The 108,489-nt window shown below is 41.9% G+C and overlaps 3 protein-coding genes and 1 long non-coding RNA gene across 8 annotated transcripts; 2 read left to right on the forward strand and 2 right to left on the reverse strand.

The window, feature by feature from the left end:
- Nucleotides 1-8,680: 8,680 nt before the first annotated feature.
- Nucleotides 8,681-43,069, reverse strand: LOC146667426 (ral GTPase-activating protein subunit beta-like). Of its 3 annotated transcripts, none has more exons than XM_085409114.1 (33): nt 42,456-43,067; nt 41,536-41,712; nt 40,766-40,968; nt 40,135-40,301; nt 39,857-40,031; nt 39,088-39,219; nt 38,869-39,014; nt 38,613-38,663; nt 37,734-37,778; nt 23,898-23,945; nt 23,130-23,281; nt 22,886-23,051; nt 22,622-22,751; nt 22,369-22,536; nt 21,889-22,003; nt 21,664-21,796; nt 21,470-21,531; nt 21,295-21,385; nt 21,083-21,204; nt 19,515-19,697; nt 19,246-19,394; nt 17,458-17,627; nt 16,574-16,677; nt 16,212-16,367; nt 14,084-14,269; nt 12,910-13,068; nt 12,559-12,676; nt 12,353-12,475; nt 11,777-11,856; nt 11,598-11,676; nt 9,591-9,645; nt 9,367-9,440; nt 8,681-9,292 (listed from the first exon to the last, which is right to left on the reverse strand). In XM_085409114.1, exons 2-33 carry the CDS (start codon nt 41,689-41,691, stop codon nt 9,120-9,122), a joined length of 4,071 nt encoding a protein of 1,356 aa, XP_085265240.1. In that variant the 5' UTR covers nt 41,692-41,712; nt 42,456-43,067; the 3' UTR covers nt 8,681-9,119. The 3 variants fall into 3 exon arrangements, with proteins under 3 accessions (XP_085265240.1, XP_085265239.1, XP_085265241.1); XM_085409113.1 differs by having other exon boundaries at nt 9,367-9,506; nt 42,456-43,065; XM_085409115.1 differs by lacking the exons at nt 8,681-9,292; nt 9,367-9,440; nt 9,591-9,645; ... (1 more) ...; nt 11,777-11,856; nt 12,353-12,475 and having other exon boundaries at nt 12,866-13,068; nt 42,456-43,069.
- LOC146667427 (uncharacterized) lies at nt 26,678-29,099 on the forward strand. The gene is made up of 3 exons (XR_014912067.1): nt 26,678-26,937; nt 28,340-28,399; nt 28,921-29,099. It is a non-coding gene; the product is annotated as an uncharacterized LOC146667427 (long non-coding RNA).
- A 2,212-nt stretch (nt 43,070-45,281) lies between the features above and the next one.
- Nucleotides 45,282-54,720, reverse strand: rrp36 (ribosomal RNA processing 36). The gene is made up of 8 exons (XM_085409098.1): nt 54,618-54,720; nt 50,313-50,667; nt 48,172-48,304; nt 48,020-48,086; nt 47,832-47,936; nt 47,598-47,675; nt 46,081-46,198; nt 45,282-45,750 (listed from the first exon to the last, which is right to left on the reverse strand). Exons 2-8 carry the CDS (start codon nt 50,632-50,634, stop codon nt 45,599-45,601), a joined length of 975 nt encoding a protein of 324 aa, XP_085265224.1. The 5' UTR covers nt 50,635-50,667; nt 54,618-54,720; the 3' UTR covers nt 45,282-45,598.
- Nucleotides 54,721-56,385: 1,665 nt separating this feature from the next.
- LOC146667429 (apoptosis-stimulating of p53 protein 2-like) lies at nt 56,386-94,527 on the forward strand. 3 transcript variants are annotated; one of them, XM_085409117.1, is made up of 18 exons: nt 56,386-56,760; nt 68,838-68,985; nt 69,284-69,397; nt 73,729-73,805; nt 74,384-74,485; nt 75,096-75,273; nt 78,936-79,135; nt 86,360-86,524; nt 86,693-86,912; nt 87,056-87,178; nt 87,477-87,580; nt 88,874-89,270; nt 91,584-92,350; nt 92,456-92,593; nt 92,781-92,914; nt 93,112-93,278; nt 93,768-93,967; nt 94,352-94,527. In XM_085409117.1, exons 1-18 carry the CDS (start codon nt 56,707-56,709, stop codon nt 94,391-94,393), a joined length of 3,330 nt encoding a protein of 1,109 aa, XP_085265243.1. In that variant the 5' UTR covers nt 56,386-56,706; the 3' UTR covers nt 94,394-94,527. The 3 variants fall into 3 exon arrangements, 2 of the variants coding, with proteins under 2 accessions (XP_085265243.1, XP_085265244.1); XM_085409118.1 differs by lacking the exon at nt 87,056-87,178; XR_014912052.1 differs by lacking the exons at nt 93,768-93,967; nt 94,352-94,527 and having other exon boundaries at nt 92,781-93,030; nt 93,112-93,250.
- Nucleotides 94,528-108,489: the final 13,962 nt, after the last annotated feature.

Genomic DNA, 108,489 nt, shown 5'->3' on the forward strand with positions numbered 1-108,489 from the left:
TTCATTCAGGTATAACACTATACTCTCTGGAAGACACTTTTTAAAGTCTTCCAGCAACATCAGTTCACACAATGAATCATAATCACTGGCTTTTGACACTGGCAGGGATAGCTCAGTAGGTAGAGTGGTGGCCCCATGATCGGAAGGTCGGGGGTTCGACTCCACTGAACGGCTACCCTGAGGTACCCCTGAGCAAGGTACCGTCCCTACACACTGCTCCCCGGGCGCTGCACAGGTGGCTGCCCACTGCTTCACTGGGTGAATGGGTTAAATGCAGAGGAACTATTTCCCTATGGGGACTAGCACATTACATTACATTACATTACATTACAGAGCACCACTTGTCAAAGAGGATACCTTTTTCCTTGGCAAACTCCACATACGTTTTTGGAGGGACGTTTCCTCTGTAGCCGAAATTTCTGCCTGTATGCTTCTGGAACCAATTCATATGCTTGCAACACAGCTGATTTAACACAAGAATACTCCAAACTGTCTTTTAAGGGAAGCGCAGCTACCACCTCTTGGGCTTTTCCAGTTAGTTTACACTGTAATAAAAGGGGCCAGATCTCACTAGGCCACTGCAAAGCACCAGCAATGTGCTCAAATGCTGCAAAATAAGAATCCACCTCAGCCTCTTTAAAAGCAGGCACTAAAGTAATGCACTTACTAATATCAAAAGGAGAAGCGGACGAGGAGGTGGAACCGGAATTGTCAGCAGAGACAGATGAGGCTTGAGACTGAGCCTCCAGCTCAAGCTTTCACAGCCTAACGGCTTTATCTGCCTCTATCTCCAGCAGAGATGAGTAATCTGATTACTTTTTTCAGGTAATGAGTAAAGTTTTTTTTTTTTTTTTGGCCTGTCCCGTTTGGTTCTTTTGCCATCAGAATTGTTGTCTAAAGGCAAAGAAAGATGCCCAACGGATTTACTTTACCAAATTGACCATCCCAGCCTTGCCGTAATGGTCCATTTGATTCACCTTTTATTGTTTATTTTATTTTCACTTACTGAATACGGGACAGACTTGACTGGAGGAAAGAAGGGGAGAAAGAAAGAGGGAAAGAGAAACAGCTGAGAAGAGGGACGGGGGAGAAGGGCAAAAGACAAAAACCAACAGAACGGGCAGAGAAAAAAAATGCATATATCAATCACCTGGATCACCTGCTGAGAAAGAAAAAAGAAAGCAAGCAGAAGAGAATAAGAGTAATAGAATAAACAACATCACAATGATATATGGGAATATGACAGTAAATACTAAATATTAAACATTATTGTGCAGCACATAAGATCAACAGAACACAGTGTGCTTTGAGGTAGGGGCCAAAAAGGGTGTAGTTTGTGGGTGTGATCACCCGTGTGTACACCTGTGAGCATGGACGCGCTTGTTTTTTGTTTTTTTAAAAGGTTCCTTCATGTAATAATCTGCTAGAGGGTGTGGGGGGGCCACAGCCCCGTCCTCCAGGGCATGAAGCAGGTATGGAGGAGATCAAAACTCCAGACATCCAGAGGCCCCCAGAACACAAGAGACCAAGGAAGACCAACAGAGGGGCAGCTGCGCCACTGTCCCGGAAAGAGCTGAGGAGAGTCCCAGATAAGGGCTCACTCAGCAGCCGCGGAGCAGAAGCCAGGGGGAGTTGCAGTGACGCGCCCGTGAGCTCCGCCGGCAGCCAGCTGTGCCTGAGTGACCGAGCCCCAGGCCGAGAGGCCGGGGGCACCCCACCTCCGAAGTGGCCCGAGCGAGCCCCAGGCTCCAGGCCCCGATAAGCGGCCGCCAAGGAGTGAGCCGGTGTGTACCTGGACGCCCATCCCCAGACACAAAGAACCACCAACGCACCGATGTCTGAGGGGGTCCGCCACTGGCAGGGGAAGTGGTGGTAGGGGGAGATAGGCCTCCAAACCTTGGAGGGCCTGAGATGTCCCCAGAGAGGTGGCGCCTGACACCCAACCTGACATATAGACACAGACATACAGGCACACACAGATACAAACATCCATTCCCACCCTCATGCTCTCATATGCACTTACTCCACACTCAACCAACGTGGAGACAGACATAAAGAGACGTTGTACACACGATCACACTCCCCAAGCGTACTCTACAAACCGGGTCTAGGTGCCCCCGCCCCTGGAGGGGGGAACTGCACCCAGACCCAGGTGGTGTTTCCCTTTTCCCTGCGGTGGGGGGAGGCAGACCGCCCCGACTCCGCAGCAGCAGGAAGGCTCCACACTCCAGACCGCAGTCGGACGGCCAACTCCTCCTCCTAGTCCTAGCCCCCCTGCTCCAGCAGGTCGCAGAGAACGGGGGTGAGAGAAGACTCCAAACCTCCCTCCACCCGCTCATTGTAATGTTGATGCATGTGTGTTCTAAGGTGCATTTAAAACCCAGGAGGGCATGGAGCTACCTGCCAGAGAGCAGCAGGTAAGCGCATGGTCCCTCCTGCTAGCCCTCAATGTCTACGTGTATTTAAAATTGAGAGGTGGGCAACGATGCCAGGGGTGGGGTGTACACCCTGATGGTACTTTGGACTCCGTGTATCGTGCCCACCCCCAAGATCCTATATGTATGTGTAATGAGAGTGTGAGTAATGTGAATGTCTAAGTTGTGGGATAAAATTGAGGCAGAGGCAGCCAGAAGGGGACGGGGGGGGGGGGGGGGGGGGGGGGTAGCCTCCTCTGCACCCTGGTGACATACCCCTACTCCAAGGCCCTGCATGTGTGGGTGGTTGTGGTGGAGCGGGAAGAGGGAGGCAGCTGGAGATGGGGAGCGAAGGAAGGGAGGGGCAAGTGACCCCTCCCTGGGGCCAGCTCCCCCGCTGACCCCAGTAGGCACCCCCGTACTCCACGACCCGCCAGGGAAAGGGGGCCCAGGCCCATCCAGACCGGGCCCAGTGCAGCAGCGCCGCCCGGCCCCACAGAGCCCGGGACAGTCCACCCAACCCCACCACAGAGAAAACTGCACCCACCCCACCATCCACTCATCTTCCAGACTACATAAGACAATAAACACACAGGCTGAGATCTTCCTCCACCTCTCCTGTATCTCCCCCTCCTGCAGAGGGAGCTCCTGAGGAGAGGAAAGCTCCTGCAAGATGTGACAATCTCCCCCACCAGTTGAAGAGCCCCCCAGGTGGCTCGACGCACCGGCGGCACCCTGCTCCAGGGCTGGGCCCCCATGCACCCACCCGCCCACAACCCCGGCAACACACCAACCAGGACCCAAGCCCCCGAGGCCCGGTCCGGGTCCCAGCCCAGAGACGGAGCGCCCCCAGAACCTCACGCCCATCCCGGACCCACCCAGGGCCAGCCAGGCTACCAGGTCAGTAACCTACGTCCGTCAGCACAGACCCTCCCCTAGCCCCGCTGCACGCAGCCACGAGGAAACAGTCACCGGAGAGCCAACAGAGCCCCTAACCGGACATGACCGCTACCCCGGGTTGAGCCCCCCAAGGAAGATGCCTCCGGGGAACCCCCCGACGCCCTAAGCCTGTCCCTACCCCCACACCAATCACAACAGTGAAGGCGGGACCAAACTATGACCCCCCACCCCCACTAGGTGATGGAGCTGATCAAAGGAGCCCAGAGCAATTGATCTGATGTGGTGGCAGAGGCTGTATCAAGACTAATGTAATCTAATAGATAATTTCTATATTGGTTAGAATTAAGATTATTTTTATTTTTCCAGTTCATGAGGACTGTTTTCTTGGCTATGCATAGGGCAGTGAAAACCATATGGGCTATATTCTTTTCTGAAGTGACATTATCTAAGCTGCCCAACAAACACACTAAGGGGGAAGTTGGAATGTTACATTTCAGACACTTCGATAAGTCGTAATGAGTAAAGTAAGGGATTACTATTGCAAAAACGGTAATTAGATTACCGTTACTTTCCCGTAGGAACGCTGCGTTACTGCGTTACTAAAACCGTGATTTTTTGCGAGAATGTCTCATGACAGTGACGTAAGCGAGTGCGCCGTTAGTGACAACAGCTGTGTGCAGATCAACAGTGCATCATATATCGAGTGCGGGAGAGAGTATGAGCGTGCAGCGTTTAAAGCGTGGAAGTACTGACCTTACTTTGAGTTTGATTCCATAAAAAGTGACAAAAACATTAGTGTCCGCTGTGCGTGGGAAGAAAACTTCTTTTTACAGCGAAAAACCCCTAAACTTCCAAGCAAGCAGCGGGAGTGCGCTACCACGTAATGGGAAACTCACAGAGAAACTCGCGGATTCTTCCACTGACCGCTGCACACCTGCACCAGAGCACACCTCCGCCTACCCCACTCCTGCTTTACAGGTGAAAATAGAGCAACAGGACCGCTGAGTCTTTGACTTTATTTATTTTCTGCTGTGTTTTACTTGCATCTATTTGAAAGAGTGAGTGTAAACACACACAAAAAAATATTTTATGTGCTGGAATGTGCAGAAAATAAGTTTAAATGTTAAACAAATTTCTTTGAGTCAGAGAATGTTGCATATAATTAAATTTTTGCTTGATGCATAAAGTTAAAACCTATAAAACAAGTTTTAAAAAGAGACTTTTCCATTTGATTACATTTTGTATGATGGATTATGCAGAAAAAGTAGAACTGGGCTGAAAGATCTATCGCTTTATCACCTATTCAGGTTGTAAATCGTGTTTCTAAAAAGTAACTAAGTAACTAAGTAATTAATTACTTTTGAAAGTAAGTAATCAGTAAAGTAACGGGATTACTTTTTTGGGGGAGTAATCGGTAATAATAATAATCAAAGTGTTTTTATTGAGTTTTCAGAAAGCATACCATTCATACAGAAAAGCTCGAACTCAAGTCCTACCACACAGTGTAAGACAAAACTATACCCAGACAGAGGAAGGAAAAAAAAAAAAAAAGGGGGGGGGGGGGGGGGGGGGAGTTGCCAGTTATGGAGTGGATGGAAACTCATCTTCAAAATAGGAAATGAAAGGCTGCCAGACCCTAAAGAATTTCTTGGTGTTGCCCTGTATAGTAAATCTGAGATGTTCTAATTTGAGGTGTGCCATCACCACCTCCACCCAGCGTTTATGGGATGGCGGTGTTGCCTTTATCCAGTTAAATAGAATCAATCTCCTAGCCAGCAATGAGGCGAATGCTATTGCCTTCCTCTGAGAGGCTGTTAGTTGAGTTTCCCTCGGTGCCACACCAAAGATGGCTGTCAGAGGCATTGGTTCCATATCTTTATTATAAATGAATGAGAATGTTCTAAAGATGTTAGCCCAAAAGTCTTTCAGCCTGGAACAAGACCAGAACATGTGGCATAAGTTGGCTGGCACCTGTTTACATCTGGGGCAGGTCGGATCGGCCCCCTGGTACATTCTTGCCAGTTTCTCCCGTGACAAGTGGAGTCTGTGTAACACCTTGAACTGTATCAATCCGTGTCTCACACATATAGAAGCAGAGTGTACTAGATCTACAGCCCCCCCCCCCCAGTCAACCTCTGAAATGTCCAGCTCCAATTCTTCCTCCCATTTCCATCTTACATTGTCCAGGGAGGGGGAAGCCACATTCTGAATATGTGTATATAGCGTGGAGATTGTCCCTTTAGCAGGCGGATCTGTGTCCATCAACTCGTCTATCCATCCGCTTTGTGGAAGCTCGAGGGAGGGGCTGAATGACTTTTTCACAAAGTCCCGAACCTGGAAATATCTAAAGTAATTAGTCTTGGAGGAGATTCCATAGTCCTTTTCCAGTTGAGCAGCAGACATAAAAGTACCATTTTTAAAAAGATGTTTGACACATTCCACCCCAGCTCTATGCCATTCCCTAAAGGCTGTTCCCCCGAGGGCTGGGGGAAACAATTGATTTCCATAGATGGGAGAGAACAGGAGGGCGGTTCTGTTTTTAAAATGTGATCTGAATTGAGTCCAAATTTTCAGAGAATTAGATACCACCGGGTTGTTTGTGTAAAGATGTTTGCTCAAGGGTAGAGGAGCGCAGACCAGGGAGCGCAGGGACACTGGACTAGAGACATACCTTTCCATATGAACCCATATTGGGGTTTCATCCTCATCTAACTCTTTGACCCAAAATAACAACTTATGTATATTAGCAGCAAAATAATAGTGCATATAGTTCGGCAGAGCCAGGCCTCCCTCTTCTTTCTGTCTCTCAAGAAACTCCCTTCTTATCCTGGGGACAGTTTTTTTTCCAAATAAAGGCAGACGTACATTTGTTCAATTCCTTAAAAAATGATTTAGGAATGAAAATCGGTATCGTCTGAAATAAATAGAGGAGCCGCGGCAGTATATTCATTTTAACAGAATTTACCTTCCCTGCTAATGATAAGGGGAGCAATGCCCACCTTTCCATATCTAATTTCGCTTTGTCCAGTGCAACTTTAAAGTTATAGTCCAGTAAATCTTTATACTTACTAGTTACATTAACACCTAAATATGTGAATCTATCCTTATGTATTGCAAAGGGATAGGCCCGGAAAGAAAGTTTCCTCGCCTGTTTATTAATGGGGAAAAGAACACTTTTGTCTAAATTAATTTTATAGCCCGACGCCCTCCCAAAATCTTTGATAATACCGAGGGCCACCGGGATACTAGTGGCAGGGTTTGACAGGAAAAGGAGGAGATCGTCAGCATATAAGGACAGCCTATGGTTTTGTGTCCCCCTTTGTATCCCTACCAATTCAGCAGCCTGTCTCAGCATCATTGCAAGGGGTTCAATTGCCACATCAAAGAGCAGGGGTGACAAAGGGCACCCCTGCCTTGTTCCCCGGAATAGAGAGAAGGGTTCAGATATGATATTATTCGTTCTCACCATAGCCTGGGGGCTCGAATAAATTATTTTAATCCACGAGCAAAATGTTGGACCAAAGCCGAATCTCTCGAGGGCCATAAATAGATAGTAATACTCTATTCTATCAAAGGCTTTGTGGGCATCTAAGGATATCACAATCTCTGGCATAATGTTATCTCCAGCAGTATATACTACATTGAACAGACAGCGGAGATTGCTGGAGAGTTGTCTACCTGCAACAAACCCTGTCTGATCAGGATGTATTATCTTACTTATAACAAGCTCAATTCTAGCTGCCAGTACTTTGGTCAGTATTTTATAATCACATCCAAGTAAACTTACTGGGCGATATGACTCACATTTAAGTGGGTCCTTATTCTTCTTAAGGAGTACAGAGATCAAGGCCTGTGACATTGTTTGGGGCAGAGCTTTTTTATCAAGAACTTCCTTAAATACTCTGCAAAGTAAGGGAATCAGTGCGGGAGCAAATGTTCTATAAAACTCACTTGGGTACCCATCAGGGCCCGGCGCTTTTCTTGTCTTCATACCCCGAATTGCTTTGTCTATCTCCATGACAGATATGGGTCCCTCTAACCTATCTCTATCTGCTGCCTCTAGTGGTGTTAGAGTAATCGGTAATTAGTTACTGATTACTTTTTTCAAGTAACTTGACCAACACTGATCTCCAGCCTTCTTATTTCGAGCTGAACCCGCCTGTTCTGGGCCTTCTCCTCAGCCTCCAATTGTAGACGTGCCAGCCGCACCTTCCTTCCTTCCTCTCAGAAAGGATTTTATCTTCAGGTTGAAGATTGTTTTGTTCTAGTTATAATTAGTTGATACTGTTATAATAACCACCGTTATCTGTTTACGTTGACTCTGAATTCTGACTCCTTCTTCGAATCCTGTTATTTATTTATTTATTTATTTATTTATTTATTTGCAAAGTATACATTACCCTCTCATCCCTTAGACCTAGAATGATTGAGTCTGGAAACTTTGTGGCACCATCATCTGTGAAGAGAACCACCAGTGGCAGATCTCCCAGTTCTGACGTTATCAGTGAAATGCTAAAGCCGCTTGGCTGTAAGCACAGGCTCCACTAGTTAATCTCAGGCAACCCTCATGGAGCATGTTTGGTCAGAAACATGCATGTCTAGTGGTGCTCCTATTCTTCCTTGCATAAAGCAGCAAATAATGGTCCTACTGCTGGGTTGAAAACCTGGACAGTCTGAGGGGCAAGTTCACAGTGCTGGGTGAACTGAAACATAATATCCCAGAGGTGTTTTGTTGGCTGTAGGTCAGGTATTAATTCCTTCATTATCCAGAAGCTACCTGCATACTCTTGCCGCAGGCATTGATGTGTAACAGGAGGACCCTCTGCAGCACTGATGTGTCTGACAATGGGTCCAAGGATTTAATCCAGACACCTAATGGCAGTCAGGGTGCCATTGTTCAGCATTTATAGGTCTGTGCATGCCTCCATAAATATGTCCCCCTAAATTGCATAACATTGTCCATGACTTCTCCAGACCCTTTGATCTTCTGTGACATGGCGAACAATGAAAAGCACAGGGCGCCAGTGGACTTGGGCTCTCAGACCACCCTCATGAAGTTTGTTTCTGATTGTTCAGTGACTTTCACAAGCAAGAAATCAGATTACTTTGACACTCTGGTGTATCACAAAAACACATGCCTCAGACCAGAAAGCTGGAATGTAAATTGAGTCTTACTAACCTTCACATGACCCGGAAAACTAGTTTGCTTCTCATAAACAAACAAAGCATGTCTTGCTTGGAGGAGGGCCTGGTGTAGACCCAGGACACACCGGCTTACTGCTTACCGACTGGTCATGGATCAGCAATTGACCAAAAATGATTGCATCAGTCAATGAGTTTAATCAGTTATATTAACCCCCCCCCCAAAAAAAACCAAAAAACAAAAACAAACATAGATGTGTCATTGCATATGCTCTGTAGTTTGCATTGTAAAGGTATTTTGCTATAAAATGGTCAATGTAATTCAACAGAGGACCAATTAGTTGGCTGATGGGATGAACATAAGACTCTTAAAGTACACAGGTTTTTGCTTTCCTTTTTAAAACAAAAAAAACATACAATATCTGTATATATTATCTTTAATTTCAATGTTTAGTCTAGTCTTTAGCTGGAGGCTGAAACAGAACCTTTTTTGTCTGATTGGCTAACTTAACAACCCTTTCATACTCTCTCTCTCTCTCTCTCTCTCTCTCTCTCTCTCTCGCTCTCTCTCTCTCTCTCTCTCTCTCTCTCACACACACACACACACACACACACACACACACACACACACACACACACACACACAATTGCAGGGCTAGCAGATTAGGGTTCATAGAAAAGGGAAGAGTAAAAGGCAGGTTCAGAGTGGCGGCTGCGGTAGCGAAGAGTGATGTCATTGATCATGTGCTTTCTTCTAATGTGAGGTGGTGGAGTAGAGTCACTTTCTAACAATCTTCGGTGGCACCAGTTTATCACCATCTCCCTAACCAAAAAACCTGGAGACAGCGAGACGGTCAGACAGGAAAAAAGGCAGTCACAGATGCAGACATGAAGACAAGGAGACACATACCCAGTGACCTCTGGCTGACCACACTCCCGCTGACCAATGGGACTACCAAACCAAACTTGCTGGTGGTGTTTTCACTGACATGGATTCGGTAGAGTCCAGTTTTCAGAGGATGTATAAAAATCAGCTGGATTGTGGATATACTAACAGATTGATGGACAAAAGTGTGTTTGCACATTTTAAGATTTTTCATAGTCTTAAAGCGTGAGAATGAATGAGAGTTTTACCTCATCTCTGTTTGTGACCTGGTATGTGACAGGAGACCAGACACAGGGAAATTCTCTGAAACACAAAAACACATTTATCCTCCATTCACGGCATAGACAGATTAGATCCAGATCACCTACATTAATAGTTAATCTGCCACAGGCCAGGCCATTAAGATTCCAGAGCCTGTGTTTAAACATGTATTGAACTGTGTGAGTAGTATAACACTTTGTCTTTGAGCTGGCCTGAGTGTGTTGATCACTCTACAGTGGGGCAAAAAAGTATTTAGTCAGCCACCGATTGTGCAAGTTCCCCCACCTAAAATGATGACAGAGGTCAGTAATTTGCACCAGAGGTACACTTCAACTGTGAGAGACAGAATGTGAAAAAAAAATCCATGAATCCACATGGTAGGATTTGTAAAGAATTTATTCGTAAATCAGGGTGGAAAATAAGTATTTGGTCACCTCAAACAAGGAAAATCTCTGGCTCTCACAGACCTGTAACGTCTTCTGTAAGAAGCTTTTCTGTCCCCCACTCGTTACCTGTATGAATGGCACCTGTTTGAACTCATCATCTGTATAAAAGACAGCTGTCCACAGCCTCAAACAGTCAGACTCCAAACTCCGCCATGGCCAAGACCAAAGAGCTTTCGAAGGACACCAGGAAAAGTATTGTAGACCTGCACCAGACTGGGAAGAGTGAATCTACAATAGGCAAGCAGCTTGGTGTGAAAAAATCAACTGTGGGAGCAATCATCAGAAAATGGAAGACATACAAGACCACTGATAATCTCCCTCGATCTGGGGCTCCACGCAAGATCTCATCCCGTGGGGTCAAAATGATCATGAGAACGGTGAGCAAAGATCCCAGAACCACACGGGGGGACCTGGTGAATGACCTGCAGAGAGCTGGGACCAAAGTAACAAAGGTCACCATCAGTAACACACTACAACGGCAGGGAATCAAATCCCGCAGTGCCAGACGTGTTCCGCTGCTGAAGCCAGTGCATGTCCAGGCCCGTCTGAAGTTTGCCAGAGAGCACATGGATGATACAGCAGAGGATTGGGAGAATGTCATGTGGTCAGATGAAACCAAAGTAGAACTTTTTGGTATAAACTCAACTCGTCGTGTTTGGAGGAAGAAGAATACTGAGTTGCATCCCAAGAACACCATACCTACTGTGAAGCATGGGGGTGGAAACATCATGCTATGGGGCTGTTTTTCTGCCAAGGGGACAGGACGACTGATCCGTGTTAAGGACAGAATGAATGGGGCCATGTATCGTGAGATTTTGAGCCAAAACCTCCTTCCATCAGTGAGAACTTTGAAGATGAAACGAGGCTGGGTCTTCCAACATGACAATGATCCAAAACACACCGCCCGGGCAACAAAGGAGTGGCTCCGTAAGAAGCATTTGAAAGTCCTGGAGTGGCCTAGCCAGTCTCCAGACCTCAACCCCATAGAAAATCTGTGGCGGGAGTTGAAAGTCTGTGTTGCTCGGCGACAGCCCCAAAACATCACTGCTCTCGAGAAGATCTGCATGGAGGAATGGGCCAAAATACCAGCTACTGTGTGTGCAAACCTGGTAAAGACCTATAGTAAACGTTTGACCTCTGTTATTGCCAACAAAGGTTATGTTACAAAGTATTGAGTTGTATTTTTGTTATTGACCAAATACTTATTTTCCACCCTGATTTACGGATAAATTCTTTACAAATCCTACCATGTGGATTCATGGATTTTTTTTTTTTCACATTCTGTCTCTCACAGTTGAAGTGTACCTCTGGTGCAAATTACTGACCTCTGTCATCATTTTAGGTGGGGGAACTTGCACAATCGGTGGCTGACTAAATACTTTTTTGCCCCACTGTATGTGTCTCAGTCTCTTCAGCAAACTCTTCTGAATTTAAGACATCTCTCACTGGTAGTCTCTTTGTCTATGTGATCTGTAATGTCACCATGGACTTTAAATTTGCACAGAGCAAGCATGAACTTCTGTTTTCAGAAAAATGAATCATAGTTACCAATGTCCTCGAACCGTTCGACCCAGACTATCATCAAGTTGCATTCAGGGCTGTTACATGGCATCATTGCTGGATAACTCTGCACAGACATGAAAGATCAAGAGACAAGTAAGAAACGAGTATGTAAGATACAAATTAGAGGAACAAGGAAAAAAGTCTTTTATTTTGAAAGTCCATACATTGGATTTAGAGTGATGTGGTAGGTTGAGTGGTGACTCAGCAGGTGGGAACAACACCTCTGAACTCTTTGACGAGCCATCTAGTTCAAAGAAAACAAAATGAGTCAAATAAAATGTATTCATACAAAATTTAGAAATTACTCACAACCTTATATGGTGACATGCATTCTTAAAATCATAGTAAATGTTAGATTTCACACTATTATGTTTTAGCAGAAATATTCAATATTTAATGTAAATATTAATTCAAAAGTTTCACTTATGAGTGATTTTCTGTTTTATTGACACTCAGATTTGAAGATTGGGCGAGTCATAGGTGAAGCTCTTTCTTGTTCCCAACCAGATCACATCAGGTTTAGCCATGTTTCAGTGTTTCATGTTCTTTGAATCATCTTATTTTTAACAACTTTGCTTAATTACAGGAGTGTTGATTTGAATACATAAAACCAAAAACCAAAATGAAGACATAAAACTTGCATCTCAAACACTAACATGCTTCCTCAAGTCACACACCACACAAACCCTCTGGGTCAGAAGTTTGGATTAAGTGTTTCACTAATGTACATTATGTGTTACCATGACTGTGTAGCAGTGATGGGACAATGAAGGTGAGCTCTGTCAGACTGTCTGTGAACATCAGGATGAACCGCTTCCCGTCAAACACACTCCCTCCGCTGTCACCCAGCACAGAAGAAAATTCTGGTAGAAAGAAAATAACCAATCTGCATCAGCAAGAAAAGCCTTAAGAGTGTTCTGTGAATGGCCCAATCAGCAACACATACCGGATCTGCTAGTGCTGACCCTGCCCACCTGTCCCACCTCCACCGGCCAACCAAGAGATGACAGGAAGTCAAGGAAGTGTGAATGGACATTGCAGGCCGACTCCACATTCTTCAGGATCTATACACAAACAGATAATAAAATTAACACAACAAGAGCAACATTTTCAAAAAACATTACAACAATTCGCAAATAATTGTATCTAGATCTGACAGTGTGTCATTGTCCACACAAAATGACACTGAAAGAGAAGAAAACAACTTTAACCGATCTAAAACTATATACAAAATATATTTAATTGAAACAAACGTTGAACACAGTCAGCTGCTCATTTAAAACTCTATTTAGGTTGCCTCAGCCTCTGTCCTCTGTCCTGCTCCCATGTAGAAGATAAAGGTGGAATCGTAGATTCTTGATGGCTGCTGGTCCAAATTTCTCAGGCTGTCAAAGAAACCAGGAAGAGATGAGTCGAGCACCACAAGCGGAGCTGGAACACCACTGATACCTGGATCCTACAGAGAGAGACACTGTTAGGTTTTGTAATGTTGATTGTCATTTATGCTTAGAAATATTTAACCATATATGCTTAGAGGTGTATAATCAATTGTGTAGTGATAGGATGTGTGATCTTTAGCAGGCTGCGAAGGCTTGGTGTGCATCCTGGGAGCATGGGAAGAGGTCGTACCTTGTTTTATTGTTTTATGGCAGGATAAACGTGGCTGTATCTGTTTTAGGCTAAGTGCCTTTTGTTCAGATGAACTGTTGGACTTCCTGACCAGCAGGTTTAGGGAAGTCATTTATGGGGTCACACTCTGACCCCACACACACACACACACACACACACACACACACACACACACACACACACACACACACACACACACACACACACACACAAGGTACTCTTTGTTTGTATGTAGACGTCATATGTTAATGACCCTATGCATATTCATGTAACCACAATAAAAGGAGTGCTATGGGGAACCTGGCTGAGAGTCTGACGGGGGTCAAGTGGTGGATGTCGTTCCACCCTCATGCATGAGTAACACGAAGAACTTTGCCTACTTGGTGTTCAATGCTTTTTGCTGTGTAATTATATTGTCTTCAACTTTCCAGCGAATAGGTTCAAGCTACAAACCTATCAGATACACAGATAAGCACACTTACACGTGTAAATACAATCAGGTACATAAGTGTTTGGACAGTGACGACATTTTGCCAATTATGCTTCTGTATACCACCACCTGATTTTAAATCAAACAATTAACATGGTATTGAAGTGCAGACATTCAGCTTTAAAAGTATTCAGTTCAAAAGTATTACATCAACTGTTTAGCAATTACAGCCATTTTTATACATCATATCATCAGAGGCTCAAAAGTAACTTTACTTAAGTTACATTTTATTTATATAGTGCCAAATTGCAACAACAGTTGCCTCAAGACGCTTTATATTGTAAGGTAAAGGCCCACAGTAAGGCAGTGAAGACCCCAACAACCAGGCGACCACCTATGAGCACCTCTTTACCTTTACACTCTCAGGTGTCAGCAGGCCCAAGTGGGACAGGAACAGTCTTGCCGCCTGGAAATGGGTGACAGGTGGAGGAGGTTTACAGGTCATCGGGACAGCCGAACGACTGCTCGCTTGTGGTCGAGCCTCGACTTGCTGCTGTCTCTTTAAAGCTGTTCGCAGATGTTCTAGTTGCTGCTGCACCTGGCCAGTAAAAGGTTACACCTGGAATTACACTGTAATTACAACTGTCACACCTAACCAGTTCAATGTACTCAGGAAATAGTTTCAGTAATTGGCTTAACTATACCTAACAACCACAATCATCAGTCCAGATTTTCTCAGTCTCTATATGACTGCATCATCATATAAAGTAACCATTCAATCAATGTGTTTAGAAGAACATACCAAGTTTTAAGGAGAGAAAAAATTAATTACTGAGGAGCTGCCCGAGTCATAAACAGTCATCTACAGTGGGGCAAAAAAGTATTTAGTCAGCCACCGATTGTGCAAGTTCCCCCACTTAAAATGATGACAGAGGTCAGTAATTTGCACCAGAGGTACACTTCAACTGTGAGAGACAGAACGTGAAAAAAAATCCATGAATTCACATGGTAGGATTTGTAAAGAATTTATTTGTAAATTAGGGTGGAAAATAAGTATTTGGTCACCTCAAACAAGGAAAATCTCTGGCTCTCACAGACCTGTAACGTCTTCTGTAAGACGCTTTTCTGTCCCCCACTCGTTACCTGTATGAATGGCACCTGTTTGAACTCATCATCTGTATAAAAGACACCTGTCCACAGCCTCAAACAGTCAGACTCCAAACTCCGCCATGGCCAAGACCAAAGAGCTTTCGAAGGACACCAGGAAAAGTATTGTAGACCTGCACCAGACTGGGAAGAGTGAATCTACAATAGGCAAGCAGCTTGGTGTGAAAAAAATCAACTGTGGGAGCAATCATCAGAAAATGGAAGACATACAAGACCACTGATAATCTCCCTCGATCTGGGGCTCCACGCAAGATCTCATCCCGTGGGGTCAAAATGATCATGAGAACGGTGGGCAAAGATCCCAGAACCACACGGGGGGACCTGGTGAATGACCTGCAGAGAGCTGGGACCAGAGTAACAAAGGTCACCATCAGTAACACACTACAACGGCAGGGAATCAAATCCCGCAGTGCCAGACGTGTTCCGCTGCTGAAGCCAGTGCATGTCCAGGCCCGTCTGAAGTTTGCCAGAGAGCACATGGATGATACAGCAGAGGATTGGGAGAATGTCATGTGGTCAGATGAAACCAAAGTAGAACTTTTTGGTATAAACTCAACTCGTCGTGTTTGGAGGAAGAAGAATACTGAGTTGCATCCCAAGAACACCATACCTACTGTGAAGCATGGGGGTGGAAACATCATGCTATGGGGCTGTTTTTCTGCCAAGGGGACAGGACGACTGATCCGTGTTAAGGACAGAATGAATGGGGCCATGTATCGTGAGATTTTGAGCCAAAACCTCCTTCCATCAGTGAGAGCTTTGAAGATGAAACGAGGCTGGGTCTTCCAACATGACAATGATCCAAAACACACCGCCCGGGCAACAAAGGAGTGGCTCCGTAAGAAGCATTTGAAAGTCCTGGAGTGGCCTAGCCAGTCTCCAGACCTCAACCCCATAGAAAATCTGTGGCGGGAGTTGAAAGTCCGTGTTGCTCGGCGACAGCCCCAAAACATCACTGCTCTCGAGAAGATCTGCATGGAGGAATGGGCCAAAATACCAGCTACTGTGTGTGCAAACCTGGTAAAGACCTATAGTAAACGTTTGACCTCTGTTATTGCCAACAAAGGTTATGTTACAAAGTATTGAGTTGTATTTTTGTTATTGACCAAATACTTATTTTCCACCCTGATTTACGAATGAATTCTTTACAAATCCTACCATGTGGATTCATGGGTTTTTTTTCCACATTCTGTCTCTCACAGTTGAAGTGTACCTCTGGTGCAAATTACTGACCTCTGTCATCATTTTAGGTGGGGGAACTTGCACAATCGGTGGCTGACTAAATACTTTTTTGCCCCACTGTATAACTGATAATTCGTTTTAAAGCAGGAGCATATACCAATATACTGGGTTTCATCCAACTTGGTTCTTACCTCCTCAGTAATGGTCTCATGCAGAGCTGGAATACTATGATCTGCTTTAACTGATGGAACTGTATCAAAACTTTCAGAAAGCAGCTGCTGTTTGATAACAGTTTGTATTCTGGCATCTTCCTGGGCCATGCTGTGCTGTTCTGGTATCAGGGGTTCCTGAAAACAATCATCAGGTAAGAGAGAGAAGAAATGACTGACCTAACCTGAAAAAAGTACTACAAAATATGACTTCACAAACTAATGGAAGACATCTAAGTGGTTGCGCACATCTTTTGTATAATCTATTGTAAGCTATGATAAAGTCCTCTGAAGGAATGCACAACATATACTGAATCATACTGCATCAGCTTGGAAGTGGCCACCTGTGTGTCAGCTTGTCCCTCGTGAGGCTTTGGACAAAGCTCTAGACTCCAGGTGTGGCGTCCTGACGCTCCCCTGGTCACCATGATGAGTGATGGATACTGTGCTGCATTCACCATTGAAAAGCAAAAACACAATCGAAACTATCAACGGGCAACTTTGAACCTCCCAAAGATTAGTTTTATGTGGAACAGTAGAAGCTGAAATCTAAAATATCTATTAAATATTACAGTATGTGTCGAGTACTGCCTGCGTTCCTGTTGTGCCAGGATCAGTGTGAGTATGTGATGTGATAAGCCTGTGAATGCTGGAAAGATTAAAGGTTTCTACTGTGACTCTAGCAATACCAGACACATGTGGCAGGGGATTCAGGCAGTAACAGATTATAAGGCTGTGTGACAACAACACCTTCTTAATGAACATTCTTAATGAGCACCCCTGTAATAAAAGCCATCCTTCACGTTGATGAGAAAGTAGTAAATCTCACCGTGGCTGTAAAAACCTGAGGAGAATGAAAATAAAGAAGGCAGCAGGCTGCAACAACATTTTGAGACAGGTACCAGAATGTTGTTTGTCAGCTCAGCATTCAAAACGACCATCTCCCACAGCCACTTACACCCTCATCAACAGACTGCAGTCAGTGGGGAGTAGGTAACAGGATCTCCATCTTTCTGTTCCATGACTGTATCTTTAGGGCAGTTCAGTTTCATGTCTGGAATGATGCATGTACACTGGTTTTCTGCTGCTATTGTTGCTGTGCAATATATTTATTTCCTGTACAGTTTTCCTTAATAATGTAAATAGAAAAACATTAGCTTCTATTCTTTTGTGTACACATCCCAGATTCCTTTTTATCAGTTTCACAATTAGTTGTATCAGGACTCACCCTGTTCACGTCCCAGTGTTTGCTCCAAAAAGGCTAGGATCATGGAGCTTTCCACCACAAAATATCTGAACTTCTCAAGACTGCTGTCACTCTGACAGGAAGAACGAACCAGAACATCCTCATTGAGGATACCACTGACGAAAGGGAATGCCTCTGAAACCTGCATAACACTGAGACAAATACAGACCACATCCTTAAAGCTAGAGATGCCCCAGTCTGATAGTTGGATAGGATGTTTGGTGGTAACAAACCAAGCTACAGCTCATCCATTCAGTATGTTTACCATGGAGCAGGTCAGCAGTTGTACGCTATGTTGCCAAAGGTTTTTGCTCATCTGCCTTCACACGCATGTGAACCTGAGTGACATGCCATGTCGGCACACCCTTTGCTTCGTCTGGAAAGTTTTCCATAAGGTTTAGAAGTGTGTTTATGGGAATTTTTGACCATTTTTCCAGATGCACATTTGCGAGGTAAGACACTGTTAATTGACAAGCTTGGCTTGTAGTTTCTCCTCCAATTCGTCCAAAAGGTGTTCTGTTGTGTTAAGGTCAGGACTCTGTGGGTAGGGTCTTGACATTACAATGTAAAGAACCTTGAGGAAACTGTTGTTCTGATTTGGTGCTATATAAATAGTATTTAATTGATTGTATAGAGCACTGGTGCACAAAGGAATTAGAGGAAACCAACAGCAAAGTACAGTGGTTTTGAGATATTTCACTATAGTTACACAGGGCTTTTCTTTTGATAGTTTGCAGTAACTTTAATTTGACTACAAACCCTGATGACTAAAAGGCTGTAAAGATGACAATGCTCTTTCTTTCTGTGTCATTTCATCTCAAATCAAATCACCTCTTTCTGTGATTTCTGTGAAATTTTAGCTTCACATATTAAAATACTTCTCTTGATATTTTTTTATTTTTAAAGAGGCCCATTCACCTACTTTTAGGGAGACAATGTTTTAACATGAATATCTTAAAACATTTAAGGTTAAAAGCCAAAAAGTTTGGACCAATGCACTAATTAAATCTCTTAGCATGGCCGATTTGAAATACAAAAAACAAACAAAAAAAGAGGCAGTACTGTAAAGTCCCACATTGCAATAAAAAATAGAATGTGAGTTCTGTAAAAAAAAACAAAAAACAAAGAAACAACCCCCCCCCCCCCTCCTTTTTGTACCGAAATAATTTGTACAAATGATTTTTAAAAAAGGATTAATTAGCACATTTCATAGTTTTGCAAGACCAAGTTTGGCCACATTTCCGTGATCAGTTGTTCAATACAGCACCCTACACCCTACCCCTAACCCCCTAATACTAACACTAATACCATGGCACAACCAAGCATGGATCAGGGTATATAAATAAAACTGAATTGAACTCAATATGACTGAACTTGTAGTAAAATAATGCATTGTTGCCAGCTTCATGAACATTATTTGACTCATTTGTCTCCATTGCATCTGTGTCATGTGTGTGAAGAGCAATAAAAGGAGATTCACTCAGACTGAAAGTATAGCCAGGATCAGAAAGCTTTCTACGATGAAATGTTTAAACAATAACTGCTTTTGACAGTCTTATACCACATATACCACACCTTTGATGAACAGTAACACATTTTTGAAATGACATAAATCCTCGAAGCAATTCATGTCAAAATTCTGTTTTTGTTCCTGTTGCTTGTTAAGAAGCAACCAAAATGCATGATATAAACTAAGTCAGATCTTATATGCAAAACGATTGGTTTCTATAATCTCTACAATCTTAATGTTATTGTTACTGTGATGCTCACCAGCTAAGTGTGGCCTCAGCTGCCTCCTTCACCCTCAGAGAGGCTGGGTTTTGGTCTTTCTCCTCTTTACATCTCACTTTTTGTTCCTGTCTAGACTTACTGCCTGAAATCCCGAGTTCCACGATCTCCAGGACCTCCAACAAACACTCCTGAATAAAGTCAAATAAAACACACACTAAATAAAGCGCATGGATGTTCACCTGCTGGTCAGTCATCTGGCAGTTAGATATCTCATTGATACATAGTGATTAGTTGGTCTGGTCAGTTACCTTATGGCCAAGCAGTGTGGGATGTTGCGTTAACCAGACATTGAGACACTGGAAGGCAGCAACAATGATGGAGTGCAGATCTCTGGAGTGAAGAGGAGGAGGACGACTGCACTGAAAAACAATGTAGGTGCAGACTGAACTGACTACTCGCATCCTCTCTGACTCCTCCACTCGCACTTCCACCTGCAGGGGGATAGGTACAGGATCATAGTGGAAGACTGCCAATACTAAGTTTCCCTGTATAATTTTGAGAGATCAAGAGCTTCACATGTCAAGGATGCCTGTAATAATTTGGTTCAGTATAAATAACATGGATTTAAATGTAAGGTTTTCTTGTTGGCTATGTTATTTACCAAGTTTGAAAAATTAGACTTTTATAAATGTCTGGGTTTTGTATTAAAACAAACCATTAGAATCTTGAATCAGATTAGAAGTTTTTTGGAACTGCCAGACACATCTGTACAGACACCAATATGTTTTAATCATGATTTTATGCCCCCTTGGCAAGATAAGACTTATCATGACTGGAGAGAAAAGGGTTTAGTGTCTATTAAGGATATGTATATTGATGATACATTTTCTTCATTTGGTCAACTAAAAGGGAAATATAATCTGCCACATTCACACTTTTATAGATATCTGCAGGTCAGTCATTACATCCAATCCAAGTTTAAAGATTTTGCAACTCTACCGTCGGAGCACGGGATCTACGAAATACTCAAGAGCCAACCTGATTCCAGACAGCTTATCACAAAAATTGTACAGTTACTTGGTGACTCTATTGTAGTGCATACCGTTGGGATCAGGCAGGCTTGGGAAAAAGAATTGGGGATGAATGTGCCTGACTCTATGTGGAGTAAGTGTCTGTCTAAAATCCATTCCTTCTCCATAAACAGCCGACACCAATTAATTCAATTTAAAATCCTCCACCGGTTACACTATTCTAAGGTCAGACTGCACAAGATTTCTCCTTCTATCTCCCCAATGTGTAACAGGTGTAGACGGGCAGAAGGTACATTGTTCCATTACTTTTGGTCTTGTCCCTCATTAACAGAGTTTTGGTTTAAAATATTTGACTGGTACTCCAAGGCATATATGAAACCTCTACAGCCTGAACCTGAACTCGTAATTTTTGGATGTTCTCCAACGTCAGAGCTACTCCCGGTTAAAGTGCAGGGGCCACTGGAACTAGGTTTGATTGTTGCCAAGAGATTAATCCTGAGGGAATGGAAGTCCCCCACTCCTCCTTCCTTTCAGTTGTGGGTAACAGACACGATGTCCATAATACAGATGGAACCCCTTTTTGGAACACTTTGCAAGAGCCAGATTGGGCTAAACTCTGTAAACGCTCATCAACTTCAGCTTTTTGTATTCTTCTTGTATTGTGAAGTGCAAGTTTGTTTGCATTAAGTGTTTTTTCTGTATGCATCTGAGCCTGTCTGTGGTTGTCTTTGTTTGTTCTGCGTTTGTTTTTGTTTTATATTTTGAAAATTTAAAATAAAATTGTCAAAAAAAAGTACGGTTTTCTTGATCTCGCTGAGTGTGTGTGTGTGTGTGTGTGTCTCCACCTTGGCCAATCCTCCCAGTACTTCCAGGGCAGACAGACAAACTGCTGAATCATTCCTCCACTGAGACGTCAGACGCTGAGTGAGCAAACGTAGAGATTGAACCCACAAAACTGCCACTGCATCTGATTGGACGCACATTACTGCAGTTAGATTCTTCAGATATGAGGGATTGATAATATAAAACAAATTTAACTGAACTGATTTGTAATTACTCGATCCTCTGGTCCATCGGTTTGAACTGGTCTGACTTGCTCCCAAAGCCTGTTTGAGTTTACTGGTCCCAGTAAGCAGGGGCTCAGTTTCCTGAAAGCAAAAGCAAAAAACTGTTTTTGTCTCATAAAATGAAGGCAAATGTAAGTACATATCCCTCAATATCAGTAAACTCACTTGTTGAGTTCGTCCTGCGGGCTCTAACACAGCTGAATCCTGAATCAGATTCAACATGGCCGCTATACAAACACCAGATCAGAAGTGATTACAATGGAAAAATCTTTCACATCAAACACTCAGATATGAACTTCTGTTAACTGGCTCAAAAACTGACCCCAGGACCAATAATTGGAAAAGAATCAGTAACTAACCCAGGAGGAGCTGTATGTTACAGGTGTCTGCCTCTGTCTGCAGAGCTCCAATCAGGACACTGATAAGGCGTGGCTTCAGCAACAGGAGGGTACTTGTTGCAGCATCAGCGCTTAACTTCCTATCCTGTAACTCCTAAGCAGCAAAGTGAACACTACTGCTACAGTGATCCGGCTCATCTCTGCTCAGGCAAGGGTACGTTTTTAAGCAAGTGCATGATAAGTTACCTCTAACTGGACTGATCCAAAGTGCATAGGGATGGGCAGCAGGGAAAGCAGGACTAGGATGGAGGCTCGCCTTAAATCCACCGGAGTGACAAAATTCTTAAACTTCAGTAGCTCTCTGAGTGAGAGAGAGTATGAGAGAAGCCTTTAGTTTAGTAATATTTACCGTCGTTGAGATTCAGGTGAACAACAAAATCCAACAGCCCGAAATCCTGGTAGGTAATAGCATCTATCAGCATCCATGAGCTCATGACTCAGCCTCCAATCAACTTGCCAAATTCCATAGATGAATTTTACCAATTGCCAATTCCAATTTTAAGTTGTTCTGGGCTGAAAGATGCTTTACAACCCATTCTTCCTCCGTTTCATTCTGTCTGGCTGAGTTAACGTCTAACATTACTAATGTCAGCTTTATTCTGCTATTTAAAAAAACTCAAATAAACTTTTCTCATTGAACAATTACAGTATTTGCAGTACTTGCACCTGTCAAGCAGCACATTTTCCAGAGCTGAGATAAAGGGAGGTAGCAGTATGTTGACTCCTCTTAGGTCACAGCAGAACAGAGAGGTGGAGTTCAGCAGAATGGAGGCCGGAACAGGGGAACTGGCCTTCTCTGACACTTGAAGACCCTGTACCAAAACCAGGTAGAACCTTGCAGAATAAGAGATGGAGAACCATAATCATTACACTGCTCAAAGATGGGTGGATAGCTCTGAACAGGTGAACAGACAGGTACCTGGACAGGTAGACAGACAGAATTTCCTCTGCCGTCTTCCTGCAGCTGAAGATCCTGCAAAGTGTCCCACAAGCCTCAGCTCGACCTGCCGCCCATCCATTTGACATCACAGCAACATCACCCTGCCCAGCTAGAGAAGACAGTTCAGTAAGTAAGATATGGAAGCACAGCAAGAGTACACAAGGAATACAAGAACTACTGTACTGTGCCTACTATGTGTACGTGTAGTATATGTTTTGCGTAAACAATACTGCAGAGACAAACCAGAGTCTCTGCTGATTAGTGCAGCATCAAACAGCCAGCAACCAAACAGATGTAGAAGGTGGTCCACATTACACCTGAGGGGTGAGGGAGAGGGTCTGAGAGATGAACAAAACAGGGAGGAGAAGGAAGGAAGCTGGGAGAAAGATTTCCAATGGCATGATGGAATCTGAAAGAAAGGAACAAGCAATAAGTTAAAGAGATCAAGAAGTGCTACATGACAAATGAAAAAGAAGTACTGTGGTACCGTGGGAGTCTTGGTGGTTGTCTTGGAAAAATTTGCTGCTGTCACTTGTCTGTTGTATGGAGGGGAGGAACTGGTTGAGGAAGGGGAGCTTGGCATGCTCAGTACATTCACTGGAGTGGGTGGTGCACTGCCAGAACGAGGCCGGGAGATACCTGAGAAAAAAAAGGAATAGCAGCACCATTTCGCTGATATTTACAAAAAGAAAAAAAAGTGTGCAAGTGGCTTTAATCTTCTCTCATTGGTGTATCAGAGTTGTAAGTGGGGATTTGGAAAGGTCAGAGTTTCACTTGTGAACAAAATAGACTAATTCAATTTGACAAAGACTTTAAGGAAGACAATAGCAGCCCATCAAGTGGTAGCACTGTTGAGGAGAGAAAAGAATATGTCTTTATATGTAATATGTAATATTTCAGGAAGCCTGATGGCCACAAGCTTTTTAGCTTGTTTTCCAAGTAATATCCATTCATCCTGTTATTATCTTGTGCTTATCCAAAGTTGGGTCGTGGGCGCAGCAATGATCCTTCCAGAAGTCCTGCAATGGTGAAAATCTGCTCCACTGTTTCGTGCCCAGAGCAAAATCTGGTCAGTGCCTCATTTCAGCACCATCGAATAAACTTCCTCCAGAAGGCTGAGAATGGTAATAACCCAATAATTGGAGCAAACCCCCACCCCATCAACATATTTTGTAAGTGCAAACCATCACCCTGATCTGTCACTCTACAGTGAAACTGAACTGAACTGAAGTCAGTGGTTATCTGTGGAGCTTACCATAGGAGGGCAGACGGTCTCTGAACGGGCTTTTGGTCACAGAAATACCTAGAAGGAAAAAAGAAAAAGAATTACCAAGCTGAAATAGTTAAACCAAAGCATTGATGCCAATTTGGCCTAACAAAACATACATAAATAAACAATAAAACAATAATAATAATAATAATGATAAAATCTCTAGAATATTTATACATTGTTGATCTAATAAAGGTTTGGGTCGGGTTGTACTTCATGGTGCTAAACTAAATTAAGTGAAATTAAGCATGGACCAGAGTTGGGTATGATGCGTTACAAAGTAACACATTACTGTAATCACATTGCATTTTTAAGTAACACAGTAATGTAACATGTCACTGCCATTATTCAGTAATTACAATGATCAATTACAATATCAAGAGAATTACAATTATCTTGTTACTTGCATTACAAAAGGTTCTTCATTTATTTCCATGACCAGCTCACAGAAAGAAAATAAAAACATCAAACATACATGCTTTGTCATTCATGGGCACCTGTGCTACATTCAGCTGATTTCAGTTTGTCTGTAGAACAAAAACGATACCAAAACGCTTTATCGAGTCCACCAGGAACTGAGCGGTGCTCCAAGTGGCAAAGGAGTACCAGTCAAGAGCAAGGACGGCCGCCTCTTAACAACGGCGGAGGAACAAGACCGACGATGGGTCCAACATTTCGAGGAAATCCTGAATCAACTGGCGCCCATGTTGATGATACCCATAGACGCCTTCTGCCCCCTGGATAACCTTCCAGTTAACGTTTATCCAATTACTGTTGCGGAGACAAAAGCCATGATTCAGTCAATGAAGGCTGGCCGGGTCCCGGGGTTGGACGAGATTTCGGTTGAAAAATGGCGGTGACCTTATAGTCGAACAACTTATGGCCCTGCTCAATCACTGCTGGGAGACAGTTCTGAAAGATTGGAGGAAGGATGTCATCGTGAAACTGCCGAAGAAGGGTGATCTTGCTAATTGTAACAACTGGCGTGGGATAACTCTCCTTTCTGTTCCAGGAAAGGTTCTGTGCTCCGTGCTTGTCACGGTTGACGCTGGCCAACCGTGGGGATGTGAGGAAGGAGGACCCAGGCATGGAGATCTGAATATAAGCAGTGCGTTTATTTACAGTGAATGGAAAAATAACAATAATTCCTCAGTGCATTCCCGACTCCCGTGTCATGTCCTCTTCCCAGTGCTAGTGTTCCTTGTCTCCGCTCCTCAGTGTCTGAGCACCCCGTGCTTGCTGCCCTCTTGTCTCCACGCTTCTTGTGAAGTCACGCAATGATCCAGTGTCGGAGGGAGCTCCATCGCACTCTTAAGTAGCTCCTCCGACGAGGCTTGATCAGCTGTGTGATGGTCTCCAGGTGTGGCCAACCACCTGGCAGGGCCACACCCACCAGGCCTGAAGGTGCCTCAGAAACTCCAGCATCCACACACACACACACACACACACACACACACACACACACACACACACACACACACACACACACACACACACACACACATATACCTGCAAGAAGGGAGAATGAGGGACAGCACACCAAAAGTACACATGTCCATAATTGCTTAGGGACCCTGGTGCGCTCAGACCCAGGACACTGACAGTGCTACTCTGACGTAGGGCTGCTCGATTATGGCAAAAATGATAATCACGATTATTTTCACTGAAATTGAGATCACGATTATTTGACGATATTTATTTCGTCCGCCAGAGCTTATATTATTTTTTTACATGCTGTAGTGCCATTTGTGGGAGCATTTCACGTTGCTATACATCAATACAACTGTTATAGCCCATATTTTTAAAATGTGTATGCATTAAGTCCATAGTAACTACATTAATTGCAAAAAAGTGCAATAAACTACAAAAAAAAATTGAAAATCGTTTTTGTTTTGTTTTTTTACATATATTTCTACTTGGAGAAATTTAAGAGGTTTATCCCTCAAAACTTTAAATACAAAAAAGTTGCAAAAAATAGTTTACAACAACAGGAAATTTATTTTGAGTGTCTTCATAGTTTTATTTTTGGAGATACAGCAATTTTTATATACTGCAGGAAAAACAAAAAAACAATCCTATGATGCAAATTTGCAAAGAATGTGCATGTGCATCAAAATAAACTATTTCCAGCAGTGCAATTCGAGTTCTAAGGCCTACAAGTAAAAAAACTACATTTTCCGCGAAAATGACGTCACTTGCGATAGTTCGCGTTGACGTCTTTTTCAATGTGGGAAGTGTTATGAACAGCTGATCGGATCGGCAAAGCGTGTTTCTGGAATATTATGTTTTTGTTCCTGCAAGCGCTTTTTATGCAATTTTTGCAAAGCTATATGTGGAAGGAAACCGTGACCGAGGACAAGCTGATGGCATAAGAAGTACGTACAACTCCTCTGGTTTCATATGGAAAAAAATTTATTGTGCTAGCTTAGCGGTTCAGGTTCTACAGGGATTTAAAAATAGTTATACAAAACGAGCATGCTGCTCTGACCGGCTTTAAAGGGTTAAGAATAACAATGTATTGAATAATGACTTTAAAAAATAATATAAAATAGTGTGCAAATACTGATAACAGTGCAAATGTTTGCAATATAAGAAATAAATAAAAAATGTGAACTTTGCAGTGTTGCTCTGTGGTGCAGCTACGACACCATAGCAAAGTTTACACACTGTGTCTACACTGTAAAAACTGTGATTGGGGTTAATTAGGATCTAATAGGAGAGTAATAGTAATTATTACTCAGTAAAAACGTGTATGAGTAGTTTTAATCAAATCTAAGCAAAATTCAACAATTTTGAGATGTTCAGTTATTTAAATTTACACAGTTTTGTTTGGGGTAAATTCAGCAATGGTTTGTTGAGTAGATTTTAAAAAAAATGTTTGAGTACTAAAAAAATTTAAGAAATCTAATAGATTTAACTGATGAAAGCATTTTCATTTTAATCATTGAACACTTCCGCCCATAATCCTTTGTGCCACGTGCAGGACACACGCGCTTCATGAGTGGACATCTCCATTTTGTCAGAGGTAAGACTTCTTAATTTGTTCAAATATAAGACACGGTTTAAACAATAACGTATATCGGTTTTGAGTAAAGGTTTTAAACAGTATGATACGTCGAAATTTTATTAATAATCATCACTGTAATGATAGTATCGTATTTTTACACAAATGGCAGTTAGTGGACTGCTAGCACAAGGTCACTTTCCAAGCCTTCACGACTGTGTTACTGAACAGCTTTAACTAACCACATGTTTTACCGTATTAAAAAACATCAACGACATATTCCGATGAGTTTTAACGTCTTTCATCCACGTTTAAAAGTTCATGAAAATGTTTTGCGCTCAGTTGTGAGTGATTTTGTCAGCCACAGTCAGTTTTTCGAACTCCAGTTTCCAATAATGGCGGCCGCTACTAAGTTTTAAAATTACTCTTAGTAATCTTTCTGGGTCACAAAATAAACTTTTAACATATTTTCAGGCGAGAAAGTAGCTGTGTAAACATCAAACATCTGCTCGGTTCATCAAGATATCGCATGTTTGCAAAAGTGCTTCGACGTTTTCGGAGCATCTGCTACCCACCAGCTCGATAGCAAGCCGGGAGCTCGAGGGTCACTGAAGCCGCTGAGAACGGCACAATTCCCGGCACATCATTTTCAGATCACCGTGGGGTTTCGCTACTCAGTTTAAACGTAATGTATAAGTCACTTAGACAACCTAAAAATGTTATTGTTTGGTTTTTTCGGTATTTTATTTGTTCGTGAGTAAATCGGTTTGGCTGAGATTAAAGTTATTAGATTAGATTAGATAAAACAAAACTTTATTAATCCTCCGGGATTTTCACACAGCTGAATAAACGTCAAACAGAAAACTGATTAAACAAAAATGTGAGACGGTCGAGAATTTACTCCAGCGTCCTGTTATATTTTAGATAGCAAGGAGCAGACGGCTGAGTTTATTAAACTCCACCGAGACAGCGGTGACGCTAATCAGAAGGCTAGACCGTCCAATTTCCCCAGCCGTTTACTTCCAGCCTACCCGACCTTCTGGGGACCCGGCCCACGTAGACCGCGAAGGCCGGGTCCTCAGGAGGATGCAGCCCATGAATTTGGACAAACTTTTAAGATATTTTCATGCGAGGTGCTGTGTAAACTTCAAATACCTGCTCGGTTTATCAAGACATCGCATATTTGCAAAAGTGCTCTAAAGGTTTGTGTTCGTTTAGAGGCGTTAAGTCAGTGTCAGTGAGTTTATATTTACTGTTAAGAGTAAATATCTCACCAGAAAATTTGTAGAATCATTATTAGAAAATAACAGTAAACGTCCTTATATGTTTTGAAATGTGTTAATCTATTGGAATGACTGCGTGTGTTTGTGTAAATTTTTTATTTTGGAGACTGCTATTAATGATAATGTTGCTTTCCTTTCAGGTAATGGAAGATCCCTCAACTTAAATTCACCTGATCAGCATGTAGACTGTGCATTATAAAGTAAGTTGTGATAACATGTTATATTAAATTAAACTAATGGTTTTGAAATTGAAGCGGCATAAAATTACCAAATTGACCCCACTTAATCTAACTTATTTGTTTTTGTAAAAACAATAAGTAGAAAATAATTGCTTATTATTTGTAGGATTTTTTTCTTCTTCTCTATAATCTCAACATCAAATGTGTATAGATACCCATGCTCTTACATTTGTCATGAAAAACTATTTAGATTCTTAGATATATATTTTTCCATCACTTTAGGACCTGGCAAATGGGATGGCAGTGTAAGATATGCAAATCTTTTTCAACAAACAAACAAACAACAAAAAACAAAACGACAACAACAAAAACTTGATAACATGTACATCTCCCAAGTATTTGTTATTTGCAACATTTGGTGTGTTGAAGTGTGCTTTTTGTTTTATAGTTTTATATCTCAACTATTGTATAAATGAAAAGTAATAACTAATTTTATTTAATTGAAGGGAAATTTAACTCTGCCCATTTACATTTTATTCTAGGTTGAACAAGATGGAGGCAAAGCTTCGTGTAATTATTGATGACCAAATCGAGAAGTTGGTTCTTCCATCAGGGATCCCACCAACATTGGAGGAGCTGCAGAGTGTTGTGAAGGATACTTTTGGGATTTCAAATGACTTCAGTCTTCAGTATTTTGACCCAGAATTCCAGGACTACTTCACTCTTCACAGAGCTGACCAGATAAAAGACAAAGACACTGTGAAGGTTGTTGGCATCACCCCAGTCATGCTAAGCTTGACTCCGGTTGATGACAGTTTTGGCGGCCCCTCTGGCCAACTGTCTGACTATGACTCCTCATATGCTGAGTCAGTTGTATCCAATGCAGACTCTGCTGCAACTACTTCTTCTCAGGACACCATTATTCTCAAAAGGCAGAAGACCACAGAACGTTGTGAGCCCTGGCCGAAACAGTTTCCCATTCCACAGTTTGCATATGAAACTGAGATGTACCGGGAAAGAGCCACTGAGGAGTATAAAAAGAATGGAAATCTTCTGCCCACCTCCAAAGTAAAGACTGATATTCTTGAGAAGTTGGCTGAAACTATATTTACATTTACGGCCTATCCTTCAAGTGCACAGGTTAGTTATGTTGCTGAGGCACTTGTGACAAAATACCCTTGTCTCAAGGAACCTGGCTCTTTCTCAGGTTATTATGGTTGGCAACAAAGCATCAAATACAAGATGGCCAATTATCGTACAAAACTTAGAGGGTTTGGTGTTCCTGAGTTGACATGCAATGCCATGAAACACAAGAGTCCAGGTGACCAGAAGTCTGCAAATAAAGTGAAAAAGCCTCGGAAAGCAGAGGTAAATTACCTTCCGCCATATCCAGCAGGTGAAGATGAGGACAGTCAAGAAGAAGAGAGAATTCAGTTGCTTACTGAAGTCAAGAAAAGAGACAACAACAAAGTGATAAAAGAAAAAATGGCTAAAACATTTGCACATAGACGACATGAAATTGTCAACCTGTCCCCCAGCATTGAAGACATCAAAGCCAGATGGCCAGCTTTGTTTGAGGCATCTCATGTGAGTTCCAAATTCATTTTGGGTAGGCTTTTGGGTTTTTTTAATGTAATCTTTCAAACTTCAAATAATTTGAGGCCGCATCATGTTTTTTTTTGTCGTTCAGCTGCAGGATGAGTTCTACAGGATTACCCTGGTACACCTTGAACCCAAATTCATGTCCATGCTGGATGAGTACACTCCCAAACTGTTGGCCCTTTTCCATTCCAAGGGGGGAGCCATGGGATTGAAGTTGCAGGCTATCATAGCCAAGGTATTTTCCACAGACATTTCAGCTTGGAATTTTATTTAAAGAATTTTTTTGTCAAATTTCATTTGCATGGTGCACAGCTCCACTAATTTGTTTGCATGTTTTTGTCAGTGCAAGAGGACGCCAGGACGTCACTGATATAATTAACAACACAATTATGGGTTTCATGTTTTAATTGTATTTTAAATACATGTCTATTCTTAGTAAAAACAAACAAACAAAAAACAAACAAAAAAACACAAGTACAGGTATTGCTGGGTTTTTGTTTTGTCCCAAGAAGGAAAAACCCTTTCTGACGAACATAAACTAAATTAGATAAAAAACTAAAAGAATAAATTAATGTAATTTACTAAAACGACACATTTAAAGATTGAAGCTTACAAGCATGTTGACAATACCTTTGTGTTGACTGTCAGCACCCAGGCATGTGCATTAACATCAGCTAATTATCGCACATAATGTTCCATGTGATGATAATTTGATATTTAACAGTTTTTTTTAATACTGCCAATTCTCACAGTTTTGTCTTAATAAATGGTCACTTATCTGATGGTAATTTTTGGAATTCTTGCTCATTTTCAGTCACCAAGCAATCCTAGCAATGACATAACCAGAAATCTGGTTATTCGGTGCTTGATGGTGTACCTTGGGGAGTCCATTGATCAACTGATCAAAGCGTACAGTGTAAGTGTTGAAGTAGAAACATTATTCTGTTTTTGTTATTCATATGTGTTTGTCAAGTTTCAAATAATTTGAGGCATTATCATGTTCTATTTGTCATTCAGCTACAGGATGTGTCCAGGAAATATTTCATGTGTGCAACTACAGTCAGAAAACTCATGTGTTTGTTGTTTCAGGATGCTGATGAGGATGGTGTGTCACAAGATCTTTCTGAACAGAGGATGAAAATCTACAAAATCAAGGCTGTTGGATCTGAGGAGGATGACATTGGCATTGTGCTGGAGGGTGTGAGAGTTATGCCTGCTCTGGGCAATTTTCCAAGAGCATGCGCAATGCTGGTTGAATTGACATATGCAGTCAATCTTGCCTATCCCAAAGAGCTAAAATACACCTTGGAAGTATTCCAGAAAACTTTCCTTGAACTGGATTGTGCTAAGCTCTCACCAAAAGTGAACAGCCTCAAGAACAAGTTATTGGCTTAAGTGAGGACTCTGAAAGAATGAAAGGGAAATAAGCTCACTGAAAACCTTTGGTTTGTCTTTGTTAGATGCAGCTATCTTTTCAGTTTTCAAAATAATTTCAACTTATTCATGTCTTACCCAAATGACCTGCAATGTGTCAGGCTGTATTTGTGCTCTTCATTTTAATGTTTGTTTTTTATTACCTACAAGTTTCTTAGGAATATTCTGTTTGAAAGGCAACAAATTGGAGGAATCACTAGTGAAGCTTTTCTTTGTTTATAGTGTATGTTACTATAAAACATTAGTTTAAAACAACTTTAAAATTTAACAGAAGTGCAGTCCTGTAGCTGTAGAAATGTTACTTCCTCTTACATGTGTCTTAGATTTTCTCAGGTTAAACATCCAAATTGGGATAAAAGGTTGATTTACATTATTGATATTCCATGTACATGAGTTAAAAAACCTTTGTTCTACAGTTATATTGAGTGATTCAATTTAACAAAAGATTGACTAACTAAAGTTTTTGTTAGTCAATCATAAATAAGTAACAGAGATAAAGGAAACGGTAAAGGATATTCAAATTTCAGGTTCATGTTGATATTACAGTCTAATCTAAAGATTAATTTCTTTTTTACAAAACTGGTTTACATTCATGCAGTTTATGTTGCTGTTGCTCTGTACACAAAGCTGTGTGATAAACTGTTTATGACACTAAAACAAATTTACAGCAGAGGAATGTATTTAGGAGATCAGGAGATTGTTGATGAGAATTCAGTGTATACGAGCAGAAAAATGTTATATTATAAATTACTGTGTTTTATTTTCCACAATAAAACAAATTACTGTGTTGATGTTTTCTTTGTGAAATTGATTCATTTTACTCAGAAAATAAGTTAAATTCATTTCATTTTCTCTTATTATTCAGTCATTATTTTTAAGGTTTATTTGGAAAATTATTGAATCCAATTTGAGTTTTACTGAAAAAACAAGAAGATTTCATTTCTTTGTAATGGATATTTTAGGAAGTTTTTACTAAACATTTGCCAGATAGTTAGTAAATTCAAAGTAATTTTTCTCAGAGACTTATTTCATATCAATTTTTTTTTTTTGGTAAAGTTGGGCAATTTCAACCTTCAGTTTGAGATTTTGACCCTAAATCCAACACATATTTACAGTTTAATTCTATTAATATCTACTTTTGTTTTCTATTTGAATTTAATTAACATTTTCTCTACATTTTACATAAATCTTTTGAAATTAAAATCTACTTAATTATTTCAAGTGTCACTTTGTTGCCATAACTTTTTTAAGTAACCTCTAGTCACAGTTTTTACAGTGTACTTGATCCACATCTGATTCCGCGAACCCATAATGTTTCCACACCACTGAAGTTTTTTTTCTTTACCTTTCTTTTCAACCAACGGCAGTCACTCTCCTCTCCAAATAACTTCTGCTTAGCTTTCCGAGCTTCCCTCGGGTCCTCTTAATTGTTGTGACGCGTGTTCGAAATGCAGAGCAGTGCGCTTGATTTGCCACATGGAGCAGCGCGAGAGTAAAGCATGAGGGAGGGGCTAATAATCGGCTCAGTCATTTTTAATGATCGTTGAAAGCCCAGATCGTAATCGTGATTAAAATTCGATTAATTGAGCAGCCCTACTCTGACGTCTTTGTTTGACAGTCGATCAGCTGCTGCGGAAAGAACAAGCCGGGTTCCGGAATGGACGATCCTGTTCAGAGCAGATTTTTGTGCTACGGACAATAATCGATCAAAGTGCCGAGCTACAGCAACGACTGTCAATCAATTTCATAGACTTTACAAAAGCGTTCGACAGCGTGCATCAAGAAACGATCTGGAGAATTGCCGGTCCTACGGCATACCGGAGATGTTCGTTAGCCTCCTGAGAAACATCTACCACGAGTCAAGCTGCTGTGTCCATACAGATAGTGGGATTTCGGACTCGTTCGAGATCAAGACGGGAGTCCGACAAGGCTTGGTTATATCGCCGTTTCTGTTTGTACTGGCTGTGGATTTCATCTTGCGGCATACCCTGCGGGACAGGGAGCATGGAGTCCAAGGACACGACGGACGACAAATTGCAGATCTTGATTTCGCGGACGACATTTTGCTGCTCAGATCTACTCAACGCTCCATTTGTGATTTGACCACCATGCTGGAAAATGAAGCGTCAAAGATTGGCTTGCAGATCAGCGCTGCAAAAAGCAAAGTCATGCGGCTCGGTTAGGCCAGAGCAAATACTCCGGTACTCGTTGGCCACCACCTGCTTGATGAAGTCAATCAGTTCACTTTTCTGGGCAGTGTGATAACACCGAACAGTGGCTCAGACAAGGACGTCGCCTGTCGGCTTGAAAAGGCAGCATCGGCCATGCGCAACTTGAATCCAGTTTGGAGATCGACCGCCATCTCGATATCATCCAAAGTCCATTTGTTCAATACGATACTCATACCAATGGCTATCTATGCGAATGAAACATGGAAGTCGACGGCAACGATTACCCGACGACTGAATGTTTTCCAACAGCACGGCCTCCGACAGATTCTCAAAATTTCATATCGAGATCATGTTACCAACGAGGAGGTCCTTCAGCGCACTGCCTCACAACAGCTAGCAGACGTGGCATTGGAGCGACGATTTCGTTTCGCCATCACGTTCTTCGCCAACATCCAAAATGATTACCGAAGATAGCCATGTCATGAAGACCTGTCATGGAGCTGCGGACGACCAAAACAGACGTGGAGACGGTCATTCATTGAGGGCCTGAAAGCGGTCGATCTTTCATGGGATGAGGCTGAAGATGTGGCTGCAAACCAAACTCATTGGCGAGCCCTTGTGGCCCAATGCGCCATCCGTCACAGGAGGAACTAAGTCTAAGTAGAACAAAGAGCGGTCTACAGTGGAGATATGGAGATATAGACTTTACTATTACACAAAATAGTAAGGCAGATGTTGAAGTGGAGGATGCCATCCTGTACCTCCTACACAGAGCCCACTCACACCTGGACAGGGGAAAAAGCACGGTCAGGATCCTGTTTCTTGACTTTTCAAGTGCCTTTAATACCATCCGGCCCTGTATGCTTCAGGAAAAACTGAACAGGATGCAGGTGGACTCCTGCCTGGTCACTTGGATCTTAAACTACCTCACCGACAGACCACAGTACGTCAGGCTGAAGGACATCACGTCTGACACTGTGGTCAGCAGCACAGGAGCACCACAGGGAACTGTGCTGTCCCCTCTTCTCTTCACCCTGTACACCTCTGATTTCTGCTACAATTCTGAATTATGCCATATTCAGAAGTTTGCAGATGACACAGCCATCATGGGGTGTATCTGGGATGATCAGGAAGAGGAGTACAGAAGTCTGGTGAGGAACTTTGTCACATGGAGTCACACAAACCACATGCAACTCAACACCTCAAAGACCAAGGAACTGGTTGTGGACTTCGGGAGGTCCAGAGCAGGTCCACTGCCAGTTCAGATAGAGGGAGAGGAGGTGGAGGTGGTCAACACATACAAGTACCTCGGGCTGTGGGTGGACAACAAACTGGACTGGTCATGCAACTCAGTGCCGACTGTACTTCCTCAGGAGGCTGAGGTCTTTTAACATCTGCAGGAAGCTCCTGAGGATGTTTTACCAGTCAGTGGTTGCTGGAGTACTTTTCTATGCTGTGGTGTGCTGGGGGAGCAGCACAGCAAAGAAGGACTCATCCAGGCTGGAAGAACTGATCAGGAAGGCTGGCTCTGTGGTCGGCATGAAACTGGACACTCTGGTGACAGTGGCAGAGAAAAGGACATTAAAGAAACTGCTGGACATTATGGACAATGCTGGGCATCCTCTGCACACGGCCATAAACAACCAGAGGAGCCTGTTCAGTGACAGGTTGCTTCTCCCAAAGACCAACAGACTTAAAAAACTCCTTGTTCCACACGCCATCAAACTGTTTAACTCCTCTCTGGAGGGGAGAGGGAGGGGAAACAGGAGGACAAAGGAGGAGGGAACAGCTGTAGTGCCTCTTCACTGTGCAATACTTAATATCCAACGGAGCAATAGACTCACAATACTTGAAATGTGCAAATCCCTTGCATTCTTATTCGTATTTATTTTATTTATCCCTTGTGTATACTCTGTATTTATATATATGGTATATTTCTGCTCACATTCTGTAACTTCTGTCGATGCTGTGCTATTGGAAACCGAATTTCCTGGAGGAACCCACCCGAGGGATTAATAAAGTTTTATCTAATCTAATCTAAAAGACAAAAGAGCAATCAAAGTTATACATTATAGTTCTAACAGAATTGCCACTCTGTAAGCATCTGCAAGGCTAACACAAAGAATCCAGGGCAATGATAAAGCTGGTTAGGCTGACCGCAGCCCATCAGTCTGACTAGGGATGGGTATCGTTTAGGTTTTATCCGATACCGGTGCCAAATCGGTACTTTTGAAACGGTGCCGGTGCTTAAACGGTGCTCGAACCGGTGCTTAAAGAATGGAGAACACAAACTTTGTCCAAAAACCTCTCATGTTCAGCTGGGTTTTTTTTGTAAAAAGATAACAATGTTAGCCTTTTCTGCAGCTATGGGGCATATATGGTATCACTCTTGGCTGGAAGCAGTGCTTAAACAATGGAAAAAACACAAACTTTGTCCAAAAACCTCTCATGTTTAACTGTTTTCCACTTTTTCTTTGGTCATTTTAGCCTTTTTGTCCAGGGTGAAGGGAGTACCTGCCATCAAACAAGAAGACAGCCGCATGTAGCTATGATGATGTTTGCTAGTTCACCTTACATGCATTAATGTAATAACATGGTTAGCCTACTCAACGTAAATTACACACGAACAACATTAAGCTACTCACGCAGAGAAGAACGGCTGCTGCTGCATCATCATCCTCATCATTTCTGCTACACTGGCAGGGCTAGGGGCCAGGACTCTCCTCTTCGGGTTTTTGGGGGATGTTGCTCCGGGTCCGATAACTGGCAACCCACCCGACGTGCACGGTGTGAGGTCTCGCAGCAAGCTATCAAATACGGCGCATTTCTCGGCTTTTAAAAAAAACGCTATGCGTCGCCAGCTGTTTAATCGGATTCTTGGTGTTACCTCCTTTGACAGTATCACAGTATCAGCTTAAAGCACTTGTTGCTGCTGAGTTTGCATATTTTGCTGTGAAGTACAGCCAGACTTTTGACCGCTTCGCCTTGGACATTTTTAATCTGTAGCTCTGCTCTAACAGAACGTACGTACCTGGCCCCGCCTACTATCCTCGGAAACGTAAAATGATTGGCTAGAAGTGTATCACAGCTCAGGAAAAAAAAGCACCGAAATGTGCGCTGCTTTTCGGTCTGGTTACTACCGTTTATGTCAGAACCGGTGCCATCATGGCACCGGACACCGGTACCCATCCCTAAGTCTGACCCTGACAAATAACCAAGGCAATGACGAGCCATCAAGTTTGCTTGATGGTCATATTTCTACGGTAGAATCACTCTGGCGATCACTTTAAGATCTGCTTGGATTGGTTTTGAACAACGCTTTGCGTTGTTGGCTTTGTGATCATATGTAAATACTGAAAGACAGACTCCTAATAATTATGTCATAGGTAATTATTTCAATTTTATGAAATAACACACAAGTAATGTAACCAGTAGTGTTACTTTTCTTGAGTAGTGACCCCAACAAAACTATAAAAACAAGTACACATTTGATATCACTATATTAAGTATTATGGAACAGTGCAATTACTCTAAGATCGCTGTCAGCAGGAAATAAGCAGGGATTAAACATTACATTTGTATTCACTCACACGTCCAAATAAAAATAATTGGATTTAGGTGTTCATATTACTTCGATGGCCACAGATGTTTAAATATCAAAAAAAGATCTAGGTGCTTCTACAAACATTTGTGAAAGAATAGGTCTCTCTCATGAGCTCAGTGAATTCCAGCGTTCTACTATGATAGGATGTCACCTGTGCAACATGTTCAGTTGTGAAATGTCCTGTTAGACTGTTAGTTGTATTATAACCAAATGGAAGACACTGAGAACAACAGCAGCTCAGCTATGAAGTGGTAGGCCACCTGGATCAGCAAATGCTGGGAATAGTATGTAGTAGTTATGTTCAACATATGATTTCATATGTTGAACATAACAAGCTAGGAGCATAGCATGCAGCTATGCAGCATAGGTTACCATGACAGTGTATCCCAGTAAGAGGTGAATAACCACTGAACAACACCGAAACTCACTGGTAAACCTAAAATTACCTTGCTAGTTGTTGCTAATCTTGTTTGGTTCTCTCAAATGACTCTAGGTCTAATTTAATTAGTTAACTGACTGGTTTAATCTGATCAGTTTGGGTTACCAAAAGAAGGCAGCCGGTCTCTGAAGTGCAGTTTTGTTGTCATTCCTGAAAAAACACACAAACAAAGCCAGAAAACTATGAATAAAAATGCTTCCTAAAAGTGATGTAATATTTTTGTTAAGGGCTGTGCATTAAAGCTGAATGACTGTATTTCATTTCGGCGCTCTTCATCCCTACAGTGGAGTTTAAGTTAAACTATCAAGGTGTGATTAAAGTGCAGACTTTTATCTTTAATTCAAGGGGTTTAAAAGAAATATTTTATTGTCTATTCAGGCGTTACAGCCATTTTTATCCACAGGCCCAGATTTTAAGAGCCTCTAATGCTGACTGAAAAACAGTTTCATAAACAGTTTCAAGGCCAGTCTTGTTGTTGCATGAAAAATTAAGATAAAAGATCTAGACGTCACTTCAAGTGTTTCACTTGCATTTGCTATGTTTTTACTGGAACTTAATTAATACAAGTGAAGGAGGAACAGTCAGACTGACAAAATAAAACCACTAGTGTTTATGATGATGTGACTGGTGATATGAGAAGAAGAATGAACTCTGAAGTCTCTGAAGCTATACTCTGTGCACTGATTCTGCAAAATGCTGTAAAACTGATCAGATGGGGATCTAGTTAGCCCAACGTCTTTTGACCCTATGAACATGGTGCACTGTTTATAAAATGGCTGCAATTCATGCAGAGTTCATGCAAAACTCCTTAAATTAAAGCTGTACTTCAATCACATCTAGATTTTTTGATTTGGTAGTAGTACAAAATCAGAGATTGCACAAATATTTACGATGTAACTGAATTTGTAATGTGTCATGCATGTAAAGTAGAATGCATGGGTGTGATGGGTTTGTATGAGTTCACGGAGTGTATTGTGTGTATACCAGTGTTTGGAAGGAGTTGTTCTATTGTTTCTTTACTTTCCACAGTCACACCTATAAAAAAAAACTTACAATGAATTCCTCAATGTTTGGTTATCATGGTTAAGTCTCAACTATAATTTCATTTTGGTATTTTTAGAATTTATCTCTATTTTGTGATTAATGACAAGAGAAATCAGTTAATGTAAAAACTTGGCACCAGATAGTGCCACCAGGGAGATGCCTATACAAAGAGGTTAATGTGTAAAGGTCAGCGTACCCAGGAAGGCGTCGACAAGGATACCGACTCCACTCATGGCTTTAAAGAAGATGTTTGGTAGCTGACTGTCACCTCTTCTCAACACCTCCCCCTGTGAAACTTGAGATGGAACAACAGCTGCTGTGCGACTAAGCTCCACCGGATTACTGGGGGTCAATGAAAAGACATGTCACATGCCAAGTTAAAAACATCTGACCATGTTTCTGAAGCAATTGTTACCTAAATAAATGCAGGAACCTGAACCAGGTCTGGGGGATTCGCTTATCATCCATGTCCTCGGGGATCAGGGCAGCATCTTCTTCTGGGACTTTAAAGTGAGGGAATGATGGCCCAAAAGTCAGCTGCAGCAACCTGAGCACATTACAGCAATGCAATTACGGACAAAAAAACCATAGGAGTCTGCTCAGTGACGGGTTGCTTCTCCCCAAGTCTAGGACCAACAGACATAAAAACTCCTTTGTCCCACATGCCATCAAACTATTTAACTCCTCGCTAGAGGGAAGGGGGAGGGGAAACGGGAGGACAAAGGAAGGCGGGGACAACTAAACTTTAGTGTTTGCACAAGCTAAACACTAAACAAGAACTAATCACGCGCAATAGACTCACAACAGTCGCAATAATGTGCAAAAGACATTTGGCTGCTACATCTCATTAATGAGTATATTTCATTGCTTATTTATATATTCTGTATTTAAATATGTATATATATGCTATATTTATGCTTATATTTATATTTTATATTCATATCTATCTATCTATCTATCTATCTATCTATCTATCTATCTATCTATCTATCTATCTATCTATCTATCTATCTATCTATCTATCTATCTATCTATCTAGTAGATAGTAACAACATAGCACCAATAATCCAACAAACAAACAATACAATATAGTTCCCCAACAACAACAATAAAAACATCTCCCCATGAGTATTTTGTGGCTGCTGCTGGACAGAACTCAGTCACAGTTTGTGATGTTTCTGAACCTGGAAGTTAAGGCTGCAACAACTCTGCACCACTGTTCCACAACTGCAGGCTGATGTCTCCAGCTGCTCAACATCTGTCTGCATGTCTGCCATAGTGAGCGAGATGGAAAACATCGAGAGCAAGACAGCAGCCACACTTCAAGGAGCACTGCCATCAACATGTCTGATACACCACCTATAGAAATACAAGGACAGGTGAAGAAAGACCGGTGAGACGCAGACAGGAGAAATGGACAGGAGAGACAAATAAAGATACAGGGGGTTAGGATAACTATCACCTGCAGCAGTTGCTGGAGACAGCATGGCATGGTTGATGCGAAGCAAGAAGTGCAACAGAGTCTCCCAGGTGTCTCTACTCATCATGGTACTCTCTTTAGCCAGTACTTGGACAGCACACAGAACCTGCTGATAGAGAGACAGGTAGACCAGATTTACCTGGTCAGACCTGAGTGGAGAGTCAAGAAGAGAAGAGTTCAGAAAAAAACAGTAACAAGTACAACCACATTGATCTGCATGACACCACACTAATGGCTAGTCGTTGGATATGATTAATAGAAGAATTTTATCTTTAATAATCACTGTCTCAACTGGTTTTGGTCTGGTAGGTGTCACTAAATAGAACAGCTTTGTGCAACATAAGGTAGAAGAAACATCAACTATATCAATCTGACCTGACCGATATTCATCAGCCAGTAAAATAAGTATTGATAACTGTTAACACGTATAACATGTTGTTATAACCACATGAATATAATATATGGCTTAACTGGACTCAAAGAAGGGCTGAGTAGCATCTAAAAACATCAGGTATTCAAAACTAACAAGGTCCTTAAAGGTCAATGGTTCCTTAGTGGATCCCTGTATGGGATCAGTAAATCAGGGTAATCAGGTCTAGGAAAGATTGTCTACCTGGGCAAGAACAGATTGAACAGGTGTCGGAGGATCTTCTGGACATACAGGTTGGGGTCTCTGCTGATTGGTGGAGGAGTGGAGTCTCTTGGGGAAACCAGGGCCATTAGCCAATCAGTGTAGATGTCCACGCAGAGTTTGACGGTATCTCCTTCTAGTGGGAGAGTGAGGCCATAACACAAGACCTCCATTGTCCACTTTACCTGCATATTCAGATTATCATTATTATTATTATGTTTCTGTCCTCAGTGATTAGGATTGAGATTAAGATTCAGATGTTTCTTTTGTATTTTTATGATGTGGTTTGTGTTACCTGCACAAGTAAATAAACTTGTTACATTCAGTTTTATTTATGTGGGTTAAATCACAATAACAGTCACCTCATGAGTACTCCAGTAAAGCTAAGAGAGCTGTACAGAGGTTTGGAAGTTACATATACTGTCATAGATACGACTTATGTTTCAAGGAAAATTTACATGCCAAACAGAAAAAGAAGTCCAGACCTGTCATCCACTGAAAATATTTGGTGAATTATTAAACAAAAAAATACAACAAAGGAGGCCTTTGTATCTAGGTTTTAATGATTGGTAAAAGGCTACATTCTCTGTTTATTAATATTTTACACAGCCCCTCTACATTCTTGGTAACAGGGTCTGACTGTATCCAACTTGCTTTGCAGTAAACTGGTCTGGGCTTCAAGTCATTCTTCACTTCCTGCTGTGTTGTCTACCCCCACTGTGTGTTTGGCTTTAGTTAGAGGTCACACTCACCTGTTTGTCTGTGCATAGCAAGCTACGGGTGCCAGGGTTTCCAAGGCCAGCTCCCAGGGGTTTCACCACAGCAACAGCAATATCTCTGCCTACAGAAGGCGGGAAACAGCTGAGCACGCTCACTTGACCCCGCCCACCAGACAGTGATTGGTCCATGGTTGGAAATTCAGAGCTCAACTGCATAACAGACACGCAGAGTTTCTTATCGTGTGAACTGCTTAACAGGCCCTTGGCATGGCAGTTAAAGTGTAGCTGCAGCTACATTAAAACTGTCAGATGTGAGAACAGGTAAACAGATATCAGCAGCTGCAATCTTCCCTTTTTGCATTTTGTGTACATGTTTATTCTGCAGTCTTTCTAAAGTTCACATGAAGTTGGAAAATCTTTCATCTTTGATGCCTTGTTGTCAGTTTAACACATTTACACTGACAACTGAATTGCAACATGAATCTCTAACATGTGAGCCTGAAAGTGTTCAGCTCACGGATAAAATTATCTAAACTATTATAAGGTACAATTACGCTAATGTAATCTGAGGTTAATGTCTTACTATACAATACAATTTGTTATACAATCTATAAATTCAACTGATACAGGATAAAGTGGTTGTTTGTTATTTTGAGTTCATCTAATTTGAAAATATCTCTTCACAGTGTCCATATACAGTCCTTCTCTTAAGAAGAATAGACAGTGGTTAGATGGAGAGAGAAAAGCAGATAATAAAAGAAAGTGAAGGACACAAAGTAAATTGAAGAATAAGATGTGCTGTTGCAAGACATTTGATCACTAAGTAAATAAATAAGTCCAGCTTGTATTGAAATAGTACTGCAGTAAATATACTTCCAGAGAAATGAAATACTGATTACAAGACAGTTCAACATTTCTAACAGCAGATTCCACATGAAACTGAAGTATCATACCTGCACAGGTGAGTCCAGCTGAATGGTTTGCAAGTGAAATTCTTCGCTACCACCTGCTGACACCAACAGTGAAATCAAATCAGTTACTCTAAGGCAAAACTTTAAGCTTCAAGTCACCTTCTGCTGCTGCCTTCAGGGTCAGTTAGGAAATGTGACATTTCAGTCAGAACCGGTTTAACTAGAGGTGTACCTCTTGAGCTGTTATTGCCAGACTGCAGCAAAGCACGGTGTGCAGAGACAGTTTTTAGCTTACATTAAACAGATGGATTTAGTATCAACATGTAGGACCTTCCTGATAGGTTGGTGTCATGTAATGACTCTGTTTGTTTTACTGAAAAAGCTCCATGTGTTAGAGTCCAAACCAGTAATTATCTACTGCTATTCATTCAGATGCTGCTCTCAGCAGTAGGTGGTTGCTCAAAATGTTCCCTAAGAACATCTTGATGCTCAATCATCCAGGTAAGGAAATTCCAAAAAGTTGATTCTGTTCATCTGGTCGTAGCGTTTTCAGTGGGAGAGACATTTAGTCACTCATCCAAGTGACTTCTTCAGTCTCAGCTGACTGCAGGTTTCCCCAACCTTATAAACAGCACCTTTTCACAATGACTGAAACTAGCGCTACTGAATGTGAGGTCAGTTGCTTGAACATTAACTGTCATGACCATTGATCAACAGCCACTGATTAACAACCACTGATCAAAGACCATGAGTATCATTCACAGAGAGTTGGGGAATGGCTGCAATCACAGCATTGTAAGATGGTGACAGATGTACCCTTAAGCCCCCTCCTCGATTTAGAGATGGTCTTTCCCTTTTCACATTAATGGCCTCCTCCTCTTTCAATTATGACGTTGAAAGAGTGTCCACTGGCCTGTAGGTGTAAATAGATTGTGGAGTCCTGGCCTGATGTTAGCTCTTCTGTTTTGTGCCACTGGCTTCGCCAGAGGTTGTTTAGTTTCACCGATGTATAAATAAGGTAATATAGATCTTTATTGTCATTGTTACCAGAACAATGAAACAAACAAAATATATAAAAAAATCTACAGGTACAGTGTAAGGAGTAGGATCAGTGCAGTATAAAGTGTGATGTGATTGCTTGTATTGCACTTTGAGTAAGGGGTAGGAATGCTGGTTGCTATTGTACAGTTATATAATAGAGGTATAAAGTCACAGCAATTCACCAGGCACTTAACGGTGTACAATATATAACTCTATTTGTGTGGAGGGACCCGATCTTTGGAGTGGATACATTTTTGGCGCAGCGTGTTTTGGGGTTTAAAAGCCGCAGAGAGAGAATGTTCTGATACTTATGAGACATAAGGGATCACTGAGGGTTTTCGCTTAGGCAGCAGTTGTCCTTTTTTCCTGGATCGGCTGGAGCTTTCTTTAGGCGCCTTCCCAGCTTTGACAAATGTCCAGCTGGGATAGCTACATTTACTCAGAGCCTTCTTGATGTGATGTTCTTCTGCTTCCCTGGCCGCTGTGTCTGTGGGGATGTGTTCGCTCTGTGTTGTAGCATCCTGATGACACCCAGTTTCTGCTCCTGTGGATGATGAGAGTCAAACCTTAAACACTGATCCGTATGCGTAGGTTTCCGGTACACATCAGCTTTTAGATGTCCCTCATTACTGATGGAAATCTCAGAGTCTAAGAAGGCTAACCTGCCACTTTTCATATCCTCCCTGGTGGAGTTAATGTGATCAGTGAATTGTGGTATGTTCTAACATTTGATTTTCACCCATCCATATACCTGAACCAATAGCTTGGTGGTGTTCCAGGGTAGGATAACCAAGCCCTCTTTTCCATTTCCTCCATTACAGTTTGGCCACAGTGGGTGAAACTGGGGAACCCATGGCACAGCCATGTTTCTGCCTGTAGTACTGACCTTTGTGTGTGAAATTTACAAAAGAAGGTTAGGGATGAAAAATCTGACTATTTTACCCCCCAAAACAAAATGTAATCATAGTTTGTGATGTGAATTCTGTTCATTTGATCTAAAATGAGGTCAGATAATTGTCACAACTGTCACATCCAAAAGTTCTCCTGGCATTGTATGAAAAGCAAAAAAATCTAATGGTTTTGAATTACACAGCATCAAGTAGTCAGTGTGCAGCTTGTATAACAGTGTAAATTTTCAATCACAGACCGGAACAGAAACACTTTCTAGACACAAATAACTGTTTCTGCATCAAATTAATATCATCTAAATACATTACAGATGAGAGGAACTGATAACTAGCTCCAAGTGTTACCATTTTATTAGCCACCAGCCACTAGCTTAATAAGAGATAGCCAGTATGGGCTACAAACAGTTCAGTGACTGACATTAGCGTGTGCCTTGGACAGGTTCACATTTAAATAGGTCAATATTTCAATGTTGTTGAAACCGGGCTTCACGAGGATGTCAGTTAGTAAGATTCTTCACCAAGTTTTTTCCCACTATTGTTCATGTGTACAGCAATTACTATGGGAGGGAGGGGGCTATTTGGATAACTGTGTGCACCAGTGTCCTGCCAACTTGTTTGGCAGCTGGTGGAAGCAGAGTTGGCATTATTGCAAATGAGTATCTAGCCAAACGGTTAACCCTGCTCAGAACATATACGACCTACTGTACTCACATACATATAAAATACACTTGTTTTAAGAATTCTGAAGTCAATAGGTACTGCAAGTATCAGTTCTCATCCCTAATTGAACCATGATGCAGCGAAATGCATGATATTTTCACTGCATAAAAAAGGCTATTAGAGTGCAGGAAAAGGACATTCTTCATTTTTAAAAGCACTTTCTACTCAAAAATTAAACAATGAACAAATGAAGATCAAAGACACTTAAATACATCACTTTATTGATTATTAACAAGTACATGTTTTATAGATTTGACACAATGATACAATGTCCTGCGTTTGATAGCTCAAGTATCAATGGATGAAAGAAAGCTCAGATATCTGAACATAAATGCACTGAAAGCATTATCAAATAATAGCGACTAAGTCAGAGTCCCCAGCAGCTTCGCCAGCTGAGACGCTCAGCTCCAGCAACTTGTTTAGACCCTGGGGATGCCTGCCAGACTGATGCATGAAGGGTTTTCTATCAGAAGAATCTTTTAAATGATTTGACAGTTTTTAATGACACTTGACGCCTTAGACAGCCTTCTTGCTCTGCAGCTGTTTGGGCAGCTTTCTGCGGTCCTTCATGGCGTTCCTCTTCCTCTTCTTGCTCAGGAAGTTGTCCAGTTTGCTGCTCTTCTTCAGCTCTTGGTATTTTTCAGCCAGCTGCAGCTTTTTCATGTCAGCTAGAATCAAGAATAATTGAAAGAACAGTTATTAAAACTTCCACTACCTTCACAGATACTGTCACTGTTTATTTTTTACAGAAATGAAAAGAAAATCAATTCTTATCAACGTTTCTTTTTTCATGATTGCCATCTTAAATCAGAATCAGAATACTTTAATAATCCCTAAGGAAATAGTCTAAGTCACAGTTGGGACCACAGGTCAGTGTATTCCTAATGTCAGTCCCAGTGTGAATAAATGGGAAGGAATGCTGGGGCCAAATACTTAGTGAATCAATAGATGTGCACATTGAAAATAGGCATTCTGAGATCTAGTGATGATCTTCTTACATTTCTTGAAGAAGAATGGTTTTCCACCCTCACTGGCTCTCTCTCTCTGCTGTCTCTTGAACTGCAGCTCTCTCTCTCTCTGCTGCTCTTTGCTCTTCCTTGCTTGGTCTTGGTTTTCCTGCACAAAGTCAAAATTGACATTAAAAAGACCTCCGACGAATAGAACCATGCAAAGTAATTGTAATTGTTTCCATTTATTGTTGCTACCGCGCACGCACGCACGCACGCACGCACGCACGCACGCACGCACGCACGCACGCACGCACGCACGCACGCACACATTATAACCCATGCAAAGAACAAAAAACACACCCCTGAAAATAGCCAGTTACACAGACTGGAGTGAAAATCACTGGAAAAAGCAGCAAATGTTTAAAGAAAAACTTTGAGAGCCTGGAGAACTGTTGCATGCAAACAGAATATTGATGCTGCACTGGCCAATTTGATGTTTGATGACCTCATGCAATGCATTACTATAACATGTAAAGTCAAAGTCAAATTTATTTATATAGCACATTTAAAACAACAACTGTTGACCAACCTGCTGTACATTTAAGACAAAAGAGATAAAACATAGGAAGACATGATAAAAATTTAAGGAAGAAGAATAAAATGAGAAGATCTGGATAAGAAATAATACAAGGAATAAAAGTGGGTTCAGGTTTCAGGTTTTGAAAGTGTCCAATGTTGAGGAGGTCTTGAAATGAAGGGGACGTTTGTTCCACAATTTAGGAGCAGTCACAGCAAACAGAGGTCTCCTCTGTGCTTTAATCTTGACCTCAGGGCAGCTAGGAGCATTTGATCTGCAGACAGTGATCTTGCAGGAGTGTACCAGTTTAAAAGATAAGAAAGGTATGAGGGTGCTAACCTCTGCAACATGCAAAAATGAATAATAAAATCTTAAAATCAATTCGAAAACTAACTGACAGCCAGTGTAAGGATGCCAGTATGGGAGATATGTGCTCTCGCTTGCGTGTGGCAGTTAGTAACCGTGCTGCAGCGGTTTTGTTTTTATTTTGTTAAATTGCAAAGTACTTTTACACATACTGCTGAAAATGCTGTTTGCCAACTACAAGCAACAGATTGCTTGCTGGTGCAGCCCTTTAAGAGGTCTGTAGCAACAAGAGGTTGATGATGCATGCTCCTTATATTGCACCTGCTCCTTTGCATGGTACATATAACTGCCATATATCTGGTAGATACTTATGTTACTATGTATATTCCCTGTGTGTAGTTAGCTCTATAAGTCTACTTTTTGGCTTCTCTTTTTTTCTTATTCTAAAGGAATCTACACGCTGCTAACGGAGAGATGCCAAACTGTGTTTCACTGTTCTTGTAACAATAAAGATCTATTCTACTCTATTCTCTTCTATGATTTCATAAATCAACAAACTGAAATGCTTTTCAAGGAAGATGCTTAAATTGTAAAACTATTAATGCGTTTCTAGTTTTTCTTGATAAAAACAAAAAAACTAAACTGCATAATTAAAAGTGAATGAAAGGCAGCAAAGACTCACCATCCTCTTCAAAAGGAACTGCAGTTTCTCCTTCGTCTGGCTGTTTTTCTTTATTCTCTTCAGCTTTTTCTGAACAATCTGCAAATAACGAAAATGGTACCACTGTTACTCTTCTCACACTAACTGAAACAAACAAGTTTTACAACTGTTATCATCTTAGATTTTTCAGCCTACAGTTAAAAATGTCTTTTTTGTTTCTCTTTACATTCAGCACATTGTCGTTCATTTTCTCACCTCCTTCTCTCTGTGTCGGATGTCATTAATGAACTTATAGGTCTTCTCAAAAATCTCTGGTTTGTATTCTCCAGACAAGTCATCAAATCGAGGATCTCTCAGCGTCTGGAGGACAGAACAAAAACCAAATCTGTATATACATGAGTGCTTGTGCATTGAACTCAACGCTGGAGATTTTCTCCACTCACTGGTTTCTTGACGGGGATGACCTGTCGGAGGAATGGTGCTGGTTTCTTGGCTGAGAGTTCCACTGGCCTGAAATCACAAGCAGACCGTAAAGCCCTGCAGGATTTAGATGAGGAAAGTCTAACAGTTGTCTAAGCAGGCTGAGAACGTTCACCTGTTCTTGTTTAGTCGTTTCTTCTTGCTGGACTCGTGACTCCTGTTGCTGCCATAGGCAACCGTGTTGTAAACTTTGGTTCCCACCTGGTTCTGCAGTTTTACAATGTTCTCAAATGACATGTTGGACAGCTCTGGAAGGGTTGAAGAAGACAGAAGGGGATTTTTTGCCAGAGAGACACTGCAATTAGTTATCACGCGCAATTATACATTCAGCACTATATTGGGTTTGTGGCAGAAAAAGAAAACAAACGGGGGGGGAAAAAACCTTGGAAAAAACCCCCAAAAAGCATACAGCAGCTGGAACACAAAAATATGAAAACGCACAGATACATAAATCAACAATCTGTGTTTGTGTGTGTCTGTCATGAAAAGTACTTGAAAATGAGGGTGGGAACCCTATGCTGGTCAAAATCCTATTTGTCAGGGCAGTTAAATGAGGAGCACCACAACAGGTGGTGGCCAGTGAGAACACGAGACGAAAAGCACTGTGTTTGCTAGTTAATTCGCCTGCACTGAAAGTAGGGCTGCACGATTAATCGTTAGAAAATCGCGATCTCGATTCATGCTTATGTGCGATCTCATTTCCAAATGACAACGATTAAAAAAAAAAAAAAAAAAAAAAAAAGACGACGACGATTGTACCGCATTTTGATCCGGGACGTACTCTGCATGAAAACAAGCGCTCACTCTTCCTGCTCAACAAATGACAAGGGCGGAGCCTTATACCACGTGATACAGAAGCTGTGTCGTGTGATGCTAAAATTAGCAGGGAAAAAACCACGGAGAGCACGTCAGGGATGACGAGAAAGTGACAGGAGAAAATCCGTCCCGGTCAACCACCCAAACATCAATAACGGGAACCTTATACAGCGCTTCCCTATACCCGTCGAACTCCCACAGGCACAAAGAAATTACGGAGGCTATCACTTATCACCTGACCAAAGATATGGCTCCCATCAACACTGTGCAAAACGAGGGATTTAGGAAAATGATCAACACCCTAGACAAACGCTACACAGTGCCGTCCCGCAACTATTTTTCTATTGTTGCACTACCTGCTCTGTACACGCAGCGTCGAGCAACGGTGGAGACGGAATTTCAAGCAGTACAACATTTTGTTGTTTTTATGTTTATTTATTGTTTTTATGTTCAGTCTCAACTGTTACGAAGTTGATGTGCAGTTAATAAGTGCAATAAATATTTATACTGGAAAAGAAAATCGTGAGAGAATCGTGATCTCAATTCTAAGCCAAAAAATCGTGATTCTCATTTTATGCAAAATCGTGCAGCCCTAACTGAAAGCATGCTCTGATTGTAGGTGGCTAAGAAAAAAACAAAATAACAACAACAAATGGATGTTAAAAAATTCCCAATGGTTCACACTAGGGCTGTTCGATATAACGATATATATCAGATGACGATATAAAAACATCTATCGTTTCATTTTACGCTATCGTTTGTTTCGTGGTGTCGCAAAATAAACTGTTTACGGCAATATTTTTTCATCGTTTTGATGGTCACTGTAGTGGCTATATTCATTTCTTAAAGTTCTCTCTTTCTCTTATATTTTATATAACCACACTACTGACGGACAAGCGCCTGTTTTTATGCGTTGTGGTTAGCAACAACGACGGTAACACCATCGTGTGTCCGCTTGTTTATGTTCCACATAAACCTTTCACAATAAAGCTCAAGATCCTGTTGAGACTTTTCAAAATAAACTGAATCACGTGAAAGAGCAGATTATTTACGGATGAGAAGTAAAAAAGAGCCGCCAGGTCGAGCTGCCCGAGATTCACAGAATTTACAGAAAATGTTACATTTTTGTGATTTATATCGTTATCGGACGATGGAATTCTTATATCGGGATATGAGATTTTGGTCATATCGCACAGCCCAAGTTTACACTTCCTAACTGAACAGAATAATATCCTCTATACAAACAACATACACACAAACACACTTTTGTGGCCAATCGCACAAACAGGGCTTACGTCAGCACTTAAAGGTAACGTGGTTGTAATTATAGCTGCACCACCCATACTTAGCCACTTTACAAATGGCAGATGTAACCTGCAGGTCACGCTTCACCAGTTTGGCATCGTAATGTTCATATTCTTGAGCTGCAGACACACTCACCCTTTCTGATGTCTTCTTTTGTTTGGAGTTCATTGCTGCCACCAGCATCTTCTGGGTCATCATCACTGTTGCCATCCTCTTCATCTCCCTCTTGTTCTTCATCATTATCAGATTCCATCTCATCACTGCTATCTGATCGTTCCTCATCTTCATCAGTCTTTTCCTCTCCTATTTTGTAGCACTGATCTTCCTCCTCAGTCCCTTTTCTCTCAGTAATCAGTGCAAAGTTCCTCTCCACATCAGACGACTCCTCATCGCTGCTGCTTTCTAACCCTTTCTTCTTTGAGCTCGGCAGCTGTTTCTGTTTCTGCTTCTTCTTCATCTTTGTTTATGAGGTTGTAGTAGACGCAGAGAGCTACCGGAAACAAAACAAATATGAACTATTTTACGTGGTGCTGAGTTTGTCATAATTATTCAACCCTACAAAGAAAAAAGCGTTCTTAGGCTACGTTCACACTGCAAGCGAAAGCGCATCAAATCCGACTTTTTTGACCCTATGCGACCCATATCTGATCATGACAGTGTGAACGGCACAAATCCGATATTTTCAAATCCGATCTGGGTCACTTTGTATGTGGTGCTGAATCCGATACATATTTGACGTTTTAGAAAGCGACTGCTGTTTGATGGTCATGTCGCTTAAATCCGTCTTTTACGTCACTGACACAAGACAGACGCCAATTATCAGCGCCGGAGAAGACATCGCGAACGCTTCCTGGCCATCCAGTGTAGATGTCAGTGAAACTGTTGACAAGACAACGTTGGAGAAACGTGAACATTTTCTTTGTACTGTATAATCTGCAGATTCTGACAGAAATCTGCAACTATCCTTTGAAGCACCGCTCCTCTCTAAAACTGCAGTAAGGATCATTATTAGGCCATATGTAAATAACAAAATAACTTTATAACTTAAAGCAAAATTGGGAAACGTAAAGTCCGAAACAAGTCTTTATATTAAGGCCATCAGTCAAACAATACTGTTCGGTCTGTGTCTAAACAGAGCGCGTTGTGTGTGACGTCTTCTTTTGCGCATGCGGGCTGCTTTGAGGGTTCACACTAGAGCGCGTTTGCTGTCACATTTTATCTGTAGTGTGAACGAGCAGACAAAAATATCGGATTTGATCCAAAAATCGGAATTGAGCATTAAGACCTGCAGTGTGAACGTAGCCTAAGAGTTTCAATCTTTCTAATGACGCTTTCCGCCAAGGTACTGGTGTCTGCCAAAAACTGATTTCCAGTATTTGCCAAAAACGGATTGCTCGTATTTAAACTGTTATAAGTAACTTGTTGGGCTATAATATGTGAAACATATGTCAAATGCATCCCTCATGGATGACATAGTCATCTTGAGCCACAAACAACATTCGTGTAACAAGGTAGAAGCCGGAATCAGTTTTTGGCCGTGACTTTATATAACCTTTATTTATGCAGTTTTAAAAAAAAAAAAACTCATTAACATTACAAATGTCTTTTGTAAGATTAAGTTGGCCAAGAGGACAGCAGAAATGGCAGCAAATATTACAAGTTCTGTAAAAATATTTTAAGTGGGGATAAAGGACCGGATTGGTTATAATGTAAGTACAATAACACAGAGTTATAAAGATACTTGGAAAAACAGATAATTTTTTTAATTCATACATACATATATATATATATTAGGGGTGCAACGATATTCGTATCGATATTGAACCGTTCGATACAGTGCTTTCGGTTCGTTACGCATATGTATCGAACAATACAACATTTGTAATTTATTTTATCAACTTTCCTTCTGACGATGCTGTCTGTGTTGAGCGCTCAGTGAATCTGCGTTCGACTACTCTGCCTAGGCTGCACTGTCGAGCGCAGATCCACTGAGTGCTCCACACAGACAGCATAGACAGAAGGAAGAGCGCAGGGCACCTCCCCCACCCTCATTCAGATCTGGCGTTTGGAATTATTTTGGTTTTCATGTGACGTATGACCCTGAAGGTAAGCGAGTCATGGACTAAAGTAAAACAGTATGTTGGATGTGCCATGCAATGCTCAATTACATGGGTGGGAACTAGTGTGTTAGCGCAGTTAGCTCGTTAACGTGTTAGCCGTCTAGCCCCATGCACGGGGCGATCGGCGGTAGCTCGTTAACGGAGATTTGCCGTGTTGTGGCGTTAAGGTCATTTCAACGAGATTAACCTGAAAGCACTAGTGGGAACACAACGAATATGACTGCACATTTACGCCGACATCATCCTAGTGCAAAGACAAAAACAACAAGCATGCTACTAACTTTAGCCGAGTCATTTAGACAGCTGTTAGCACATGATTCTCCTTATGCTGCTGAGAATATAGCCCAGAAGAAGCGGATAGTATAGCTTTTATTTTGGAAAGAGACATTTCTCTGTAATAAACTCTCTTTTCCAAAGATGAGTGATTCCTCAATCAGATACAGGGCTTTATAATATCGCTAGCCTGACATCCTGGGGCTAGCGATCTTTTCAGTCGGGCTACCAAAATCTATCTCTTCCCTGCCCGTCGGGCTATTGTAGGAAAAATATATGTCAATGCTTTTGCATTCTTTCAGAAATGTAGCTGGGTAATTATGTCATTGGCATCGGTGAGCCACTGTCAATATGTGACATATTGAAGTCGCGTTTGAATTTGCGCTTGTTTTTTTGCTTTCACTTTGCAATCGTGCGAACTGTGTATAGAGAGCGACAGCACTGATCTGTGAGTGATGATAATTTGTGCACCAATTCCTCTGACATCGTCTTATTAATCGTTAGCTTACTATGCAAACATGACAAGTGAAATCTCCCGCAGCAAGCTTAAACATGTGAGAGGTTGATCGCGCAGAGAATCGCTGAGCTTATGTGAGTGAGCGTGTAAAAGCATTTCAGTTCTGCTGAGCCAAATAAGACAGGTCAGGGTGAAGAAGTGACAGCCAAAGAAAAGCTTACCACAAAACGGAGAAGTTATGACAAATCAGACTATAAGGCAAAAAGAAAGTGCAGCTTTATGGTTTCATGGACAAAATAATTTCTGTGGCTGCAATATGACGAGCTAAATAACCAGGGCTGCACATAAGTGGTCCGCAGGTGCGCATTCGCTGTCAAAATAAAAAACACGCACAAGGGTTAGGGTTAAATTTAAAAACTGTACTTTTGAGTTAAAATATATATTTATAATTTTAATAAATGACAAATTAAAAATGCATGAACATTTTTTTTGTATCGAAAAAATATCGAACCGTGACACCAAAGTATCGAACCGAACCGAACCGTGAATTTTGTGTATCGTTGCACCCCTAATATATATATATATATATATATATATATATATATGAGCCCCTCTGTAAACGCTGTTTACCGAAGTCTATTTACCAACAAACCTAAAGATATTACACATAAAAAAAATACACGGAAACATTGGAAATCGCTTTTTGGCACAACACCGGTCTGTGCGCCATCTTGCATTAGATGTGTTACACATTAATAAATACGCTTCTCCTGCACTCCATTGGCACAAGTGGATTTTCTTTCTTATTAAAAGCTGAGCTGACATCAACGTGGGCGCTCCTGAAACGTCTCTTAAAGTTTTACCAGCTCTTTGGGGTTTTTGTACTTTCATGATGCATAACTTTAAAAGCGCAGATTGACGGAAATAACCACACACCATATAGCAACTAGCAACTCGGTGCTAGCTAATGATCGATGCCGCTGGATGAAAATGTGATCTTGAAAACTAACGAATATTAATATCAGTACTTTCTATTAATCCTAGCAAATCTTTCCGAAAACTAAAATGTAAGTTTTCACTGGTTCATAAGGACTACGGTTACCTAATAGAGCAAATAACTGCATGGGAAATTGCATACATAATGTATCTCGTGAATTGTATTCGCATTTGCTTGTCTAACACATGAATGGGGATTTTACGGCAGATTTATTCGGCTTTGATGAGCGCTGAACTCTGATTCGGGTTATATGGAGCAACAATAATAATTCCCAGGACAGTCATCGGTATTTTACCCACGGAAATGGCGTCATCTCGTGTACAGTGTTTACTGTCAGGAGACTTGTTAGGTGTAACATTCACAAGCAGGATTAACAGCTAGTACATGGGGAAACATAACAACTTCCACAGTCTTTTCTTATCTGGATGAACACCGCGCTGAAAATCAAATGTGTTTTTAAATGAGCTGCACCCTCCCTCCAGGCCAAAGAGCGAGCGCGTTATAGACACAACAACCTGAAACAAGCGCAAACGTCATCCAGCTTATTAAGTCTGCTCGTTCCTGTATTTCGTATAAAATAAACGTCAACACACCTGGATATAGAGCCGCTGTTAAGTCGTCTTTTCCTAAGTTCCAAACACACGTGTGTCGATATAGCGTACCCCCATTACTCCAGGAAGCTAAACAAAACACTTCCTGTTTCAAATTAAAAGTTTCACTGAGAATTTTTGTTACGAAAAACACCAACCTTCAGTGTTTGATATAAGAGCTAAATTTAACCAGTGTTAAGCTAATGATAATTGTAACTCATGATAAATGTTTCTGGCACATGCTCAGCTCACCTCCAAATTCAGCCACTCTTGGCTCCAAAATAAAATGGAAAACAAACAAAGAAAAAATAATCATAAAACTAGGACATCTTACTATTCATTACTGCCTGAAGAAAATAAGAATAACCCAGGTTAAACTCAGGGTTCTTGCCAGGCCAACAGAGAGTCACATGTCTACTGAGCCAAGCATTCCTTTAACCTTACCTACTGTAACAGTTGCTATTGTGATGCAGTGTATGACCACATGGCGGCGCCTCCTGTCTCATGACTGGTGTGTCACCCCCTTTTTGTTCTTCTTCGCACTCCTCCTGTAATGGATGCTCGCGTGTGTACGCGGACTAGTGTGCTCTTTAGTAATGTGTGGTAGAGGTAGGACTTTTATTTTTGATATTGTAAATAAATGAGTACTTTTTGGAAAGTCAGAAGCTGTTGCTCATTCGCTACCCAGCTGCACACCTCCGCGGCTGGCTTCATCTCCACCGCACGTTACACTACTAATGAATTAACAAGTTTCTTTAAAAAATAAATGAAATTGCATTAACAAATTAAATTTTCACCATTAGAGGAAAAACATTTCCAACCACCCCACAGATCATTATGTACAGCTGATATTCGTTTAGATTCTCTCTCCAATCTTTCTGTGTTCAATAATAACTTCCACCAAACCATCAATGTGTCTGGTTCTGCTGGAGGCTTCTTCCATTTAAAAGGGAGTTATCCTTTTCACCGTCATCAAGTGCTTGCTCAGAGGAGGTCATTTGATAGTTTTCTCTCTATTATTGTAGTCTTTACCTTACAGTATAAAGCACCTTGTGGTGACTGTTGTTGCAATTTCGTGATATATAAATAAAACTGAATCGATTCAGAATTCACTGTACACAAACAGCGTTAATGAAGGTTACAAATGATCTTGTGGCCTCAGACAGTAGACTTACCTCTGTACTGCTAGACAGTGTAGTGTTTGACACTGTTGACCACACTTTTTATTACAGTTGTTAGAACATGTCATAGATATTAAAGGTACTGTGGCACAGTGGTTTAAGTCATATCTGTCTAATGGACTCCAATTTTCTCATGTGTGAGGGAACTTAAAGCAGACAGAGTTAATTAGAGCGCTGTATGTATGTATTTGTCCATCACCTCAGGTTCCAGTTCATTCCATGAGAATTGTGAATATGAAAGATTAAAACAAAATCCCCTGATTAGCCTGTTTCTCTGTAACACAGAGAGACAGAGAACCTTTCACACTCACTGTAAATGTATTCTCTAGTATTATTATGTGAAAATTTCTTTTCTCAGAGCAAAGTGGATATTTATCACTGATGGTCTATTATTTATTTGTTTTCTTTTGCTAGAATTTTAATTTTTTCATAACTCTGTGTATTATTTAGTATCACGGTGGTTTAAATCTCTGATCCCCACAAATCGAAAATGTACACGTTAAAAACATACTCTGGAGAAAGAGTCGCTTTAATTCTGAAAAGATTCGACCGGAAGTGCTGTTCCTGTTTAATGATCGAGTAACTCCAAAACCAAGCCTCGTTAGTGAGATGCTGGGAGCTGATAGGATTAGGAGCGCAGCAGGAGAGCAGCAGCTCGGCTCTCCGCGCTTTGTTTTCTGCTCAGATCATCAAGAGCTGCAGTCTGGTGTGTAAACGCTGCTCTCCTTCAGCTGCATGTAGTTCTCTCTGAAAGCGACCTGCCTTTTTTCTCCAGAGGGCATCCCACCGTACCGCCCATTGCAACAGGTCGAGCAGGAGGTGAAATCTAAAAAAATATACATAGATGTGATGTGACAGTAAAGCGCAGAGAGAGAGGCGGGCAGCAGAGGAGGTTGACGGTGTAAGCTTTGATGGTTTCAGCTGCAGTGGATGCGACAGAGCGGGGACCTGCCAACATGATGCCGGTGAGTGGAAAATCACATTCTGCCTTAATGACCCATTCATGCACAACTGTCACCACCATCTGAGGGCGAAGCTCCGAGTTCAACTTTCTACCACACATCCTTACATAGCTGCATCACGAATTAAATTTATAGGACCACGCACTGAGATCTTCGTGGAATCCTGGAAAGCATTTTTAACTAAGAATGTGTCTCGAAATAACACGTCATGTTTTATAAATTAATCTTTTTTGTTGTACCTCGCTTCCTCCGACTTTGTAATGTAATGATAAATACTACATATAACACAGTTAATATTTAATCACGCAGTATATTTATGTTTGAAAATAACGATATTAGGTGTAGTTTTAATTTGTGTTAATGTGCAAACGTTCAGCTTTAAATCATGGCTATGGGTGGAGTGTTCTTAGCGGTTTGCTTTGTGTTGATATTGTGTCTTTGCGTTGGGTGCAGTTTGCACAGTGCCTGCTGTCATGCAATGAAAATTAAAGTAACTTTCTTTAACATTCACACTCCTTAGAAATTGTAAAGTGTTCTCACATTTTCTCCTTGATCAACACAAACTGAAATCAACTTGTAAGCAACTTGATCAGTAACATTACTATGACTCACTGTTAAATGTATTACAGTACTCTGTTACAGAGTATATATAATTTTAACCCCTCACATTGTATCTAGCAGATATCTGCTGAATACAATGTGGGGAAGCTTAAACAGAAAAACAGGATCAGTTAGACAACAGATGCCAGTGTGGTGGAATCAGACAGAATAGGGATTACGTGTTCCTCTCATCACGGACCAACTGCAGGTGACACAGAGGATTTGAAGTTGTCTGGTGTCTGTCTGCAGTGACTCAAACACAGCAGACTTCTCTGTTGCACCAACCAGTGTCACAACCAGATGTGAGCAGCTGTGGATCTACTAATAATAGATTAACACCATTGCATTGCACCATTGTTTTCATGTGGAATGATGGTACTCTTCTGGTTTATGAGAATAAAAAAAGAAAAAAGAAGTGTTGACCTTTTCGTGCATGCTACATCCTCAGTCTTACTTCTGCTGAACAGTTTGACATTTCAGGCTGTGGTGTTCTGGTACTTGTCACATGTCACACTTCCCACTCTTCACTGGTGTCCCGTGTCTGGAAATCACTCATGGCTGCAAATCTGAAGTAATGTGAACTGACCACCAAAGCCAAAGTGTCATTATTTCACTGAAATTCAGATAACTGACACGTTGACTGGTTGGATTTAAGTGTGTTTCAGCTACAGTTATCTGCATTAATGATGGGGGGGGGGGGGGGGGGGGGGGGGTTGCACACTAATGGATGGCAGACAAAAGAGGAACTTTATAGACTCTATCAATGAGGAAATGGTGAGATGAACTTCTCATTTATTGTTCTATAGACAGTAACTTCTACTCTTGACTTCATTATTTCTACATAGGTTGTTTGGAGGAAGCTCTTATAAAACAATAGCCAATTTACTCACAACTTGTCTTAAATAAAGGTGTAAAGGTGACACATATTATACTCTATACTAGAGCAGGGCGATATGGCCAAAAATATTTATCACGATATATATTTGAAAATTTGCGATAACGATATAACCGACGATATAATTGATGCGAGACAAAATACAACTCCACAACATTACTAGCGCAAAAAGACAACCTTCCATTTATTTTCACTTAAACAAGAAGCTGGTTTTTATGTACATTAAAGCTTTATAAAAATGTAACAGTGCAAATGCAAATTCCTTGCTGAAAGTTTAACCAAAAGGCATTTCCAGTAGAAATGGGCTGACATATCCTGAGCATAACATGTATAATATCCACTGAAGTTAAAAAGAGGTGCTTTGCAACATTAAACTGCAGTGTGCATTACGCATTTTTCGGACCATAAGGTGCACGGGATTATAAGGCACATTAAGCGAAACAAAGCAGTCAGATAAATCAAACTTTATTAAACTCATTCTTCTTGCTTCCTCCACTTCTGTACCATTGATTCATTAATGTTGAATTCTCTGGCAGCGGCTCTATTCCCATGTTGTTGCAGTATATTAATGACTAACCTCGTATTGTGGATGGATTATCTCAGTTGTTCTCCTGACTGAAGTTTGGTCCGTTTACAGCATCCTGCCATGCGATTGCATTTGTCTCTAACCATGAAGAACCTTCACGTTAACTTTTATAAGTGGAAAAGTGTTAGTGTTCGTCCTCCAGCTTCACTGTTTATGTTATGCTAACATAGCTGTGTCGCTAGCGATCACGTAGCACATCATTATATACCAGCTAGCCCAACTTCAGTAACCCTGCAAACGTCGCTGCTGTTTAGTTTCCTGTCTTCATTTATGTTGGAAGTGATAGCAGAGCTGTACGTTTGAATTTTTTCAGAAATCTCTCAGTCAGAACATGCTATATCATGCTTAGGTAACTAGCGAAACTAGCGAGCTAACTTCCGCTAGCTTCCTGCTAACTTCTAACTCCGTTAAATGTAATAACTTTTGTTTTCATGGATGCCTGGAAGTTAAACTTTATAGTTACACCTGGTAAAGCAGCAATGCTGATCGTTTTATTAAAGATGAAAGAATTTAGACAGTTTTTAACTCTAAGTGATGCTGCAGTGTTGTTTGACCTGAATGTATACGGAGTTTAGGACCCAGATTACTCCCAGATTTAAGAGCATCTTAGTCCGACAAATATGACAATAACAACGGCCGCTTGCATGTTCTGCAAAAAAATGTGCTTTGTTGTGTATCTGACGGACAAACACCAAACCAGTTCCACATCACGGAAGTTGCACCATTTTTACAAACCAATTCTGGTTCATCTGTTTCACTCAACAATCGGCCATGTGCGTATGAAAACAAAGGCACTGCGCATGCGCGTTTTACTCCCATTCTATCGCGATATTTCATTTTCCTATCGTTGCCTAACATTATACCGGTATTACCGTGAACGGTATAATATGGCCCAGCCCTACTCTATACTGCTAAATGTAGCTTTTTTGATTCACACTTCAAAATAATCTTTATTTTTATAAAAATGACAAGTTGAAAAAACAAATCAAAAAACAAAAATCAATTTTTTATCAATGCCAAATATTACGGAACTCTGTAAATTGTTTACAGGCTATTCTGTCACCGAAACAACTGAAACTAAAGTGCTCTTCTACCAATGTACCATTGATTAACCGCAAATGAGAGGTAGTGTCAGGTACTTGCATCATTTTCTAGTCTGACTGTAAATTCACCAGACAGCAGGATATCGACCTGTTTCTCTTGTTCACTCATCTTTATCATTTCTCTTCTAACTGCTTTGATCTTTTTAAACCTTACCCAGACCGCTGGCTTGCGCTGTGGCTGTCGAGCTCTTTGTAGCTTAAGCTACGTTACCTTTGTTAACTTCCTTAAAATATCCATGTTCAGCTGGGTGAAGACAATTTATGATTACGTTTTCATGGTGCTCCACCTACAGTTTATTTTGAACTTTTTGACTTCGCTCATAGTGAAGAGCTTCCATGTTAATGACATGTTGTATGTGCTGTATGTGTACATGTGACTGTTTGCTTAGCTCATAACTGAACCAGACAGGATCAAGAACGCTGGAACAAATCGAGCCCCTGGTCAGCTGATTTGTACAACTTTACTTATGCCGACTTGATTGGCTGCCCTCATTAACAACATAATGAACAGCAGATGGGTGGGGCTTCTATGCTCTCATTCAGAGCCATGTGTCCTCCAACACAACAACTACAGGTTTCTGGATGTTAATGAACAAATGTTGACTGGTTGACAAGTGGGTGGCTGCAGCTCAGGAGGTAGAACAGGTCATCTACCAATCTGTAGGTTGGTGGTTCCATCCCCGGCTGCTGCAGTCTGCAGATACTAACTGATGCATCCATTGGAATGTGAATGTTAGACAGAAAGCACTTAAGCATAGAAAAAAGTGCTCGGATGAATCAGTGAATGAGTGCTTTGAGTGCTCAGGCTGAGTAGAAAGCCGCTGTTTAAGAACCCTTACAACTGAAACAAGGGCAGAGAGTGTCAGCAATGAGAGACGTGTGAAAAGAAACACCAAAGATGCAACACACAGCAGTCATTGTTGTTAACACTTGGATTTACTTGAGCTCTTTTGCATGTTAACGCCGTCTTCTCTGGCAGCCTGACAGAGAGACCCACAAGCAAGAGTAGCCCCAGATCCGTTACACCACATTGTACACTGCCCCCATCAACAACAGGCCCACTCTGCAGGTAGACAGGGTGTCCACTAACTGCCAGCGGACTGCTAATACGCTACCACTGCTGAAACATGATTTCAGAATAAGTGGGAGAAATCTTAATTAAAAGCATTTCCACTGCAGTTAGAAGAGTTCAAGAAAATCACAAAGCTCTATTTTTAAATAGTGGAAGTTGTCAGTATTGTTTCTGCTGAGACAGTTACTGTGGCTCACAAAACAAAAAAACCCAAAACAAAACCTTTGTCAGTCTTTTTTTGTTCGTTTTCCATATTAACTTTGACGTCCAGACTGTAAGAAAAAGCAGGAAACAGAAATTATCTGTTAACCAGAGAGGAAAACCTTACTGCAATGGGGGGAAAAAAGAGACATCAGTATTTTCCAGCAGAAGATAAGGAATATAATATTATGTTTAAAATAAAAGGTTCAACCTGATACTTTTGGTAATATTTTGTTTTCTTTACAAGCATATGTTTTTCATTTATTACAGTATATTTAAATTGACCATTTTGTGATTTACAATGTTTTGGAGAACTGTAATAACATTAATAGAGATTATTAAACATATAATTTAGAAACCAGATTTAGAACATTTAGAGCAGCCTATAGAGATTACCTGAACATTTGCTGACCTTTGTATCTAAGACTTTGTCCTTGTCTACTTAAACCTCCAACACTATAAAAGTATACACATATACTATGTTTGTGTATATGAGAGAAAAAAAAAAGCATAAAAGGACCAGTTTTTGTGATTCAGGATAGTGAAGCAAGCCTTAAATGTTACATAAAAGCTGCCTTTAAAAAGGCAGCACGCCCTATTCATTAAACTGCATCCTCATAATCTTCCAGGCAGAGCTCAGTGGAGCTCATTGTGCTGCTTGGTAACTGTTGCCACAGTGACCAGAAATTAACACTAGCACACTCACTAACACACACACACGATTCAAGGTCATATGGGAACACTATTTATTTAATATTCCTTAGGCGATGAGGAGCTAAAGCATTTGTAACCTTCATGTTAGTTTACAACATCACCCTGGTGCTGATATTCAGGTCTCAAAGGTGCCAATAAAGTCAGACTTGTCCCACTCTGGCTTTGTTTACATCTTTAGGCAGAAGCATTTTGACAGTGAGAGTACTTCCTTCTTTCTTGTTCAATGTATAGTATAAAATTGCGCTAAACATTCAAATGTAGAAAAGTCTTGTCTTGTCTTGTTGACATCCTCTAACAGACATCAGTAAGAAAATTGGTTTTCACCATATATGTTGGCCAATATGCTAATGTGTTTAAATGTAAGTATATAATCAGCTAATCAGATGGCAGCAACTCCGTGCATTTATCTATTTAGGTATGTAGACATGGACAAGTGGCTGAAGTCCAAACTGAGAGATAGAGTAGGGAGGAAAGGTGATTTAAGTGACACTGCATGGTTGTTGGTGCCAGACGAACTAGCATGAGCATTTCCAGAAACTCCTGGGATTATGTTTAGGTTTAAAGAAAATGGTCTGAAAAACAGAAAGTATCCAGCGAGCAGCAGACCTCTGGTGTAATATCCCTTGTTGATGCCAGAGGTCAGAGGAAAATGGCCAGACTGCTTTGAGCTGATGTGAAGCTCAGCTATATATGTATACATATATACACACACTGCATGTTTATAAGCGCAAACAATGCTAAACACTGCTGATGACAGATGTTACTAGGTAGGTAGATTTAATTAATAGTGTGTAGTGTAATATTATAAGTTGGTAGGTAGGCTAATAAAATTACTTGGTGGGTTACAGACACCAATAGCATCATAACATACACTTTATCAAAAGCTATGACTTTATAGATGATTAGTGAGTAGGTGGGACATATCCTAATATAATCTAACAAAACAATGCCAGTCAATCAGAAGACAATGTTAACAATAGATGTATGGAAGCATTCTGCGTTTATACTGCTCACTGTGGTAGCGTCCTAGACAATGGGGTCGTGTGTATTGTTTATCCAATATTGGTATGTCATGTGATGCTGGTAGCCATATGGCTACAGCCCTCCACAGTGCCTACAAAACATTTGGGATGTGACCTGCAGTGTGGCAGCTGTCAGCATGTTGCCCTGAGCAGAAATAGGATGGATACTGAATGCGGGAATGAAAACAGTCGGCACACTGACAGTGAAATGCGTTTTCAGTCAGTTTGGTTGTGATTTAACACTCTGTTATAAATAATGCATGCTGAGATCAAAACCACTATTCTTTGACCTTTGGCTTTTCCCCGGTCTTGTCTGATAATGTTTCAAATTAGCTTCAGTTCTAATTTTTAAGCTTTGAGCTTCTGATCTCAGGATTATTTGACAGAGTTTCCTAATTTGTCCTGTTAATTATAATAATCAAATTATTTAATTAAATCAGTGATCTACTGTGTTAAATGTTTAGATTTATTAACTGTCACATTTGTAGTGATTGGTGCTTTCATATATATCTACATCAGCACCAGTATTAAACAAAAATAAAATAAAAATGTTGAGTTTGCAGTTGTAATCTGAGTAGCAACAAAAACAGCTTAAAATGATTTTAATTTGCTAAAATTATGTAATACATTTCTTTTGTTGATTAAAGCTGAACTATATGTATCCATGTGTGTTTGTCTGCTTCTGTTGTGACGTCTCAGTTGTTGGCAAGTCAATAACAGGATTACGAGGCGACTCCATTTTGATCATTGTTAAGACGAAGCTGTTGACCTCTTGCAGACAGTAGATGGATCGTTAATTTCATCCCATACAGCAGTGGGGGTTGTGGTAGTATTAAGCAGCGTGATGCAGCTCTAATTCCTGGCTGGATTAGGAGCTGAGGCCACAGGACTTTAAGGCTCTCCGCCTGTTGACTAGCAGGTTCACTCTTCGGGGCTTTTTAATATTTCAGCTCGCTTTCACATGTTTCCACTTTCAGCTACTATGGGTGCTTATAATGCAGCAGTGTTTCCAGGAGTTCACAGGGTTTTTTCCTCTATGATTGAAATTAATGATGTTGTGGTGGTATAAAATCAAACAGCCTGTACTGTCTTGTTGGAAGGATTTTTTACAGTGTTTTAACTGCAAGATGACAGATTTGGTGTGTGTGTCGTGTTTGTGTTTTTGTGCAAGTGTCTGTGTTCGCTTGTTTATGTGTTCTAGTGAATGAGAGAGTTTGTGTGTCTGTATGCCTTTGAAAGAGCATGTAATGGCTGCAGTGAAGAAGAGCAAGCATGTCAGCATTCTGAAGTTTGTGCTTCGATGCAAAATTTAGTGCTGCTGAAAACAAGGCATTATGATGGTAAAGATGTTAATAATTAATGTTAATGATAATTCAGCGTCCAACCTAACAGGCCACATGTACATTTTTATTGGAATGTGGAAGAAAATAGACAACTTGATTATATCATCTCCTCCTGCTGGTACTGTAACTTCAGCATGCATGCCCATTTCACTTTTGGAGAGAAAGCGTGAAATGGTCACAGTGGACCGGTGTGTCTATTACATGTTTTGCTCACAAACAACAGGTTGCAACGATTGATAGCTGGTGCTTCTGGGCAGACATTTATGGAAATGCCTGGTGTGAAGTGTTACTCATCTCAGCTGACTATTTATGTTACCCATTTTAATCAGAGCTACAAGTGAAACTAAAGGTGACTGAGGTGAAAAAAGTGCACGTACTCACAAATGTAGTCTGTTTTTAGGATCTGTTGATGTTCAGGAATCAGTGGTACCAATGACAAGAGACTCCCAAGAGAAACCTTCTTTCCTCCATCATCTCTGATTGGCTGCAGTGTTTCCTGGTCGACCTCAGCTGAGTGACTGATGACAGTGGCCCACTTTGTCTGAACCTGAAGGAAGACGGCATTGCTCCAGTTTTCTTTATGTAGGACAGTAGGCAGGCTGGTTGACGGCTTCTCACTGAGACCATTAAATCTCTTTCAGAGTCATTCACTGGTTCAGTTAGAGCCTTTGTTGGTTTTATTATTTCTAACACTATTGCAACTTAAATTTCTTGAGTATTTCCATTTTCTGTTGACAAGAACAGCTACTGTAGCCTGCAATAACATAAAACAAAATCGTTCTTAAGAGCTAAAAGGCCAGGAGAAATGATTGGGGCTAAATAGAAAATTACACTTTTCTTTCTGACAATGTTCATTTACATTTGCTGAGCAGAGTAATCTTACAGTTTGACTGAACGAGACCAAAATGAACAACGCCCTTAGCAACCTTTCTTATAGTAATTAGGACTAAAGTGAAAAGATTCTTTTATTTAATTTGAAAAAAATTACACTCATGTGTGACCTCATGGTGCCCAATCATTGGCAAGCTTGGAACTGCCCATTTTAGCTCTGTCATGGTGATACTGTGGACTTGTTTCAAAGCCTGAAGTCCAGATTCTCTATGGTAGTCACTTTTTCTCAGTTATATCCACATGAGACATTTTAGTTTTCTCATCTTTTCCTCACACTACTGTCTTGCAGAAAAAAATAGAAAGCACATGAACAAATTAAAAAAACCAAGAAGATTGAATGTTGCATATATGAAAGTTATTGTTTTAGTCATGTTTCAGGTAATATTCCTATAGAATCTCTGACAAGCAATCCTCAGGTTAGTGACTAAAAAGGTAAACCGTGTGGACTGAAGTACCCACTGATTTGTCAGAAATTATCAATAAGACTGAATGTCACATCCATGTGCCCAGTAATTTATCCCTTTGTATATTTGCAGTTGAGCTCTCATTTCGGTCAACTGTATTTGTGGTTTTGAGTAAACTGTTTCAAGACCTTTTTGGATGACTCAGTGACATTTGGCTCACATACTTGTGTTCCCCCCAAGATGAACTAATACCGTTTTCTCCTGTTACACCTTAACCAGGCCAAGTACTGTAACAACAAAGAGGGTTGTAAATTGGTTTCAGCTGCTTTGGTGTTAATGAAATTACTAACCTGTGCACGCCAACAATGAGACAGACCTAAAACAGGAATGGTTTTACAGGTGGAGGCCTTTGCCCATGTCTCCTTTGTGCGAGTGTCACGACTCACTCGATAAAGCCTCTTTTAATGATACAAAGAGCGGCTAGGTCCACACGGCTTCAGGGCGCACCACGTGATCATCAATTTCTATCACTTGGTCAAAGACCCTCTGCCCCCGGAATCAGTGACGGACGTCGCCACTGAGCACATGATTGCCGTGATTGCCTCCCCGTATACTGCCCCCAACACGTTATTAAACGCTGTTCAATTCGTACCCGGAATTAGGGGACAGGCGCGGGGTAACTGTGTGTTTTGCCCTTGGATTTCAATATCAGCGGCACTTTGGGATACTTGTGAATATCACCATGAACACATTTCACCCACTCCGCTTTCAGCAATGCCCCGGGGCGAACCAAGCTTTGGTGCATAAGGCTCTGCGTGCAGACCGTGTCCCCCAAAGCATGGCGCATACCCCCATGACTCCTTACCGGGACGCTGTAGTACCTCCTGAACCGGGGGAGGGTGTCGGAGCCTGAGCGATGTGAGTCTGGCATACCAGCTGAGTTTCGGCACCACTGTAAAGGGCCGTGACCGACACGCCGTTCTTTCGATTGTGTAACTGTTTTTTCCCCTAAATTGATTGTGCACTCGTATTAATTCCCTGGTTCGGCACACACACCAGCCAGCTTTCAACCCGCCCGCACACTTCTCCTCTCGTGTCCGACCTCGCTATGTGAAGGGAGAAACCTTGTTTGGTTGATTATTTCCACCTGGCCCTCCAGCCTCCCTGGCCCTGCCCCTTGAGCTCACTGCGCCATCCCTCCCCCTGCAGCTGAGCCAGGGACCACGCCTCCACCACAATGATGGCACAAGCATACATTGGCCCTTATTCACAAACAGTGTTCATAAATCATGCATTGAAACTTTCATGCACAAACCCAAATTTTATCAATATTTGTATAGCTGATTTGTACTTCACAAACAACTTTACAAATGTGAGTACAAACAAATGAAAGCCTGACTGACTTAGAAAACTTACACACATGTTTGCAAAATGAATACTAGTATATTTATATTTATCCTTATCAATAGTAGATGATAATATTATTACCAATAATGATATAGTGATCTTATTGTTAATTAGGTCACTATATACAATTTTCAAAAACATGGTAAGCCACAACATGGTTGGACTTGTTCTTTTTCTTCTTTTGGCTGTTCCCGTCACCAGTCGCCACAGCATATCATCTGCCTTCATCTCACACTATCCCTGGCATCCTTTTCTGTCACACCACCCCCTCTTTTATCCATGAACTTCTTGGGGGTTGCTGTAACTCAGGAGGTGGGGCAGGTGATCTACTAATTGGAAGGTTGGTGGCTCCTGAAGCTCCATCTTCAAACATCCTTTGTCCAGTATATTCACTATCCCTCCTCTATATATGTCCAAACCATTTCAACCATGCCTTTCTAACTTCAGCACTGACATTCGATTTCCAGCTTCAAACTCATGATTCTGACACTCTTAACCTGCACAACACTATTTCCATGCTTTTCTTTTAAGGTTACACTTGCTTCATTTCTCTTCATATTTACTCTGTGGTAGAAGAGTGTGACTCCACCTCCATTGCAGTAGCATTTAGCTTAAAATACTGTTTTGTCTTTTTTGAATGCTCAGTCCCTCCCTTTTTATATCTTGTTGGCATATGCATCATATATGTTTTTGTTCTTTTGAGCTTTTTTCAGACCACATTGACTGGAATGAATAAAACAGAAATCAGGGCAGAAAGAGCTGTGCAAAATGAGAAAAGCCAGCTCAGGGATGTCAAGTTGAAGATTTTAATCCTTAGACCAGCTTTGTGGATGGGAACCTTTAGAAGAAGCTCTGATAAGCCTTTGAGCATGTTGTTGGTTAGTGCCTAGTTCACAGGATAAGTAAAGGCTGAAAAGTGCTGAGTGCTGCAGCCACGCAGGTTGGCAGGCTGTGGGAAGTAATCTGGCTGTGGGCCTACCCTGCTGGAGTAACAGATGGCTCATTGCATCATGGGAGTTCTGTCCACAAATATCTGTAATAGTTGTAAATAGCACAAAAGCTGCAATAAAGGTAAAAAGGGCAGGTTTTGTTTTCAGTGAAACTGTTATGTTGCATGCTGTTTTACTGAACACAGTCTGTTAACGGACTATTCCAATGATTTTGGTTGTAACACTTTAAACAGAACATTGGAAACCTGACAGCCCTTGGAACTATTTTAAGTTTGTGGATGTTGTACAGGTCTGTTGTGAAAGTGAGGTTGGCGATCTTATGATGTTACTGGTTGAGTTTTACTTATGGTTATGCTTATGAGTGGGTACTAACCAAAACATATGAGCATGAGTAGCAGAATGAACCTCATCCAAGGGTTGTCTGAGTAGCAGAGTGAAGCTTTTGGTCATGCAGGAAGTAGACCGTTCAACCACATTGCAAGAGGACAGTTGAGGTAGTTCTGGCATATGATTAGGGTGCCTCCTTTATAGAAGGAGGTGATATGGCCTCAAAATTATATCACGATATTTTAAGAAAATTTGCAATAATTATATTTTATGACAATATAAAAAAGGCTTTGTTGATGCTCAGTTCCTTTCAATTCAATTTCAGTTTTGTTTATATAGCACCAAATCACAACAAAATTGGCCTCAAGGTACTTTATTATTTTAAGGTACAGACCCAGTAATACACAAGCTCACAGTTGTAAATCAGTGACGCGGATCTCTCATCCTGCTTTTCAAGTGAGCTACTGTCATTGATGACAGTCTTCCTAATTTAAAGGTAGTCTATTGAAACAACGTGAACGTGAACCCTGAATTCTTATTACCAAAATGTATTTTGTAATTGTAGATGTTCCTAACTGTGTACCTCAGCAACAATAACCAACACTTTAGTGAAGTCCCCATCACACCAGAGACACTGTGCAGAGATGTGGTGGAGCTCTGCAAGGAGCCTGGCGAGTCTGACTGCTATCTGGCTGAGATATTGAGAGGCTCAGGTGAGTTTCTTGTGTCAAGTAGATATCCAAACTGCTAGTAGTGACCTAATAATAATAATAATGAATTGCGGTATTCATTCACGTGAACCTCAAATACACAAACACTGATATGGTTGTAGCTATATCTCAAAAGTAGCCATAATGTGACTTTCAGGTCAGGTGATAAGAACTATAGTTTCACACATAGTTTTTGGCCCTATAGTGTAATTATATCATGATTGATTAATTCCATCTCTTTTTGTAACAAAGGGTTAATGTTATATTCTTTAACATTGTATGCTTTTTTTCAATCAATCAGAACGTGTTGTTGGAGATGGAGAACAGATGCTGGAGGTGTTGCAGCGATCAGGACAGCAGAGGGGAGAGGTACGTTATCTCCTCCGTCACCAAAGAGCACCTGGACGAGAATCAGGTAAGAAAGAAATTTAATGGCTAAAGGTAATTAAAAAACTGACATACTATGTTATTTACTATGGGGCGATCGTGGCTCAAGAGTTAGGAGTTCGCCTTGTAATCGGAAGGTTGCCGGTTCGAGCCCCGGCTCGGTCAGTCTCGGTCGTTGTGTCCTTGGGCAAGACACTTCACCTGTTGCCTACTGGTGGTGGTCAGAAGGCCCGGTGGCGCCAGTGTCCGGCAGCCTCGCCTCTGTCAGTGCGCCCCAGGGTGGCTGTGGTTACAATGTAGCTTCCCATCACCAGTGTGTGAATGTGTGTGTGAATGGGTGGATGACTGGATATGTAAAGCGCTTTGGGGTCCTTAGGGACTAGTAAAGCGCTATATAAATACAGGCCATTTACCATTTACCATTTAATAAAGGACCACACACCACCAGAACAGTCTCAGTACTATTTGGCACTCATAACATTTAAAAAGAAAAAATTAAAATGTCCAAACAGCCGTAACTACAGTACAGGTTATGATTTAGGTACAACATTTAAGTCTAAGCTAATTTATAATTATAAGTAATCAATTGAATGTTAATTATGAAGAATTTGATAGACAGTATCCATCCTCTCACTTTTGATGGCAGGTATGGATCCTGTGGTTAACTCAGTGGAGTGGCAGTACTGGTGTATCCCCTTTGTAAATATACAGATATACCTCTATCCATCTATTAGTTGATATACAGAGGTGGCAAAAGAACACACATTGTTCACATTTTTCACAAGTACAGATGCTTGTGTTTGAAAAGTAAAAAGGTGAGTGTTCCTCTAATTCTCTTGACAGTGTATATACAGAAAATATTGGCACTATTGAAGGTCCGAATGAGCACAGTGTATCTTGTAGGTTACTTTGCTTTCACTCGTTCGTCCATCCATCTTCTTTCGCTTATCCAGGGCCGGGTCGCGAGGGCAGCAATCTAAGCAGAAAAGCCCAGACCTCCCTCTCCCCAGCCACCTCCTCCAGCTTGTCTGGGGGAACACCAAGGCGTTCCCAGTCCAACCGAGAGATATAATCTCTCCAGCATGTCTTGGGTCTGCCCCGGGGCCTCCTCCCGGTGGGACATGCCCAGAACACCTCACCCAGGAGGCATCCTTATCAGACGCCTAAACCACCTCAGCTGGCTCCTTTTGATGTGGAGGAGCAGCGGCTCTACTCTGAGCCCCTCCCAGATGGCAGAACTTCTCACCCTATCTCTAAGGGAGAGGCCAGTCACCCTTTCTCTGAAGGGTGACTGGCTCACAGAACGAGTATCTGTGATCTCGTTCTTTCGGTCACTATCCACATCTTGTGGTACATAAGGGATGTAGATCGACCGGTAAATCAAGAGCTTCGCTTTTAAACTCAGCTCTCTCTTCACCACGACAGATCAGTTTAGTGTCCGCATCACTAATCCATCTGTTGATCTCTCGCTTCCTTTTCCCGTCACCCGTGAACAAGACCCCGAGATACCTAAATGCCTGCACTTGGGGCAGGAACTCGTCACTGACCCAGAGTGGGCACTCCACCCTTTTCTGGCTGAGGACCATGGCTTCAGATTTGGAGGTGCTGATCCTCATTCTCACCACTTCACACTCAACTGCGAACTGTTCCAGTGTGACCTGGAGGCCATCATCCGATGAAGCCAACAGAACCACATCATCTGTGAAAAGCAGAGATGAGATTCTGAGACCACCCAACTAAAAGCTGTTCACCACCTCATAATTCTGTCAAATAAAAATTATGAACAGAATCGGTGACAAAGGGCAGCCCTGGCCAAGAATGAGTCCGACTTATTGCCGGCTATCCGGACCAAGCTCTTGCAACGGTTGTATAAGGATCGAATGGCCTGAAGCAATGGACCAGACACCCCATACTCCCGAAGCACCTCTCACAAGACACTCTGAAGGACACGGTCTTCTCCCAGTCCACAAAACACACGTAGATTAGTTGGGCAAGTTCCCATGCACCCTCAAGTATCCTTGAGAGGGTAAAGAGCTGATCCTGTGTTCCATGACCAGGATGAAAACCGCATTGTTAATGCTGTATCAGAGGTTTGACTAGCGGGTGGACTCTCCTTTCCAGCACCCTGGCATAGACTTTCCCAGAGAGGCTGAGGAGTGTGAGCCCCCTATAGTTGGACACACCCTTTGGTCCCCGTTCTTAAAGATGGGAATCACCACCCTGGTCTGCCAATCCAGAGGAACCACCCCTGATCTACACACAACATTGTAGAGGCATGTCAACAAAGACAGCCCTACAACATCCAGAGCCTCCAGGAACTCAGGGCGGACCTCATCCACCCCAGGGGCTCTGCCACCAAGGAGTTGTTTAACTGCCCCAGTGACCTCGCCCCCGGAGATAGGCTAGTCGTCCCCCTCAGACTCTGCTTCCTCCACAGAAGACGTGCCAGTGGGATTAAGGAGGTCCTCAAAGTATTCCTTACAATGCCCGACTATGTTTTCAGTCAGAAGTCAGCAGCGCTCCACCCGCACTATACACATTGCAGGTGGAGCACTGCTTTCCCCTCCTGAGTCGTCTGATGGTTTGCCAGAATCTCTTCGAGGGAGTCCTCGTTAGAGACCAAATTTCTAAGATTTTTAGGCCAAAGTGCAATAACCTCAGTTTTATCTGAATTCAGAAGCAGAAAATTAGAGGTCATCCAGGTCTTTATGTGTTTAATAGACTCCAATTTTTTCTCGTAAATGGAGAGTCCTCTTCACACACTAAGGATAATTATGGAGTTCCACAGGCTTCAGTGCTAGAACCAATTCTGTTTAGATTATACATGCTTCTTTACATGCAGTATACAAAGTATTAAAGACAGCATTAAAGACATAAAAACCTGGATGACAACTAGTTTTCTGCTTCCAAATTCAGATGAAACTGAGCTTATTGTACTTGGCCCTTAAAGAGTCTCAGAGGGATGCTGAAAGGTTCATGCATTTATTACTTCCAGGCTGGACTAGTGTAATTTGTTATTGTCAGGATGTCCTAAAACTCCCTGAAAAGCCTTCAGCTAATCCAAATTGCTGCAGCAAGAGTACTGACAGGGACTAGAAACAGATTTCTCCTGTTTTGGCTTCCCTTCATTGGCTCCCTGTTAAATCCAGAATGGAATTCAAAATCCTGCTCCTCACATACTGTCATGGTTCACTGTGTGGCTGGCAGGAAATAAAACCCAAACACAGGAGTCATACGCGGGGAGGGATGAACTCAAAACAGCAGCTTTATTGCTGGAAAAACACATAGGTACTAAACTAAACACAAGGAGCTATAAACAAGAAACTCAAATCAAAAACCAGAGACACGAGGGAGCTACACTGGAAACACAAGGACATAGGAGCGCGGAGGAAACACACAGTGAGGGGACGACGCCACACAGAACAGAGGGGGACATTGACATAAGTACACAGAAGGTAACGAGGGAAGTGGAAGCACACGGGGAACACAGCTGAGGACAATTACACATAACAGAGTGGGGGAGGACACGAAATTCTGACACCAAGACGTGGACCTTAAACATAACACAGAGAGTACACAGAGACAGCCGAGAGAAGCAGAGAGAGAGAGAACATGATGGAAAGAGGAAAACACAGAGCACAAGGAGTATGAGCAAAACACAATAGCTCACATCACTATATACACGGCCACACAGAGGGAGACAAAGGGGGATAACGACACGAGAGGAAATCCAGTAAATTAACCTGAACAACTTAGGACCCATAGAATAACAAATGAACTTAACATGACACAGGAACACAGGAAAACTAAGAACGCTGGGTCAAATGACCCAGAATCTTGACACATACAAGGCCTTGAATAATCAGGCCCCATCTCATCTTAATGACCTTATAGTACCATATCACCTGATTAGAGCACTATGCTCTCGCACTGCAGGCCTACTTGTTGTACCTAGAGTATTTAAAAGTAGAATGGCAGGCAGAGCCTTCAGCTTTCAGGCCCCTCTTCTGTGAAAGCAGCTTCCAGTTTGGATTCGGGAGACAGACACTATCTCTACTTTCAAGATTAGGCTTCAAACTTTCCTTTTTGCTAAGCATATAGTTAGGGCTGGACCAAGTGACCCTGAATCCTCCCTTAGTTACTCAGCAATTGACTGCTGAGTAACTAAGGCTGCTGGGGGCTTATTATTATGCACTAGTATTTTATCGTCATTCACCTTTTTCACTCACTATGTGTTTATATACATTGTTGTCAATCTTGGCTTATCCTGACCATCTTCTGCACCAACACTGGATAGGCAGTAGAGCATGGCTAAAATGATTAAATTCTTCATTAGTATTTACTGTGTTTTGTGTCCAGTTGGATCCAGGGCTGCAGATCAGATGATGAGGAGAAACCAGGTGAAAGCCTCGTTGGAGAGATGTCTGGAGAATGGGGTGAGAGACTTTTACTGTGATTTTGATAAAAATAAATCAGTGTGTTTTGCCTTGGCTTACATTTTTATTACCGACTAACATGAATCCCTTCAAACACATTCATAGATATTGCATTTTGAGTTTCTGTGATCAGCAGTCCCCAAACTTTTTTGTGCCACGGACCGGTTTATGTCCAACAACATTTTCATGGACCGGCCTTTAAGGTGTCGCAGATAAATGCAACAAAATAAAACCAGTACCCATACTAAAAAAAAGAAGATTTATTCATAACGCACGGGAAAAGACCCAGAGAAACCAAGTTAACGATAAAAACGATAAAAAGAATAATGCTAAAAACCGACAAAAACCCTGAAAACCATGAATTTCACATCCAAGCCTGAACTCTCGCAGCCGGGTACCAAACGACTCATGGACGGGTACCGGTCCATGGCTCGGGGGACCGCTGCCGTAAATGGCTGAACAGAAAGTTGTGCATTGCACCTTAAAATGCATGAAGGTTGTGACAGCTGGACAGTGTAATGTGTCTTTTAGTATTTCTGTCTGTGTGAAAGTGAACTCTGACTGTATCTGCGTTACAGGTTTCAGCTCCTTGTCTGGACATGACGCTGAATGAGCTGCACGACCTGGCAACCCGACAGCAGCAGCAGATCAGTGCTCAGCAGCAGCTGCTGGCCTCCAAGGTAAAACACACCATACACAACTATTACTACTGTTACTACTACTGGTGTTACCACTTATATTGATGCTGATACTATTTTAAATGCAGTTCACAATAACCTCTTGCAGTTGCCTATGGATGCTTATTAACTACTTCTTGTACTCAGTTTGCCCCCTGGACTAGTATACCAAACAAAGCTCTGTGCAAACAGAGACTAATGTTCATACTAAAGTGATGTACATGATTCGACTGTGACTACACAAGCCTTCTATACCTCATATGAATGGCTAGATATATTTTACAAGATGTACTGTAAATTTATTATTTATTTATTAACCTTTATTTAACCAGGAAGATCCCATTGAGATTAAAAACCTCTTTTTCAAGGGAGACCTGGCCAAGATAGGCAGCAGCAGATGTCTCACAGTTACAGAAATTACTCAAACACAGGCAGCAACAACACACATGCAACAATAAGTGAAAGAATACAAATAAAATAAAAAATAAAATTCAATAAAAATAAAAAAGTCAATGTTTCATGTCTTCCAGTTAAAGTATATCAGGAAGAAATCGGTGTAGCTGTTTAGCATGATATGATATGATAAAGACCTGAAAAGCATTGTGTTTTGCAGGAGCAGCAGCTACGGTTCCTGAAACTGCAGGATCACCAGCAGCAGCAACAGGAGGCGTCAGAACAGGAGCGGCTGTGGCAGCTCAGGGAGAATGCGCATAACCAGGAGGCCAAACTGCGACGAGTCCGGGCCCTAAAGGGTCAGGTGGAACAGAAACGCCTAAGTAATAGCAAACTAGGTCAGTGAGCCATGCGACTACATAGGCTTTGTAACATTTTGCAGAGCTTCTTTATTCTTATCCAAAACATTAGTTTTGAACTGTTTTATGTGTCACATATTCCTGGGCCTAATTGTATAAAATCAATATGAAGCACTAATGCACCGACAAGTTTGGCACATTAGTTTGGGGCAAACATCAACATGGGAAAAACATTAGAAAACTATTTAAGAAATTTTTCGTTTCATAAATAGTCTAATTTTTGTATTTTTTAAAATAAACTTGGGATTTTTTTAAATGGGAGCTAATATTCTCATATCCAACTCTATATTTCTGTTCACTGACTATCAGAAAAGCTAAAGAAGAGGTACTGGCGCCCCACTGTTCATTTTCAATCCCAAACTCGTGGTGTAAGTCAACTTTCTTTTGACTGGCTACCCTTCTTAAACAAAAGGTTTACAGGCAGCTGGTGTTACGTATAAGGAGAAGAGGCTCTAAATAAAATTCAACCGTCCAAGTTGTTATTCAATTCAATTTTCTTTTATACAGCGCCAAATCACAACAACAGTCGCCTCAAGGCACTTTATATTGTAAGGTAGACCCTACAAAAATACATACAGAGAAAAACTCAACAATCAAATGACCGCTTATGAGCAGCACTTTGGCAACAGTGGGGAGGAAAAACTCCCTTTTAACAGGAAGAAACTTCCAGTAGAACCAGGCTCAGAGAGGGGCGGGGCCATCTGCTGTGACAGGTATACCAGTACAGGCCGTGGTCATACATGAGAAATCAGTTGCAAACAATCCAAGTAACGCAAGCAACAGGAAAAGTCAATGAAATACTCTAAATCAGATCAGTTAGGATAGTAGTAGGCAACACAAGGAATACTAGGAATTACTGGAAAGCTTTACTGCAAAGAGTACAGTCTGGCTTAAGATTGTTGTGACGGTATATATACTGAGGAGACTGACTAACTGAACACTGGCCTGGCACAAAAATAGCAGGAAACAGAACAAAGTAAAGTGTAAGACAAATTTAAGTAAAACAGAATGTGACTGTTCATGATGGTGTGATTGAGATGACCATATTAGGGATATGTGCTTTTACTAATCATCATCCAGAACCATGTGTAGAAAAATGCTTTCTGATAGGAATTGACTACATAAATTTTAACCGAATATACGTGGTAAATCTGAATCAGAGAAACTTGATTAATCTCAGAGGAAAATTTAGTTTCAAAGAAAATGAGTGCAGAAACAGAGATATTGATAGATAAATGTTAAGATAAATATAGAGATAGGTATAAATATAAATATAAAAGGACAAGTATGTGCAAATATGTCATGGTGTACAAAAATGAGAGGGTGCACTGAGATGTGATTTGTTCCGTTCCACATGTGTGGACCTGACTGAAGAGTTTGATAGCAGCGGGAAGGAAAGACCTGTACCACAACTCAGACAGGCGAGGTTGAAGGAACCTGTTGCTGAAACTACTCTTCAGATTGTCCAGTGTGTTATGGAGGGGGTCCATGTCCATGATTGCCTGCAGTCTTGCAAGCATTTTGTCAAAGATCACCACCTCCGTGGCGAACTTCATGCCAAAAACAGACTCGGCCTTCCTGAATTTGTTCAGTCTGTTTGCGTCCTTCTCTTTGATGCATGCACCCCAGCATGCCACAGCAAAGAAGCTACTGCTCGCAGTGTTCAAATGACAGAAAAGAATGCTAAACAGCACGTCGACACTGCTATATAAACACCATCATCAGATTAAAAAAATGAATACTACCTTTTATGGTTTACAGCAGGGATGTCAAACTCAATTGCACAGGGGGCCAAAACTTAAGGCACACTTTAGGTCGCGGGCCAAACAAGATAAACATTTATTGAACACTAAAACAATGTTTTTTAAACATAAATATGAATAAAAACAGACAGGAATATTATTCCAGAAAAAAATAAACTTTAAATATTTTGCTCTTCATAAAAATATATCCTGTCAAAATTATGCAAGTTAGAAATATGAACATGCTGCCAAAACCCCAGAAAAAATAAATGAAAGCAAACACAAGGTTGGAGCCGCATGTAGCTGAGGCGTTGCTTCAGGAATGGAACTAATAAACTGTGCGGGCCATTCAGTGTGGTACTTTGCCTTGAGTGTATCATTACACTGCAGCTCCATCTGAATCTGCACAGGTGCAGTTTCCACATAAATGGGTTGCAAAGCAGCTCGAAATTCTCTTTTTGTGCTTCAAAGTCACCAAAGCGCCGGGCATACTCAGTGCGCAGTGCGCTCAGTTTATCAGCAAAGTGCGCCGACTTGGTTCAACATTACTTGGCAACAGGGAAAGTGAGGTGATAGGTTTGTAGTTTGAACCTATTTGCTGGAACGTTCAAGACAATTTGATTACACAGCAAAAGCAAGACACAAGTAGGCAAAGTTCTTCGTGTTACTCATGCATGAGGGAGAGAACCACGACAAGCGCCGTTCCTTCGCTTGACCCCAGTCGCTCTCGTCCGCTCCCCCATAACATTGTTCCTTTATTGAGCTCACATGAATACACATAGGTTCATTAACACATGACGTATACATACACACAAAGAGTACCTTGCCTGTGCGTTGTGTAAGTAAGTGTGTGTGTGTGTGTGTGTGTGGGGTCAGTGTGTGACCCCATAAATGACTTCCCTAAACCTGCTGGTCTGTAAGTCCAGCAGTTCATCTAAACAAAAGGCACTTAGACTAAAACTGACATGGCTACGTTTATCCTACCATAAAACAACAAGAGAAGGTACGCCCTCTCCCATGCTCCCAGGTGTGAATGCCAGAACACTCTGGAAGTCTTTGCAGACTCCTAAGGATCACACATCGTATCACTACACAATCGATTATACACCTCTAAGCATATATGGTTAAATATTGCTAAGCATAAATGACAATCAACAATATAAACCTGACATGAGGCAAGTTGCACTGGTGCATTTGTGACTGCTTCACTTCAAATGCCTTCACTGCATCATACATGCCGTGTCCATGAACTGACAGATTTCCTTGCCGAGCTCAAAAACTCTATTGAGAACTTTTCCCCAACTCAGCCAACGGACCTCTGTATGATAAGGAATGTCAGCAAGCTCTGAATCTATTTCCTACATAAAAGACTGAAATTGACGGTGATTCAAACCTTTAACGCGGTGATCATTACATGCTCCATTTTTAGGACTCTACCACACAGCCTTTCCTGGTGTGTGATGCAGTGATATGCTGTTAACTCACCGGTACATTTCTCCTCCTTGCGCATCTTTACTCTCATCCTGCCGACGAGTCCACTTTTTTTCACCGCACAACACCGGCGCTCCATCTGTTGTAAGTCCAACAAGTTTGTCCCAGGGCAGTTTCATGTCGGTCACACTTTGACATGCGTTTTCAAAAATGTCTTTTCCTGTCGTTGTCCCGTGCATCGATTTAATGTCCAATATTTCCACTCCACGGATGAAGATGGCCAGCCGTGCAATGTCCATCATGTCTGTACTTTCATCCACAGCAAGAGAGTATGCCCAGTACAAGGTTTTAAAAAAACCTATTCAAACTGTAAATGAGTGTAATGGTTATCTTTAAATAAGTAGTGCAGGGTACTGCGGGATGACACCAGGATCAATTAAGGACTGCAATGATATGATTGTGTTGCAGTGGAGGAGATCGAGCAGATGACCAGCCTTTTCCATCAGAAGCAGACAGAGCTGCTCGTGGCTGTGGCGAGGGTAGAGGAGCTGAGCAACCAGCTGGAGGGACTGAGGAGCAACAGTCTGGAGCCTTCTCTTCCTCTTCTTCTGCACCACCACAACATGTCTTCTACAGCTGAGCTGGAATGTCTCTACAAAGAACTGCAGGTGAGATGTCAGCTGAGAATTTCTCTTGCTAATATTAAATTATACTTTGCTGTTCTACAATTAAATTAAATGTTTGCCATATTTTCTGCTTTCTTTACAGTATGATATAAATATATATCGGATTTTTATAGCAAAATTTGTCATTCAGCGTTCTTTGATGAATGTGAAAATCTCTTGACATTAATCAACTACAGACATAAAATCATATTTCTACCTAATAGAGAGAGTGAAGATATCGATGATACTGTTATGCCTTTACACAAATTACTTTGTATTGTGGAGGGAAATATATTTTCTGTTTCTGTAGCATTTGTAATCATAAAAAGGCAGTAAGAGTAAGAGGCAGTCCGACAGTAATATTTGAGGTTGTCTGCGTAGAAAGTTGTCATTTCCATACCTTAGTTTTTCAGTTGTGGCTCCTTCTGTTTGCCTCAGATGGTGGGTGCTGCCTTTCTTTGGAGGCATAATGACTGTGTGCAGGATCGCTGAAGAGAGTACGGTTAATCAGGGTTTTTCTGTATTTGTAATCACATGGGTGCATGCAGGTTGGGGAGGCCTGTAAATGAAAACCAAATTAAAGCATCCAGTATGTTTTCTCATTATCACTTATGATCAGGTGTGACAGGGGAGCAAAATTCCCTGCCTGATAAACGGGGGACTATGGTCTTATCCTAGCCTAATAAATGGAAAAAATAAAATGATATAAATGAAAGCCTCTTGCACTCTTTTCTTTAAATTAAGTTCAGCGTGTCAGAAATAGTGATAAGTGCTTAATACATCATAGAAAAAACATTTCTCATTTGGAGCTCTTGAGTACTCCATCATTGCATTTGTTCTGTTTAACCCTAAACCCTAATTATAATTGATAATTATATAGAAGTTTGCAAACAAGCCAGCAAACAGGCTTACAACAAGCCAATACAGATGTGAAACATGGCTGAAAGTAGCCACTGGTTGTTGTTATGTTCAGAGGTGGCAAAAGTACAGACTTTACAGACTTTTAAACAAATAGCTATTTTCTGTCGCCCACATTGTAGACGGTGACTTTGTCTCCACACCTAAACAGTACAATGAGTCAAGAGTTAGAGTGGGATTCAGCAGGTGGGGGAACCCTGAGATCTGTGCAGTAGCTCAGCATAGGGAAAAGAATCACAGTCATTTTTCATGTAAGCTTCAGTAGGTTTTCCGTGTCGCTGTTATCAGCTGACCTGCTTTTTGTGGATTTACACAACTGAATTCAACACGATGTAAGCAGTTTCACAAGCTATCTTGGCTGATATCCATCCCTTACACTGACACAAGGTAGTATAAAGTTGGAATTCACTGAATGAACCCAAGCGTCATCAGCTTAAAGCTTGTTCACTACATTAATGCAGTAATTTAATGCAACAGTTGAATAACACAAAATTAGTATAGCTTTGTTTGTTTTGCAAAATGAAAATACATAATTTATCAAAACACATCATATGTGATTAAAATTATGACGTCACATGGAAGCTTTAAATTTGCAGTTTATCAAACGTCACTGAGCAGTCCTTACCTTTAAATCTAACCTCTCTTCAATTCAATTCAATTTTATTTATATAGCGCCAAATCACAACAAAAGTCGCCTCAAGGCGCTTCATAGATACAGAGAAAAACCCAACAATCATATGACCCCCTATGAGCAGCACTTTGGCGACAGTGGGAAGGAAAAACTCCCTTTAAACAGGAAGAAACCTCCAGCAGAACCAGGCTCAGGGAGGGGCGGGGCCATCTTCTGCCACCGGTTGGGGTGAGAGAAGGAGACAGGATAAAGACATGCTGTGGAAGAGAGACAGAGGTTAATAACAGATATGATTCAATGCAGAGAGGTCTGTTAACACATAGTGAGTGAGAAAGGTGACTGGAAAGGAAAAACTCAATGCCAACGCATCATGGGAATCCCCCGGCAGCCTACGTCTATTGCAGCATAACTAAGGGAGGATTCAGGGTCACCTGGTCCAGCCCTAACTATATGCTTTAGCAAAAAGGAAAGTTTTAAGCCTAATCTTGAAAGTAGAGATAGTGTCTGTCTCCTGAATCCAAACTGGAAGCTGGTTCCACAGAAGAGGGGCCTGAATACTGAAGGCTCTCCCTCCCATTCTACTTTTAAATACTCTAGGAACAACAAGTAGGCCTGCAGAGCGAGAGCGAAGTGCTCTAATAGGGTGATATGGTACTACAAGGTCATTAAGATAAGATGGGGCCTGATTATTTAAGACTTTGTATGTGAGGAGCAGGATTTTGAATTCTGGATTTAACAGGAAGCCAATGAAGGGAAGCCAAAACAGGAGAAATATGCTCTCTCTTTCTAGTCCCTGTCAGGACTCTTGCTGCAGCATTTTGGATTAGCTGAAGGCTTTTCAGGGAGTTTTTAGGACATCCTGATAATAATGAATTACAGTCGTGCAGCCTGGAAGTAATAAATGCATGAACTAGTTCTTCAGCGTCACTCTGAGACAGGATATTTCTAACTTTAGAGATGTTGTGCAAATGGAAGAACGCAGTCTTACATATTTGTTTAATATGTGCGTTGAAGGACATGTCCTGGTCAAAAATGACTCCAAGGTTCCTCACAGTGTTACTGGAGGCCAAGGTAATGCCATCCAGAGTAAGAATCTGGTTAGATACCATATTTCTAGGCTTTTCAGGGCCGACTACAATAACCTCAGTTTGACCTGAATTAAGAAGCAGAAAGTTAGTGGCCATCCAGGTCTTTATGTCTTTAAGACATTCCTGCACTCTCATCCTGTCTGTAGTGCTGTGCAGTATATTTTGGTATCAATCCAATACCAATACTTTTAACATATATTGGCAACTTATGTTGGGGAGAGAAGTGTGTCATGACTTAAGACTTAAGAAGAGGTTCCCAAAGTGTGTGGCCCACCCCCTGGGGAGGGGGGGGGGGGTGCAGAGCCATTGCAGGGGGGGGGCATGGTAGCATAATGGACAGGTTTTTGGCGGGGCTTCCACACATACGCAAAGCAGGGTATGAAACATCGCCAAATATGTTTCCAAACCAACTGCCTTCCAAGCCAAAGACTAGAAAATATGGTGAAACATATCTTCCCTTTGGCTTTACCTGCACAAGGCCAAGGTAGGCCTCCCCTGTAGAATTGGTTTTCCCTGTGTCGGGAGCACGAACTGGGCTCTCCAAATCACGGACAAACAGTATCCCACATTCTTGATGTTTAGTTCACAAACACTTCTTATAATGACCAACTACACTCAACAAAAATATAAACGCAACACCTTTGTTACTGCTCCCATTCCCCATGGGATGGACGTAGAGACCTAAAATTCATTCCAGATACACAATATAACCATCCCTCCCAAACAGTGGTCACAAATCAGTCCAAATGTGTGGTAGTGGGCACATCTGCTATATTGAGATAATCCATCCCACCTCACAGGTGTGCCACATCAGGATGCTGATCTGACATCATGAGTAGTGCACAGGTGTACCTCAGACTGCCCACAACAAAAGGCCACCCTGGAATGTGCAGTTTTGTCTCACAGCAAAATGCCACAGATGCCACAAGCAATGAGGGAGCGTGCAATTGGCATGCTGACAGCAGGAATGTCAACCAGATCTGTCGCCCGTGCATTGAATGTTCATTTCTCAACCATAAGCCGTCTCCACAGGCGTGTCAGAGAATATGGCAGCACATCCAACCGGCCTCACAACCGCAGACCTCGTGTAACCACACCAGCCCAGGACCTCCACATCCAGCAGGTTCACCTCCAAGATCGTCTGAGACCAGCCACCCAGACAGCTGCTGGAACAATTGGTTTGCACAACCAAACAATTTCTGCACAAACTGTCAGAAACCGTCTCAGGGACGCTCAACTGCATGCCCGTCGTCCTCATCGGGGTCTTGACCTGACTCCAGCTCGTCGCCGTAACAGACTTGTGTGGGCAAATGCTCACATTCGATGGCGTCTGACACGTTGGAGAGGTGTGCGCTTCACGGATGAATCATGGTTCACATTGTTCAGGGCAGATGGCAGCTGAGAATGTCCCAGTTCTTGCATGGCCAGCATACTCACCGGACATGTCACCCATTGAGCATGTTCGGGATGTGCTTGACCGGCGTATACGACAGCGTGTACCAGTTCCCACGAATATCCAACAACCTCGCACAGCCATTGAAGTGGAGTGGACCAACATTCCACAGGCCACAATTGACAATCTGATGGACTCCATGCGACGATGTGTTGCACTGCATGAGGCAAATGGTGGTCACACCAGATACTGACCGGTTCTGGGTCCCCAGACCCCCAATAGCGCAAAAAACTGCACATTCCAGGGTGGCCTTTTGTTGTGGGCAGTCTGAGGTACACCTGTGCACTACTCATGATGTCAGATCAGCATCCTGATGTGGCACACCTGTGAGGTGGGATGGATTATCTCAATATAGCAGATGTGCCCACTACCACACATTTGGACTGATTTGTGACCACTGTTTGGGAGGGATGGTTATATTGTGTATCTGGAATGAATTTTAGGTCTCTACGTCCATCCCATGGGGAATGGGAGCAGTAACAAAGGTGTTGCGTTTATATTTTTGTTGAGTGTATATGGGCTCAAATTGTGGTCATAAATATTTAGTATTTGTAAATCAGGATTTGTATGTGTAAAACGAATTTGTGTGTGTGTAAAAAAGATTTGTGTGTAGACTGAGCAAAAAATACACGTGAAACTCTGCACTCAAGTTTCAAGTTACAAGTACGAATTTTGACCCTATTTTTCTTCCTTTCATCTGATTGGCCAATGTCATGTCAATCACAAATTTAACTATCCAATCAGAGAACAGATGGGTTTGGCTATTGGAGGGGTGCTTTATGGAGCTTCAGGTCCTTGAAGGGAATAAATGCCCTTTTACATGCCAGCCCAGCGTTTTCCTTCATCACCACGAAGGAAAACAGTCTGTGGTGGTCCGAGTTTGGTGATTTTTGTGTCACAGGTTTACGTGCTTAATACAGGGACCTCCAGAGCCTTTTCAACAGCGCTGTGGACCTCGGGGTGGGGAGGGGGGGCAGTGTTGTGGAAATGACAGTCTTCACTAGTGGGGATAGTTACAAAGCATTCTTCGTTATGAATTAGCATACATGTTTTACTGAACATTTGAAGGACCAGCAAAAAAAAAACAAACTCTTGTAGAGGACATAAAGTCAGAGATAGAAACGACAAGGAGCAGGTGCATCTAGTACAGGTAGAGCTGCTGCAAAAACCCACAGAGCTCAACAGCCAGCGCAACAAATTCTGGATCCTTGGCCTTTAGTTAGCATTAGCAGCACATGCTGCCGCCGATGTGAAAGGACCTTTAGGCTGCGCACTGTGACTCACAGCAATGTTCCCAGATCAGCACTAACTTTGTGTTAAACTAATCCCAAAGTAATAATGGTATTTCTAACCACTGATATACCACAACTTTATCCTTTCAACAGCTACTGAAAGTTAGGGGTAGTGATGTGCGGATCGATCCTGAAATATCGGTTCCTCCGATACCAATCACTTATGTTCTAGAATCGATTCTGACATTAAAATATCGATATTTTAGTAATTTAGGGTGATAAATATATTTTACAGTGTTTATTTTTCAGATAAAATACGTTAAATGTCACCGTTATTATTGGCCGGCCTGGAAACAGCGGGGGTGTCCAAATTCAGAGGCTGCTTCCACCTGAGGACCCGGCCTTCGCGGTCTAAAGAAAGCCGGGTAGTACGTCACGAGCTCCCTCGGTGGAGTGAAACTCTGCCGTCTGCTCCTTGCTATCTAAAATATAACCCGGGCGCTGGCGTAAACTCTCGACCGTCTCACACTTCTGTTTAATCATTTTCTGTTTGACGTTTATTCAGCTGTGTGAAAACCCGGAGGAACCCTTCCGAGGGATTAATAAAGTTACATTTAATTTAATCTAATCTAATAACTTTAATTTCAGCCAAACCGATTTACTCACGAACAAATAAAACACTGAAAAAGTCAAACAATAAAATTTTTAAGTTATCAAAGTGACTTATATATCATGTTTAACCCGAGTAGTGAAAGACCGCGGGGGTTTGAAAACGATGTGTCGATCGTCTCAGATATTTGAAGTTTACACAGCTACATTCTCACCTGAAAATATGTCAAAAGCTTTTTTGCGACCCACAAAGAGAAATAAGAGTAATATTAAAACTAAGTAGCTGTCGCCATTGTTGGAAACTGGAATTGGCTGGCCGCGCTATGAATTCTGCGATATGGTTTTTCAATTTTGTTGTCCGGGTGGAAAAAATGGCGTCTCCAGGAGATTTTCAAGAGGGGCACTGAAATTCGAGATTCTCCCGGAAAAATCAGGAGGGTTGGCATGTATGGTTGTGGCAACATCACTAAACTTGTCAAACACCTCAGAGTAAATCATCTCACAGAATATGACGAGCGTATGCTGAGGCGAACTGAAGAGGAGGACAGGGACAGGTGCTGCTAGGGCGAGACAGACGTCTCTCACAGAGTCCTTTAGTGCTGCAGGCAGGCAAGGTGTTCAAATAGCGCACTTCAGTTTTTTATTTCTATATGATGAACCCTGCATTATTAAGTGATAAGAACAAGTAATCTGATGTCCTGTAATCATTATGACGCTATAATTTGAGATACAATAAATAAAATACGTTTTTGTACAAAGTATCGGTATCGGATCAGTATCGTCGATACCACCCTGAATATTACTTGGTATCGGACCGGAAAGGAAATCAGTGGTATTGCACATCACTAGTTAGGGGAGCTAGCTTCTCTCGGATATTAATATAGCGATCCTCCAGCTTCAAACTGTATTACCCTTCAAGGACCTGCAGTTCAAAAAAGCACCCCTCCGACAGCCAAACCCAGGTGTGGATGTAGCGTAAAAGAGTTAGTAGTGTATTTTATTACTACCTGTAATTTATTGCAGGTTACTTGTATTTGTTTAATTGTTTACTAAATGTAAACTAAATGAACATTTTTCTTATAAAACAAAGGGGGGCCTAGCAAAAAAAGTTTGGGAACCACTGATATAGGGAGTGATTTGATATCAGGCTGTACATACCTCTATCTCACACTGTTAGTACTTCCAGCTACAGTTGCTAGGAGGTTAAACCTAGTGTCTAATAAATTATTCTAGACAATATTTTTTCTGTTGGTTTTCAATCATACTTTGACTTCTCACCCCCTCCTTTCCAAACAGCTAAGAAACAAGCTGAATCAGGATCATAGTGGCAGGCTGCAGCAGCAGAGAGACAGCTTGAACAAAAGGAACTTGGAAGTAGCTGCGATGGACCGTCGGTTGGTTGAACTCCGGGAACGGCTCTGGAAGAAAAAGGCTGCTTTGCAGCAGAGTGAGAACCAGCCAGTGAGTTTATATAGGAAAAAAATATCAGCAAAAGTAGATTTCTACAATTTCAAGTTTTTTTTGTTTGTTTTTTGTACAAAACATTTATTTTTGCTTTGTTGTTGTTTGCTTAATATACAAGTACTGATCGAAAAGGCTGCAGCAGTCAAACATTTCTGCTCACTCCAGGTGGCTTCAGACTGTACAGCCCCACAATATAGCATGGGCTCCAGAGTGGCAGCGGTGGGGCCGTACATCCAGTCATCCTCCACATCAAGCTCTCAGGGGCCACCTGTGCCGGTCCGCCAGGAGATTCTGGTGAAGCCAGCATACCCAGATGGCACTGCCACCCTGCCCATGGCTGATTCATCACTGAAGCCACCTCCTAGGCCTGTCAAACCAGCCTCAGGTACATGTTTCCGTGATGTAAGAAATATATTTTTCTATGTTTTGAGTCTGTCCTAGCATGCTGAAACACTATTTGAGTCTGAGTTAGTCACTTCTATTTCTAGTACCAAAACTCTACTTGATGTAGTTATCTCTGCCTCACAGGTTTCAACACCTTAAAAACAAGCAAGATCTTTGACTGGGAAAGCTCATTTTCCGAATCCAGTAGGGGTTACGAGCATGCCTCCACTCTGCCTCGCATGTCGAGTCTAAGCTGCCGCAACTCAGGTCAGTTAGGTCCTGTTTCTGTTTTACCTTTTGCAGAAAGAGGATTTAAACTTTCTATGCCTTTACAATCATTTGTTACTACATTTCTAATCTGACACATAAACGTTCAGGCATGCTGATTCATTGAGACATTGAGACATTCACTGAAAACCTAATTTAAGGATAGTCTATCCATGCATTCATATCCATGTACAAATGACAGGCTAATCAACCTGAGAATAGAAGGAATGAGATCTGGGAGATAGAAAATTGTTTAAACAAAGTCCCACGGATGTTAGAGTTACTTTCTCTTTTCTAGGTGGTGAGACCGCCATAGACAAGAGCTACTCTGGGTCCGACATTCCTCCTCCCATCCCCTCACGATCTAATCGTTCCACAGAGAACCTGCTCAGGGACAATCAGGTATCAGTGGGCTTCCATTTAGTCTCTACATCTCATACAGCTAAAATCAGGGGAAAATCCTGTTTTGTACATACATTAGCCGCACCTGACTAAAAGCCGCAGGTGTTTCAATGTTGACTTATCATATGTAAGAGAATATGCACAAAGGGAATTGTCAGGAAAGAGATGGCTGTTTGGAGACACACCCCTTTTATTAATATTTTGAAAAACAAGTTATGGGTACATATTTGCATAACTTTTTAGGTATATGTACAAGTAGCGGTAATTACAAGTACGAAACATGTACTGTGCTTCATAAATGAGTAACAAATGTAGTACATAACAATAACCTACAGCACACCAGAAAAATAGATTCGGCCTACCTTCTAGGCTCAGGTGCAGCGACACGGCTTTAACAAGAAGAAAAGTCAGTCATTCACCATCTTTCTCTTCTTCCTGCGCACTAAAAACACCAAAGTCCTCTCCTCCAGTGTCGGAAACGAACAGGCTCAGGATGGCTTCGTCATCCACTCTCCGCTTCTTTCCTTCGTTGTCACTTTCAAAACCAAACAAATCCTCGTTGTCAGTGTCAGAGTCGAACACCCTCAGAAGAGCCGTGGCGGTGTCCTCCTCTCCATCATGCAGCAGTCCAGCCCTTCGAAATCCGTTGGTGATCGTGGATGTTTTCACACTTTTCCACGCTGTCAGAATCCACTGGTGGAGTTGAGCATAACTTGCTTTTTGCAAGTTTATTGCCGCTCATCATCCACGCCTCCGGCTGAACGTGTAGTGCTACTTTGAAGTTTGTTTTTCGCGCTACTTCGTACGGCACTACGTACGGCACTACGTACGGCACTACGTACGGCACTACGTTGCCTGGCGGACGGACATGTGACCAACATACCACTCTTGAACCCCGATACTGTGTGTCTGATCACATGCCCTTCCGACAGGCAACGTAGTGCCGTACAACAGCGGAACAAACAAAACAAATCGTCTTACGATATGACAAAAATCATGGACAATCCACAGAAAAGCTGCACCTGACTAAAAGCCGCAGGGTTCAAAGCTGGTGCAAAAAGTAGCGGCTTATAGCCCGACAATTACGGTACAATAATTGTAAGGTTAAATATGAAAAGTCAAACTCAAACTGGTTAATAGCTGCTGAGCACTTACAATTTTAATGTAAAGCCATTTTACATTTCAGCTCATTTTGATATTTGATTTATTGCTTCATTTTCTGTATTTTGCAGTTATATCATCAATCTCTGAGTATAACCCTGTGTTTCCACGTTTGCTATATTTTACTTTCAGGTCTCATCCAAAAGTCTTTCCAAGTTGACAGCACCACCTCCAGTTCCCAGCAAGCCCAAACCATTCCGATCTTCTGGCCTGTCAGCCTTCTCCAAAGCCCCCTATAACACTGGCACCTTCCCTGGTAAGGTGAAGCCAGTTGGGGCCCCCCTCAGGGCTCCAGGAATTCTATCCAGTCATAGCAACACCCTCCCTTTGCCCAACAAGCAGGAGAGTCCTCCAGCTGCTGCTGTGCGACCTTACACCCCAGAACTCTCTGATTGTCCCCCACCTGTGCTTCAGAAACCTCAGACCCTGGCGGCTTCCTCAATCTACTCGATGTACACCCAGCAGGCTACACTGGGGAAGGGATACCAACATAGTGGCCAAGGAACACTGCCTCGGAGCCAGCCCCGAGGTAATCCACTGATACGGTTGCCCGTGTATTAGAATACTCTTCCTGTTAAGATAGGGCTGCACAATTATGGCCAAAGTGATTTTTCTGATTATTTTGATCAGTGTAAGATTGGTCCTTGGAAGCACTGGTCCTCCTTATTCACCAAAATGTAGTATATGTCTTAGTAGAAAAATATGAATTTAAAAAATTTCACCAAAACATCAAAATTCAGTCAACAGGGGAGAGGCTTTTGCATTTACATCTTTGCAGAAAAATAAGGTGTGTGCGACAAACTTGCCAACACTTGGTCTTGGGGTAGAGCATCACTTCCTGTTCCTGTTACAGCACACAGTGGTGTTTTCTGTAGCTTATTTCGATTCAAATTTGATCTAAAAACTTATATTATTACATAGTGTAATCCTTAAATGCTTTATCCAAAGCACACTTTCTGTTGAATAACCCGCTAATTATATTCAAAGTATTCATTCATCTTTAGGGACTCACTACCTTAGCTTAGCTCGTAGCCGACTGACTAGTACCTTGGCCTCTTCACTCTTCACACCACCACACAACCAAACTGTCCATGTCTCTAATAATTCCCCCCCACAAAAAAAGCGTGACTATCGAGAGTTGGGATCAGGAAGCAGAGTCGCAGTCTTACACGCCTCTCCACAGCTTCTCTCCCCCTGTTATCCCCCAAAACCCCATGCCCTTTAGAGACTGTGTCTGTGTCCAAACCAAGAAAAAACAAACCAAAAATCAGCAAAATAATGACTTAAACATAAAAAATCACAACAAAAGAAAAACATAGTATCCACAAATGCACCAAAGAGTAAAATAGTGTCTATTATTAAATAATATAAGTCGGGGTGTGACAGCAATCTTCCACTCCAGCTTATTAATCAACCAAAGACACAGGCAGAGTTGTAATTTATTTGAAATTACAGCCACACAAACAGCTTTATTTGTTATTGTCCACTTGGGCCTCATGGTTTCTGGCTGTTTTCTCAGAATTTTTATCTTATTTAGTGCTCAGATAGAATAATAATAATAGAATAATTATTGTAGGTGATTTTATCATCCATGCATTTAATCCGTTGTATTCAAAATGAAAAAATAACCCACCCACCACTTTAATCATACACTAGATCTTGTTGTGACATATGGGATGGAAACTGAACAGTTAACAGTATTTCCTGAAAACCCTGTTTTGTCTGATCATTTCCTAATAACATTTCAATCTACAATAATGGATTACACAGCAGTGAGGAATAGATTTCATCACAGCAGATGTCTTTCTGAAAGTGTACAAGGGGAGGAATTATATCCTTAATTTAAGGATATAATTCATCCCGTTGTCTTCTTCAATGTCATGTGCCAACAGCAGATCAGCAGTAAAAAATTACTCATAACAATCTCACAGATGTAACATCATGTACTTTCAGAACCACTGATATTTATTTTGTCTCTTTTTCTCCAATTGATCTTCCTGAGTTAACTTCGATAATTACTTTATAAAAAACCATCAGTGGTCCTTTAGACACCATTTCTACAAAACTGCTCACAGAAATCCCGTCATTACACTGAGGACACTGAGGTGAGACCAGGCATGAACAGGACCAGATACCAGACAACCTAGGCTAGAAATACAGATAACTAAACTAGGAACGATTGACACAGAGAAAACTGGCGGTGGTCAGAAGGCCAGTGTCCGGCAGCCTCGCCTGTGTCGGTGCGCCCCAGGGTGGCTGTGGCTACAATGTAGCTGCCATCACCAATATGTGTGAATGTGTGCGTGAATGGGTGGATGACTGGATGTAGTGTAAAGCGCTTTGGGATCCTTAAGGACTAGTAAAGCGCTATACAAATACAGGCCATAAGCCTGTCTCCTAGAAGTAAGATACGGAGTATTTCACTCCATTAATTATACCTGCATGATGGATGTAAATAAAACTTATAGCCCAGTACTTGATAGCATTTCCTCTGTGATGTTGTACTTGTTCAGACTATATTTTGGAAACTTCACCATGTGAGGTGAAGGGAACAGCTGTGACTGGTATTTACTGGCATGTTGTCAGGGACTGATTTAGATACCACTTGATTTGCCTTTGCTTTGTAGTCTATTGGTAAAGCAAGCTTTTTCAGTATCAGTATTTAGGAAAAACAGGTACTTATCTATCAATAATGACGTTTTTTGGGGGAGTTTTTTTTCCTCTCACCCCAAACAATAATCAAACATGTAATTTGTAATCTGTGCGTTTGTTTAATGGAGGTCAAATAGAGCTTGCTGTGAGAAACGTCTTGTGAATCCATGTATTTTCTTTCCTTTCTTAGTGTATGGAAAACCAGTCCTTCCAGCCAGCAGCAGGCAGCAATCAATCAGCTCAGAAAACCATTCCTTCAATTCTGAATTTTGTGCACCTGACGGAAGTGAAGCTGACAACAGTTGCCCAGGTAACACTGAAGGTATCGGAGGAGAAACAGCGGAACACAGTATCCCTCGCCCGCTCAGCCCCACCAAGCTCCTCCCCTTCATATCAAACTCTCACAGGAACCCCAGTGATGCTGACCTGGATAATCTGCGTCGCCGGCTGCAACATGCACCCCGACCCCTGAAGAAACGCAACTCAATCACAGAGCCCGAAGGCCCAGCAGGACCCAACATTCAGAAACTGCTCTACCAGAAAACCACTCTGGCTGCTATGGAAACCATCCCCATGGAGACGGCTAATTCTGCAGGGATCCATATACAGCCTACAGTTCATGAGGACGGGATGGGTGGCATAGATGGAGCAGCCAGGGTTCAGGATGAAAGTGAAAGTGACTTGAAAGAGCCACTCCCTGAGAAAAGTTTGACCCCACCCCCACTACCCCCTTGCTCACCCATCTCTGATCCTACTTCCTGCCACTGCATGCTATCACCGCTGGAAGACAAGGAGAAAGAGAAATGTCCATCAACCTTAGCTCACCAGGAACCGTTTCTAGAGGAGTTCCCTCCTTACCCACCCCCACCTTACCCCAGCTGCGGGGAGTTGGAAGAGGGAGATGATACCGTTCCCCTGCAGCCACCAGAGGTTGCAGGACAGGTCACAGTTCTGCCGGTGAGTGAGGTGACTCAGATTTTGAGAGGTTATTAAAAATCCAGTTTGCCTAAAATACAAACACAATTTTTTTTCTAATTCATTGCAGTTCTGTTTTCTTCTTAGGGTAAGAAATCAATCCTCCATAAAGCTGGCAAAGAGCGAGCCAACCACAATTTGCGGGTCAAGTTCAACCCTTTGGCCCTGCTACTGGATTCATCTCTGGAGGGCGAATATGATCTTGTTCAGAGGGTTATCTATGATGTGAGTCACACAAAACAAATAGAATAAAATAGCCCATTATTATCATTGTACATGTACCAAAAAATTGTGGGAGCTACACACTGCTATACTTATTTTATAGATCCACTAAAAAGATTTATACTTGCAAATTCCGTGATTGTTCTTCACCCCAGGGTATATGGTCAGTATGTTACTGTGTGTCTTTCAGGTGGATGACCCTAGTATGCCGAACGACGAGGGCATCACGGCTCTGCACAACGCAGTTTGTGCCGGCCACACCGAGATTGTCAAGTTTTTGGTTCAGTTTGGTGTCAATGTTAATGCTGCCGACAGTGACGGCTGGTGAGCCTATGTAGGAAACAGTAGAAAACACGGGCAGTATAAAAGATGGACTTAGCCATGGTGACACCTCCGGACATAACTTCCGGATGTTATGTCTGTCTTTTACATTGTCTATGGTAGGAAGAAAACAAATTAATTTGGCACAGCACCAGTCCTTATTAACTAACTACTCATTCTCCTTCTGTTTGTGTCTCCAGGACGCCCCTTCACTGTGCTGCCTCCTGTAACAACGTTCAGGTCTGTAAGTTCCTTGTCGAGTCTGGAGCAGCTGTATTTGCCACAACATATAGTGACATGCAGACAGCTGCTGACAAGTGCGAAGAGATGGAAGATGGCTATGCCCAGTGCTCCCAGTTCCTCTATGGTGAGACAAAACCTGTTAACATATTAACAAAAGGGGTTCAGGGAGATAAGCCTCATAGTTCATAACACATTTGTTGGTTTCAAGGACAATTTCGCAAATCTTTCAAGGGGTTGAGCGTGTTCTGTAGCAACAAGAGATTTACTGATGTATGATGGGTGTCTGTGCAGGTTACAGGCGAGTTTGGAATTTGCTTAATTGTTCTTTAGGAGATTTAAAAGATCTTTGGTGCCATAAGGATCTTGTTATGATCTGCCTGGATTTTGAGGACTGTTGCATAGGTTCATGCATTTTAAGGGGGTTTGGTTCAGACCAGTTATATCAAGGAAGTAAATCAATTTTGTAAAAGTTTTCTAGACTTGTGAGGCTTGTGTTTCAGCAAATGCACTTGGACTTAAAGTAGTTTAAATGTGTCTCAGGTTATTACATTTTCACATAAAAGCTTAAAGAATATCAGACTCATTAACTTTTAACCTATTTTTGTCTTTTTAGGTGTTCAGGAGAAGATGGGTGTGATGAATCACGGTGTAGTGTATGCCCTGTGGGACTATAAGCCTCAGAGTGACGACGAGCTTTGCTTCAGTGAGGGTGACTGCATGACAGTGCTGAGAAGGGAGGATGAGGTGGAAACGGAGTGGTGGTGGGCACGATGCGGTGACCATGAGGGATACATTCCCCGAAACCTTCTGGGGGTGAGCCGCCCATGCCAAATTTAGCAGAGCTTTTATAAACATTTTAGACTGAAGCTACTCATAAGGAAATGTTCAGATTTCTGGGTTTAGGGTCCCATTACATCAGCATTTAAAACTTTCTTGTTAAAGTAAAAAAGCATCCCAGGAGAATATCAGAAAAATGTAATAAAGAATAAGACGGTAAGATTTCCTAATGTGCGGGAATTAAACTGTCTAGTCTGCCAATCTGTTGCTACTTCAGGTTGGCCTTAAATCACATGTTTTAATCAGATTTAAAAACTGCTTTGAGAATCCTGTTACTTAACAGTCTTAAGTTTGACGTTTCAGTATTTAATGTTATCTTAATGGTGTTTTAATGAGAAACTCTCTATCTTTCATTCCCAGCTATATCTGAGGATCAAGCCCCGGCAAAGAAGCCTGGCCTAAAAGACGGCTTGTGTCTCTTTCAGAGGACTACATGTTTCCACGAGAGAAGTGCATCATGGGAATAAACCTCTGGGTTCTTATAGTAGAGGAAAAAAAGTCAGATGTTGTTGATTTTTAAAAAATAAATGTAAAAAAGGAAATGTTTCTCAATCTTTCATTGAATGTGAAAAGGATTTAACCTCATCTGGATTTCTCAGGAGCTTTTTTGCATATTTGTCACACGTAAACATTTCAGATTTCATGGTTCCAAATTATAGTCGTCCATGTCTTCAAGCAGCAAAACAGCCATAGACCATCACATTACCACCACCATGTTTGACTGTTGATATGGTGTTATATGAAATGCTGCATTAGTTTCACAACAGTTGTAATAGGGTTAAATTTAAATTTAAAAAAATGCAATTCTTTTTCTTGGTAGTTCGCATTTCAGCGATTCCTGAGATTAGTGACTAAAACAGGTAAAAAAGTTATTTTTTGATTTTTCAAAAACACATTTACATATAATTGTTACACAAAGTTTTGGCTGTCTGACTATGTTTTGGTACAATCTCCCAGGTGTTTTTTAATTTATGTTTTTGCTGGGGAAGTGCAAGGTTTTTGTCAACACCATCAGACACAAAGAAATGTAAATATTATATATATATCTATATATCTATATATATATATATATATATCTATATATATATATATATATATATATATATATATATATATATATAGATAGGGCGTTGTTGGAATGCTACTATGCAAGTAACCCCGGCGGAAGGGGCTACATGAATAGGATGAGGGACCTATGGATTCTTCGATACCCAACATCCACAATGACGGCGAAACAACTAGTAGCTCAGTGTTCCAACATTCGAAAGAAGGGACTGCTCTCACAGCTAGAGATTGACGAGGTACAACAACACAAATGCTACGGCAAGGAGGAGTCAGGACGCCAGGTCAGGGGGGAGATATCATCACCCCCACCCGAGATTGGGTACATAGCCCCAAGTGCGATAGGAGAAGGATCGTTGAGTGCGAGAGGAACTGACCTGAAAAATAGGATCATGGCCAAGCTTGAAACCTGGATCCCGCGTAGCCGGTTACCAAGATTACGTGAAGTTCCCTCAGAAGGTCTGCTAGATGATGTTAATGCAGCACTACGGGCAATACCTACAACCACGATTACCGACACTAACAAGCTGATCTACAATACGGCAACAGTGATCAGTGAGATGCTTGGCTACAAGTTGAACAGCCACAAGGGGCAGTACCCTCCATGGAGAAGGAGGCTAGAGGGCAAGATCAAAGTAGCACGGAGGGAGGTTAGCCAACTAACGGAGTTGCAGAAAGGTGTGACAAATAAGGTGCCTAAGAAATACAGCAAGCTGTCCATACCTGAGGCCTTGGAAACTGCCAAGCAAAGACTCACAGCCTTGGCCAGCCGCTTGAGGAGGTACACCAGAGAGATAGAAGGCAGGAGAATAAACCAGCTGTTCTCCACAGAACCAGCAAAGGTGTACTCTCAGTGGCAAGGGAACAATAAGAGAACAGCACCACCAAGGCTGGAGACGGAGCAATACTGGAAGAGCATATGGGAGAAGGATGCAACCCATAACGGCAATGCTCAGTGGCTAGAGGATCTGAGGGCTGACCACAGCGACCTCCCTGAACAGGGTCCAGTAACCATCACAGTGGCAGATATCCAAGAAAGGGTCTCCAGTATGAAGAGTTGGACAGCACCAGGGCCCGACATGGTTCACGCCTATTGGCTGAAGAAGCTGACTGCACTCCACGAGCGTCTGGCAGCACAAATGAACCAGCTGCTAGTTAACGAGAGACACCCGGAATGGCTAACTGAAGGCCGGACGGTCCTGATCCCCAAGGACCCCAAGAAGGGACCGGTCCCCTCCAACTACCGACCAATAACCTGCCTCAGTACTACATGGAAGCTCCTGTCAGGAATCATATCGGCTAAGATGAACAGGCACATGGGTCAATACATGAGCGGGACACAGAAAGGAATTGGCAAGAATACCAGAGGCGCAAAACACCAGCTACTGGTAGACAGAACAATCAGCCGAGACTGCAAGACCAGACTGACCAACCTGTGCACTGCCTGGATTGATTACAAGAAGGCCTATGACTCAATGCCCCACAGCTGGATACTGGAATGCCTAGAATTGTACAAGATCAATGGGACCCTAAGAGCCTTCATCAGGAACTCAATGGGGATGTGGCGTACAACACTAGAGGCCAACTCCAAGCCCATAGCACAAGTCACCATCAAGTGCGGGATCTACCAAGGAGATGCTCTGTCCCCACTGCTGTTCTGCATAGGCCTGAACCCCCTCAGTGAGATCATTAACAAGACTGGCTACGGATACCGACTACAGAACGGAGCAGTTGTCAGCCACCTCCTGTACATGGATGACATCAAGCTGTATGCCAAGAGTGAACGAGACATCGATTCACTGATACACACTACCAGGCTATACAGCAATGACATTGGAATGTCGTTCGGACTGGAGAAGTGTAGTCGGATGGTAACAAAGAGAGGGAAGGTAGTCAGAACTGAGGGGATTGAACTACCAGAAGGCAACATTGCAGACATAGAGGACAGTTACAAGTACTTGGGGATCCCACAGGCGAATGGGAACCATGAAGAGGCCGCTAGAAAAGCTGCAACCACCAAGTACCTGCAGAGGGTCAGGCAAGTCCTGAGGAGTCAGCTGAATGGTAAGAACAAGATCCGGGCCATCAACACGTACGCCCTGCCCGTGATCAGGTACCCTGCTGGGGTAATAGGCTGGCCAAAGGAGGAGATAGAAGCCACTGACATAAAGACAAGAAAGCTCCTTACCATGCATGGAGGGTTTCACCCCAAATCCAGCACCCTGAGGCTGTACGCTAAGCGGAAGGAAGGGGGCCGGGGACTGGTGAGTGTCAGCACCACAGTCCAGGATGAGACAACGAACATCCAAGAATACATTAGGAAGATGGCCCCAACTGACCGAGTGCTCAGTGAATACCTCAGGCAGCAGAAACCCAAGAAAGAGGAGGGAGACGAGGAACCATCATGGAAGGACAGGCCCCTGCACGGTATGTACCACCGGCAGATAGAGGAGGTGGCTGATATCCAGAAATCCTACCAGTGGCTGGACAAAGCTGGACTGAAAGACAGCACAGAGGCACTAATCATGGCAGCACAAGAACAAGCTCTGAGCACAAGATCCATAGAGGCTGGGGTCTATCACACCAGGCAAGACCCCAGGTGCAGGCTGTGTAAAGATGCCCCAGAGACAATCCAGCACATAACAGCAGGGTGCAAGATGCTAGCAGGCAAGGCATACATGGAACGCCATAACCAAGTGGCCGGCATAGTGTACAGGAACATCTGTGCCGAGTATAACCTGGAAGTCCCGAGGTCAAAATGGGAGATGCCCCCAAGGGTGGTGGAGAATGACCGAGCTAAGATCCTGTGGGACTTCCAGATACAGACGGACAAAATGGTGGTGGCTAACCAACCGGACATAGTGGTGGTAGACAAACAGAAGAAGATGGCCGTAGTGATCGATGTAGCGGTTCCGAATGACAGCAATATCAGGAAGAAGGAACACGAGAAGCTGGAGAAATACCAAGGGCTCAGAGAAGAGCTCGAGAGGATGTGGAGGGTGAAGGTAACGGTGGTCCCCGTGGTAATCGGAGCACTAGGTGCGGTGACTCCCAAGCTAGGCGAGTGGCTCCAGCAGATCCCAGGAACAACATCGGAGATCTCTGTCCAGAAGAGCGCAGTCCTGGGAACAGCTAAGATACTGCGCAGGACCCTCAAGCTCCCAGGCCTCTGGTAGAGGACCCGAGCTTGAAGGATAAACCGCCCGCAGGGGCGTGCTGGGTGTTTTTTATACCGGTTGATCGCAACGGTAGTGTGGGTAGATCGCATGGCATTAAAAATTAGATGTCAGCCTATTTATTATCCATGCTCACTGTGAAATTTGTCACCTGATTTACATACAGGGCAGCCAGTCTGATATCTGACCTTTTCTGACACGTTGGTAACAACGTATGCGCGTAAAGGCACGCCAAGTGCTGCAAAACTCAGAAACGGATATAAAAATGAGTGGGGGCTCTGGACCAAGTAAGAAGGAAAGATATTGCGAACTGCGAGTGTTTCTCACTGCTACTGGACAAGTCTACAGACATGAGTGACACAGCCCAGTTGTGCATTTTTATTCGGATGGTGTTTACCGATATGGCTTCAAAAAAGGAGCTATTAAAAGTACTGCTCATGAAAGAACACACGTGAGGAGAGGACATTTTTCTTCAGAAACTTTATTGAGAAAACCCAGCTCCCAGTATACAAATAGGTGTCCATCACCACAGACAAAGGGCCTGCGATGATAGCTCAAATGGATTCATTGCCAGTTGCAGGGAGGACGATGCTTTCCCGGACTTCCTCAATTATCACTGCATAATACACACATTATGCACAAAAATGCTTAACATGAAAGAGATAATGGATGTGGCAACAAAGTTCGCCTGTTCCATCGCACCAGATCTCTTCAAAGACGGCTATTTCGTGTGCAACTGGAGGTCCATTCGTAGTTGTTGCTACACACTGACATGAGATGGCTTAGTCGAGGGAAATTCCTGGAAAGATATCGAGAGCTCTGTCCAGAGATTAAGTTTTCCCGTGTAGCTAAACATCAGTGTCAGTCAAGTTACTTGAAAAAAGTAATCAGTAACTAATTACTGAATACTTCCCCAAAGTAATCCCATTACTTACTGATTACTTATTTTTGAAGTAATTAGTTACTTAGCTACTTTTTAAAAACATTTTACAACCTGAATAGGTAATAAAGTAATAGATCTGTCAGCCCAATTCATCATATAATAATAATAATAATGGATTGGATTTATATAGCGCTTTTCAAGGCACCCAAAGCGCTTTACAATGCCACTATTCATTCACTCTCACATTCACACACTGGTGGAGGCAAGCTACGGTTGTAGCCACAGCTGCCCTGGGGCAGACTGACAGAAGCGAGGCTGCCATATCGCACCATCGGCCCCTCTGGCCAACACCATATAAAATGTAATCAAATGAAAAAGTCTTTTTTTAAAACTTGTTTTATTAGTTTTAATCTTTTAACTTTATGCATCAAGCAAAACTTAAATTATGTGCAACATTCTCTGACTGGAAGAAATTTGTTTAACCAAACATTTAAACCTATTTTCTGCACTTTCCAGCATATAAAATTAAATAGTTTTTTGTGTTTACACTCACTCTTTCAAATAGATGGACGTAAAACACAGCAGAAAATAAATAAAATCAAAGGCTCACCAGTCTTGTTGCTTTATTTTCACCTGTATAGCAGGAGTGGGCAGCCGGAGGTTTGCCCTGGTGCAGGTGTGTCGCAGCTGTCATGTCAGTGGAAGAATCCAGTTTCTCTGAATTTCACGTTCCTGTGGCAGTGTACTCGGCGCTGGAAGTTTAGGGGTATTTTTTGCTGTAAAAAGAAGTTTTCTTTCCACGCAGTGAACACCGGAATGTTTTTGTCACTTTTTACGGAATCAAACTCAAAGTAAGGTCAGTAGTTCCACGCTTCAAACGCTGCACGCTCATATGCTCTCCCACACGCATTATATTTTCCATTGTTGATCTGCACACAGCTGTTGCCACAAACGTCTCACTCGCTTACGTCATTGTCATGAGACACTCTCGCCAAAAAAAAATCACGGTTTTAGTAATGCAGCGTGCTCATGGGAAGGTAACAGTAATCTAATGACCTTTTTTGCAATAGTAATCGGATTACACTAACACATTACTGTAATCTGATTACTAAATGATGATCAGTGGCCACTAGATTTAGCAATTTTAACCCATCTGACCCAGTGGCGGAGCGGGGGTGGCTTACTGGGCTTAAGCCCGGGTTGTTTTGTCAGAAGCCCGGGGTCTTTTGGAGTGTAATTTTTTCATAGTTAGATGCCTGGCTGACAACTGTATAAAACAAAAACTACACACAATATTCGAAGCACATAGTGCACACTGTGGGAATTTACGACTGTAAAAATTGGTATGATCCGAGCTCAGACACTAAGCGGGGCGGGGCAGCTGCTGCCTGCGAGTGAGCTGTTGGAGAAACGCAGCCAGGCAGACAGAGGAGAACTGAAGTTCGACCAGGTACCAAAGCAAATCATTCGTACTGTACAAATAATGTAAATATGACGGTTTATCACGAAAGATTGATATCAAACTGATCACTTGACCCATATTACGTTACTTGGTCTTCGAGTGAATCAACAAATGGCGAAATGAAAAGCCGAACAACAGCAATGCTGTTTCTTTAGAGAGTCTTAGCTTACATGTGTGTTTATTTCATATTTTCAGTTGTTTCCCTCCACGGCTAAATAAATCAGTTTCAGTAATGTACTGAAATACAAGAATGGACATGAGGAGCTTCTTTCAAAGAAAAAACTCAGGTAGATGTTATTTTATATATTATGCTTTGTATGTTGTTCAGTATATTTCTATGCAAAACAAGAGGAACTTCAATACACAGCAGTTTATTCACAGTTGAAACCAGATATTTACACTTTATGGAAAACACAAGAACATTTTTTTACTGTACAACATCAATTTAGAGTAAACTTGTTTGTTTTGGATAAATAAATATTGAAATATCTTTTGAATTAGTTAAATGTCAGAATAAAGAGAGACAGAGCTTCTATTTTTTATCACTTTGATCAAATTTAGGAGTACATATACACTAAGTTTATTGTTAATTAATAAGAAAACTCCAGAGATTCCATTCTGAGCTGAAGAAGCTTCTGATAGGTTAGTAAGGCAAGGCAAGGCAAGGCAAGTTTATTTGTATAGCACAATTCAACAACAAGGTGATTCAAAGTGCTTTACAGAGACATTAGAAACAAGAACAAATAAAAAGCATGATTTAAAATTGAATAAAACAAGCAAATAAACTAACTAACTAATTAACAAACAACAGTATATAAAATCAAAACAGATAAAATCAGAACAGTAGATAAAATCAGTAGTTAAATGTAAGTTTTGAAATTTAAGCTTAAAGTGTGGATTTGGTGCTTTATTCAAATGCAGCTGAGAACAGGTGAGTCTTCAACCTGGATTTAAATAAACTGAGTGTTTCAGCTGATCTGAGGCTTTCTGGGAGTTTGTTCCAGATATAAGGAGCATAAAAGCTGAATGCAGCTTCTCCGTGTCTGGTTCTGACTCTGGGAACTGATAAAAGACCGGATCCAGATGACCTGAGGGATCTGGATGGTTCATACTGGGTCAGGAGGTCACTGATGTATTTTGGTCCTAAACCATTCAGAGCTTTATAGGCCAGCATCAGAACTTTAAAGTCTATCCTCTGACGGACAGGCAGCCAGTGTAAGGACCTCAGAGCTGGACTGATGTGGTCCACTTTTTTGGTCTTAGTGAGGACTCGAGCAGCAGAGTTCTGAATGAGCTGTAGTTGTCTGACTGATTTTTTAGGTAGACCTGTAAAGATGCTGTTACAGTAATCAAGCCTACTAAAGATGAATGCATGGACTAGTTTTTCCAGGTCCTGTTGAGACATCAGATCTTTTATCCTTGATATATTCTTGAGGTGATAGTAAGCTGACTTTGTTATTGTCTTAATGTGTTTTTCTAAGTTTAGGTCTGCATCCATCACTACACCCAAATTTCTCGCCTGGTTTGTGGTTTTTAGATGTATAGATTGAAGTTCTCTGGTGACCTGTAATCGTTTTTCTTTGGCGGCAAAGACTATTACCTCAGTTTTGTTTTTGTTTAGCTGGAGAAAATTGTGGCACAACCAGTCATTGATTTCCTCAATGCATTTACCAAGAGCCTGTACAGGGCCTCGGTCTCCTGGTGACATTGTGATATATATTTGTGTGTCATCTGCATAGCTGTGATAGTTTATTTTGTTGTTGTTTATAATCTGTGCCAGTGGGAGCATGTAGATGTTAAACAGAAGGGGTCCCAAGATGGAACCTTGGGGAACTCCACATGTGATACTTGTCTGCTCAGATGTGAAGTTACCTATTGATACAAAGTATTTCCTGTTTTCTACGTATGTTTTGAACCAGTTTAGTACAGTTCCTGAAAGACCTGTCAAGTTCTCCAGTCGTTTGAGTAATATGTTGTGGTCAACTGTATCAAATGCTGCACTGAGATCCAGTAAAACTAGGACTGACATTTTTCCACTGTCTGTATTCAGACATATGTCATTAAACACTTTTGTCAGAGCGGTTTCAGTGCTGTGGTTCTGTCTAAAACCTGACTGGAAGGCATCGTAGCAATTATTCTGTTTTAAGAAGTAACTGAGCTGTTGAGAAACTGCTTTTTCAATGATCTTACTTAAAAACGGGAGATTTGAGATCGGCCTGTAGTTGTTCATTTGTGTCTTGTCAAGATTGTCCTTTTTCAGTATAGGTTTGATTACAGCAGTTTTTAGTGATTCTGGAAACACACCTGATAATAAAGAAAAGTTGACGATCTGTAACAGGTCTGACTCTAAAGTCTTTGAGACCTTTTTGAAAAAACTTGTTGGCAGGACATCTAAACAGCAGGAGGAGGAGTTCAGTTGACCTAAGATGTCCTCCAGGTCTTTGCTGTTAATCGGGTGAAACTGTTTCATGGTGTTTAAACAGTTTTTTGGTGGACACAGTACATATCCTGGATCTGCTGTTGATGTACCAATTGCTTGTCTAAGTTTTTGGATTTTTTCAGTGAAGAATTTGGCAAAGTCATTGCAGGCCATGGTCGAATGAAGTTCAGCTGCCACTGACACAGGAGGGTTTGTTAGCCTGTCAACTGTAGAAAATAAGACCCGAGCATTATGGCTGTTTTTAGTGACGATGTCAGAGAAGTAGGACCTCCTTGCACTCCTCAGTTGTAAATTATAATTGTGAAGTTTCTCTTTATAGATGTCATAATGAACCTGGAGGTTTGTTTTTCTCCATCTGCGCTCAGCTTTCCTACACTCTCTTTTTTCATTTTTCACCAGTGTGGAGTTTCTCCATGGAGACTTTTTCCTTTCAGAGATAACCTTCACCTTAATGGGAGCAATAGTGTCCATTACATTTAACATGTTAGCATTGAAGCTATTGACGAGCTCATTGACTGACCCTCTGGGCAGGTCAGGTGTTAATGGGAAGACCTGGTTAAAAATTGCACTACTGTGTTCAGTTATACACCGTTTTGTGATCACTGTTGTTGATATATTTATGTGGGCTGAGATTTTACTTTCAAAGAAAACACAGTAATGATCAGACAGGCCCACATCAGACACAGTAACCTTTGAAATGCTCAGGCTCTTGGAGATCAGTAGGTCAAGAGTGTGTCCTCTATTATGTGTGGCCTCTGTTACATGCTGAGTAAGCCCAAAGTTGCCCAGAGTGTTACTCAGGTCTTTAGTCCCTTTGTCCTGAGGGTTGTCCACATGAATGTTAAAATCCCCAACAATAATTACACAGTCAAAATCAACACAGATCACAGACAGCAGTTCACTGAGGTCATTAAAAAAGTCTGTGCAGTATTTGGGAGGCCTGTAAACATTAAGAAACACAACTTTGGATGGGGCCTTCAGCTGTAAAGCCACATATTCAAAAGACTGAAAACTTCCAGGAGATAGCTGCTTACATTGAAATGATTCATTAAATAAGACAGCAACCCCTCCTCCTCTCCTGCTCACCCTGGCCTCACTGATAAAACTGTAGTTAGGAGGGGTCGTCTCGATGAGAACAGCTCCACTGTTACTTTGGTCCAACCAAGTTTCAGTTAAAAACATAAAATCAAGGCTGTGCTCAGTGATTAAATCATTAATTAAAAATGTTTTCCCAGCTAGAGATCTAACGTTTAATAAAGCCAACTTAAGTGTTTTAGAGGCATTACTTGTCCCCTCGTGTTTGGGAGCAGTCTGTGGCACACAAGGTATGTTTACTATGTTTAAAGATCTTTTAGAGTGCAGCTCTCTGTGTTTTGACCAGGCCACATGTCTCCTGTCACCTAAAAGTACAGAAATTTTAAAACCTTCTAGTAAACAGGGTCCCAGCTTCTCCTGGGAAAAGTCATCACTGCCATAATCCTCACAGCCCGGACCCTCCACACATCACACATCAGACTGCGGAGACAGGGCATGAAGAGGAACTAAGGGGGGCGAGGCTGGGCAATGTGACTTCGATTGCTCTGTTGAGGGTGGGGCTCGATGGCGAACCTTTGGCCGCTCTGGTGGGGGGTTTATGGGGGACAAAAAGGGATTGGGACGGGGGGTAGATCTGAGCCCAGCATTGACCCGCTCCATCATCTCCTCAGTGAATTTCAGGTGTGGGGAGGAGGGAGAAAGGGAGGGGGAGGAGGGTGATGGCCTGTCAGGGGTTTGGGGGACTGGGGAAGGTCGTGGTCCCTTGTCCTGGTCGTTGGTGTTGTTGAGAGAGTTGGAGGCAAATAGGGACCCCTCTTCTTGCCTCAGATGTCTCTCCTTTCTGAGGCTCTTCCCGGGTGGGGGCAAATGGAGCTCCTCCTCAAGGTTTCTGCTGGGCTTTGTCTGTTCTTGGAGTACTGTTTGTTCCTCTTTATGAGATAACTCCTCGTTTATCTCAGCCTTGGCACCAAGCACGGATGGATGACGTATGGAATAAAACAAGTTGGAGGTGAACAGTTTCACCCTTGACTTGTTAAAATTAAATCCATTTGCTTTGAACAGATGCCTGCGTTCCCAAAAAATATTAAAGTTGTCGATAAAATGCACTGAGTGGTCAGCACATGCTGATATAAGCCATTTATTCAGTGTAAACAACCTGCTGAATCTCTCGTCTCCTCCTCTGACCGGCGGTACAGGTCCACTGATGAATACAGCTGCATTCAGAGAGTTTACAGTATTTAATAATCCAGTAAAGTCCCGTTTCAGAACCTCCGACTGTTGTTTGGACACATCGTTTGACCCTGTATGCAGAACAATGTAGAGTCCATGTGAGTAAATTGGTGGCACAGCTGTGGATGCATATAAGGCAAAACACAGAGCCTGTTTCTGTGACATGGGAAAATCAAGAGATATCAACCAAAACACTCCTCAGTGTGTGGGATTGTAAGACTGGTACTGGTCCGTGGCCCGGGGGTTGGGGACCGCTGTTTAGGGTCTGTCTCTACCAGCTTTGCACATCTAGAGACTGAAATTCTTGCTCATTCTTCTTTGCAAAACAGCTCCAGCTCAGTCAGATTAGATGGACAGCGTTTGTGAACAGCAGTTTTCAGATCTTGCCACAGATTCTCAATTGGATTTAGATCTGGACTTTGACTGGGCCATTCCAACACATGGATATGTGTTAGAGCACTAAGGATTCGCTGAAAAATCCCCAACTGAAGATGGAGCCGAAGACAGAACTGTTACGAAAAGCTGAAGAGAGCAAGCTATCTTTCAAGAAGTGGATCAGCTCTCCACAGTCAACTAGCACTGCTAGTTGTGTAGCATCCCTGAAGATTGTAAAGAGGAGGAAGCCGTTCACAGACGGAGAATTTATGAAAGAATCGTTCATAAAACATCAGAGCATCTATTCTCCGACTTTAAAAACAAGCAGGAAATTGTTCCGAAAATTAGAGAAATGCCTCTTTCTGCAAAGACCGTCAGAGACAGGACCATTAAAATGGCAGAAAACATCAGCAGTAGGCAAATTGATGACATCAATTCAGCTCAATCATTTTCAATTGCCTGTGATGAGTCAAGTGAACGATGTTGAGCAGACAGTACTGTTATGCAGATATGTCAACTGTTATGGGCCGCAGGAAGAACTGATTGAACTCATACCGCTAAAGGGCCAAACACGAGGGCAGGACATTTGTGAGGCTGTTGTGAGTTGTCTAGAAGCTAAAGGAAAAAACACCACTCACCTGGTGTCAGTGTCTACTGATGGGGCACCCAGTATGAGATGAGCACATTAGGCTTGGTGAATTTACTTCAAAAGTCACTGGATCGATAGCTGATGGCGTTTCACTGCATCCTCCACCAAGAAGCACTGTGCGCAGAAACATTCACCCCGAATGTGTTGAAGTGATGAACCTCGTTATCAAGATAATTGCGAACAGATTAAGCCACCGACAGTTTTGTTCATTGTTAGAAGAAGTCGACAACGCCGATCTCCTGCTGCACAACAAAGTCTGGTGGCTGTCCAGGAGAGAGGTGCTGAAACGCTTCGCTACATGTCTAGAGCATGTGAAAACTTGGAAGGCTTCCGCTATCCTGAACTGGAAGACCTCGATTGTCTGGGTAAATTTTACTTCATGGTGGATATGACAAGTCACTTGAACACGCTGAATAAAACTCTCCAAGTAAAGGGAAGCACGGCCCTGCAGACGCTGGAGAATGTTTTGGCATTTGAGCGCAAGATGACAGTGTTCGCAAGAGATGGACAAAAAGGTACGTTCTCTCACTTCCCCTCCCTAAGAGAGTTCAAAAAAGCGAACAATCAAAAAAATTATGATTATTCCCACCGTGCCATCATTGCATCAAGCAAGCCTGATCTAGAAATTGAACTGGCCAACATAGTGGATAAAGATTTAAATAAGTTCAAAACACTGACTGCTGGCTGAGAAAAAACCCGAAGAGGATGAGAGAACACTGACATGGACTCTGTAAATGGCCTGTATTTGTTTAGCGCCTTACTATCAAATCAAATCAAAATTTATTTATTTATATAGCACATATTAAAACAACAGTGTTGACCATAGTGCTTCACAGTCAGTATAAGCATGAGACAATTAAAACAAACAATAAAACAGGGCAACAAACAATAGGCAACAACACAACAAGCTAGAACAGCCAACTAGTTAGAATCAAAAGCCAAAGTAAAAAGATACGTTTTAAGACGTGATTTAAAAGACTGGATAGACTCGGCAGTACGAATATGAACAGGGAGGTTATTCCAGAGTCTGGGTGCCACGGTGGCAAAGGCCCGGTCTCCTCTCGACTTCATTCGAGGTTGTGCTAGGAGCCTGTGATTGGATGATCTAAGTGCTCTGTTGGGATTGTATAAGTGGAGTAGTTACTAGTTCCTAAGGACCCCAAAGCGCTTTACACATTCAGTCATCCACCCATTCACACACTGGTGATGGCAGCTACATTGTAGCCACCGCCGCCCTGGGGCGCACTGACAGAGGCGAGGCTGCCGGACATTGACGCCACCAGGCCCTCTGACCACCACCAGTAGGCAGCGGGTGAAGTTTCTTGCCAAAGGACACAATGGCCGAGACTGTCAGAGCCGGGGCTCGAACCGGCAACCTTCTGATTACAAGACGAACTCTTGAGCCACGATCACCCACAACGACGCTGTCAAAGACGCTCCTAATTTTCTTTTTAAAGCTGCTAAGTTGCAGCTAAATGTTTTATTTATTGTTTTATTTATATTAAAGTGGGTTGGTTTTTATTTTACTTTTACACAAATATAGGAAGAACTTACATAGGCCTACAGTTCAGTTTAAGATATGTCAAAGCAGGCCTACAAATGCACACTGCACTTCTGTTGTTTTATTTAGTTTTTAATTTAAAAAAAAAAGATAAAAACTTAAAAGTTTACAAGTTCTGTTATTTTTTGCGGCTCCTGACTATTTTTTTTGGGCAGATGAGGGGGCAAAATGGCTCTTTTGATGATAAAGACCCCAGGATTAGAAGTTCCCAAGTCCGGATGGAGGAAACAAATGCAAAAGACTACCATGATATGGAAATGTTATGGAAGATTTTTTTTAAAACGGACAGACTGACAGCCATAACTCAGAAAAGCTGAGAAGATGGAGAACAAAACCATTTTTCATAGTACGATGTCTAAAACAAACATCCTCTGTGTTAAAGTTGCAAATTGATGAAAGCAGAATTTGCATTTCTTACTGTTACTTTTTTATTTCTCACTAAAAGGGACGGTCAGTAAAAACTAATAAATTCACCCCATAACATTTAAATGTTCAGCTTTAGCATGTCACACCTTTCAGTACCACCTCCACGTTACACTGTACTGCAGAACTGGTAGTCTCCAACATGCAGAATCAAAATACAAAGTGCGAAATCAACCATCACTCCATTAAACAGCAATAAGAT

The sequence above is a fragment of the Rhamphochromis longiceps genome, linkage group LG6 (genome assembly GCF_057381845.1).
Source record: "Rhamphochromis longiceps isolate RC_006_pf linkage group LG6, R_longiceps_female_GT1.1, whole genome shotgun sequence".
NCBI classification, from domain to species: Eukaryota; Metazoa; Chordata; class Actinopteri; order Cichliformes; family Cichlidae; genus Rhamphochromis; species Rhamphochromis longiceps.

Bases quoted from the DNA above. Each gene is read 5' to 3' on its own strand.
- LOC146667429 (XM_085409117.1), top strand. From the start codon at position 56,707: ATGGTTTCAGCTGCAGTGGATGCGACAGAGCGGGGACCTGCCAACATG. The intron at 75,274-78,935 runs GTCAGTGAGCCA...ATTGTGTTGCAG, and splicing joins CCTAAGTAATAGCAAACTAG to TGGAGGAGATCGAGCAGATG. The intron at 79,136-86,359 runs GTGAGATGTCAG...CTTTCCAAACAG, and splicing joins GTCTCTACAAAGAACTGCAG to CTAAGAAACAAGCTGAATCA.
- rrp36 (XM_085409098.1), bottom strand. From the start codon at position 50,634: ATGAAGAAGAAGCAGAAACAGAAACAGCTGCCGAGCTCAAAGAAGAAA. The intron at 48,087-48,171 runs GTGAACGTTCTC...TTGTGATTTCAG, and splicing joins AAACGACTAAACAAGAACAG to GCCAGTGGAACTCTCAGCCA. The intron at 45,751-46,080 runs GTAAGAAGATCA...TCTTGATTCTAG, and splicing joins ACCATTCTTCTTCAAGAAAT to CTGACATGAAAAAGCTGCAG.
- LOC146667426 (XM_085409113.1), bottom strand. From the start codon at position 41,691: ATGGACCAATCACTGTCTGGTGGGCGGGGTCAAGTGAGCGTGCTCAGC. The intron at 23,282-23,897 runs GTAAGCTCCACA...TTTTTTTCTCAG, and splicing joins AGACCGTCTGCCCTCCTATG to GTATCTCCCGGCCTCGTTCT. The intron at 11,857-12,352 runs GTAACACATAAT...TCTTTGAACTAG, and splicing joins ATCACTGCTACACAGTCATG to ATGGCTCGTCAAAGAGTTCA.